This window comes from Bombus vosnesenskii, unplaced genomic scaffold (assembly GCF_011952255.1).
Source record: "Bombus vosnesenskii isolate JDL3184/JDL3185 unplaced genomic scaffold, Bvos_JDL3184-5_v1.1 scf7180000013273, whole genome shotgun sequence".
In the NCBI taxonomy this organism is placed as follows: Eukaryota; Metazoa; Arthropoda; class Insecta; order Hymenoptera; family Apidae; genus Bombus; species Bombus vosnesenskii.
The window spans coordinates 1,749,699-1,865,364 of record NW_022882931.1 but is presented as its reverse complement, the minus strand read 5'-3'; the positions used below and the strand labels follow the sequence as shown (position 1 = coordinate 1,865,364).

The 115,666-nt window shown below is 37.1% G+C and overlaps 3 protein-coding genes across 5 annotated transcripts; 1 reads left to right on the top strand and 2 right to left on the bottom strand.

The window, feature by feature from the left end:
- The first annotated feature begins 5,249 nt into the window (after window positions 1–5,249).
- LOC117231647 (neuropeptide CCHamide-1 receptor-like) lies at window positions 5,250–37,032 on the top strand. The gene is made up of 7 exons (XM_033490273.1): window positions 5,250–5,464; window positions 30,641–31,118; window positions 32,108–32,300; window positions 32,985–33,118; window positions 33,310–33,483; window positions 34,425–34,675; window positions 35,800–37,032. The coding sequence occupies exons 2-7, from the start codon at window positions 30,795–30,797 to the stop codon at window positions 36,113–36,115; spliced, it is 1,392 nt and encodes a 463-aa protein (XP_033346164.1). The 5' UTR covers window positions 5,250–5,464; window positions 30,641–30,794; the 3' UTR covers window positions 36,116–37,032.
- A 9,002-nt stretch (window positions 37,033–46,034) lies between these two features.
- On the bottom strand, window positions 46,035–50,965 carry LOC117231667 (neprilysin-1-like). Its single transcript, XM_033490317.1, has 18 exons — window positions 50,789–50,965; window positions 50,587–50,678; window positions 50,347–50,508; window positions 50,207–50,290; window positions 49,508–49,716; window positions 49,227–49,448; window positions 49,060–49,152; window positions 48,856–48,997; window positions 48,669–48,780; window positions 47,708–47,801; window positions 47,420–47,596; window positions 47,251–47,351; window positions 47,087–47,145; window positions 46,949–47,000; window positions 46,809–46,876; window positions 46,598–46,737; window positions 46,329–46,496; window positions 46,035–46,238 (listed from the first exon to the last, which is right to left on the bottom strand). The coding sequence occupies exons 1-18, from the start codon at window positions 50,806–50,808 to the stop codon at window positions 46,056–46,058; spliced, it is 2,178 nt and encodes a 725-aa protein (XP_033346208.1). The 5' UTR covers window positions 50,809–50,965; the 3' UTR covers window positions 46,035–46,055.
- Window positions 50,966–53,306: 2,341 nt separating this feature from the next.
- LOC117231631 (5-hydroxytryptamine receptor-like) lies at window positions 53,307–97,770 on the bottom strand. 3 transcript variants are annotated; one of them, XM_033490235.1, is made up of 6 exons: window positions 97,335–97,770; window positions 84,810–84,943; window positions 58,472–58,615; window positions 57,183–57,338; window positions 56,215–56,375; window positions 53,307–55,118 (listed from the first exon to the last, which is right to left on the bottom strand). In XM_033490235.1, the coding sequence occupies exons 1-6, from the start codon at window positions 97,450–97,452 to the stop codon at window positions 54,632–54,634; spliced, it is 1,200 nt and encodes a 399-aa protein (XP_033346126.1). In that variant the 5' UTR covers window positions 97,453–97,770; the 3' UTR covers window positions 53,307–54,631. The 3 variants fall into 3 exon arrangements, with proteins under 3 accessions (XP_033346126.1, XP_033346127.1, XP_033346128.1); XM_033490236.1 differs by lacking the exon at window positions 97,335–97,770 and adding an exon at window positions 85,136–85,297; XM_033490237.1 differs by lacking the exon at window positions 97,335–97,770 and adding an exon at window positions 85,140–85,297.
- Between the last annotated feature and the right edge of the window lie 17,896 nt (window positions 97,771–115,666).

Sequence of the window (115,666 nt, the reverse complement as noted above, 5' to 3'; positions counted from 1 at the left end):
ATTATAATGTCTCTACAAAAATTAAAATGATACTATTTGCTCCGCGCGTTAAGAGTTACGCATAGTTACGAAGGAAACAATTCCGCGGTCAAACAGAACAGCGATGGAGAGAATCCCAGTGGGGGCAAAAAGTGGTATTTAACGAAATTTGAAGCGCTCCACGTGGAATTTCGGAATCAAAGTGACATGGTATGTACACGATACGACCTATCGGGTGTGATGATGCCATTTTCACGCTACAATCGATGCAATCAAGAGCATTTAAGTTGACCAGAGCGTCGTTGGAATACCAAACGATTCCGTTACCTTATGCCAACCACTATCCGTTAAATTGCAAACGTCGATTCGTAGTATTCTAGTCGAAATGGGACAGACATTATGCAATTCACTCACAGAATTTTTCGAGGTATTTGGTTTTTAGCAATCTTCATGTAGTTTCCAATTTTTTAGAGAAATTCTTGATATTTTGTTTCTTTTATTGCCGTTGGTTAATTCGTAAAAGATAGTTCAACTGACCAGGAATTACGATATCACATTATCGCACTTTGCGCGCAATCACCGTTATTCCTGATATACGGTAACTGATGTCCTCTCAGAGAATCGGGAATGGTATTTTAACAGAAGTTCTGTGTCTGTGCCGTTCTAGTCGTAATTCGACGAAAGTATGCATTTCGAAACAATAAATCTCACGAAAGAACAGGTTATTAAGGTAACATTTTCCTCTCATCGAATTTCAACTGAAAATGTCAAATTTCTTTGCATGACGCTTCCACGGGCATTCTTTCAGAAGTCTAATATCTTTTTTCTAATTTAGCAGCAATTGCTAGGCTGGATTATCGGTAGGTATTAAACTCATAAATAAGACCTTTAGTGTGGTTCACGGTACGGATATTGGATCCCCTGGTATAACTCCGAGAAATATTGACAATACGTGTTATGTCTTTTTATAGTATTCCAATAGATATAACGTTTGCAATTTTTCTCAATTTGTGTGTCTTCAGGAATACCGAGAGACCGTGATATATTCCAAAGTGATTTTATCCCACATATTTTTTCGAATTTAATTAAGTGATACTTTACATGTATAGAAATGGTATCTTACGACGGCTTAATAAAAATTTCCTTTTGGAACCATGAAAACGTAGACGTTCTTTTAATATCCATAGCAATTTTCTTCGTTCACTTTTCCTTTGGTTATATCACGTAAATAAGTGCTATCCATGCTGCAATTTCATCGTAAAAGCAAGCCAAACTTTTCAGTTGAGTATTCGACGAGAAAGTTGAAGATAACTTCCATTAGCTAACACTACCTCCATCTGGTGGTCGTTAGATGTATTATTCCCAACGCGGGAGATTCTGATCGATGAAAGCCAGAATCAGCGTGCTCCATTATCTCTCCTGGATAAGAACAGTCGCACCTTTTTCTACCGCAAGAGTAAAATACCAACGATAAAACACGAATCTGAATATCCCACATATCTTTCATGGAAAGCAAGCTTTAAACGCCATCTGATACACGCTTGATCCAGGAAAAACAAGCGAAATTTTTGCCAACTTTTTGTTACTGACATCTACGAAACGGCACACTTTAGCATTTGTTGGCTGTCCGTAATTTGTCGAATAACTTTCGAATTAACCATGTAAATTTTTCACTCAACGCGATTTGTGTGCTAGTTTTAAAGTTACTCATTCGTACAGCGATAATACCTCAAAATTGCACCTCGCTAAGTTTACTTACAAAATTGCTATCTCGCCATACAACAGATTAAACCGACAGATCTATAATCGGCTTATGTTTGTACCGTGATAAAAAAGTTTGCTCGTATAATCGGTTAGCCAAACGAACGAGGGCGTAAGGTCCTCGCGGCGCCTGTTTCGCTGTGGATTCGTTTAGTGCCGCAAGAGAAACAAACAGTTGCTTTTTCCGTCGCAGTAAATTCATTCGTTTCACGGATCACTGTGTAGCTATGCATATATGGCCAGGTGGGAAAAGCACGAAACTAGTTTGAAATGGTAGGCAGTTTCTTTGAAAGAGCTATGCCCCACTCGACCGGAATTATAAAATCAGAGTCGAGTGTTTGCACCAAATATTTGGTCGGAGAACGAAATGGCAGGGAGGAGAGAGAGAGAGAGAGAGAGAGAGAGAGAGAGGAAGAGAGAAAAAGAGAGAGGGGGGGGGAGAGGGGCGAGAAAACGCCTCCATTCGAGGCCACACGGTGTACACTTCACTGATCCATATTTCAGAAGACGGCCAACTTTCGTGTATTCAAAATTCAAACACATGTTCGAATCGAGTCGCGATTTCGCAAAAGCGGTGCTATTATGTAATCCATGATATTACCATCGTTGAAACTCCAATATCGAACCACAGGGACGATATTTCATATTCCATCAACAAGTCTTTTCGAATATTGCATTTTTATTTGCCTCCTGGTGCTATGTAATAGCATGTTCTGTAATTCGAGTCGAGTGGCTTTCTCAGATACGAAAATTGTATTCGACGTCGTTCAAGGGAACACGGTAACTTTAAAGTTTGAAACAGTGAATTTGTTTTTTGTAATTTTTGTGAAATTATTGATATATAGAATAATGCGCAAAAGCGGTATATCGAAAGTTCAAATTTGTGGCAAAATTACGGAAATAAATACGCGGAAAATTCTTAATATTTATTCTAACATTTTTCTTAGATATTTTCGAAACTATGGTTCTTTATCCGGTCGTTATAACATCTATGCAACTATTGATGAATTTATTCTAGAAGGAATATATTTCACACAATGCACTCTACAATGTAGAACAGAATTTAAATCATTTATTCAGTTATTCACGACTTCCTTATTCTGTTCCCATCCTCTTTATTGCTTAATCCTTCATTGTGTCATCCGTATTTAACAATTTGTAAATCGTATTTGCGTATTATGTGGTTGAAATAGCGGTTCAAGTAACCGCAAAATGAGTTCCATTTACCACTGTTGAAGGCGATTAAGAAATTTTAATTAAGGCCAACTACGATGGTACGGATGGACGTCTGAATATTCGCACGGTGGATAAATTCCCGGCGACGAGGACTCGTTCAAGCATGTCAACTCTTTATCTTAAACCGTTTTAATTACGATGGGACACGGAGTGGAATCCGCTAAGTCGATATGTGCAGATGGCATTGACGTGCACCTCAATACAACTACGATCACGCGAATGAAGTAAGTCTGTTCGTGGCTCCTTATTCTACCGCGAGAGTCCTTGCGTTTTGAGTATTCTCATAGAAATCATAATTCAACGAAACGTGGCTATTACCAGCTATTACGTAGCTTTTTAGCTTCAATAATTCTTATACAAGGTATTTTCTATTTTGTCGTCAAAAAGGTAAGGGAATTTGCAAGTGAAAATAAGACAAATATGTTGTAGCGAATTTCACTGTAAACGCTTTATTACAAAGTTATCAGCCAATATTGGACGCAGTTTGAAATATAAAATATGAGCATGGGAACAAATTTGTTACTGCAGAATATATAAAAGTAACTACGCGGGAAGAATTAATACAACTAATTAATAAGTTAGTTGTTCATATTTAATAATATTCTCGCGATATTTTCAACGTAATAAATTTCGAATATAATAAAATATTGACGTATCATTATTGCGATTTAAGACGAGTTGGTCGACTATTTTTACACATTTATCGGAATTTTCAAGCTGCAAAAATACACAGAATATAAAACATCAAAAATGTATTTGAGTATTTTATTTACAAGTTTATGTCAGGTCTCACTAACGAAATGTTATTATTTGTTATATGTAATAAATAAAATAATTCTCTACCTCGGGCGCATTTTTTAAATCAATTTTATATCCATAAAAAATATGTATTTGCATAAATAGTTTACTGCTAAATTTTATATAATATCCTTTTCTTCTTTTCACTTGTAGATTACGCTCTCATAGTTTGACTAAAAAAATGGAAAACACCCTATGTGCAATATATATATATCACGTAAGCGAATTATAACTCGACTAACATTTCTCACGCATTAATTTGGAAAAATATCGACGATCGTACAGAAATAGAGTCAATAGGAGATCTTTTCGCTTGAAAAATCGACGAGGAACTTTTTAATTCGCTACAATCTGCAGTTGTTTCGATATTTAACCGTACCGTGATTCGTTTTAGTCCGTTTGTATACAATCTGTATGAAACAGAATCATAAAGCTTTTAATCCTGTTCAAGCAATCTAATGAACCATAATGGCATGCATTCCTTTATTGTGAATTCTGCCGTAAAAACAATAGATGTTATGAATATTTCTCATACTCTTTCCCGATTTACGTGCACATGGATTAATAAATATCTATAATAATTGTTTCGAGGATCTAAACACCCACGGAAGATATCAATTTGGACCAGAAAAAGAATTTCATCAATGAAAAACAGCATCGATCTTAAAAAGTAAAATTCTAGCAGTAAAAAGAATACAGCACACGCGTAACAAAAAGGACGATCTAGCAATACAAATAAATGTTTAAGTGGGCGTAATAATATCAAGAGGATTTTAGAAATGAGAGAAACACTGACGATTTAATAAAAGAAATTACAACAATACCAGGAAATAGTAGAAAAACCAACGTAAAGGTACAAAATCAAACGGATTTCATCGATCAAGAAGCGCAGAGATTGCTAAAAGAGATTGCAACGATAAATGAAGGTATTGGAGAAGAAAATTCTATCGACGAAAGAGATAGAGAGAAAGAAAGAACGTGAAAAGGAGACGGGCGAATTGTACGATGTCTTGACTCGGAAACGACCTGCAAATTCCTAAGATATTCTAGGGTTCATAGGGGTGTATGCTAGAAATCCAAGGACGACTTAAGGTGCAATGAAATTGAACTATAAAGTTTTCAATGCGAAAGTACGATGGTACCATCTACATATACATGCTACACATCGATATCGTATTATGCGTGTAACTGAATGTCGTTTGCATCCACCCATCACATTCTGCCATTACAATTATATTAACTTTCAGCAAATATCATCATAATAAATCAAGAATCTATTTAATGCAGCGTAGCTGTAACATTTCTATGTGAACTTATATTCAGCGATTCCTTATCGGCAGAATATATTAATTTCCATCGTGATTTGATCGATGGAATCAATTATGCTTGGTTACCGCGTGACGGCCACCTCGATATCAACGTGGTAAACGACGTCAATGGTGAAACTCGATCAGGTTGATCGAAATCGAAGGATCACCGATTCACGGGGGTAGCTTGCTATATCCCGACCGGATCGACGGCCGGTGGGGGTTGCTTCGTGGGTCGCACTTTCTGGCGTGGGTAGAGCAACCACCGCCAGTAGTATCGCGGTGACGAGCAGACGCGGTTGTCTTCTACCTTTCTCGCCGATCTTTCCTCGGTTTTCGTTCAGTATCCGCTACGGCCACCTTCGAAACGACGTTCATCAATCGTGAGTAAATTGTCGCTATTCCACGACACGTAAATTCCTCGAAATATTTGAATCTTCCCTCCTGGATTTTCGCTCCGTTTGTCACTTTGCCTCCTTTCGTCCTTTCGCGCGTCTCGTGTGATCAGTGACGGGACGTGGAAATTGGATTGGAAATCAAGCGTAGATCAAAGTAAAAGTGAGGAAAAGTTTGTGTAACGGTACTCTGCTCTATTGATATTTCTAGGTATGTGTGGAATTTCTGGCGCTCAATTCAAGAATAAAAGCTGCATGTTCGATCGGTGAAACGGTCGATCAACTCCTGACGTTCCGACGCAGTTACGTTGCACAAAGTGTACGTTTTAATCGACGAACTTGCATGTACCGCGTAAATGATGTTTTTGTAAAAACAGTGCGTGCTTTTCATCGATTTTATTAGCTACGGGCAATCTGTTCCATAGAGTCTATTTAGATTTCGATGAATAACATTTCCCGCCCACGAGATTGATAGACGTGCCGGCTCTCGTCAATGTCGTCTTTGAACCACCGTTTTTCGTCGCGTGAGTCCAGACCGCAGCATCTAACAATGCGATGTCTATAGTCGCGTCATTGCATTACACGCGCCCCTCGTCGGTTAAACGATCAATTTTAATTACGCGCACGAAATTGTGTCGCTAATTTAACGAGTAACTGTCATTGCCAGATCTCGCCACTAATCTTCTTGTTCGACACTCAATGATGTCTCCTTCGTTTTATTCAAATCGTATGCAAATACGCGTTGGATAGTTGTCGCTCCGATGAAGTTACCGCGCGAACCACGACGTCTATGTTCGATATCGACGTGAAAATTCAACGACACGAACTTTGAATCGGACACAAGAGGGTAGAAATTTGCAGCTTGCTTTGCATTTTTTAACTAGACTAACTGGACAGAAGCTGAACTATCTAGGGATGATAGAGCGGATGGCTATTACGGGAAATTGAATTATTATTTTATCGCTAGATAAAAAGAAACACTCCCTTATCTTCACGCAGGCACACACATGCACATATTTTTTGGTCTAAGCCTACGTGTCTCGTAAGAACTGTACCATCTCGTCGTTGTCTGCTGATTTTAAAACTAAACAGAAGACTATAGGCGGTTGGTTTTTATCATCGACAGCTATATTCCTTTAAACTATTTACAATATAACACTTATCCTAACTCATACATTAACGCTACAATTAATAAATTCAAAGAACACCGCGTCGGGGATAGCAAAGCGTAGGTAGAGATTTCTACCGAAGCTATTAGTCGAGAAATTCTGATTAATTAACATTACAAGTGGCAATTTCCTAGAGAGAAACAAATCAGAATTATTTTGTCGAGGACTGTTACGTGTTAGAGTACGTAGGGGTATTTTGTAATTTGCATTTATTCGGTATAACTTAATATATGGAAATTTATATTTTCATTCATGTTTTTAAATTTTGTTCATTATATTTATCTTAATCTTGTTTCGTTCAATTTTCACTAGAATATTTATATAGGAGGCTACCGTCTTATCTTTTTGACAGATTCAATAACAAATCAGAATTGTTCTTCCGAAATAGAATTGTGACACGTCGAACAGGAAGTTTTTTAACTTGCATCCCTGTGGTGAAAAATTGATATGCTTTTTAATGTGAAAATTTTATTCAAAGGGAACTTGTCTTTCCTTTAGAACTTATACTTTTCGTTGAACTTTGATCGATTTTCATTGTGAATTACTACGCTAATTTTGTGCAGAGAAGCAAACACAGATTTGTTCTCTTGATAGAGATCTGTTTTATGTTGAATAGAAAATTCCTACGTAGAGGTTTCGTCCATGGCATTTTCCTATCGTCTTGATCGTTGAACCTCGATCGATAAAACGCCTCGAACGATATTTTAACATCCCCGTTATTTTCATAATTGAACGTTCCACGGGGGAATGATTCTCCATGACTTATTATCGTGTTTGGCCTCCTTGCTTCCGTGACGATCAATATTTGGATCGTCGCGATGCTTAAGGTTAGATTAAGTCGTGTTTTTATGCGTCCCCAGCTCGCGTTATCGGATCGCGCACCTTTTACGACCAATTTCCCGTTTCTTTCCGGCATTCTGCGCCCGATCGCCACATTTACGGCGTTGAATCGATGAAAATGTAACACAAAGGTTGCAAAGACGGACGACGAATTACGTAACACAAAGGTTGCCAGCACCGACGAAGAATTCCGTGATGCATTCAGACAACGCGTAAGAAACCGACTCGTTCTCTCTCAGAAGCACTTTCGATTAATTTAACATCGAACTGGACTATGAAAGGCTTTCAGAAATTACATTATTTAGGAAACCGGTGGTGAGATGCATTCGCGATTCGAACGAGATCAAAGGAATTTTCTCGAATCTTCTAATTTCATTTCAGAAAAATACGATCGCGAACTGCCTTTATTGCTACATCCATGCGTTAGTAGTGTCGCACGTATACTCTAAAAGTGTCACAACTGAAAACTATGAGGAAAGAACACGATAAGTTTCTTATTTTATTTTGCTGAAAAACAGCTTTATAATTCAGTACGCCGTCGATCAGCCTATTATCAAAATTGTTTTTTGCCTCTGGAAGTAAACATATGTTTTCCCATCCTCTTCGCAAATTTTCGAAATTTATCTTGTTTCATTCTTTTATTCATACGGGCAACACTCTTTGGTTTAAGCATAATCAACACGAACGCACATTTATCAACGTTTTACGGTTTTATCCACTTTATCCGGAAACACGTGAGTATCTCGAGAACAATAAAACAGATATTACACGATTTCGAGGGGTTTATCATGGCGATATTTATTTCACCCCGAAAAATCCTTGAAAAGCCCTATATTTTTTTATTCCACGTTCCTGTAACCATCATGTAACATCAAAACATTTTCAGAACATTACCTGCTTCTACCACTACGTACTTTTCGCATAAAATATTATTGAAATATTAAATCTCAAACTTGATATATCGACATCATCGGCGTTATACATTGCTCCGGTAGACTTTATACATCATTGATGGTTCTAAAAAGAGCTGTTTGTGCGAGTACATGTACATGCACCGAAATACTATTCCTGAAACGACTAGTCGTTGGTCCTTCTACATGTTTAATACAACTTCGCATCCTTCTCAAGAATTAATATCTGGATATGGATTTATGCATAAAATATAAGAAGCTCTTCGACGTCAGTTATGAAAATATGGAATAAAAAAGAATATAGTTCCCATTTAAAAAACACAAGCGTTACTTTCACAGGGTTTTTCAAAGTTATTCCAACATAAAATAAATATCGGTATAATATGTCCCCTTCGAAATTGTATAACATTTGCTTGAAAATCAATTTTCTTGTCTCATCCATAGTTCTCGAAATATTTACGTATTTCCACATAAAACTGACACACTGTATAATTTGAATATGACGTTGATCATACGAAGACGAAGACGAATGTCAAGCGTTTTAAATATGTTCTTATAAACGTGGGCAACAATTTACAGAAAAAGCGTAGTCGGCGCGTGAGCGAGTTGGCGTGATCACGTATACGCTTAACACAACTAAATATCGGATGTATAGAATAAGGGAAATTTTCTGAATGTCCCCGGAGAAACATCGAGCTCCGATAGCTGGAGAATTTCCGAGCAATTTATAATATAGTCGTTCGCAATTTTGAAGACAAATGTAGTAGCATTGGCAATGAATCTATGCGGTTCTAACGTAAACAACCCGAGAGATGTTAAAAGCAGATCGTAGTTGTAAAAAATTGCTGCAACGGGGTCGCCAATTTTAGAAGCAACAAAAACAAGAATTCTATGTTGAGAGAACAATGTTCGAGATGCGGGACGAACAGAACGGTATAAAGTTCTCTGAAAGTTAGAAGATTCTAAAAATTTGCAGACAGTCTAGCGATAATGGCGATATTCTCGTAGCTGCTTCGCAATTTGAAAGATTAAGTGTAAATATAATTATTAAGACAAAGTACTATTTCTATATTTTCATTTTATATCTCCGATTTTCTTTTAATCTCTCTTTGACTGTTTTCTGATCTAAACTTTGTTGAAAGGATTGAAAGTGAATTAATAGATGATGTACGCTAAGAACTCCACTCAAAATCTCAGTCTGTATCATAGAATTATTTGCAGTGTATATGGAATCGAATCACAAGAGATACAACAATAATATAAATATCAGAATTGATGAAAATGGAGATCAAGAAATAGAAGTATATTATACGTAAGATAAAAAGAATATTAATTTTGTTGCATCACATGGACCAGAGACTTCATCGTCTAACGTTTTAAATGAGATAACAATTCTTAAACATTTTGATAATTTCTTAGTGATTCTTCAATTTTACTCAAGTTATCATGTTTCTGTTATCTCAATTTGTATACATGTCCGACATGTTAGTGCACGTTCTATTCGAGATCGGAAGCGGAAAATTACTTTGCGCGCGATCCAAATCAAACGCGAATCTGGTGAATCGGCCAGTTAAACGTACGTTGAACTTAATTATAAATAGGTGCAACGTCTTTCGTCGTTCGATGTTCTGCGTTAGAAATTACGACGATGCATGCATTGAATTTTATTCGGTTTTTTCGGATAACAACGCGTGTTTCATATTTATGGAATTTTGATTACTCCTTTATGGGTACCTACGTGAGGTATACTTCCATTAAATCAAATGGGTGCCGTGTAAACCAAACAAGATTAGCTGAACGTCGTTTTGGAGCAAAGAGACTTTAAATTGCGGTTATTTCCACATAACATGCAGAAAATCGTTTTCCCTAAGTCTAATCCTTGAACGAGGCGGCACGAACCTTCGTAATATCGTGACTGTTTAAGAACACGATAATTTTGTCCTCGAGAATGAATAATACAATCGTGCTGTTTGATTTTCTACATTGTGATCGATAAACTTCACAAATGTTGGACGATAATTTTGAGCTAAATTAATCGACATCGATAATATGGTGAACGATAATGTTACGATCAGCGTGCAAACGACGAGTTTGTTCGATTTCTTTCTCGTAGAGTTTGTTGGATGACAAACCTTTTAATAATTCTCATTCCCTTTGTCAGAGATGGAAGAAACGTTGTAATAAAATCCTTTCGCGTCATATTTTGGATTCTTCTCTTTTGGCAGATTTAAATGATAATTTAATATTGTTTGTCGTTGTTGATCAATACATCAAAGTTCAAAAGCACATGAGCTTGTTTTGGATAGAACATAATTTAGCTGGGAAATTAGAAATGGAAACCAGGCCAATTTTATTCTACGTTAAAGCTAATATCGCGATACATTTTTTTCAATAATTAATATGTAGTAAAAGAGATGGTTTCTGTAAGTGTGAAACATTGTGATACACATTTTACATAAACAATTTTAATTTCATATAATATACATATAAAAAAGATACACATCAGTGTGCATGAGTACTAGGACACGTACAGCAAATTAAGTAGGCCTCAGAGACTTTATTTTAACACTTTCGCATCCTGCAGCACCAACGTGTTGTCAAATGCAGGCCAAATGTTAGTGTCCGGTGACACCACGTTGGTATTAAGAGCAAATCGATCCTTTGCGTAAAGTTTACGAATTTGAAACTCCGGTTACTGATTTAAATTACTAGGAAATTCGTACACGTTGATAATATTTATGAACGAGGTCGTATGTTGAGTTCACAAGACGACAATAAGTTATAGTGATATTCATCATTTACCAGTTTCAAAGTGTACCTTTCCTACCTTATTTGACGCATCTAACAGTCTCGCGTTCCCTTAGCCTATCACGACAGCAACCGTATCGAAGATAATATCGGAATATGAGTCGCGTGTTCGTTTGTACTGGCAATAAAAGGGCAGGAACTACCTGGTTTCAGAAGAAATAAACCGTATCAAAGCCTTGGATTTTTTTTTCTTATTTTTAATCTCGTTCAGAAGTATCGCATTTATTAGTCGTTGCCACGTTCTATGTAGCTTATTCGTCCGGAAATTTCGCTGTAACAGAGCGCGAAACGCGTTATCAGAAGCATTAACGTTAAGTGAGAAATAAAAACGAGTTATGGTTTCTTTACTGTTTAGCGACTTAATTTGCCGCGGATGAAACAACTTTGTTCAAGTATATATTCTAGGAGAAAAGAAGTTTTCTATAAAAAGCAAAGTTTCAACAAGGGGAAACTGAACGATCTACGATCCTGAATGGATTTAATAAGTTTCGTACGGGTGGTAAAAGGAAAGAGCAAAAGGATAGCAACCCTAAATCTTGAGATAAACTGGTAATGTCGGCAAAAATCCCCTTTGTATACGTTCCGCGTGAGAATTTCATAGATTATTCTGCGAAATGAGAATTAACGTGCGCCGAAATGTAGAACAGCAACAAAACAGCGTAGGAAAAAACGAAAGAGTACAAAAAACATTTGAAGATAAATATACCAGGCCCGGAACTTACGTTCAGCTTTAATTTCCTCTAATTGAGTCGGCGATTTGTACAACTTCAATTTCGCTAGCCGTTACAGCTGGTTTATTTTCGACCTAATTTCCAATGTCAACAGAAGCTACGAGAATAAAAAAGCGAAACTTTTTTCAGTTCAATTTTTCTTTTCCCTAGCTCAATTTTGCGAAAATTCGTATCGTTCTCGAAAAAAATAGAAACTATTGCAAACAATTTTTATTATTTTCTTTCGAATCGAACGGGATCAGGTTCGATCCTGTTTGATTCTAGTGCCATTTGCACGCGCAAAATCCACCTTTTACGAGCTTCGGCCAAGATCTTGCCTTCAAGGCAACCCTCGAATTACGCCACCGGTTGTAAAACAACACTTCTCCAGCAACCGTGCCTTTTTCTGCAGAACGATTCGTAGAAGCAATACATTTTCAACCCTTTTTTTTATAGATGGTTTTCGCGTTTAATTCTCAGGGAGCGTGAATTTTAATGTCGACATCTTCTTGACCCTTTTCATCCCCTTCGAGCGACCCTCTTGCTAGCGAAACGTTCGTCAGAGGTTAAGAATCTACGCGAATCCGACGATTCGAGCAATAAAAGCGAAAGCCACTCCGCGAAGAAACGTCATTTCCAACCAACCGTCCTTTTACATTCCGATTTTTGTTTTAACGTCGCGCCTTAATTATCGCGATTTAATTTATTCCAGCGTTACCTTGTCGTTCAAGCTGGTCCAGTTTAGAAATGTTACGGCTTGTCACGGTTGTCGCGTGACGTCCGAAGCTTCGATAAGATTTTTTTAGGAGGAACATGAATGATTCATAAGTGACCGCAGGAGTCATCATTCTCGCCACGACAATTGCGGTTGAGTGATTAAAACGGCTGACTGAGTTCCAACGAAAATTCACGAGAGAGGATTCTGAGGATTTATGGCGGTTCGGAATTTCCTTCGTCCAAAGAGAATCAACGTTCTCATGATTCGACGCCTCTAGGATTCTTCTCGCTGTGGAACGTGCTGACTTTCAGGTGGTTGAAAATTTCACTTGGCACAAGCAGCCGAATTCCGGATGGTAATTTATTGAATTTTTCACGCGAACGAATATCCATCATTTTCATCCAGACAGCGTTTGGTTATCGAACTAGGATTATGTAAAACTTTCGGAATTTTGTTGCTTTTTTTTCTACTAGTTTAAAGCATACGAAACATTATATATTCAAACGAAGATCTAGTTGGACACGATTTAGGACAATATACTTTTTCAACGACTTATCTTGTTTCGTTATTCCACTAGATGTTACAAGGTCCTCTAGCTATTATTAATATTACGAGGGAAATTTTACAACTTACAAAGTACCAGTATAGATAAATACTCTCGTATAACAATGAAAAGTTTGATAATAAAGCGAATAAAATTTTACGAGTACTTAGTATCCAGTGATAATTTACACGACCAACAAAATTTATCTTATACACGCGAAATGTGTATATATGTATAATATATAGTAATTATAAAAGCCAAATTACTGTATGTGGTCATAGTCCAAAAGTCGTAAATTGTATTATTCACAGGTAAGGGAAACTGTTGGTAAAAAGTTTCTACTGATAAAAATTTCGCTCGCGGAGGTAACTACGTATCTGTGTCCACGTATTTCATGTTCCTGGACGTGTAGTTCACCGGTACATGACGTCTATGAGGAAGCATCGCTACAATACAGTCCGATTTTCCCTACGTGTTACTCCTCTTTGTCTAATTCAGCGCGTTCTTCTTTCGTTTTATTTCGTCTCTCCATGACGTCTGCCGTCTCGATTTTTGAGCAAGTCCGAGGATACCGACGTTAGATCGCGAGATGAACGTTGCTGGATAGAAAAAGTGTATCTTGTTTAATTTACCGTCGATGATTAATCCACTCTCTGTCTGCAAAATGATTAATGACCACGAAGAGGAGAAACTTTTTTCGTTCGCACTTAAACAATGTACTTTCGTTTGCTGTGATGTTGATCTGATAACTAGAACACACAAAGTTGCGAAATGGAATTGTGCGGGATGTTGATGATTTATCAGAAAGTTCGTTTGTTGATCGTTTTCCATGCAGTACTCGATAAGTTAATTCCTCATCAGTTATGGATCGTTTGGAACTCCTTCAATTTTATTTTTTTTTTTTTTTATAGAAAAAAGGGAGATCCGTCTTAGGATGTAACAGACCCTTTTTTCAGTACTTTCGTAAATTAATTCTGTGGTTATTAAGTAAAAAATGTGGTACGATATAAATCCAAGTTGTGGGAAGCTTTATTAGAAAGGTATAATAAAAATACGAAACACGAGAAATACTTCGACTTTTAACGTGTACTTTTATATGAAAAAGAAAGGTATATCGAACAAATATTGACACACATGTTTTGAATTAATTCAAAGAGTTGATTGATACATTGAAATGAAGCACGTTTAAAATGAGTTTCACGAGGAAATAAATTTAATCTTTTATCGTTAATGGGTTGGTATCAAACGGTGAACATTTTTAAAAGTAGTATCAACACCATCAAGTAGTCTGACTAATGATTATAAATCTATTCTCATTTTATAGCATAGTAACCGCAAGTCCATTCCGTAACTTTTAATACAACTTTTCAGTCAAATAAATATTTTTTACTTGATTGTAAACATATCGCGTTACAACATAATGCGCTAGAAACGTTTGGTTATTGAACTTTAGGACACCCTGTACATAAACAATTAACACGCTCGTCGCTAAAATTATTTCGATATCAATTTATTCCGATATTAATTTCGTAAATCAAATTTCGCCATGCGATTGTACATATATGGAAATATTTGTATTTAACAATGCAAACTGACGCTGTTGGAAAGATTGCTTTTATAGAAAGAAATGGACGTGTTTTTTCTGAAATTCGAATTACGGGACATGGGATACGGTAACACAACCGTGGCGGGAAAATAATTCTGTGGGTCGAGGTTAATAAACATTGTCATGGAAGTGACAGCGTAGGAAAGATGCGTAAATATACGTAATCCGATCCGAACAAAGGGAATTCGTTGGATAAAATAGAAATATAGTCGAGTAGTTTCTCGTAGGTGATCGAAAAGTTATAAATATTTCGCATCAGCTTAAGCTCCGCCGCTTCCTGCCGGGTTTCATGAAAATGTTGAAACGTTTCTTCAATGAAGTTGCCGCGATGTACTTCGAATTACGATGGAAATGCAAATCGATCGACAGTCTACCAACTAATTTAAGCGTAGATTTCTTTCTTCCCCTTTAAACATTGTACGTGTTCATTGAATGTCGCGTTTTCCTGATGCAAAGTGTATTATATTTTTTGCTATATGAACATAAAGCTCGGTTCAGTAATCAACCTGAATTTGATAGATTAATGTTACACGAATGATATTGTAGTTTCATCAGAGCCGAAAAACTTTTGTGGAAATATGGCTTTTGATCAATCTTCTTTCAATTTTCGAAGGAACCCTGTTGGAAGAAAGCTGAGTCTCATTTATATTTAAAAGAGATTTTCACGGAGAGTAGGCGAGATCTAAAGATTTTCACAACAAAGCGTATCTTGGATCACCATAATTCTCCGTCGAAGCGTTTTCGTCGCGGGAAGGAAAAAAAGAGCTGATTTATCAATCAGGAAACGTCAACTTCGTCGTCTTTTTCGAAGCTTATATGATCCATTGTAATCCTACCGAGCGAACTTCGCTATAGTATGAATTTGAAACTCGAATAAAGTTCAGGATACACGATAAAAAAAAAAGCACTTCACCGTTCTCCTTCGATTTATGCCTTCGCCCCTTTTTAGAAAGGGATTTATTAATTTCTTTTTATCCACGAATCTTTCTAGAACGAAATGACGAGACGTGGAAAACCATTCCATCGTCCTCTTCTGATTTACAGTTGCTTCTCTCCTTTAAAATAAGATTTATTAAACTTCATCGATGAATCTTTCTAGAACAGAATGGTAAATCGCAGGATAAATTATATCGTAGAACAAATTATAGTGCGGACTGTTCGATTCTTATTACATAGATTTTTCATCCTGAGCAGCGATAAAAATCATCGAGCAGCGAGGAGAAATTGAGTTTCATCGACTGTCGCGATTCGTACGACGATTAAAAATACGAGGAGAAAAAATATTATTTGTTATGAACAACGTTAATTAGAAGCATATTTTTCATTTCATGTCTGATCGGTGATGTAATCATTCGTGTCTCTTGGTTGTTCCCGAGAAATGTTAAAGGGACGCTGTCGAATGAGATTAACGATGTCAGGAACGACGACGATCGTATCTTCAAAGGACGACACCAATTAACGGTCCATTCACATAGACTACGGGTGTAAGTTTCATCTAATTACATTGTATTGCGTACAAGAATTAAAAGAATTACTAGGTTGTTTTATCGTGAAGAATTTGGATGCAACATTCTAATTGAAGATTATAACATTAGAAATCCAGTAATTGAATGGTTGAAAGAAAATTCACAATTTGAAAAGTTAATTGCTCATCGTTTTGTAAATTCGCCGCTGTTATTTTTCTAGAAATTTCAACGATATAAATGACGATATAAAGTAACGATACAACTTTAAAGTTGGAAGTTTCGAACTTCGACTACTTTGGCACTGTTTTGCAGATTAAATATTCTCAACTGTTGTTTGTTCATTATTAGAACTCATTACTAAAACAATTAATCCTCTATTCTCTGGTTTATTTTTGACATACTAATTCATTACTACGAAACTCCCGATTATTTTAGTTATTCAAAGTGCTGCAAAGTTACTAATTTAGGTCACTAACAATATTCTTCGCTTCGACAAAACTTTCATCACAAGATTTTCTGATATAATAGAATTGTATGCTGATTACTTTTCAAATGATTTGTTTCTTAATTAAATCTAGCAGTTCCAAACCTTTGTCTGAATCAAAATCTTTGTACGTCATCAGACATGGTTACACGGTTCATCAAATCAATAGCAATATGAGACTCTCGATTGGTATTAATAGTGGAACAATATGAAAGGCGAAGCTCATTGGTTACAGCTATCCAGATGCTTCGACAGAATTGATTTTGGTGGAAACTGGTATCCAATAGTTGGCTTTATGTTCTTCCGGATCATCAGCTCGATACGTGGGAGGAAATCGTTCGATTAAAGCCTATTTGAACTCTCAGATTCGATAACTAGCTATTACGACTGTCAACTTCGAATTAAGTTGCTTCTCCCACGACTTTGATCTTTCGACCAGTTTGTTTCCAATCGTTGGTTCGTTGGATAAGCGATACTAATGATTTTTTGATGAGAAGTTCGATAACAGGATTACAGGTATGCAGCTATCGACGATAGCTGCAGACGAAGGCTGAATTTATGATGTCGAATAGTTCGAGCGCCGATCTGATGGAAGTTCGAATAAGTTTGCCGAATCGATTAGAATTTCGAAAGCATTACAAAGCGGTTAATTATCTTTCTATCACTGAGAGATATGCAATTTTAGTAATTATAAAACTAAAAAATCTGGAACCTGTAATTTAGTCATTTTTGTCATACTGAATTTTTCAAGTGAATTTTATTATGGCACCCATTTTTAAGCTAATTTTATTGCTACTACGATTTGTATCAAATTTTTGGAAAATTTTATTGGATTCCAAAAAGGGATCGTATATGGCGCAATAAGGTTGATGCACAACTGTAGCATTAAACTTTTCTCCTATGAAACTAATTTTATTACTATCGTGCATCGAATGTCATTACAAAGTTTACAAAGTTTCATCGTTATCGCATTTGAAAAAGAACCGTACAGGTGTAATAAGCTTGGTGTATCATACTAACGTCAAACTTTCTCTTTTGAAGTCAGCCTCTTGCTATTACGGTTTGCTTTAATTTTTTTAAATTCCACCGTAGTCGAATGCAAAGAAAATTTCATATACAAGTTATAATAAGATTGTTTCATCGTTTGTTGTACTTTTAAGAGGAAACATTTCGAGTCCTACGTTTCCAAATTGCGACAGTTGTTTCTAACGAATGAATGAAGATGACTTAACTGAACGATTAATAGACGTATTTCGCGAACGTGCACATTCCCGCAGGAGATTGTCATGTTTGTTCAGACACGAAACTTCTGCAAGGCGCGACCCGTTTGTTTGGCTTTGACGTTTCATGATTGCATTCACGTCTTTGTGTTGCGTAACGTTCCCAGCAAATGGCAGCGGAAAAGATTTATCAACTAACATAATCACTGACTGGTTTGAAGTGATACAAACCTTATGATACAAAATTTGGCAAGACGAGACGTCCAAAAAGATTAAAAACATTATTTTTATCATATTCGTTGGAATTGTGAGGTTCATGGCAAACAAAATGCTTGTCAATTTTTTTTTAAATTCTATTATTAATCGACACAAGGAAGAATCGCGCTTTCGAAGAAAATTTTTCATTTTTAGAAACTCTATCGTTTCATTTTTTAGATTATAATGTATTTTATGAGTTAAAAGCTAAACCCACAATATAGTGCAGTTGAGATTATAAAAAATGATCTATATCTTGGCTTATCGTAAAACAACTGTTACTAATGTTACAAAGTCATTTGTAATGAGGCCTATAACTTCATCATTTGATTAAACATCATTTTTCTACGATTCAATTCCAAACATATTTATAAGAATTACGTATTATAATGGATACTCTGTTTAGAAAAATTGGAATGTATCGAAGAGGAATTAGAAACGCTCGAATAATCCATTGTTTTCTTGAGAGAAGAAAGGTACGGGCAATATTCGTTGCAGCCTCTTCGATTTTCGATAAAACGTCAAATCACCTTTGTATCCTATAGAAAATATTTCAACGATTAAATTTGCATCGAATTCGAAGCCGATAGATACTTCCGCATGATCGAACAGTTTAACGAACAGAAACTACACACTGCAAAACACTTCGTAGTAATTCATCGTCGGCTCGCAGGGTTTCACGCGTTCGACAACGGGTCAACGAGGCGATCTTTCACAACCAGATACATTTTTCCCCTTCTTGTTGGCCCGTGTCATCGTCACGAATTTCCAAAAATGATTTATACACTTACCTCGCCTCGTCAACGAATTATTCATCGAAAATCCATAAAGCGTCCAAAATATGGAAGAATCCCGTTGAAGAAATCGCGTTTATCATTCCACTTCTGAGACATGAACGTTGTTCCACGAAGCTCCGCCATAACACATGCTATCGTCAACCTTTTCAGGAATAGATCGTTACGTTCTTCCTTTTCCTTCCATCCATTGTACAATAATTTTTCTTTGGCCGAATAACCAACTTTCTTCCCATATATTTCGTTTCTCGATTATCCGACTTTAAACAGTCGTCTCTGGCCTGTTTTCTCTCTAATTGCCGAGTAGCCGTTGGCGTGATTGCAATCTGTTCCGGTCGTTTTAATACGAAAACGTCGGAAATCCGAGCGTTGAACGTGATATTAAAATTCCTTGGTTCACCACTCGACTATTTCCCTTCTCTTCGTCGAATAGCAAATACCAACCGACTGACGAAGAATACGCAATCAAAACGACCGGGCGAGTGTAAAAAACGTCCAGAAAGATTGCCATTCGAATGAAAGCTACGATTCCAGGCGAGGCTTGGTTATCCCATGTTTCCATCCTTTGGGAACGTTATTTTATCCCGTTGCCTTTTCTCTCTCTCTCTCTCTCTCTCTCTCTCCCCCCGTCGTCTAGAACGACGAGACGGTAAGATATCAACGACGAAAAATAGATCGGTTGGGTGTAGAACGAACCTTTCGAACGAACACTTTGGGACAAACGTTTCGCACGAATGAGAGGGAGGAACATCCAAAAGGAACAGTTGGAACGAATATTTGGAACGAACACTTGGAACAAACGGTAGGTTGTTTTCACGAAAATAATCGACCACCACGCTTCAATCTTGTTTTACAACCGTGCACCAAGTGTTCTTCCTATAATTGAATATCTCGTTCCGGTGTATCGGTGTATCGAACATCTCGAAGAGGCCAGGAGTTCTCTGGTTCTCTCTAACTCGCTACCGTAACACGATTGAAATATGCAGAATACGGTGTTCAGCAGTGGGAACAAATATTGGACGCTCGAAGTTTGGTATCCTCTACAATAGGTGAAATGTAGATACGTTGGCAAATGACATGAATGTACCTATCAAATAAATTCCAAGCTGTTCGGTATTTAAGCTTCAAGAACATCAATTCATCACACCGCCGTGCAGCGTTGGATTTTATTTGTCAGCTCGAAACAATACGTGCTTTGTTTTCTTTGCGCTCTTTTGTTCCTTTTATTCATCCTCTTTGTTTCAGTAGCCCAAAGTAGGGTTTTATAGGTGGGTAATTGGAGTATTATACCCCTTCTTTCTCAAACAACAGTTCGTTCTGTTCGAAGTTTTTATTCTTCTTTGGAAGTAGGATACGGATTAGGAGTAGTCAAGGGAATGTTTAGAAATTGCCAGGAACAGTCGGTACTCTCTTCAGTTTCCTAAGGAACTATCCGCACGGTTCCCCGCCTTTATTTTATCGAAAGCTGAGGCACGTTTCTCAAACGAACACGACGAAGATCCACCAGGAAATAAACTTTGAAAGAACAAAGGAACGCGACGGATCTTGGGACACGTCTCACTAAAGGATTCACTATGATTTCGTGTCGCTTTTACTGGCGGATATTGACGATGAATACCAATGCAACTATTTGGTCGAATCATGCAAAATATCTTTTGTCCGATCATCTCCATCTAATGTATTTTAATGCACCCTAAAATAATAAAAGCTGAAAAGAAATTTTCAGACATTCAGACAATTAGGATGCAATTCGACCATAAAAATTACGATCAAAAGATTTGCTACGATTTTAGTAAAGTAAAGCTTTTCAATTTTATTATCTCAGCTTTCTCGCACAATAATTTACAATTTTATAATTAGACAACTGACTGATATCCTTAAGTTTATTTATCAAAGCTGCTGGTATAGACAATTACATAGTTCAAGTTTAAAAAATGTACGTAATATCGTTATTTTTCTCTGCTCTTCAATTTACGGAGTTCATCAGCATGTTTTTCAAGCGGTTAATGTAATGAAACATACTTTAAAAAGTTCTTTATCTTCAGACCGCTCGTAAACTACGAGTCAGATAAAGGAGATTCTTCTAAACTCACGCGAAGATTATTAACGCTGTTGCCAGCAGAATTATCCAAAATCCGGAAGTACGTCAACGTGATAGTGTACTTTATCTGAAGAGAAGATTATTCTTTATTTCTATAACGTTAGAAGTATCAGAAGAGCCAAATGATCAATTCATAATTCTTCGTAGACAAATTTCGTAAATTTACAACGATCCATTTTAAAGAATATTGATCAATTCCAACTTGGTTCTTTTCCTTGTATTATATACTTTTTCATCCTGTTTCCTTTAATACGAGTTTCATCGATCCTCGTTAACAGATTATTTGCGTTTATAATCTTCCAATTTCACGAGAACATACTAATCACCGTCTCTAGTCATTAATTTGCCATTAATTTATACATTTTGCAAAAATTGGTATACTATTACCGCAAGTGCATAATGCAGTTCAAATGGTTCCGTACAATAGCGTATATTGCCTATTAAAGATGCTAATTTATATTTCGCCGGCAGGCTTCGTTTAATTACTTAATGGAGATATTGAAACGTCATATTGACATGCAATCTCGGTACTGCGCCGAATATCTAAATTTTGTGGCGTACTAACCACATAAATGTTCTCTGGAATAATATCGCACTCTAAACAACAGAACGTACACTGGTGGCAATGCGCAACCCTCTATTGGCAGTTATAGAGGGTGGATCAACGCCGTCGACGGTCAAGAGCAGCCACTTTCTCAACTTTACGATCCTCCTACTCCACGTTTACCCATACCCTGGTGAAAATAGCTTTAAGACTACTGGAGGCTTCAGTGCGATATTTTTATGGGGCCACCCTCAAGAAAGACGAAAGTCAACCTCACCGTCACACTAATTACGCAAACATCGCTGATGGTTCAGTTTCGTATCTAAAACTGTTCTTTCAATAATAGCGAGAAATTTATTTTTACGGCTCGTAATTTAGTAAACAACAGTTGTGGACTATATAACGATACATATATATATTTCGAACGAAGTTTGTTAAACGTTACATAGGAAAAATATGATAAATGCTTTTTTGGTGATTTTCTCATTTTTACGCTACTTGATGATCAAAAGGAAACTCTTTAATATAACAGTAGAATTTTGGTGAAAGTAACGATTTTTCGGATTCAAAGAAATCTCGTTTAGAGAGAAGGTTGAAGACACTGCTAGGATGTGACGGATGTACTACAAATTAAAATGCATTTCTAGATTCGTTAAATATCAACTAACAACAAGTCGCCTGTTATCTGAACGTTCGTATTCACAAAGTAAATAACAATTGATTAAACTGTGTCATTAACCATTTAATCGGAGTTCTTAACACTTAACTCGATTCTTCGAACGAGCCTTTCGAGACACTTTAATTAAACGAAAAACCAGTGTTCCGTAATCACGTGACTTTCTAGTTAGTTCTTTGTACAATCTAGAATGTATTAATTAAGCCAGAAAGCGTGGAATTTGCTTGTAACTTTTGTTGTAACGTAACTTCCACGGATGTAGAGATGGCGTTTTTAATTTACCCCCGTCACGATGCTAAACCGTAAACTCATTTCGCTCGCGTTTCCTTCGCCCATTGTTAAAGGTACGTAAATACCACTGCAATAAGAAATTTAATTCGATATGCCATTCCCCTACACGTTTCATTACGTTTCGAGCTTTCCATTTTCGCTTAAAGATTCTACAATGTCAACGATGTCAATTTTGATAAACTGGTTGAGAAAATGAGACGTTTAAAATCAATTTATCAACGACAGAAATGATATTTGCTGAGGGATAACCAGACAGAATTATTGGAGCGGCTTATTCGATTTCTCGAAAAACATACTGCCAAGATGTTTCTATATATATTACATATTACATATTAGTTCATTGTCCGACGAATACAAAGGAAAACTCGAACGAACCTAACTAATCCTTCTCCTCGTTATGGTGTAGCATAGCCAAGCTCGTAAGAGGGGTTAGGAGGCTTAGGTTACTTCGACTTTAAGCCTATCGATATAGTTACTCAAATCAAATTGTTTTTTTTAACGGTGTGGTAACTCCGTGTATTTTGTGATTCTTTCGAAAAGACATCATCGTCTTACTAGGATTAAATTTGTTTAACGTCCTCGAAACTCCATTTTATCATCTACCTTTACAGTGAACGCGTCAATCGAAAAAGGATTGATGGATTGAAAAAATTGCACTTGCGTGCGATGAATGGCGTTGACGCTTGACGACCAAATATCGTGACATTTTTCAGTTTAAAAGGACCAACATCTTTCTCAATTTCCTGTAAACCACTCTTTTTTCGATATAATATTCAAAATATTCGGACGTTGTGTTGTCACGAATTACTCAACATTTTTATCCTTAAATATATGATCTTTTAAGATAATTTTTATTTTAACATATTTTGTTTTAACATATAAAACGTCTAGACATTAATAATTTATGTGTCATAAAATCATAGAGAAATAATTTTACAGGCCTGTCCCGTTTTTTTTTTTTTTTTTTACTCGCGATTAAAGAAAGAAGCTACAGTCGTTTGAATAAAATTTATTTTATATCGCAATTTTGAATTACGTACCCGAGAGATATAAATACGTTATCTGATGACAAATTGAAACAATTGTATTCGAAATCCCAGAATTTCTGGATTTTTTCTTCAATCAAGCTCCAAATAAGAGAATTAAAATATAGAAGATTAAAACCAGCTGCGCCACGGTAATTATAATCAGTCCGGTCAAAGAAGTACCATTCATTCAACAGAATTATTAAGCTCTAGAAAAACTTGCACGAGTTCAGAGTTTTAAAACGTTCCAAGTGATATGGCAATTGCAGTTCTCTCAGACAATGATGGAAGTATTCAATTTGTTAAATTTTATACACACTGTAATCATTTTATCCATTTATTACAATTATCCTAATACGATGAATAATTAGAGATCAGAATTCCGGGAACTAGTTCAAAGGATAGGTTCCAGTACAATGGATATCAGTGAAGTTGGGCGAGATTAGTAGTAGAAACCGATATTAGTCAGACGGAAGACAAAAGCGCTGACAGTGCCGTTTAGCAATGTAACAGGCGATTCTTTGTACCCAAGGGAGAATGGACACTCGAAGGCCGTAAATACTCGAAGACTGGATTACCTTCTCCTTTTCTTTCTTATACTGCAATTTCATAGAAACCGAGTCTGTAAAATAATCTCGGTTCTCTCATGCTGCTCTTATCTTCATATATTCTGGCGACCACAGATAGGAAATTTTGTTGCATACGTATATCGTCCGACTATAAAGGTAGGTAATACAGTGGAATCTCATTTGTCCGAGCAAGGACCATGGGATTTCGGATAATCAAGCATTTCCAATGAAAAAGGTTCACCAGCTAATCCTCTCTATTTCTTTTTATTAGTTTGGTTAATAGGAACTGTCCACCTTGCACAATTGAACTAATGATACTTTACAAGTGGTCGATAATAATAAATTATAATTTTAAATGTAAATTTTAGAAATTGCACGTTATGCAATTATCTTATATCACGTAAAACTGTGAAATTGTAAAAAAATACATCTACAATTTGCAACTTGTCAATTGGCCAATAGCACTAGGTTGCTAAATTATTCTGTACGGAAGAAAATTGCTTCCGCATCGCATTTTTCTGCACCTTATTTACTTTTATTGTACTCGACAAGAACAATAATGCGGCGAGCAATAAACTCGATTGTGAATAAGTCTTCAAAATGAAGTCTCCTTTAATCGAATATTGATTGAGAAGTGTAATGTTCTCTGATGATTTGCGATTATACAGTCGCTGGAAAAATAAGACTATTTCCTTTCTGTTTCATCTCTATTCATGTTTCCAATCTCCATGGTTACTGACCGTTTACTTCGTGCGTTTATACTTAATATAAGATTTAAAACAGTAGTATGTTTAACTATTTTAACAGCAAGAAAGGAATCAAGGATTTTACCAATCGATTTGGCCGGTTGTCTGCAACTAGCAATTATTTACAAATTTAGCAAGTGCAAATGAAACGAGTAACGTTGCGTCGATTCGACCATGTGTCCGATGCATGATTATTTTGCCAACGCCCCAATTAGTAGTCCCCATGCGATTTCACGATTCTTCTTCTACGAAGGAAAACGATCATCGAAAGTCGTTAAAACGTTCCTAATCTTGTGCTGCTCTTGATACGAAATCCGAATTTTTTCTCGCAATCTGCTCTCATCCATACCAACCACGTGTAATCCAATTCAATTTTCGTAACTCGCGCCTTTGAAATGATTTTACAACTGCCGGGTATTGTATCTGGTAGAAGAACCACGTAAAAAGAACCACGTAATAACAAAACCTCTGCGAAATAACAACGTATTGTTACATCAGCGGGACGTACGTGCATCGTTTCGCTGGTATTGGAAAGAATCGTAGTTTGATCATTTCATTTGTGCCTGTATGGAGAACCATGAAACGAAGTGGAGCGGTGCAATGCAACGTTTTCAGAATTTTCCGCCGCAGTAATTAATCGATTTTCACCGGGTTTTATCAAAACCTGTTAGGTAACACGCGTGGTATCGTGCAACGCATTCTACACGTGCCGTTTTAAATGATACACGAGCAATTAATTATCAAAATATCCAGAAAATGTGGCGCTGTGAAGATTTCCATGGCAATTAACTTGTGTTCAGGTGATACCGGGAAAATTGAAAATATCAATTCGACGAATCAATATCAACGATGTAAATTATTTTCCCAATCGAGTTCTACCTTTGCTCTGCAAAATTATTCAATTGAAAATTAACTCGCGTGCTTCATGACGATCGTGATAATTCTAAATCCACAACTTTTGCGTTGTTCTCTGTGTAAGGATTCGAATATTCGATCATTCGACGAAAATGAATTCTGCTCTGTTATTTTGAGCGCTCTTCGCCCAAACTATATTTCTCTATTATTAGAAAATTGATCGAAAGTGAGTGATGAATTATTACCAATAAGCGCGTCCCAGTTTCAATATACTTTAATAATTTTTCCAAATAATTGAAAGTTCTTTTTTTTTTGGTTGAAGTTAAAATTCAATTATCCAAAATTTAAACCGCAACAAAGTTAAATTGCAACGTAGAAAAAGCTCGAAAAATAAAAATTCTCTATTAGTTGCTCTTTTAAAACAAATAGGCGCGATTGTATCGATTAAGCGAAATTTTTATGCCCTGGGGAATGACGCCGCGACGCCAACCAACTTGAAAATCGATAGTCGAAGCTTAATGACGCTAATGATATTCCACCAACGTACGTAGCACGTTCCACAAAGCTTCCTAGTTCAATTTATGCACGAAAAAGACCGCTACATTCTCGAACGAACGAAATCGATATTTCCAAGCGTGAATCACATCAACCAGAGAAACTGTATCTATGCAGAATTTTATTAACTGCAGTCGTGAGTTGAAAGATAGAGAAATAGAGAGAAAGAGAAAGAAAGAAAAAGGAAGAGATAGGCAGATTGTCCAGAAGTATTTTAGATTGTAATTTCCATTCACGCTGCTAGATTGAACAACGGGCTTTTAGTAACAGCTGCCATGGACGCTAGTAAATTGATTAAACGAACGTTTTCTTCACGCATTCCCGTACCTTCATATTCCTGAAGTTTCAGTTTACTTACAGCTCGCCAGATTGTTGAGTACTTAACCATCGAATAACGATCGTAATTTATTTTTCCACGTAAAAGTAGCTTGGAAAAAATATTCTTTGTCCCTGTTTTCTATTATATTACGTTCTTAAAGTTTTGAAATTTCACTCAAAACGTACACGAAACCTTTTTCGAAATTAGCAGATTCTGTTCTGTATGCAATCATATTTCGTCAGTATGTATAATGTACTTTTGCCAAAATTACGAGACACTGAGTGATCTCTCCGCTTCATTAGATATTAATTCATGAAAAACGTGAACACGCGTTATACACAAGCTTTCGATAGCCAGGCCACTGTATATATCCTGTTTAATCCTATCACGGCCGCTATCGCACTTAGCCTCATTTAATGATCCTAAATGTCTTGGGCTTCGATTTACGAGGTGCTAGCTCTGTCTTCCCGCGTATGGGTCCGGTCGTGGTAACGGCTCATCATCGGGAATAAATACCATTGTAACGTGGTATCCAATCTGGCCAGCTTGTGATTGAAACCGTGTTATAAAAGGGTTTATAGTCAACCGGCTTTTATTAAATTATTTCTCCTTTTCCAGACACGTATCGTCAAATTCGTTTGGCCAAACTGTATCTCGCTTCAAGGTTCACGCGTATACGTACACCACGAATGAAAATATAGAGCGATCATAAAATGAATGAGAGCTGAAATATACACGTTTCGATTGTACGTTTCTTTGCAGAGGTAAGGATTTTGGTAAGTGTTTTTTTAGAATGCGAGCGATATCAATTAACGAGGAACGATATCACAATAACGATGCAATCGTATGGATCTTTTCTATGAATTGGAAAAATACTAGAAACATACAAGAAGGTTAGGTCTATTTTGAAAAACAGTTAACGAGCTCCAGGTGGAAATTTTCGTGTCTCTATCTATTAAATTTGTTCTAATGAAGAACGAAATTCCATTCGAGACAAATGTTTATATTGTCTGTGCGCAACACATTATCGTAAATAATGACTATATTGATAAGATTCAGTTTCGAAAGCTTTGATTTACCATTTTGTTGATACACTGTTTGACTGCTGTTTCACATGGTTGAAGGTTCTTCCATCTTCGAATGAGATTTCGCGTCAACCGGGAAAGATAGCGGCGTTCGAGCGAATCCCAGCGTGAAATTGTTGGATGATTAAAGTGGCCGGAGATCGGTTTACCGGCTCTCCGTCGAATTAAACGAGACACTTCGAGTTTAAGGGATGATTCAAAGTTTCAACAGTTTCATTACACCTTGTGTTCATCCGCTCTGAATATCTCGAGTGGGTAAAATAGTAGATAAGTGAATTCAATTGACAAAAGTTCAGTTAGTCGGATATTAAATAAAACTTCTTTCCAACAAATAGAATCCAAGTGAGTGAAATCCTGCTTCTACTTCTGCAGTTCTACTTCTATTCCCAGAATTCTACTTCCAAACAATCTATTTATTTAAAAACAGAATAATATTTTCGAATAATTTCTACGCTTAAAACTCCGATTTTATGACACGTCGTTGAACCACTGACGATGATATAAATTTTTAAAATCTAGAGCAGGTTCTTACGTACGGCTTTAATTGTAGTTAGATCATTTAGTGACCTTACTTAACGCTTTACGACCCTACTGAATTGTATTTCGCCTACTACACCTATCGTAAACCGTCTCAAAGCTGAATGACGTCAGATCAATTGGTCCCGACGACTCTTTTTTTAAGAAAAATGTGCATTATTGCCTACGTACACATTGTTAAGGCGATAAAATCGGGAGAGAAATTTCGAGAATGTAATGAGTGAACAATGGCCACCTTGAAACTATATCAATTGCACTCGAGAGGCGATGAATCGTAAATTCACGCGAACTATCCTTTGCAAGCATAAATTTGCTTAAATTCCTTTGCCAGAGGATTGTATACATGTTCGTGTGTAAACACGAGCTTGCATTGTCTTTCGTGGATCGAGGGACGCCAATAATCAAGTATGCTTTTACTATTATGCAGCTTACAAAAGACCCTTGCCTATAGCAAAGTGCCAGAAATACTCGAGTGTATCCTTTTTCCACGACATTCGCGAGAATGCGCTCGCCTGGATTTATGTCGGCGCCTACTTGATTAAATTAACCGTATAAAATGCTCGCACAATTCCTTTGAATATCCTTCAGTTGTGTTACATCCTTTAGGACGTTTTCGTTCCAACCATTATTTTTATTGCTAGGAAATTAGTTAAATATCTTAAGGCGAGATTCTCTCGTGTAACAACAACAAGAGTAGTGATTATTATGAATTTTTTTTTTTAATCTAATTATCGGTTACATGGTAAATAGTAGAACTGTTTAAGATGTAAATAGATAGTTTTGAAGTACAGATATAATTTGTTTACTTTATTTTTAACTTAATGATAATTATTTTTCGGGTCATTATTATTTCCTTCCTCTACGTTGAGGATGTCTCTATATAGTCGTCTTTGTCCGGATAATCTCCTCTAAATTCCTGTAATCTTGGCGCTTTTGCAACACTAAACGCAGAGGAAACATAGCGACACATCTACTATCGTTGCTATTAACAACCAAAGTTTCGCTCAAGCTCCTCCTACTCATATTTTCTACGATACTGTACCTACTCGCGTAGGAATTTAGTAACGCACAATTGATATTGCTTTCCACGGAATTAAGAAATTTCCAGGTTCTCTTCTCTGATGGATTCTCCACATCGACTTTGTTAAGGATTAAGATGGACTGAAACATTTGATCAAAGCGAAGAGAAGTATCGTTAGCTGGAAAATCTGCTATCGGAAGCGATATCGGATAGCGGATGGAGTTATAAGCATCTAAGCAACTCGTTACGGTGGAATCATGCTGGCACGATAGAAAAAAGTATTACCACGAAAATTCACGAGAAAATTAACGAGGTCACCCAGCACCGCCGTTAACGTTTTTCACGCGACAGAAATGCACTCTTTTATATTCTCTTTCTTTCCGTGAATCGTGAATTTTTATTGATGGCAGTTTTATATAGTGTACGTGAAGGTATAAGCAGCGGAAATCTCATTAGACCGCTCTTGGCCCATGGTATCCAAGTCGTTTCGAGTTGCTTGTTAAAGTGCCGCAAGAATGTCGTCATCTCCTTGTCATCCTCTTATACATATATTGTTAGCTCAGCTTGCAAATAGATAAAAATCCATAACTGTTATAAAACTCTGTAAGTGCAATAATTAAAGTTCTGATAATTCCAACTAAATTTTGCCTATTCTCGATTACTCGACTTTCCACATGTTCCATATTCACATGAATTTTATTGAACTGAACGGTATTCTACCGTAACTGATTCGCAGAGATGCATCTCTTTCAGAATTCTCCATTCATGACTATCCGAGAGATTCGCGCACTTTCGGATGAGGCATTATCTCCACATAAACTGCGAGCGATCTTTAAATTGCCTTAGACCGCGGATCTTTATGCAAATTCATGTTGTGATGGACAGAATCAACGAATACGTAATCTAAATTGAGATTTGTTTCCCGTTGCAAATATTACAACGGCTACTTCACTACCACGTATTTGAATATCATTGAGTTCATCCCCGTTAACGAATAGAATAAATCAATAAACTATTGTGAAAGGCAGCATCATTCTCTCGTATCAATGGAATGTCGAATGCAATACAAATAAATGTAGATAACATTTCCTTAACATATACGTAAAATTCATCTTCCTTATCCTGTTCCCATAGCATTTCCTTAGAAGAGACACTTTAGCTCTCAGCCATTCCGAAAAACACGTATTTCCAGCGTGCAATTTCCTTGAAACCAGACGTTTCCATGCCCACGGGGATCATTTCCCCATTTACCTCCGTGTTCCGCTCTATTTGCAGAGAAACTTTCACTAACGCGAATTTCTTTTACAATTTCCAGGGCACAAAGATTTGAGAAAGGAAGCTGGGCTGAAGCGTTTGCGGCTGTTGGCCACTGAAGACCACGATTAAGATGTGAACCACGACGGTTCGTTTCCGCAACATACGGGACCACATTGTCTTTGTCATAAGGAAGAACGAAATCGAACGTGTTCATGGCTCGGACTACGGTTTCCCCGTCTTCGTTCTTATTTTCGACCTCATGGACCACGCCGTCCGTCTCGAACGTCCTCAAGGACACTTTCGGCATCGCTTCGACCACACATTACACGAGCATCGAAAAGCAAACAAACGCGGAAGAAAAGTACACGCCGTATGAAGATCGACCGGAAACATACTTCGTGCCAATCGTGTTCCTGCTGATTCTTGTGATCGGGCTTACAGGAAATGGCGTGCTTGCGCTCACTATACTGCGCCACAGTAACATGAGGAACGTTCCCAATATTTATGTCTTTTCGTTGGCGCTCGGAGATCTCTTGGCACGTGTTTATTCTTATTCTAGATTTATTATCGATGTTTTATCATCCCTAAAATTCTCTGCTCGTGAAAACGATCAGTCCCTTTTCTTTACCATGAAATTCCTCCCTTCGATGTGCACTCAGATATTTCCCTTCCCTGCGACATAGTTTCATAGAAGGTTCATCTCTTAAACTGTCTTCGCGCGATCGTTGCTTGTCAAACTATATGTGCGTTCAGAGTAAGAAAATGTTTGTCATGTTCGAGTCAGAAAAATGTTCGAATACCATGACGAGTAAAACTTGTTCAATTTTTCTTACTGACTTGCGCAATTCGCAAATTTAGTTACAGACAATGTTTAAGCGATGTACGCTTGAAAACAGACTATTCAAACCTTCCTTTGTGACAAATATCGTGTATATTGGCAGATCGACGACCATAGTTCTCTACGAGCATATAGCTTTCAGCCATCAAAAGATCAAAAGGAAAATGGTCGATGTTAATATTCTTAGTTGCAATTATCACAATGTTTTATCGCTCATTCGATCAATTCTCATGTAATAAATATCTCCTCGTTGACTTAGATAACTCTACCATAGGGTTATTCGAATTATTTTCTCGTTTCTGATGTCTTTTTTTTTTACTCGGTCTAAAGCGTATGATATTTTCTCATTCTTTCATTAACATATCAAAGATTAACAGTACGTCATAATAGACAACGAGTCTACTCTATTATTCTATGAAAAATTCAACATTCAATTTTAGGATGTTTGGTTGATTCAACTAACCCTTGCTATTACAGACAGTTCTCGTTAAGCTGAGATTCCTTTTCTTCTTCAACAGTTTTCTGTTTTCATTTCAAAGAAAGAGAGACTTATCGGTGCACAATGAAGAGTCTCAATGAATTCTTTCCTTAGTCAGTCGAAATTTTATTCAGCTTGGAGGCTATTGTTCGAATAAAAACGTTATTGACGATTCTTTTCTGAGACAATGATTCGATATTGCGCTGCAGGTGATTCTTACGTGCGTACCATTCACTTTCACCGTATATATTGTGGATTCTTGGCCTTTTGGACTCGTGCTCTGCAAGGTTTCCGAGTGCGCCAAGGATATCTCCATCGGAGTCTCTGTCTTCACTCTAACGGCACTATCCGCGGACAGATTCTTCGCTATCGTCGATCCGATGAGAAAGCTCCACGCCTCGGGTACGAGCTTCGATTTCCCATTTTCCCATCATTCTGAAATAGAGATCTTCACGATGAAAAGCAAGAGCACGGAAAACGTTCGAAAGCTTAAGCGGCTATTCTACCTATTCTAATATGATATATTATAATAATATTCATCAGAAGACATTTGTAAATGTCACCGAAACACGAACAAATACATGTACAAAATATCCAAGGAAAATATTGTACAATTTCTCTGTACGAAAGCACGAAAGAACAGCTAAAAAATATGAAAATACGTCAAGATTAAAAATACTTCAAGTAGGAATAACAATTTTTCGCCATCTCCTTCGTTTAATTCAATTCAAATAATAAATGTGTAAATGTATAAAAATAATGGAATACGGAAATAAGGATAATCGAAGTTAAACAAAGTTTCATACTCGATTTTGATAACACATATATTCTTTTACAAGATCCTCGTCTCGTATTGAGAACGTTTTCCGCATTTTACGCCGCAATTTAATATTCCGTGGGTGGAACTATGTGCGCACCACGGATACCAAAGGAATTTATATAAAGTGAAATACGCGAATTTCGTTTGCTCTTGGATAGAAAGATATTCTATGGTATCCGCAGTGCGCCATGAAAAGAAATACTTGAGCGAATATGAATACAGATGTGATCGATGAAATCAATCGTTTCCGACTTTTACTGTTCAAGGTACAGGAAGGCGAGCAACGCGTTTCACGGTGATCGTCGCTTCCTTGATTTGGGTATTAGCCATTATGTGCGCCATCCCGAGTTCCTTCTCCTACATCAGGGTTTTCAAAGTGAACACCAACGTGACCTTTCAAGTGAGTTCGACTGGCATCCATAAGATAATTAATTTTATCGTTCGTGCTTCAACGATCGATCGACGAAACGTCTAACACGATTTTTCTCCATTTATTCCTTTCCAATTTCCTGTATTGTCCAAATAATTTGCACTTATCTGATCGATTCGAGGGAAGGTTTTTACATTTGTTATATGGTGTTCAATTTAAAGGCCTGCTACCCGTATCCTGCGGAGTTTGGACCGAATTATCCGAAGACGATTTTGGTCTGTCGGTTCTTCATATACTACGCTGTGCCGCTTAGTATTATTGCTTTCTTCTACATTCTTATGGCCAGACATCTGATTCACAGTACTAGGAATATTCCTGGCGAAATGCAGTGTCAGGTGAGTGGAAAAAAAGTTTTAAAGATGGGCGATAAAAATGACCATTTTTTATTTTTGCAAATGAAAAGTCGAAGAGCTCATAATTAAACTGCAAAGAGACAAAAATTTGCAATGGTAGTTTTCGAGATGAACTGCTCGATTTACGCAAAACGTTAAAATGTACCACTTAATGAACAAAAATTGCTATAATCGTTTAACCAAAATGTAATAGGAAAGCTAAAAAAAAAAAAAAGACAAATTGCCAGCAAACACGAGGATGTGATAGTGATCGAAGTTATTTTCTTTCAAATTTTTCATGTTCAACTGAGGACAAAAATATTCAAACTCTCGAATTGTTTCAGAGATAAGCGATCGCTTTAATTTACGTACGCTATTCAGTACAACAGCTAGAAGTCCTATTAAACTCGATAAATATCAACTCGGTTGTGAACACAGGACGAACTTCATTGATTCCTCTCGACAATTTTCGCGTTTTACGAACTTGGAACTTAATACACAACCAGGGGACTCATTTAAAGTTGTCAAGAAATATTTACTCGTTTCAGTAAAGTTCTAGCAAAGTCAAGACGCAAAGTTTTCGGTTATGAAAAAAATTTATTCAACGAGAAAGAATATAAAAGAAGGGGTCATATTCTTTAATAATATCGTACACGAATTTCAGAAGTGTCACAATTCGAAACAATTAATTTCCATATTGGAAGAACGTTACGAGAAATTACAAAAATAACATTCCATCGAATAATATTAATACGATAATTTTGATGAAATAAATTTCTTTCGTAGAGTTTATTCTACTTGCTAAAATTATTTGTCTAATAAACAATGTCTCGTAAATTTCAAAATAATTTCTCGTGCTTTCTGTGAAGCTTTTTTGAGTTCCGTCACTTTTGAAATACACGCGCAATATATTTTGTACCACTTTGAAACTCGTTTGGTTACAGCTAAAGCAGGTGAAAGCTCGTAAAAAAGTGGCGAAGATGGTGATGGCGTTCGTGATCGTTTTCGCAGTATGCTTCTTCCCGCAACACGTGTTTATGCTATGGTTTTACATCCACCCAACCGCCCAACAGGATTACAACACATTTTGGCATTATTTCCGGATTCTTAGCTTCTGCCTGGCATTTACCAATAGCTGCATTAATCCCATCGCGTTGTACTGCGTGAGCAGCACGTTTAGAAAATATTTCGACAGGTATTTTCTGCATTGGCAGAAATATTATTCTACAATTTAAGAAATATACGATCGATCTATTTTTAGTTTCATAACGTTGCTTTATCAAAATGTACAAAAAATCAGTTCCCATTATTTCGAGTAATATTATCCTCGTTTCGCAAGGAATTATCGTTCTTTCGGTATAAAATATTGGAAAAGAAACTAGGAAAAATATTTGACACCTGGCGCATGACTACGAACCGATCCAACCTATTTCCATAAATTTTCAAGAATCCGATAAAAATTGGTCGATTAACGGGATAATCAATGACGTTTCGCATCAGTTAATCACTATATGCAACCACAATTAATTCGTTACGTATTTTATGCTCCTTTTTGAAAATCAATCCTGGCTCAACTCGTGAAAAATTATAAAACGAATCGCTCGTTGTCATGAATATTGATTGCCAGATTGAGATATGGTTTCGGATATACTATCGGACTATCTCGTTTATAGCGATACTCCGAACCTATCCAATTTACGATTGAACGCTCAATCATATATATTTCTCAAACTTATTCTTCCCAATTCGACGTGTCAATAATTTGATCGAAAGTTAAAGATACGTTAATAAATAAGAAGCAGCACTTACTAACTTTTTATGAAATTATAGAAAATTGGATTTTATCTGAAATTATAGGAGATGGAAATTTCTCACGAAATTACATGAAATTTTGTTTTCATGAATTTTTATGAAATTATATGATATTCCTTTATTAGGAACTTGTATGGAATTATATGAAATTGATATTTTATGAAATTTTCGCAGTATCAATTTAAATCATTTATTAAAAGACATAATAATAATGATATATTTTATTATTTATATTATTTTTTAAATAGATATTCAGAATTAAAAAATAAATGGAAAAGAAGATAGAGATAGAGGTTTAGTTTTTAACAATAATTTGTATACTTTCATCTCTAAATACATTCCAAAATTTATCACTCGTAAAATCCCTCATGAACGAATTAATACGATTTAACGAGCAAGCAAAAGTAGACGAGTATTTCGTTTTCTTCTTGTTAACTTTAAAGAGCTAACATTATTGCAGCCAACTAACAGACTAAAGTCGTTAAAGTGTAACAAACTTCGTTGCAGGTATCTGCTTTGTTGCGTGCCGAGAAGGATCCGCAGACGGCGTCGTTGTTCGTCGGACTTGAGCTCCCGGGGACGAGGTCAAAGTTTCTCGTTGATAAGCTCCAAAAGGTACGATTCTCGACGCGGTCAACGAAACACCATGCACATGTCCATCTTTGGAAACGACACCAGGACCAGTGGCCCGATCAAGGAACAGGAGACGACCATTAGTCTGACCGCGTGTCCTAACGGTATCGAGGATGGACTGAAAAGCCAGCAAAATTCCACGACGGAGCAATCGAACATTCGCGAATGTTCGTTAAACTCCAAGGACTGAATAATTCAGCGATTTTTCAGCAACCAATGATCACGCCTGTGTGTATTCTTTTCATTTGGAAAACACTATTCGTGTCGATGGTCCAATAACTCTTAAGCGAAGATCACAGGCGAAAGATACATTAAGTCGCATTTCTCACATTTCTCGGGAGAATAATTTTAAAATTCTGTACATTGTTAGAAATTCGATGTCGAGACTAGCTCTTCATTTAGCTCTGGGATTAATCCATTAAGAAGCAATATTTGCTATCGCTGTCGATCAATTTATTTATTGAATTTCCTTCTTTAATATTATGGCTGTGAAAGGGAACTCTAAGAATTTCCTTGATACCTTTTTCGTCGTTATTTATTGCATCCAGAAATATGAAACAAATGCTTGCAGTTCCTTTTTGCGATCACAAAATGAATTTTATAGAATTCAACGTTGGATCTTAATGGATTAAATCGACCAAACGGCTCGACATCCTAAGTTCTCCAAAGGCTAAAAATCTTTGAATCTATCAAATTATTCCCTTCCTTTGAAGATTTCATATTAAGATTTCATATTTAAAAGATCCTTTTAGCCACTATCTAGAAGCGGCATGAAAACATCAAAAAATGGACTTATCATATTTTTCTCCTACATTCTTAAAGCCTTAAGCTTTAGCTCCAATTTCTGAGAGAGAGAGAGAGAGAGAGAGACAGAGAGACAGAGAGAGAGAGAGAGAGAAGTAGCGATCGTCCATATCTAAGACATCTGTCATTTCCTGTAAATCTTCGTCGAATATCTTGTCCCTCGAATGCACCGATATCGTCAAAACTATAGCGCTAGACAATTATTCTGTGAACTCGTGTGAAAGTATGATTTGCAGGTACAAAGACTGCGACAGTTGTACGTTTAGAGAGCACCGATTTTATGAATAAAATTCTGACAAGTAATCGTCGACGTTATTACCTAACCTCCGTCGTTTTTCTATTTTCCTTCCCAACGTTTACAAAGCGAGGTAAAATGGAACGAAATGAAAACGAAATAAAAAGTGATCGACCCATTAATTTGATTTGAAGACCCACGTATCCAGCTTCATCCGATATCTCGTGCTTTCATCTCGTTTCATCGATTGGTTTCACAATTTGATATTTGATCGCGAACAGTATAGAACGATCGAGGAAATACTCGCGCGTTACTGTCGTTCCTGCACAAAGTGTCGTTTAAAACTCAATATAAATCTAACTTCAGGGCATTGGGGGCAGCAACGGGCATCGATTGCTCTCTGGACAGAAACGAATCGTTTTCTCGCAGGATTTGTCGTCGCTGCACGCTCGGCACAAGAATCGACTTCGAAAGTCGTAGAGTCTTCTGACATTCTGTGTCGTAATCACTTTCCCATTGCACGATCGTCTTGCAAGCTGAGAGAAATGCCCGACAGTGATGTATTCAAACGACTACGACGATGGCACACTTATGAATTCTTATATTAGATGGAGCAAGAGGTACAACACGCCCATTTCACTTTCCCTCTCGTTTCTTTGTTTCTTTCGTATTTTTCGTTGCATGTTCCCGATGCTTCGCCGTATTTGAAGAACGACAGGCTAATTTAACGGATCGATTTTACGAATTCCTCTGTGCAGACTGGCCAGACTCCATCAACGTACTCTACGCATGTATCAGGAGAACGAGTATATGCATCGCGACGACAAAGGTCCGTAACCGAATCGAGCTAATTTCAATCTTCCGTTAATACGTAACTAGGTTAAAGACCGATCCAACCGTACTCATTACATTAGCGTAATCAGGCCATTGTTTGCACGATACGACGGTAAATTACACCTCATGTCCTTTATTCGTGGCAGTTCTAGTTCTAAATTTTTGAGCAATATAGAATCTGCTAGAGGAACTACGATAAATGAATTGTTTCCTCGGGAAAAGTTTAGTAGCGAAAGCGGGATGAATGAAATCTGTCCTCGTGAAGAAGTTAGAAGCGGCAACACAATGAATGAACGAACTTTGCATTCATCGAAAATTCCCGAAGTATAGTTACAAGGGATAAACGTGATTTCTCTTCGTCGAATACCCAGAAGCGTTAATTTCTTTTTGTATAAAAATTAAAAGATTTTCGAGGAAAAGTTTAAGACAGATTTCAAAGATATATTGCATTCTAAATTTTTATTACACCTTAAAATCCCTTTATGTATTGTATATTGTTATCGACAAAATAGCTATAAATTTATCAAATTAAGTAATAAAACGCGTAATCCCAGAAATGCTGCGCTACGGAAAAATCTCGGATTATGTAAATTGGAATTTAGCATACGGATCAGTACAAATATTATTAGCGACGAAAGCTTCGTTAACTAATGTCTTTATTATAAATATTATATATCTGATCTATTGATTGCGTCGTAAATTAATTTTGCTTCCGCTGTCGGTCTTAGAATCGATAAAAGTACTTTTGCTTCGTGAAAAATTCGCTTCGCAAACCTAATGTTAATTGAATTGTCGAAATATTCTATACTGTTTCAAAATTCTTTGTCTCTTGCGTCTCTACGTAGTAGATTTGTACGTCTTTAACGTGACAAAGTTATAAACGACATTAGTTACCTCTTGAGACATGCTCGAAATTGTCGATGAAAATTAAATTCTATGTCGCGCACGTAGTTTAGATTTCGCATCCGTGTGGAATATTTGCATTCGTTCGGTGTTAAAACCGAGGGAAATTCGTGTATCAGAGATGTTCCTTGCACCGAGCCCTAGCAACGTGGCGTCCATTTCTACCGTTAATAAAGGGAACCGTTGTGACTGTTTAATCTTCGAGCAGACAAACGATCTCGACAGAGAGCGAGGAGGTGAAAGCTGACGAGGAATTCTGCTGGAAATGCAGAGGTGAGACCGCAGACGCGGACGGCGACGCGGCCTCGTTCCCTCACATTCAAGATCTCTGTCCCGCTGACAGGAGAAGGATAGCTTTGCTGGTTAAGCAGTTAATTAAGTAAATTTCCTCTTCGGCCACTTTGTGTCACCATACATCCGTAATTAATACAAGAAGAAGTGTTTCCATTCATTTTCATTATCATCCTCTTATATCCCAGCAACGACATTTACTTCTTTCCCAATTTTTGTTCAAGCTTTACCCTTCAATTTCTCCAAATACTTTATTCCTCAATTTTTCATAGAACACGTTATGGTACAGTCCAGGGAATTTTAGTAATTTTAATCTTTAATCGGTATGAAATAAGAAGCTTCGAAAATTTATTTTGGATTACACCCTCGTTTATAAGCATTAAGACAAGTAAGAAGAATAAAATAAAAAAACCAACAAAGTAAACCAACCTCAGTAAGAGGAATTAAGGAACTGATTTTGTGTAGAAAATTTTGTAATGAGATATAAAGTATATATACAGGATGAGTCACCTAGGAGTTTAAACTGAGATATTCTCGATACTGTTAATTATCTCGGAATATGTTTCAGATAGAAGTCGAATGGTTTCTTAGTATATTAATCGATGCAGTTGTAGATTCTCAAGAGAAAATTATTAACTTACTTATGTCAACAAATTATTAGTTTAGTGGACATTTTAATTTTTAGTTCGTAAAACTTATCGTATGATAAACAAGGAAAGACGCGAGGAACTACTACCGTATTTGGTTTTCTTGCCTTTCATACTGTAAGTTTTACGAATTAAAAATTAAAGTATCTAGTAAAAGAACAGTTTCTCGACATAAGTAGGTTTATAAGTTTTCATAGAAAATCTCCAGCTGCATCGATTAACGTATTAAAAGATATATAATTCGATTAAAAAAAAACAAAGTTGATCTCCACATGACTTTTATGCACCCACCTACAAAGAAGCTAATAACATCCCCTTGAAGCCATTCAATTTTAATCTAAAACATTTTCCCATATAATTAATAGTATAGAAAATATTTCACCTTAAAAATCTAATTTATTGTAAATAGTAGATCCAAAATACCCTGTCGTTGATATTATGAACTAACACATTGAAATAAATTGGTATTTATTTTATTATTGGCTCAGTATCCAACGTAAAACTAAAATCCATTAGAATCTGTCAACTACCAATTTATTAATCTCACAGAATAGATAAAAGATGATACCTGTGGGTATCTACAGAAACTGTAGAATTAATCTCAATTCCCTTCTCAGCCTTTATATCGCCACGCATCCGCCATCAGTAAGGAAACCGACATGTTACCATTTATTTTGTCCTTTATATCTTAAGCCACGAAATTTATTTCTGCTTCAATTCTTCTTCGACCGATATTAGTTAACTCGGACCTTAAATAAACATCGATTGCCGCGACGAATAAATCTTTATCGTAGGATCATTCAAACACTTTGTCGCCCCATTTTCATTTCTTCGTTTCTATCGCGTTCATTTCGCTCTTTCATCGATCCTCAAGATATACAGTGCGAATAAATTACAGCGTGCGCGATTACTTCCTGCAGTTGGTAATACCAGTTGGACAGTAACGGAGAGATTTATCACAAGAACTGATTAGAGAGTCAGCGATGGCTATTAAAAGTTTGACCGTGTAATTCGTGTTGGGCGTTCGAAGATAACCCTTGGGAACGATCGCGCACGCCAGATCTGCATCAGTGATTAGTCGAGATTTTTCTGTGACAATCTGCGTACTACGAGTTGGACACTGAGATCTTAATTAAGATAATGACGATTATAGTGGATCCGTTGCTTTTTGCTTGTAAAAACAAAAACTGGGAAGGTGGAGTTATCTGAGTCACCTAAGCTTCGATCTTTTATAATTTAATCTCGAACTTTACACAGAATAATCAAGCTTATTGTTCGCTATGAATCACTATTAGTCCTTATAAATAGCGTTTGCAGTAACGAAGAAATGAGAAAATATCGTGTACGCTTAGGTCTAACAAGAAAAAATATCAAAAAAAGAAAATACATATATATATATGAAAAGTGATAAGTATAGTTGTAAAAACTTTTTTCATTTCGATGAATGTATTACATTTCACTGTTTTCTTACGAGTTTAATAGTCTGGTTCCAAATGTGGATCGTTTAAAAATTGTTCGTAATCGGATTTGGCGAATTACAAGGCAAACTATTTATTTAAGTGGACTCGGATAGCCCTACCTTATTTGCCAAATAGCAATTATAGCGACTACATCGTGGAAATTCCGCTGTGCGTGAAAATAAAAGTTAGCAATTGAGAATTACGTAATTAACACGGGGCAAATTAAAGAGAGAGAATTTTACGAGAATTTAACACGCGATCTCTTAACTTCACACGTACAAAATGGGAAAAGACCAAGTTTTCTCTCGTTTGCCGCGGTAAAGTAAATCGATCGGAGTTGAGACGCATTTCACGCTCAAGTTACGCGTGTAAATTTTCGCAATTCCCTGCGGTGTTTCAATATTCCGCGAAAAGATAGGTGAGTTTTTATGCAGATGCACCAAAGAAATGCGCGATGCCAAGTCCGAGCTGACAGTGAGCGAATCCGAGAAGGAAGCAATGAGGCTGCAGTACAAGAAATCCCTTGACCGCCGCGAAACCGAGAAGGAGCAATTAGAATTCCAAGTAACGCCAATTATTCTTGAATTTCTGTTTTTCCTCTCCCTTTTCTTTTTTCCCTTTTTCTCATTTTCGTCGTTTATTTTTTACTTATTTTGATATTACAAATTTATAATGACGTTTAATGATAAAGGACCCTTCATATCCCTTCATAATGTACTCGAGTGATGAAAAATTCAGAATGAACGACTCAGAAGACAATTGGGAAACTTTATGAAAAAGTCACCTATGAATTTATGGTAGATATATTCGTAGGGACCCTTGCCCTATAGTCTTCGTACGCTGCGAACAAATATCTTACGATTAGGGAGACAAATAAAGTAGTGGCCGGTTTATTGGAACAAAAATCATCGAGTAAACTGAAGACATTTGTAACGAAAAAAAGTAGTGAAACTCAACGAGCAGATAGTTATATCTTAATCATAGTGAATGTTTTAGGATATGAAATTTCTAATACAATATGGTGAATTGAAAACCACAATGATATAAGTGAGGATACTGAGAATATGAATTTAATCACTTATTTCATTTCTTAGAAATATTCCTTCAGTTTTATACTTAATTAAGAAGCGAAGATACTGAGAATATGAATTTAATCACTTATTTCATTTCTTACAAGTATTCCTTTAGTTTTATACTTAATTAAGAAGCGAAGATACTGAGAATATGAATTTAATCACTTATTTCATTTCTTACAAGTATTTCTTTAGTTTCATACTTAATTAAGATATAATTTTACACTCTGCCGTGATACGTTAAAAGGTATAATGAACTTCTTATATTAATAATCGCGAACATTGTTCTATGAAAGATACCAACTCACTTACACCACTATGATTTCTATAATCTACCCAAGTCACTCCTGTATCACACTATGAAATATTTTGCTCTCTAATGAGAGAAAATCCAAGGCTAAAAAATAAAAAAAGGCTAAAAATAGGCCAAGGGGAAGAACAAGAAAAAAAGTCGATTGTGATAAACAGGAATGTACTGTGTAAGTTTTACCCATGTCGGTAATATGTGTCTGATAAGAACTGAGATATATGGTTGGCCCGTGAAAATAGGGTTTAACTATGGATTAGAGTTCCGATCTTGATTTGCAGTTGGTCAAGTAACTTTAAATCAAAGTTCTTCTTCGTTTGCTATACATATAGCTTTATGAGTCTACCTACGGTGTATCTACGCGGTATAATGTAATGGATTGGGAAAACTTGTGCAAAAGGATCATGCTCCGCCAGCTAAGATATCGAAGCATCGATTCACTTTCTTCATTAACCGTGGGCCATAGTTTCAACTGAACTTTGAGCCATCAGGCCAACAGTACACGGGAGTCCCTAGATTGATTTCGCTTTATCCAACTGAAATTGTTTCGAATTCGTGCTCGATGCAGTTTAACTTCCACGATCCAGCGAGGATCGATATATTCCGCGTGACGTAATCTGCGTTGGTCGTTCGTTGATTGAAATGAAAAGAGACAAAAATGAATGGAAAGTAGAAGCTTAGTAGCAGAGGTTGATACGATGATCGTTTGGTTTTGGTAGCGAAATTTTCACGTTTGCTATCTTAAGGTACCGTTAACATTTCACTTGCAATAATTTTCAATCGATTTACATTCTCACATGTCGAACACTCTCTTTTAGCATTCTAAAAATGTAAATATTTAGAAGGCAAACGTCGGTGCTGGCTCAATTGGAGGATCGGTGACAGTCTTACCTCTTTGAGCAATTTAACCCAGCCTGTCTCTGATAGTTCAATAAGCAACACGCTCATGGAGATGCCACGAAAGTCAGCAAGTTGGGAGTGCAAGAGGCAACTATACGCGTTTACAGATTGCCAATGTATCGAGACACTGAGTTGCGTGCTTGTGACAGGTTGTTTAACCAGAACGATCTATCTCTCTAATCTGCATCTAAGCATAGTGTACATAGATAACTTGGATTAAGTTTACGTTTTATGGAAATAAAGTAGATAACAAGAAATCGTACTTTGGCCTCAATTTTCAATCAAACATCAATTGTGCCAGTAGCATTTACGTGATCTTAGTAATTGGAAGGAAAAGAAAACTGGAATGCGTCGTTGACCGATCGATGGAAAATTACATCAACTAGCGTTTTTATTCGCTGGCTCATTTTTTCGTTAGCAAGACGTATCACAAAGTCTAGGAATACACTTTTCTCATTTTATTGACAAGAAATGTTACACAGTTTGCAAAGTAACGCGAGAAAAATATAACGTAGAGAAGAACTTCTATTTTCTACGAGCACAAAGATCAAGTCGTAAAGTTTCTGAAACTTCTCAAAATAACAATATCCCGTGTCTTAGCTGCAACAACTTAACGGTTAAAACCGAGAGATTAAGACGAGTTCAATCTGATATCGCGTTTCATGGTCTTTTATTAGTTGAACGAAGCGCGAGGCGAGGCGAAGGAATTGAAGACTCGAATTTCACATATCTTGGAGCTGTTGACGCTACAGATCGCCACCCAAGAAAAACAATTCCTGGAGCTCACGCAGACTGTCAAGGATCTGGTGAGGGAGAAATCGCAATTGCAGAATGCCCTGGCCGAGCAACAGGGAGAAACCGATGCTCTGAAGAGCGAATCTCAAAGAACAAGGGAACTACTCGAGGCGAAGAGATTGGAACGGTGCAAAGATGACGCGAGAAAGGTTCATCAGGCTTGTCAAACCGTGGACATTGAGATCACTTCGTAAGGAAACACTATAAACGGGTCGAAAACTGTAGGATGGATTTTATTTTACGGCATAAATAAGAAAATTCCAGTAAAGTTTCATTTTTTCCTCTCGGCGAAGAAAAATACTGGTTCTATAAAGTATGTTTATGTAGAAGATTGTAGGAAGAAAATGAACTTTACTCTCAAGTAGTGTGGTGAAAGATAAATCACAGACATAATACTCGTATATTTTCTTCAACGAGATTTTCATTTTTTTCGCCAGAGTCTTGCACTTCTCGCTAGCCGCAGTAGGACTGATTTTTTTACAATATAATGTTTTATTTATTAAGTAAAGGATTGCAACCTATAAAGAGAATTATTCTACCTTTCAAATGTTATAATTAGCACTCTATTTTGAATATTTTCTATATTTTCGAATATTATGCGTATTCTATATACTTCGATCGCTGTTAAATGCTTAAATATCTACTGATTTGTCAATGATTTAACTCGCATCACACCAGTTCAGACGAGTTTCACACGTTCACTTTTATTTCATTTAAAAGGATTAGCTGTAGTTTCGAATTTTACCGCAATATTATTTCGACAGCGGCATCCAGAAGGAATCGGATAAGGAGATCATCTCGTGTCCTCCGCAAAATGTACGTATCAAGGGTAAAAACGACCTGGACGAACCTACCACAGAGGGAACGTTATTGCGAGAGCTATTCTTCAGGAAACCGAGCGTCGATGAAAGCGAAAACCTAGATATCATTCCGGTTCTGTCGGACACTGACTTGCAAGCCAAACCTACCAACTCTATTCTCTTCCCTTAATTTGTTATTGAAATACGCTCTCGTTTTAGTTAAAAACTTTTAATAAAAGTCCGAACCATTCACGATTTATTTTCTTAATAGAATCACAAAATCTTATTCGTGGTAAAAATACCACGCATAGATATTCTCCCGAAACAAATCATCGCATTTTATCCAAAAATCTCCACCGGTTCCTGAGAAATTCGCTTTCAAACATTTTTCGAGAAAGCGTCGTACTGGCCGATGGTAAAAAGGAAATTTCTATATCGACAACACAGATGGTATATACCATTGACTAAGAAAATTTATTAAGGACACGATAGACGTGACATTAAATGGAACTTCGCGTTTTAGATTGCGAAATACCGACCTGTCAAAAAATCAGTGTTTCTTGCGCTCTCTGTGAATATAGGAATTATCACAGTTATCACTGATAGTCTTACCGACGAGATACAGAATAAGCGTGACATTTGTGATGGCCGACTACCGATGTTTTGCTGTTTTACCGATACAATTACTAAGAATTTTTGTATCTATCGCTGCTCCATATTCGAAACCCAAAGTACGCGAATGCGCGCCTTGTTCTCACTTTTGATACCAACAGCCATCAAAGGGAAAGTTGCACCTCCGCGTACGCCAAACTCCCTTCAACTCTACTGCGTTACTATCTCCACTGCGTTATCAATTTTTAGAGTTACCATCGTATTGTATTAGTAAAAGATTATATAAGATTTGTAATAGTTGCATCTATCGCACTATCTACGTCCGATAACATATAATTAATAACCGATTTGAGAGCACAAAGATGAAAATAGACGCACACTTTTAACTTCGTTTCATTTTTCTATTTTATTGCTGCAATGGTATGTTAAATTGAATCGAATGATTGAACATTTAATTGAAATGTACCTGCTATATCTTCCATATGTTGCATTTCTTCTTAGGACTCATAGGGCTGCCCAGAGGACAGGAAAATGTAGCTGCGAAATCCTCATTGTTCGAAAGAGCCCCTATGGATCTTAATCGTCCAATACTATGTATGTCTAATTTGGCATCTGTGACTAACGTTTGGGAATCTCTGGTTTCACACCATAACTTAAAGAAAAAGAAGAAAAATCAAATGAAAAACAAACTAAAACATAAAATACATCGAAGAAATGTTTTATTTTTTATTAAAATGCGTACATTAGCAGACGATAGGAAGAAAATTTGATCATTGTTGAACATTTCCAAGCCAGGCAGTGTTGATTCTGGTTTGCCGTTTATTATTTCTCTTCGTTTGTACGCTTTAAACGCAGTTTTTAATCCCATGGTATCTGGCATATTTTCGTCGAAAGTCTGATTGCCATAATTCTGTTCGATAATTGACATATCAGTAATACTTATGTTTGATTATAAAATTCTTGATAAATATTTATCGCAATGATATCGTCGTGAATGAGATAAATCATTACCTTGATTTTTGGACCAGAAGATGTCCCATCTAAAGTATAGTTGTCGTACTGATCAACGAAACACTGAGCACTTTTATAGTATTGCTTCGTCATTTCATCTGACCAGTTTATTTCCTCGCCACGTTCATTGAAAAGACGCCCTGAAAATATCTGTAAGTCAATAAAACAGTCATAAAAATGATATAAATTTTGATGAAATAGAGCTACTTACTTAGCTCGTCAAATGGATGATGCAATTCGTGTGCTAATAAAAACCCAGTCAACGCGTAATTAATCGTACTGAAGGAAAAGATATCGTAATTAAAGATTCAGTGACCGAATGAGAATTTAAAGGGAAATTTTTTTACGTACTTTGGTTGATTTCTGCTGAAAAATGGTTCCTGTAAATTCGCCAAGGGTACAGCTGTACAATTAGAAAAATCAAACCTTAGTGGCTTGATACATTACGTGTGTTTAATATATACATATAGCAAAATAAATGGCACTTACTAATTGAATTCGATTGGCTCAAATAAATTGCATTGAGAGTCAAAGGATCGATAATCCATCTATACATAAAAAGACAAATAAATGCTAAGCATTAAATTATAACAATACATAATTAATGCAAATTATAAGTTCAGATTAAATTAATTTTAAATACGAATATTTACGGTTCCGCTACATCTTTATACTTCAAAAGACGCAATTCCTTGAATTTATAATATCTCTGAACCTCCAATGCATTTTCAAAATACTTCGGTCCCATTGTAAGCTGTAAATTAAAGTTAAACCATGAAACTTTCTATTTTCAAGATTATTATAAATAAAAGATTGACAAACATTTGCAGAATAATTTTCCATGATAGTCGCGTTATTATACCAATCCGGGTAACCAATATTTTTTTTTATAAACTTAATTCTTCTTAAAGCCAAATCTTTTATCTTCTTGTTCGCCCAATTCGATTCTTTAATTTGTATCTTCATTTCCTCTTCTATGTCATCCAACGCATTCAATGCCTGATTTATCAGAAAACAAAAGTATCTGTATAATTTAATCTGTCGACCTAACTTATATAATTCTTAATTTGCGCCCTTATTCTATCCATGTAAATGGTACGAGAATTTTACCGTTTCTATCATGTCGTCGGAGAAATATCTTCTTACGTATTCCACGTGCGCTACGACTTTCGTTAATTCCATCTTCTTGATGCACCAGTCCGACCTACGAATAATTCGAAAATAATCGCGCCACCAGCAACCAGGTAATTCGAACGGCTAATTTAAATTAAATCACCGCCACGTGCAGCTACATACGTGCACGTCATAATCTTAATTGCGCCATATTCGTATTTTACTCGAGTCGCTGTTCTACTTTCCACAGATGCTTCAAATTTAACGTGAGATATTTTCTGATTACTTAGTGCTTTCTAGATTCTATGTCATTGGACTACGAACGCTTATGCAACTTCGTACAATCGAAGAAACAAGTTTTTAAAATTCATACAAGAAATCGGGTATTTGTAAATTTGTAAATTACAAAATTTCTATGAAAAATTCCAAATTTAGAAGTTTTTCAGTTATGAAATTCCTATAAAAAACATAGAAAAATTATAATTAAAGAACGTAGAAAGAAGTTTGCTTCACTCGCTGAATATTATAAAGAGCACTGCACCGTGTTTATTTTATACATCAGCGTACATTATGTACGTTCTGCGCATTCTTGCACTTTTAATCTTTCCACGCTACGTATACTTTAGTAAATTGTTAATTAATCAATTTAATACGATAAATAAATTTCGAGTGAAACTACTCTCAAATTTTAGTGTATTACGTGCATTAAAATTTCTTCTTCTCTATAAAACAAAATCATCCGAGTAGATGTATATCTATTATCAATAATTAACAAAAATTAGTTTCTCCTACTACAAAAGGTTTGCTTTTGAAAGCATTAAATTTCACACAAATTCATAAACATTCGCAGTCTATTCAGCATAAGTCAATTGTAATTCATTTCGATCAATACTCAAACTCTACATTAACTTCTATGTTGATTCTATTTTATAAAAGTTCTATAATCTGTTATACGAACCTGTTTTCTTGCACGTTTGAATCATTTCCAGTCATTTTCTCATCCAATTCCCTCATTTCGTCGGTAGTCTCTGTGATCATCGATGAAACGAAGCTCCAATGAAGGTAATTCACTGTTTGACAAATAATAAGTGCATGGAACAAGTATTGTGAATAATTATATTCGTCTTAAATCATTATGATTTTACCTATGGTTCTGCTTGGAGTTTCATCGAGTAAGGGGATTAATTTCTCGTAGTAATCAGGTGAGGTTACTTTTAACATCGTGTCTTCAGAGATATCGATACCCGATTCATTAAAAATGCTCACTATCTTATCTATCCAATTTACCTGTAAGAAATACTTTTGTCAATTAACGATTCACTGAAAACCATTAAAAATAAAATATTTACCATGGATTTCTGTGTACGTGGCTTTAAATTATCGTACCATTTTTGGAAGCCTGCCACAGTCATATTTACATAATCATTTACCATACTACTTATCTGTAAATTATTGTTATAATTTTAGTCGGTGACAGAGTCCATAGTAAAGCAACTGTTTTTTAAACTAATGAAACCTTCAACAATTTCCATTCGAAATTAAATATATCTTCAATTTCCTCTTCTAACTGGCTGCTTGTTGTATTAAATCCTCCAGCCTCAGCTGTTTTCGAAATTATCTTCACAATGTACTTCCAATAACTAAAATCTCTTTTATCAGTGATTGTAAGTGTCACGTTGTCAGCTTCGAAAAATTCTTCGAGCATCCACGAATACGCTGGCATGTCGGGAACGTCTAACTAGAAATGTTTGAAGGAATTTGCAAAATTGTTACGTACGAACAGAATCGATTACTCACAACCACAGTCTCCTCTTTGGTATCACCATACGCCGTGACTCGGACATCATGCAACAAATTAGATCCTCTTAAATGAGCATAATAATCGTCGATATTCTGCCATTTCTGTTCACTGTCGTTCCACTTGTTTTTTCCTATTATTATCGGCCATCCACCGATTTCATTCAATATGAAGAGTATCGGTTCCATACCTCGCTTATTCATATCCTCTACGAGCAGTGGAAAATTATCGAACCGATACAATTTTCATGGATAATCTCTTTATAATGAAATTTAACAACATTTCCAATCGTTAAAGTATAATATCCTACAAAACCAGGGCAAAGTACCAGAACGGTCAAAATTAGCGATGTCTACTTTTTTATAGAACTTTTATGGATAATTATTATAACTTTCATGAAATCTTAACTTCTTCTAGATGTTTTATAACTTTGCAAAATTTACAACAATTTCTACTTTGGATAGAAATTTTATAGCGTACAAGTCTTATGATTTCCCATTTTTTCCATAGAAATTTCATAAATTTACAAAACGTTAACATTTATGTATTTTGTATTTTTTATGCGTTTCTTCAATTAGATTTCATTTCAATTTCTCTGGTATTTTATATTTAAGTCACCAGTATTAATTTCGAATTAATTATTGTCTATCGTGTAGTGGCCAATCGTTTATAAATTAGTAATTTAATTAGATCACTACCTGTGTTCATACAAGTTTTGTACCATTGTTTCGCAACCTTTACCGGTGAGGTTTCATCGCCTCGCAGCTTCATCTTCATCATTTCTGCAAAATTCTGTTCGTCATCCCCAAAAGGAATTTACGAAACGGGTGAAACTTACCCTCGATTCTTCTTTTGTTCTCGTTGTCAGAAATGGCTCGCAATTGCCAGGAATTCTCTCCAAGTGGAAGCGAATGTATCGTTGGCCAGTTGCCGCATGCATATTCATAGAAGTCCACGCAGGGATCCGCGGATGCGTTCATGTTCGTTAGTATCCTCGTAGCTGTTTTATACGATCGTCAAAGAAAACGTTGCCTTATTAGTTTCTCCCAGCTGTTTTCTATTTTGAATAAAACTTTACCGAATCTTTTACACTCCTCAGTTAAACACACGGAACGCCCATCGTTTGTTACATCGGTCGCTCTTGCATCGATGAAAATTATCAAAGAGGATCTGTATAACAACTGAGAATGATTTTGTCTGATTCTACATAATTGTCGTAATAGTGTAATTGAAATGAAATAATTTGAATAAAAAGGAAAATAAATTGAATTGTCACGTACAGGAAAATTTCAAGCAACATCGTCTGCGAAATAATACCGTTAATGTTCACGACAATACTAATTATCGAATCTGAATTTCCAGCGTTTATTACAGAGCCAAATAGCCGATAATAATTTTATATCACGGAGGCGTTATACGATATCTCTATTAATTGGTCATTCGAATGATTTTTGCATCGAAATTTCCCCGTACATTTGTCGCCGTGCAATTCGTTGCACACTCGCCAGACAGAATTTCGAAAATAATTTCTTCTCATTGTATTATCAGAAAATCAAATCATACAACGTATTTCATTTCTATCTATCGGTTGCCTCTAAAAAGATATTTCAGAAAGGTTTAGCGCCTCTGTCAGCTTTTAAACGAAACATCGATTGTTAATATCGCGACTTGCTGATTAGGAGTAATAGTATCAGTATTTCCTGGCCAGTGACTCGAACATTTCTGCATATATCGCGACTGTAATGTTTCATTAGACTCTGTTTGCTTTGGTAATGTTCCACTGTCGTCGAAAATAATAAAGACATATTGTCCAATTACGAGAGGGAACATTCGTTATATTATTCGATCGATGTGTCGCCGCTAATAATTATCGCTCATCAGTATGTTCGACGGTGAAATATGGCATGGTAACCGTCGAACAATTCATTCGTTAAATCAACAAAAATTCTCACGTCGACGAGCAAGAACCTCTGATAAAGCCCGAGTGGAAATTTTCTCTCGTTTTCTCACGATACAACAACGCGGTTGATAAACAGCTTTCTTTTTTGAGAAAATAACGAAAAAAGAGAGAGGGAGAGGGAGAGGGAGAGGGAGAGAGAGAGGGAGAGGGAGAGGGAGAGAGAGAGAGAGAGAGAGAGAGAGAGAGAAAGCGGACAAGCTGATAGGAAGCAAAGAACGGAATATCAAGTTGACGTCAGCCGAACGATTTAGCCAACGGTTTTTCAAACTGTTGCATTTATTTACATCAGTGATTGCAAAGAAATAATATACATACGAAGCATCGTTGTAAACGTTCTGGTATTTTTTCGTTTCTCGTCTCGTGTTTCCTCGCCTCTCTTTTTTAAAACGTATTTATGATTCCTACGTTTTTACGCCACATTCGAACACCATGGGACTTCTCCTCGACCTCGTTTATTTTAATATTGCATCATCGAAAAAGGGCGCAATCTTAAGCTAATTAAATCGCTGGACAAATAGTACACATTTCTGTACTACAGTCGCTTAGTATACGTTTTCTTCGTTCATCTCGCTGTTTCTTATTTTATTTCGATCTTCGCATTGCTCTACAGAGTTCGAAGGGTCTACCACCGAACGCTGATATAACGACGATAACTCGCTAGTAGATAGAGTATGCATTCGTACATAGTAAGGCGTTATTGGACGATCGTTGATACAATCTTCTGACGATTTACGAGCACGTAGCTTGTCGCTTTACGTGTCTGGATATAAGATTTTGGAAATTTGATAAAAGAAAAATGATGTAAAAATAAGTAGAATAATTACGTCGTTGAAATGGGAGGGAAAAGCAAAGAGTGCATGAAATTAAAATAAACAGATGCAGAGTCGATTGAAATATTATAATTAATATTCAGAGGAAAAGGAAAAAGTGTTCGGTAAATAGTTGTGCTATAAAATTACGATAAAAGACTGAAAGGACGGGGAATTACAAAAGAAAAAAAAATGTAAAATCAAATGAAACATTGATTCGTCTAGTTTTTATTATATCACCATATGGAGGAAACGAGACGAATATATGTTATAATTTAATATTAACGCAAATATTCAGAAAGAAACTTATTCATTGGAAAATCATATAAACGTTAAACATATTAAGGATAGAATTAAAGGTGCAAAGAATTACACAAAGAGCGCGATCGATCGAAATATTAATGAAAATATCCAGAAGGAAAGGAAGAGGCATTTAATAAAAAATTTGATTAAAGCTAAAGCTGCAGTGAATTATTAAAAATCACGACTGAGATATCAAAGAAATTGGAAAAAAGGAAGGAACCAATTATTCGATAAAACATTTTTTTTAAATCAACCAGCTTATAAAAAGTGTTCCCTTCTTCGAAGAAAACACGATTCAGATGTGTATGCACGATCGTGGAACATTAACAGAGCGTGGAAGGCGGTCTCTTCCGACGTGTCCCGCGCCAAATCGAAATCGTGAGCAATCGAACGCGACACGGAAGCGCAAAATTTCGATCACCTGCTATTCGAGAACAACGATGCGAACTAGCTGGCGCAAGCTGATCGACCTGGCCGCCTTTTTCTTTATCACCGATTCATTTAAATACCTTAGGGAAGAAAGATTATTTGCTATAGAAACGCCATAGTATTTACAACAGGACGACGTTAACGCGTCGTTCCGATTCACGAATTCAATGGAACATCAGTGGAAACTACGATACCATTTTTTTTTTTTTACTTCTTTTTTCTTTTTTGATGAAGAGAAATCGACGATCTATTTTCATCGTCGATGGCCTAACTCTATGTTATCTTTAATCGATATTATTTTTTTTTTGTTTTTTTTTTAAGACGATCTCAGAACGATTTTGTGAGCAGCAACGAAAAAAATGAACGTTTATACATATGTACGCGATAGTTGTTGCGTATACGTAATTCGTGACGCCAATATTTCGAACGATTCGAGCAATCAGGAGAAATTAATCGATTTTAATTACCTTTCCTCTCGACGTGCCTCGGTAAATATACGATAGTTCTAATTTACATAATATATCGATCACATAATAGATCGTTGACGTATCGTCTAATTAAATCACCAGCAATTTCTGTGGATCTAGGAATTACAGTAAATCGAATGAAATTTTCCTGTTTCATCGTACGTTAATCGTAAAGCATAAGTTACTAGACAATTCTATTCAGACGACGTTCCCTTCATTGAAATCTTGAAATAATCGATCGGAACTATCGTAAAGGCGTCAACTGGGTCACTGGTAATCCACCAATCCGAGATTTCAATCGCTCTCTCGTATCTCCGCTTTTGATCCGCCCCATTCTGTTCGAAAGTATTTTGGCGGTCCTTCCAGTCGTTAATTAAACGTTAGTAGATAAAGTATCTTTATTTTATTGTTAGACATATCCGAGGAATACAGAGCTATTTTAAAGACGGGATTCTTCGCGTAAGATGCAGCGTTATATTAGAAACAGTCGTTTCGATGGAAACAGCCGTCGAATCGGCCACGCAAAATGTCTTTTAATTTCTAAAAATCGCGTCGTTGCACGGGAAACTCTTCCGGGCAACGTCGACTACGTGTAAATTTTGAACACATTCGCTGCTATGTATTTAAATATTACTTGTCCATTTCTGGAATTACAAATTTTTCTTCATCGAAAGCGTCTTTATCTTGAGTGACAATTATTTCTTTATTCCACGCTTTCTTCTAGTCTTTTTAGGTCATTCTATAACACGCGAAAGCTCAACAATTGCGCCAGTAGAGCCTCCTACTGTGAAATAATCAGAGCAACGTACCGTGTGCGTCGACGAGATCGCTAATCCTTAGATAATTAAATCGGCACACAATATACGTCAATAGCAGCGAAAGTGTTAGCCTCGATCAGCATCCAAATGGCCGATAAACTCGTCGTTCGAACGAAATCTTTCAGGGGACAAATTTCTACGGTATCTCTAAGGTTTGCCTAAGTACGATACGGCATTTGAACGTAGCATTTGAACTATTCCAAAGGAGAGGAAGGAATTAATAATAACTGTTTTATGTACAAGATGATCGTTCATCATTCATCCATGCATCTGTTCAATTTCACTCACTGCTCATTCTCTTGTCGCGTTCCATTTTTCATCGAATTTAAATCCACTGTCAGCGAATTATCCTGGAACCACCGCAAAGTATCCTCTTGAAGGCTTGCCTGAACTCTGGTGAAAATACCGTGTATATCACAGGGTTCAGGGTGCTGTTGAAGTAGCCCAGCCACAGGAAGACGCTCGCTATTAGCTCCGGTGGCTCGCAGGCCTCGCACGTGGCACGAAGCAACGCGACCAAGAAGAAAGGCAACCAACACGCGACGAACGCCCCGGTGATTATCGCAAGCGTTTTCGCAGCTTTCCTCTCGCGTTTCGACTCGATCGTCTCGCGTGTTTTCTTGCTCGAGGAGGTCGAATGGCTGCTAGAAGGATTCGTGACGGTAGTCGTCGTGGTAGTCGTTGTCGTTGACACTGTTGACGGTGTGACGGTGGTCGACTGCGTCGCGTTCGCGCCGTTGTACGACGACGACTTCTCCGGCGAGATCGACGAATGGTCCGGCGTGGATCTTGTTATGGTGAACGCTGTTGACTCCTCCCTCGGTCTGAAATGTACGTCAGTTTTAATCAAGATACGATTAAAATTATTTTTGATCTCCTTAGGTGGATAGAGATATTTTATGCTGTCATACAAAAGTACAGGGATGTTTCGTTGTGTTTCATAGAACGTAAATTTCATTAGAAAATTAGCAATACGCCTGTGTTAATCGAATGAGAATTAATATCGATTCTGCAGTATTGGCTCGACAGAAATATTCTATGTTTGCCTAAAAGTATGTGGACATTTGGTTATTTGCGATAGACATTTGTAAATCATGTGGATTATTTGAATTTGGTAGGATTTCATCCTCTATTGGAGCTGTTGCAAAGTATAAAATATAGTTAAATAATGATGCTAAATATTAACGCGCAATAAAAAGATTGGTATTTGCAAGTGTCAAACGTTATGGAGCAATTTTGTTGTTTTTAAAGAGTTGTCGATTCATTTGGTTGTCAAACTATACTTACATAAAATGCATAAGATTCGTTCAAATTGATAGACTATAATCCTGGCAGTAATATTTAAAAAACCAATGATGCTTCGATAAATTATATATTTAATTTTAATATAAATATCGATAAGTCTTTCAATGAATTTGTATTTCGTGCGATGTATGGACACATTTCGAGATTAGTCGTTTGGTCTCTGAAAAATCCCACCCCATTCACTTTGTTCCATTACTAAAATTAGACAATATCCAGAAAATGGAATTTATCAGTTTGATATCTTAGTAGTTCAATGAATTTATCGATTCTCCAAGAAGATAGTAAATGTTTCCCTGGAATCCTAAGTTTTCCATTAATTCGTACGTTTTGCTATCACGTTCAAGTATTTTTTATGCAAATAGACCAAAGCGTCCACACATTTATGAGCAACAGCGTACGTTTAACAAGATTTCTGCTAGAAATGCCACGTAATGCAACGTAACGTTAACAAGCTGTTACGTATAAGTATTCTCAGCGATTCAGCAACGTAATTAGTCTGTGGCGCGCAAGAAACCGGCCTCGTGAAAATCACGAATGGGGAAGGATAGTTAAGGCACGCCGCTAACGAGCCTCGCAACCGTGTATCTATTCAGATTCGTGGGGGAGAAGCGGAACCTTCTTGTGACGAGTCTAAGGATGCCTCTTCTTTCACGAGGTGGTTGCACGATAGTTCCTGGTCTCTTTCTGATTCGCTTTCGTGCCGCCTGAAATATCCTCCAGTACAGGAATAGAATAACGAGCAGCGGCAGGTAGAAAGTGGTGCACGTGGCAAAAATCTGCAAATATATTTAAGAAAATTTCACACAATCGAATAGTAAGTATTTCTTATATATATAGGAAAGGTCATACGTTCCTAAAAAAAAAAAAAAAAAAGAAGAAATGATATCGTTATGCAATAACGGGCGAGTAATATCGTTACGTAACGAGTTTCAATTGAATGAATTTCAATTTCACAGGAAGATTACTCCGGTTAACAAACACTGGTGTTTGTCACAGTGAATATTTGCATTGGTCTTCGTGTATTTTTTTCACTGAATTCCAATCTGTGATCAGATTTTTTTCAATCACGCAGAGTTTTTATTATTTATGGAAGAGTAATTTTAGAATTCAATATGTTGCCAACCAATTCTATATCGAAACTTTCTTTTCATTTGATCCTTGTATATAATATGTGTTTCTGTCGCCTTGCTCGATATTTCCTCGATATTTCCAACATATTTTCAAAAATATTTCGCTCCCTACAAAATAAACTTTTCATTTGTTTTCTAAATAAACATCGCATCTATCATATTCTTCGACTATCTGGCAAATAGTCCTTCTTCCAGCATTTCATATTATACTCCTGTTTACCTAGCAAATGATATAAACGTCAGAAAATCAACAAAGATACACTTGTCGTATGTTTCGTGTGTGATTTTTATTTCTGTATTCAGCACAAAGACAATTGAACCTTATACGCGACGAAAAAAAATTAATTTGTAGACCGCTGTCACCAGATTCGATTTATAACGGATTAATAAAGGTGTAGAGATGTAATTTCGAAATAACTCGAGGAAGATTCTGATTTATCAAGGGGCAGGTACCTGGTATGCAGGGTCCTGCGACACGAGACACGTCCCATCCGCTATACGGTCCAAATAATCAGGATCCTTCCAGCCAAGTTGAGGCGCCAACGAGATTCCTAAGGACACCAACCAGACGGCGACGATCAACATACCGATCCGTCGTGGATTCCTTGCCTGAAAGTAAAGAAATTCTTTCACCGGCTATCACACTCGAGAATTGACGAGTCCTCGTAACTCGAGGATTCCCTTTTCTCTTCAAAATATTTTTATAATGACCCTTTCGAAATTATTATTCAGATCGAGGCCAAAGAAGGCTGCATATCGATGATATTTGCAGGATTAAAATAGTAAAACCGTTTTCAAAGTGGCCTGAAACGTTTTCACCTCATTGATTCGAGATAATCAGCTTAGTCGATTGCAACAGTATCACGCGATCATAAATCTCGGATTCCATAGCAGCAACTATCTCCAACATGCGATGGGATATCGTGGGATTCAGATTCGATTAGCTATTGACTGTTAGGGATAGGACGGTGGATTGATTACTAGATACGAGTAGGAAATTTCGATATACTCGTCGATTCTCAAACAGAATTTCCATGTAGAAATTTAACTCTCGGATAATAACGCGTGGATAACCTACGTAAGGTTGTTTTATCGCGCGCTATACCGACGATTATCATCTTATGGCACGGATAAACTAATTAAAATTCAAACTGTACGTTACCAAAACGATTGAAATTAAGATAAATTATACACAGATTAATTAAAAAAGATTCTGCGGCACGTTAAAAAATGCAAAAAATATATTCAATCTAATAGACAATGTAAGGAAAAATTGGTTGGTTGGTTTTGATCAAATATAAAAAATTCTTAATTGTTTGAAAATTGCGGTTCCACATCTAACTGGACGTTAGTCGGGTATAACGACTCAAATTTCCAATTTCTCCGGAAATTTTACTATAAAAGAAATCACGAGTTATTTCACGATACGGCGCATGAAACAATGCAATGTTTTCGTGTAAAAACAGACTAAACATTCTATGAGCGTACATGCAATAATCCTACTAATTACATCCTCCGTTTTAATGATCTCTGGTCGTACAAAGGGAAGCAGGACACCGAGCTCGATTATCGAGTCGCATTCTACGATCAATATACACGAGCGTTTCCACGTCCCAGCATATCCTAATCTCCTTCTCGATACTGTCATCCCTCCGGGGTCCACGCGATCGTGACGTAAGTTCGTCATTCGTTACCGTTCTAGTCTCACGAACTACCTGCAGACCGCGACAGTGTTAATTAACCTGTATATAATTGAGATCGGTGACTGCCCAATATCTGTCGACCGCGATAGCCACCAGATGCAATATCGAGGCAGTGCAGCAGAGGACGTCGCTGCTGGTCCACATGTCGCAAAGCCCAGGTCCCAACGACCATCCCGCGTTTATCTGCAATAAACAGAATTATCTGTTAAAGGGGTATACGTCGATGTGTCGTCGTGATGTCGTTCGATCGATCACCACGTGAATGAGAATCTTAAGGGTCGGCCTGAACAAGTTCATTGTCACGTGTCATCGATATCGTACCATACGTATTATGTCTTATTCAAGCTGTGTTGTTTGAAGGATAAGTAGATTCATTATCATATGTAGACTGTACGCGTTTATGGAGATTCGTGTTCTTAAGATATACATAATAAGAAACGAATGGATAACAATTTGTCTCACCCTCTAGATTAGAATTTCTTAAATTTTTTACAATCGCTATGCAAAATGTCAACTATCTACCGTTAAAGGATTCAGGAAAATTTATCGAGTTATTAATCGACATTAAGTATAAAACACCAGCTTTTGAAGAAATCGTTTATATGGATTTTAATTCAGAAGTAGCACAGAATTCCCAGCAGTTTTTAAAATGGTCTTAAACACGCTTCTAAGTTTTTATAGACATCTATTGCCTATACACATCGAGATTGAATTAGTGCGAACGAGAAATTTGTATAAATTAATCTTATTTCGAAACCAACAGGCAAAAATTAATGAAATGTACGTATAAATACGTACAGTAAACTCGAAATATCGATTAACTATGAAAAACATCGTAGATGCTGTGACATGTGAAATATTTAGTCTGGATTTAATTCTTTATACAAGAATAAACAAGCACATTTGTCTCGTCAATATAAATAAATAAAAATAAATATTAAATATTAATATATAAAAATTTAATTTTATCCTAATCAGCAGCAATAAGTGATCGAATTATAAATGTAACAATGAATTATTTAAAATCCAACTTCTATCGCCTATTATCCATTAATGTTTTATTTGTATTTATTTTATGTACGGTTTTATGTACATAACCGATAAATTAGAGTTGCGTAAAATTTTCAGGGCCGAAACAGGGGTCACGAATGGAAAAGTTTCAAGAAGCGCAGCTGTAGAAGTTATGAATGGAGAAGGTGCTAGCGACATGAAATACTCACTTTGTTCTTTAATTAATTGTTAGGAAGACTGAGAACAGTTAGCGTATTGCAAATTCATAGATACATTTATCAGAGCGACTGAAGAAATGGAACTGAAATGAAAATCCGTTATATTAAAGTGTCATTTTTTTAATGACAGAAGGAAGAAAATTTTCAAACAATTTATTCAATTACTCGCACAATAACGATATGTAACGTTCTCGTCCCAGTCATAAAATATTTTCTAATATTAATATTCGGCAAACGATAAAAATGTACATGGAAGTGAAAGGATATGCTAACAAGTATATCTTCTTTACTTCAGGATTATTAAAACGTAGATTCTTTACCATTTTCCATGTGGTTGTTCAAAGTCTGCGACCGTAGATAAAATTTCTATTTGTTTCCTAGGTAGATGCGCGAGGAATTGATTTTTCGCTTTTATTACCGAGACGGAATCTCTTCTCTTTCGCTACGTCCCACCTAGCTAATCATCTGCTAGCTGCCTCCGTGTGCATTAGCCTGTTTCTCGAATAATATTCAAAACGAACGTAAAGTCATTAACGGAATGTCATTCCAGTTTTGCCGGAGCATCATTTCGTTGCATTTGATGGAGGAGTCTAATTACAACGTCTCTTATAGGAGAAAATATGTCTAACAAAAACAGAGAAGGATCTCGACGGCTTGAAATTGTAATATCAGTTTGCTGCGACGCGAAACTACAGTAATAACAGGCGACATAATGAAAATTACTGTAGTGGTGGACCCTCGGCTGCAGAAATTCTCAGCAACTACCGGGAAAACTCCGCGTAGAAGCAGCTATCGTAGTCTTCAATGGTACTTCATGGACATGAAAATTCTGCCGCTTTTATCGGTGACAAGCGCGAACTACGTTGAACGCTCATTTCCAATTTGCCACACGCGCAAACACTGAAACTGTCGATACTAAATAACACGCGTCTCGTTACAAACTTGAAAACTTTCCCTCAATTTCGTTATACCTGCTATTCGCCTTCCGCGTTGGATAAAAGTGCAAAAAATTGCACGCGTGTCCGTTTTTCTTCGTATCCCATTCGGCGAGAAAAAGAAAATAAAGAACAGCGGGGGGAAAAAATACGGGGAAGAGCACCATTGCGAAAATACCAGCTTTAATGGTACATGTACGTTCCATGAACGTGGTTTCTAACCGAATACGCTAAATAAAACATTCAGACAGTTATATGTGTATATTCGCGAGATTGGCGCAACGTGTTTATCTTGAATGTTTAAAAGCAATCATTAACACATAACCAACAGAGAGGCCGACATAAAATACGACCTACAGTGGTGTAGTCACGGCGCTTTCGATAAAAACGGCCCACGCGATTCATGCGTTTATTGTTGCTGATACCGTAAATGTGAAACAATGAGATTAAATGCATTTCAGTTATCGTGCGGTTTGATAAATCTAGTGCGAGCAACCTGGTAACCGGAAACGATTTACATTCTTCAGATTCTTTACATTAGTTCTAGAGGGTGGTCGGTAACTGGCGGTACAAGCGAAAAGGGGGTGATTCTACGCGAAAAAAGAAGTCGAAAATATAGAATAAAAATTTTTCGTTCGAGGCTTTGTTTTCGAGAAAATCGACTTTGAATTTTCGCTCGGTACGCGTGCGGTACGTTATAACAGATCTCTCTGTAGATCGTTGTCTCGATGGAAAAATTAAAAAAAAAAAAAAATTAAAAAAGAATTTAAAAAAAAATTTTTTTATTCTATATTTTCGACTTCTTTTTTCACTTACAATCACGCCCTTTCCGCTTGTACCACCAGTTACCAACCACCCTGTATATTTCTACACTTCCACATTTCTATCCTATTTCATATTTCCTATTCCTACATTTCTATTCAAAAATTTGTTTACTTACTATACCTTTTCTGATCCCCATTCTTCGGATATTTTTACTGATACTCCAAATTCATGCAAAACTTCTAAATATTAGTACTCCAACTCATTTATACGCTTGCCGAACAACTAGAACCATTTTGATTATCCACGCACAGGTCAAATGATCACAGTAAATTGATACAAATCCTCATAGTTACGGAAAGACTTCAACTTTGACCATAAAAATTGTCCACAGAAAGTCAACATTTTGTTACTAAAATCTACTCAGTAGATGGAGAAACGCATGCCTTTTAATCCCGTTTTTGTTTCATCCCGATATCTCAAACGGTTTTCGAGATATAAGCGTTCATAGTGTCCTTATGTCCCTTAAGATAATGCAAGGACGTCGGACGACCTTGCTATCGCCCTATATCGTTCCCAGGAACAGTAGAAGAAACCGTCCAGTTAGCGTCTATCGCTGACCAGCCCGTCTGACGCGAGCTTATGATAAGACAGTGACGAGTCGCGAGAGAAAAGCGCGAGCAGGCGACAAGGACAGAGACAATAAACGGCTGAAAATTACCATCGTCTTTACACGGTGATATCTCCGGAACCGGAAGTTGTATCGTGATAAATGAGAAAGTATTTTAAAGGTGAAGCTTCCACGCTTCCGTTAATCGTTCACTCATTGATCAGAAGTTACTATCTTCAAAGTTACAGCGGTTCAAAGTTTTGCTAATTTCAATTCGGCTCAATCGACTTTCTGCATGAATTTTATGATAAATATGTTAATTTCTGTGGAAAGTTTGCTTACGACAAGTTTGTTAGCAGTGGAACGAAGATTCTAAATTGGTTTGGAATTTACTACATGTACTCTGCATAAAGTGAGTTGATTAATTTTGTTTATTGTTTATTCACGTTGATTGATGTAGCAGTTTTATGAGTTATATTTACTTGTTGATTCAGGAATGAGACGACAGTAACTCTGTACGTGTACTGAAAGTCTGGCGAGTTGCAAAAATTTACTCATAATGTTGCTGCTGTTAGTAGCGATCGCTCATTTCTCTGATGTTTCGTGTAAGCTCGTAACATGTGCTCGGGGAATTGCTTCTTCCTACTAGAAGACACGTATGCTTGAATGTATAGTTCTCGAAGTTATGAGTTTTGCCGACGCAGAGAACAAAGAATAGGAGGTAAATAAAAGGAAAAGCAGCGTACTTTATGAAGGACCCTTTGCGTTAGAAAAGAGCGAGGATCCTTTCTTTGCCTTCCCTTGTGTATCTCTCTTATACCTCGCATAAACGAGAACGAATAAAAATTTGTCGTCTCAACCTTCCTCCATTCTAGCTTTTTCCCCTCGTGAAACTTTCCATATTAAAAGAATCACGCAGTTAATTAAATGTTAATGAAAGTACGCGCGTTAACTCGTACGTAGGAGGAAGCTTATCTTAATAGGAAGAAGAAAGGAGTACATTTTTTCGTGCTATATTTTTGAAACAATTTTTCTAATCTTCTCCTAGCAGGAAATGTACATATCAAAACCTACGTGTAGAAAGTTAATTGAACGAAACTATCGTACTCCATGTCGATCAAAATTCTCTCGTATCGATGCAGTTTTGTTGTTCTTCGAGCGCGAATGTATCGAAAATTGATTCGATAAATATGCGTGGCTCGTTAATTACAAATATCGGATGACCCTCGTCCATGGTCTTTATATTCAGCGTCGTTCATTATCATGATGTTTAATAAACTATTAATAATTTATCACTATTTATTAATAATTTTCTGAAGTAATAAAAATGGCGATTGTGTCCGATATGAAAGCAAACCGGAGTGCGAGTCTTCTATTCAAAGGCGTTCGTGCACAGAAATCCTAAATCACGAGAAGGTGGAAAGAAAAACAAAGCTGATGCGAGTGGTAAAATAGGAGCGACGATTGATTTAATACGTTGTCCCATTTTTCGAATCCCTGAAGAGCGTTCGGTGTCGCTTACCGAGCGTGTTTCTAAATAAAGCTTCTTCCGCTTCTGTCAAAGTTGCAGAAGACAGCTTCCTTGGTTTGATAAAGTCGACATTTTTTTCATCCTCCTTTGTTCCTCTATTCGAGCATTTACGTAACGAAACGAGGCCACCGCTCTCTAATTTCCATTCAATTTGTTTCCGCCTTAAACCGCCGCGGAACACGTTTACAATTGTTGTTCGATTACGCAACCTGCTTATCGATCGATAAAAGCCTCTTAACTATTTGGTCTTGTGTGATTAACCGAATGAACTTAAAAATAAATTGCAGTAAGACATGGCTGTTTTATCGAGAAGGATACTCGAGGCCAGATAAGTAATGTGCTTTGTTATCTGTCAAATTTGGTTACCAACAATTTTCATGCGATCTATGTTTAAACTCGATATCGATAACGCGATACATAGAGTGATATATATCATCTACTTATATCGACAGTCATCGACGATCGTTGTTCTCTGCGATATTCAAATCATTTCCTCGTTTCCGATATTTTCTCTTGCTATATCTAAAGTACATGATGTTTTCTTACTCTTTAGTTAGCGTATTAAAAACTAACAGCGTCTTATAATACACAACAACACGAAGTTAATCTACACGAAGTTGTTTTTGTGGTTTTGACACATCAAAGTTTAGATAGTTGAAACAACCTTGCCTTACCGTATATGTACACGTTGAAAAAGAACGCGGAAAGGCGACGAATTCAATCGTCGACAAGTAAAATTTGTCAAGTATGTGAAAAGGAAAAAGTCTGGAGGAGTCGTATCGTACCGCATCGATGGAAGATATTTTCTCTGGAAGCAGAATTTAATTTTCAGGATGTGCATGTTTTCTTTCTTTCTTTTTCTTTTCTTCTTCTCGTCCGTGATCCATTATACGGAGAAGCAAGACGATCGGCGCACCCGTGAACGTAATCGCAACGTTGTTCGCCGATGTGTTGAACAACAACTATCTGAATATCACGAGACTGGGCATCGGTAGATGGGTTGGAAAGCGTTTGTTCGCATACAATAGAAACTCTGGCTCGGCTGCCACAACGCACCGGTCTCGTAAATCATCTGCTCGTGTCAGTGCGCAACATATTCGTAAGGAGATTAGGATCGATACATCGGTATCAGTATTCCAGCAGACCGCCCATGCCTCTGATATTTTCGAAATTTTTTCTGCTTCGAGAGATCGTGACTATGTACGTTTCTCTAATTATCAACTGTCACGTGGATTTCGGGGTCTCTCGATATTTGCCATAGGTCGATGCCTGAATGTGTTACACGATATACTGTATGATGCTGTAAATTCTAAAGCAGAAACGGTTTGGTCAGTGGGTATGAATACGATATTGATTTTTGGCTTACTCTGATTGCTTTTTAATAATTAACCGGTTTTGGTGCAACTTTTCAGACATTCCAAATGAAGATTAATGCGTCGTGTGATTAAATTTCTGGTAGTATTAATAATTCACCGTAATAAATTTTTACCTTTGTGGATAATTATAACGATTACAAATTATATTACGAGAAGTGATCGTTTATATATTATAATCGCATTAAATGTACAGTACTTTGACTCTCTCACGAGTCACGAAAGAGACACGCGCAAATCGTCAAATAAAGTATTATAAATTTGATATCTTAAATGTTATTATATGTAAGATAATTATTGATAATTTTTTACTATAAATAGTTGAAGGGATTTAGTTCTTATGTTCGATACTAGAAATACAAGGAATTTTGAGGATAAGAGGAAGCTTTGTATATAATTATTTTTTAAATTGTTCGTTCTAAATTTCTTGATATATTATTGTACTGTTAAAGGGTTAACTAAGTGCAGTGGCGGTTAGAAACTTTTTGCTGAAAGTGGAATTTTATTACGTCGTTGAGATAAAAAATTTCTGAAGGTAAACATCTGTGGCGCAACTATTACTTTTAGGAATTTTGAGAATATTTTGGCTGGAAGAATTTTATTAATGTATAAGTTACAATAAAATAGTACTGTGCTCTGTAGGCATTTCTCTCTACTTACACATTTATATTCTATATATATTTATACATATTTTCCTGTATGTTCTATGTATCTTTACATTATGTATTCTGTATGTCTTATTTATGCGTCTACGTGAAGCTTAGAGGCGCACAAATTTGTAGAAAGCAAATAGTCTGAGAAAATATAACAACAAAATACATAATGAAATAAAAAAGTTGGAAATAATCGGCTTAGTAGTTTGTGAATGAAATATTTTGATTATTAAATTTGCGCAAGATGTAACTGAATTCTCAATAAATTACACGAGACCAGACCGAATTTGATTGAAAGCAGCGTTGGCAGGTATTTGTTCGATCTTTCTAAATCGGTCGACGCCGCAGTAACTCGAAGACAAATCGATTCCAATCGAGATCCAGCGAAATTAATGCCCCCAATTCCGAGCAACAAGTGCCAAAACTGTCATAACGCCTGGTTCGAAATGCAGTGCTCAAAATACGAGTTGCAGATGGAACATTTAATGAGCGAAGTGTCAAACTTCCTTGACGTCAATCCTTATATTATATATCACCTGGTAAACTCACTAGTATATATCACTTGGAAAACTTCCTATTGTTAGTCGAACCAATTCGAGGAATATTGTCTTACAGTGAAACGATTGTCAGTCGAATGCTTATCGTTAATAGATAAACGGAGTCGAACGAGTGCGATTCAGTATTCATCGACGTCGCTTGTTTATAAATTTTTCAACTTCATTATACAGATATTTGCATAGTATATGTACCTATTGAATATTTCAAAGAATAGATGACTCACATATTTTCACGCATAATCCTTCAGATAAATTTTAAAAAATCACGTTCGTAGTCGTCATTTTTTTATCTATGTTTCAATGTATTAAATCGATTACTATTCCTAAATATATTGCACCTGACAATCGAGTTATAACTTAGGCAAAGATTTCTACGACCACGAAATTGAAATTCAACAGAGAGCAACGAGTTTTATTTATGTCGATTTTAGTTCTTGCGAAATACATTTGTAGTTGGTTTAATCTACTTTTAATAAGGATAAAAACTATAGATAATTCTCAATTAAAGAAATTATTACGCCCAAGAGACTGTCAATTTCTCTTTCTCAATTAACAAGTTAAAGACTTCCAGTTCGTTTGTAATGTTTCTCAATAAAGGAACTATTACATCCAGGAGATTGGCAACTTCTCATCCTCGATTAACAAGCTAAAGACTTTCAACTCCTTTGTAATGTTCATCACTGTCCATGAAACCCAAGAGTATGTTGTAAAGGAAACCGTATATCCTGAACCCTAATCAATTACGAGAACAATAAATCACAAAACCTGTATTAAATTCGTCTCTACGGCCCTTTGTACGGCCCCTAAACAAGCTCAGCCGAATAATTAATATGGAACCCTGAAGGGACGGAACCTAAATGTAGACGAGGAAAACGACATCGAAATAAGGCCTTAAGTATTACGTGAAATGACTCAGGCGAACTCAATTTCCACTTACATTCGGGGACCTCGGTTATCTCGGATAAACGAAATCAGGCCAGGCTCGTTGAATCGAGAACTGCCGGTTAAATGAGGCAGGGTATAGAACTGAAAGTTACCAAGGGAGATGACCAGGGTGGGAAATTAATGACACTTCACAAAGGATACAATTCATGTGAGAACATTTTTCCACGTCCCTGAAGAACCACTCGACGGAATATCGTCCTTTGCTTCGCTCCTTGAAAAATTCAGCTACACACCTTGCAAAAAATCTCCATCCTTTGTCGAGAGTCTTCACTTTCTATTTTTACTAACCAGCATCCCCTTTCCCTAGCTGTCGGCCGTAAAGACGTTGTTACAGACTGTCTGACAGAGAGTCATTAAATTTCCAAAAAATACGAGTATTATTTAGAAAATTGTTTTGAAAGGTGGAATCTTTGGAATAAAACATTTTAAAGTTTATGATACGCACGAGAGTATTTTAGTCTTCTGAACTGGTTTTAAGAGTTGAATATTTATTTGGTTTGGACGCATGCATTTCATAGTCAAGGAAACTGCCGAATATTTAGCTGATGTTGACAATTACGCGGGCATTTTCAACTATTTAGACTTCCTGGATCTTTCTACTTTGAGCAACTCTTAAACTTTGTACTTTCAATTGTTGGATTTTTAATATGAAGATCGGGAGAGAAACTTGATAATATATTTTTCTCGATTTTCTGACTTTTGTGTCAGTTCATGATTAAATGGAAGAACTTTAATACGACATAATTGAGAATAAAGATAATTTATTAGACGCGAGGATACAAATCTTTTAGAAAGTTAATGAATTGATGAAGTTTTACGAATTTTTATGAACGTTTGAAAAAACACATTTGACGTTAACAAATAAGTTTTGCTTATTGCTAAAATACCTCGCACTACAAATTTTCAGGAAGCCTTAACAATCAAACTTCGAACGAAAGGCTTCCTTGCAGTAATTAGCGTTTTTTCTGTTATTCTGGCGCATTTCGCGTGAAATCAGAGCGAGGTCGGTTCAAAGAATCCCCAAGACAAGGGGCAAAAGATTGGAAGGAAGGAAGAGCTCGACTGATAAGAGAGGAGAAGATATATAGGAAAGAGTGACGCACGCCTGCTTAAAAGTCCATTCATGGTATTGGAATCTAGCTCCGAAAGCCAATCGACTTTTGTCTTTGCCAGTGACTCCTATCGCGCTTCGCCTTTCCACATTTTTCTCTTCCTCTTCTGCTGAACAATTTGTTCTAGAAAATCTATCGACGCTTCTGGAGAATCTACAAATGCTCACGAATATACTGGAACATTTGTAGAAACCTATTATAGATATATATTGTCATGCGTGTTATAGAATAATTTAAAAATTTCGAAACCACGAGATATTTAGTGCAAACATACATTTTCCAGAGATCACAAAAATATTTAAACAATCAATTATCCATTAGGTTAACGAACCGAAATAATTAGTGCGACTTTCTATTTATTTAATTGAACTATTCGTGGCGTATATCAATCTTTTTTCAAATACAGGATTACAGTAAAAATTTCGTAACTTCTGTACGCATAATCAGATTACTTTCAAATTTGTGTTTTTTACAACAGTGCACCTTCATACAAACGTGAAATCAAGTCTGTGAAATGTCACAAAATAATATAAAATAAAAAACGTTGTGCGTCTATTATTTCCTCATAGAACGAAAGAAACTTTTCGGACAACCTAATAGTTGGAACAGCCGTGTCTCGATGCGGTGCTGATAAAATTTCAAAATTTTTTATACAACATGTACAATATATTGATAAAAGTTTTCTATAATAACTGTCGAAATATCTTTGTAAATCGCTATATCAGTCCCAGAAAAAAAGAGTAATTGATCATTTTATTTTTATCAAATAAAAATGTTAATTCCTGGGCGAAAAAATTCAACGACGTTTGTTTTACAATACGTTCTCGAACGGTCGCAAAACGTTTTGAAAACGAGAAGAAAATAATTGAGAAAAATGCGATGCAGTGGAGAGAGACGGAATAAGGGTGTATATACATATATATATTCGGGGCCGAGATCAGCAGAAATGGAACGGCTGAACAATAACGAACGGTACACAGGCATCCCGAGATACGGAGGACGCTATAGAAAGAAACTGCGTCCTTTTTACCATGCGCATCGGGCGATTCTTTCGAGTGAAGAAAACCGGAAGTAGCAGAATGCAGTCGCATTTAGGACACGTTTAACAAAACCGTTGAACGCAACCTTTGAAACGGCGAAATTCTTTCATGCCCCACAGAGATAAATAAAATGATTATTTTTCTTCTCCTGAAAAATCCAACATCCATAGACTCCGCTGATAATTCTATCGTGGAAGTCCAAGTTCTTAATTTTCCTCACTTTCGAGCGAAGCAAAGGACGATAAAATAATAATTTCAAATATACACGTAGTGCTTTTTTTATCGTTCGTCAAAATGACATGCAAGAGAGATTAAAGCGTCTGATTCAACCCCTGACTTGCCCTTTCGCACCCCTTTATCGCTCTTACAGCTTGTTTACAATGCGCTCAATTTAGAATACGATTAAATTATCAACGAGTAAATAATTTTCTCAGACTCAGTAAAGCTTTAGGGTGTCGCTCCTCCCGTAATTGTTTTAAGTACTAAGTATAAAGAGACCGGCAATTATTGAATAAACGCAGGATGTCGCGCTAAATACTACTTAAGCTTTATTTTATCGCGAGCTTCTTTCGCCCTTTTAACTCTTTCCTCCCCGCAATACTTTGTACATGCGTGCAATCAGCCGATGAACCAGCCCCTCTGGAACACATTTCTTCGTTCAACTTCGATCAATAATCTTCTACTTCCGCCCCGAGGCTGACTGCCAATGAAAGTTCCTCGTCTATCGCACGCAATCGCGAGATAACTTAAAAATTGGATCAATCCATCCGGATGGAATCGACGGCTCAGAAAGTCAGTTTTTGGTCGAAATAAAGTTCCGAAGAACGATTCAATTCGACGATTAAGCTTTCCTAACAATTTTACCAAGAGGACACGGGTATCAACTACGCTTCGCGAAATTCGAGAAACGTTCGAATCGAATTTTTCCGACGAAGAAGTTCTTTAAACGCACGTAACAACTGACACGATTCTGAGCGATATTAAATTGGGTGAAAGACGATCTTGGATTTTCGAAACCTTCTTGAAATTCTTTCAAGGGTAGTTCTATTTACAGGTGTCGTCCTTAGGAGGAAAAATTATTGGATTATTATAGCGTAAGGGGCTGAAAACTTGCCACGTGTGTTTAGTTATATATCAGGAAAACACAGTGTAATCTTTACTCGAGATAATATTTAAAACGTTTCGTGTTTCATTGTTGCAATTATTAGGAAATCAGTAATCAATCCGCAGAATATGGTACCGACGAAAATGCATTTAACGTTTCACGTACAACTTCGATATATGTATACATCGACCGGTATCTTGAAAGTCCCATAATTCCAAGAAAACGTAATGAAAAAGATTGAAATGTCGATTGCAGGTTTCCAAATTAACGAAATAACTTTTTGAAATTCTGGCAGATCTTTCTCGATGTCAATTTTGATGCAGACACCACCTCAGTTTCATCTTCCATTCAATTTGAAGATCAATTTCAGGGCAGAAAAAGAGGTCAATCTTCTCGAAGAAACTTTTACAAAAATTTCAGTCACGTTCCAGCCATGGCCCGCCTATCGAAGCTCGGTTCGTTGCATCCAGACAAACGATTTTATAGAAACGAGCAATTTTCCAGGAGAAGCGGCGAACGGTCAAGCGTGTCTTCCAGTTGCATGCAGGAAAGAAATATGACACGCGACGAAGCGGAAGGATGTCATGCAATCGGTACGAGAACCTTTCAATAAGCAGACGTTCCGGGATGGGACGAAGGATGCATCGAGAATAGAAACGTCAAGACGGGTAGATAAAGGGTGGCTTGGTTGAAAAATAAGTAAGGAGAGGCCACGGTGCTTTGTCGTGTTCGGAGGAGAAAAATAAATCGGGTTTCCACGACTATTTATAAGAATTCGCGCATTCACCTCTCGCTTGCTTACTCCGCGTAAAAAGGAAATCGGGCAGAACGAAAAGGAGGAACGATAAGTCACGCGTGTCTACTTTTTTACTGACATCGTTCGATTTTCGAAAATATGCGTCAGCATTAATAATAAAACGATAGCGTGGTAATAGTTCGAAAGTACGATGCTTGGCAATATTTGGCTATTTATAAAAATCTGTTGTCAATATATCATGCGTTATAAGTAGACAGATATTTATGCAAAATTTCATGAAAGAATCAAAAATGTGGAACCGAGATACAAAATTTTTACTTATCAGTGAAATATTATGAACGGCAGCTACGTTTTCCATATTTTATAGATTTTTCCATATTATTTGCATTCTGTGCATTTTTCTAGCTTTGAATTTCCCATAAAAGTTTGCCATTTAGTTATGAGAAATGTACTGAAATTTTATTAGCGTTATAATGAGACACGACTGTCATGAATATAATTATAAAATTCGAAACGAAGATGTACATTGAAACTGCAAAACACTTGATGAAAAAGATATTCCAGCAGCCATTTATTCATTATATCCCATTATGATCTATTATTATCTATCATTTTTAACACTTGTTATTATTTGTTCAAGACAGCTTTCATGACATTTATATTAAATATTATCTACAATCTACTATTTTTCGCTGTTCTTTACGCTACAGTGTTTCACTCAACTCAGAGTCGGATCGTTTGCGATCTTTTCTTCGAAGAATTCGTCAGCCGATTATATCGAGAGTAATATGTGACACAAGACAAAAGAAGAAATTTCGCGTAGAATGCGGGGGATGAAATGCTAGCAAATGCTCAACGAGTATTACGAATCTTTATGTATCTTCGTACGTCTTTATGTATTTTATGTACATTTGAATGGTTTCGCAACTAAGGAATGCGGATTAGTCGGTATCGACAAAATCCGCATTTCCTTAGCTGCCAGCCCATATGATCCGCATTCCCTTAGTCAGAGCGTCCTTGATTCGAATGTAAAAGTTTTACGTGCGTCTGTATCGAAACCTTCGAAGACTGCATAGGACCTTCAATTTCAATTGCATCCTTCTATGGCTTCCAGCTGGATTCACGGATAAGCGTCGGATCCTTTGAAAGCTTTTCGCACACGTGGAACGTTCGCTTGCTTTTCTTGCTCCAAGTCGGCCATTCTCTTTCCATGTGTACATAAACCTTTCTCCCGTCGAACCAGTTGTCCCGATTTTATTTTCTCTCAATTCGTTACGGTTTCCCTTGACGCTGCGCGCGTGATTTCTCATTGATCGCGTTGCTATCCGACCAGAAAAAGTCGACGATATTGCATCCTCGTTCGCACGTTTACGAATGACAAAAAATACTCTTTCACTTTAATATCTAAAAATCTCGGTGACGGTGATAAATGCTACAAGTTGAGAGGAATGCGTAGCTTGTAAAGAAAAACGGCTTTTAAAAGAAGAACACACTTGAAGAAAATGGCACCTTCAGTGTTTGAAGCGCGAATTTTATTATTAAAATCATATTATTCATATTATTAAATCAAATATAAATATAAATAATATAAATATTATAATCATATTATTAAAATTATCCTTATTATTAAAATCAATGCATTAGAATCAAGATCATTTCCATGCATGTCGTTTCGTACAATTTTATTGTACAAGGAATGAAATTCATCAACGAACGATAGTTACGATTATGCAAATGATAAAGCGAATCTTCTTTTATCCAAAATTTCAGATTGAAGTTAGATGAGAAGATGAATACTAAAAATTGTAAGAAGAATATTCCAAGAAAATACTACTTTTATCCGAATTAAACGCTAATATTCCTCGCTATGAAAATCGATAGATCACTTGCACACGTTCTATATCGTCCCGTATAAACTTACAAACGAATGACTCGTAAACCCACGATCAACGAGTAGTCGTAATCTCCACAACCTGCAAATTCACCTACATCATCTACATGTGCTCTAACACGACAAAGATGTTGCTATCACTGATAGAGAGCTCTCATAGCGTATTCGAGTAACACGTTGGCGAAATTTTCACCACCTCGAGACTTCGAACTTTCAACTTCAGCCGTGAATTTCGAACGCGACCTGTCGCGTCGTTCCCTTAGGATAAGTTTCTCATTCTTTGGGAGCTCTCGACAAATACTCCGTAGTTCGACGTGTCCACATTCAAGAGGATCCAAGAGCATTTACAGTTGACGATATCTTCGTTGGATTTTTACGATACAGAAGATTCTAACGATTGCAAGTTCTGTTCCTTTCACAGCGCTAACAGTCAGCTTCCACGTTTTATCATCGTTTAGATAAATTCTAGCTCCTCTGACAACGTCCGTTAAACCGCTTCTTTGATATTCTACTTCAACGTGTGTACACTGTTTTACTCGGAAACTTCTCTGCTTTTTATTGCAAGATCTTCGTAGCAAACTTTTCAAATTCACGGAAGATTTGGAATTTGATTCCAAGCGTCGAACGTCCCGGTGGATTTTAATACTTCAATTACGGCAAAGAGTTTGAAAATTCTATGAAGCAGATGCACTGTTGGATCGATATGCTTCTCTTCTTTGAGATTATGTCTCGGTCGTTTATGTGACAAGAAGGCTGGATAATATTTTCGTACTAGCCGGAGCTTTCTCGTGATGGCTAACGTAAAGAGTCCTTATGACGATTTCGCGTTGAAAGGATCCCGCGGGTTTAACCGTGTTTTACGAAGCTTTACGGCGACCTCGTCAGGGTAAACCTATTAGGCAGCCTCGTTTTAAAATCCTCGTAAACACGACGATAATCCAAAACGTGTCCGTCTTGATTTTGTTGCCGACTTCACGGGCGCGCCTTCTTCCTTGTCTCAAAGGTAAGTATTATTCTTCTATTATTTTTGTAGGTCATCTACTTAATTTTTTTACAATTTTTTATAACTTTGCACGCAATTATAAACCAAGGAGGAGTAATTCTAAAATTCTAAAGAATAATTCTTACCAATATTTTTAAATATCGTATTAGGAAAAGACAACTTTCCTACAGATCGTTCGAGTAAAGTAGAATCCAACGAATCATGTTCCACCGCGAAAATATGGTTGCCTCGTAAATATTTCAATGGTAACTTCTCGCACGAGCGTTTATTAACTCTCAAGGGGCATCACCATCGCGAATCCTGATGGAATGAATTTTTCCAGACGCTGTACGTGTCTATCGTTTTTCGAACTTCCATCATCGAATCAAACTCTATCAAACGCAATTCATACGTAACGAGACAGTGCGAATAACTCGTTTGAAAATCTTGCAAGTAGGAAGAAATCATCGTCTCTATATTCTGAAGACGAAATGTAAGTCGACAGGTCGAACACACGGTGTATTTCGTTCTGTTTGATTTTGAATTTATCATTTCGCTGCCGTTTGCGTATTTGTTTGTTAACGTCAAATAGCAACGTGCCACGTTATGTACAGTTCGGTATCGTTCGTTAAACCGATTCACTCGATTGGCTGAATTTAATATTTGAAAGACTCATGAATCATTGGTCGAAGCACGGCTTTATCTGTGATTCTCCTTTGATAGGAATTTCAGCTAAATTAAAAATTCATTAAACAGAAGGCGAGTAATTAGCGACAAAATTGAAAAATATCTGTGAAAGGGAGAAATATTCTGAAAGAGACTGAGCTTCTTCCGTTTAAAGATTTCAAATAGTAAATGCAGAAAATGACGTTAAGTGATGTACGTTATTACGTAAAGGTTCGGAATCATTTTTTTTTTTTATTGTACTCGTAAGAAACCATACAATATATTAAGAAAAACGAGCGACATTTTTATATGATTTTACACATCAAGATAATGAAGAAATTTCATGCACAAAAATATTGTCTAAGTCTCATTTCTCAAGTTATGAAGAATTTAATTTCGCGCCGAACAAAAGCAGATATGAGTTTCATAAAACAGTGAAATTGTAGCATTCCCAAGCATCTTTTTGATAACACAGGGCCATACTTTATCATAATTTCAGACAATCCGGAAATTTGGAAATTTTAAGTGAAAATTATATAGATGTCAGGTATTTGATTGAAAATAATAGAATTCACAATATTAAATCATCTAGAAATTTCGATAGAATTTGTATTTTATTATCGTACATCTGTCGCGACCTTTCATCGATGAACCGTGCTGGCCGCGAATTCTCAACGGTTAAAACACAGTCAGCGATGACAGTCACGTATCGATAATTCGCGAATAACACGCGAAACTCGTTTCTCCGGATAATGACGCCACAACGGGATCATTATCGAGGAACGGGTCGATCCCCGTGTTGCAATTTAAAGACAACTATCTCGAGTCTCGGAGTAGATTTCTCGACAGTTCTGATCGAGGCGTGGAAAAACGAGACAACGAGGCCACGAATGCACCTTTAAATTTCACAAGCACCACGCTCCGAAATAATCATAAGAAGGAGAACGTAAAATAAAAAGGATTATAAAAAGAAGGAAGGTAAAGAGAAAAGAAAGAGGGGAAAGAAAAGCAGTCATTCCAGCTACTTTTATGCGCAGAAGCATACTTCAGTGGAAATGCTGGCACAATGTGTGCACTGGCACGCCCACCAAAGGGAGCTAAACTCTTCGACAAACAAATGGAACAGCTTCGTGCAGAAAGGTGAAGATGCTGGAAGTAAACGTTCCTGTAGTATCGCGGGGAATGCTTTTTGACTTTGCATCGAATTTAATATCTTCTCTAGCCGACAAAGCGTGGAAACCTATACACATTTACAACACAAGAACCATTTAATTTGCAGTAGACTTTGTAGTCACAGAACTCCATATTTAAAATGAGAATGTTAGATCATGGCTACACCAGATGCGTGTCGTGATGAATTGTCGTTCGAAGAATATATTAAGACGATCAAATATACAGACGCCTCCACTTAGAATCTTTCTTACTTTTCATGTAAGAAGACTAAATGATGAATTGAAGATCATAGCGATGTGGGTCGAGATTTTGAGAATTGTGTGTTAACCTTGAAACGTATCATCTTTTTAGTTTCATGATTAATTAACAACTCCATTCTCTGCAACGAAATGCTCTTACAAGTTGGAAAAACGTAACTAATTTTTGAACTGACACGTACCCTTATTTCGCAACGAAGCGTTTTATTCTTACACTTCATACGTCTCCATTTCGTATTATCAAATTTTTCTAGGCAATTTTGTACGCAAGTTCCACCATATCACACGAATATATATTGGACCTAATTAATTAGTACGTAAATGCTAGAATTAAATACGCTGTAATTATAAAGACAGTATATCATAACTATTTTATAAAAACTACTAGTGCACTGATTCACAATATAATTCACAGTTCTTGAAATGGAAGAAGATAAGGTTAATCCAAGCTCCCATCTTCGCGGATGGAAAGACCAGCAATTCCAATCAGTGTATTAATACCGTTCGAAATGGAGGGAGCCGCGGCGAAGGATACAGTCAAGCTTCGTTGGATCATCCGATACACGGAGTCGACGCGAAATGGGAAAGGAAATAGCGAAGGAAAATTGTAGACGAGACGAGTCGCGACAAATAAGCTTGCCACGTTCTCAAGACACAGACACAGATTCTTTACATGGGGTTAAGCTTGCTCCTCAGCATGAACATCGCATCCTTGGAACACACTAAGAGCAGCTCGCAATATCACGAGCTTTCAAATAAGTGCATTTACCTTGAGAAGCATAGCAATGTTTCTCAGCAGTTTCTCGTTTTCTTTCGACCCTTCTTACTTCGTCTAATTCTGCGCGCTCGTTTCGCTTCAATTTTTTCAATGGATAGCTTATGTCTGCAGACAAATTAACGTCTTGGATTTTTACGTAAATTAAGGTAAAGATATCCAGGCACTTACAGGAATATGTTACGAATGTATTATGCGTCTTGTAGAAAATGTTTTGAAATTTCTTTAGAATCGCAACGAGAAACCAATATCACGATGATATTGGTGAGAGTTGAAACGAATCAGAAAATGTATATAGAAGTTAGAAGATATTTATCACAAATGTACGTTTTACAACAATCATCAAAGCATTTAACAAGTCAATTATAAATTATAGTATAAATCACGATATTTATTCAGTCCATCTTTAACACCAATTATACGTTTAAGAATATTATTCGTGTTATTAGGTTGTCCGAAAAGTATCTTTTGTTTTATGAGGAAATAATAGACGCGCAACGTTTTCCGTTTTATATCATTTTGTGGAATTACGTACGATCCATTTTGTTCTGTTGACATAAACACCGTGACATTTCACAGATTTGGCTTCACGTTTGTACGAAGGTGCACTGTTATAAAAAACACGTTTGCGAAAGAAAGACAATTTCCGGACAACCTAATATATACTAATTTTTTAATACAATGCTAAGGAAATTTGAAAATGTGTCAGACACGCAATATATAAAAGTTTTCTACGACAAGTGTACGAGTATTTTCCTTTTTGTGAGATAGAATTTCCTAAATGGAACATTGCCTTCACAATGCATTTTGATGGTTTTCAATCGAGAATTAGTGGAAATGGACAGAAAGTGTTGCAAATTTCGGTTCTCTGCATGTATGATATATCTGTCCGTAATGATACATTCGTCGTGGCGAGCAATAAGTTACGCGAGCGCCGATTTATTCTCAATATTCCATTAAATTTGTGCCAGCCAGACTTCTCCATGTCGCCTCGTCGATGAAATATCATATGTTTGACGAGTGACATTCTTTGCCTCGTCCATTGATTACCTTTGATTCGTCCATCGTTCTTCGTTGAAAATGTCATCGTGCGAATATTCGACGTATGTATTTTAAAATAATGTAAAGCTGCACAAAACGAAAGGGAATACATACTTCAATGTAAAGTTACAGATGACTAAATTAAATAGATTCGCAGTCTGCCGAACCGATAAATTTCGCCATAGTGTGAATCCCCTTGTAAATCTCTGCTATTTCATATCTCTGAGGATAAAATTAATCTTTGTCATGCGAACGCGATTCCAACGATTTGTAACGTTATTACAATAACATGGCAATTTAGATCGTCCGTCCAAATCGAACGCATTCCCGATTAATTCCGCGAAATTTTCTATCGACTATCCGATGAGATGCGCGATTAACCCGCGCTTTGTCTCCCATAATTTCGTTCCATTCTTACTTTATCGATACCTTTCATCAAACGTTTATTGAAGGAGGACGAAAATCTGATAAATCCTACGTATACGATCCGAAATAAAATAAAGGATAAATATAACGTTTTAAATTCTGACGGATAATAGTATCGATTAAAGAGAATCATGGAAGATACAGAAGATAAACGATTCGGTGATGGAAGAAGAGATAAATAAGATTATGAAAAGAATTTCGGAACGAGGGAAAGTGGCATCAGGAAGCATGAAAAAAATATACTGTATGCAGAAGGTAAAATTTTCTTGGTCTGTGAAATGAAAGAGAAAGAGAGCATAAAAGGGACATGAGCTGAAGGACAAAGAAACGGAGGTAAAAGGAAATTGAAGGAAATTGGAAGGAGGCAACGTAAATTTGGCTAACAACGGGAGAAAAGAGAAAAGAATTTGAGAAGATAGGCCGAGCACAGGGTGATAAAAATGAAACTTTTGAGTCGCGAAAACTCGGCCAGCAAACTAGTTATTCGATACGAGAGCACAAACAATATAAGTTCTGGAACTATGAAATTAAATTTCAGAACGAACGGAATGTTATGGATACACGTTCATTTATGGAACTGCCTGAAGTCGAACAGAAAATTCGTAGCATTCTTATACTACGAATATTCCTTCAGCGTAGCGTTTTTAACTTAGCTTTTATTGCCACGACGAGCAGCCTTCGTCTTGCAATTTAAATACACGACAAAACTTTCCGGCGGAAAATTTTGTTATTTTTGGAAAACGAACGATGATTAAAAATAGCTAACTACTTTTACAGCACAGTGTTAGAATCTTTTTCGCTACATATATATACTATATACAATATTAAATATTACCGAGACACTTCTTTAAAAAAATTAGAAAGTTAGAGCTAAAACCATGCCGAGAACACACGCGAATAAAACTGTAGAAACCAGTAGTATAAAATTAAAGTGGCAAACTAGAAAACATTTTATCGACACATTATGGAGCGTACAGACTTCTCTAACACGTTTAGAACCTTCATAGTACTGTGTTATATCCTGAGCACTACATACTGCCTTGATATTTATTGAAAAAAGTAAGAGCGTAGGAGAAAATCGCCGTGGGGATCTGCACGAGTGAAAATACAGACGCTAGTGATATAAACGTAAAATGAAAGCACTATACGAACGAATATCTTAATACAACACAGTATGTGATGTATATTACCGTAATATCCACTTGAAAAGTTACAAAATTGTAGCCTAAATTATAATGACCACGTGTAGAAGCAAAAGTGTGTAAACTAGTAGTATAACCGCATATATGTTGCGACATGTTGCGGCGTTCACCACACTTCTTAAATAAATCCAACAATTTCATTCATTTAATACGATTTGACTACATCCTCAAAGAACATTCTGCCGGCATCCTTAATAAAATTGAAACGAAACGAGCTAGATAAGTAGAGTAACAGCTAGCGTTTCGAGGTATGCAGTGGAACGCGCATCAGGAATTCGCGGACATCAGGAATTCGGCGTGTAACCAAACGCGGCTCACGCTGCTACAGGGAAAAACAGAACGGGAAACCGCTGCGTGCTCGACACCCGGGCTTGACTGGCCAAGCTTTCCAATTACATTACCACACAGGGCAGAGCGGCCATCAAGCGGAAAGACGACGGAGAACCGTCGGATAGAAAGTAGGAGAAGAGGGGAAAAGTGGCGGAAGCAAGAAAGGCGACTGCGTTTCCACGCCATGTGCTTTAAACGCGGCCGTATCCTCGCGAGTAAGAAATAGAAAATTGAACGAGTCTATGTGTCGGTGCGATTCTCTTGCCCTCGTCGCAACGAGGCAGTTGAGATAAATTGGCGAAAAGCAGAGAATGGATTGTTGCTACGTACCAAGGTGAACGTATATAGACGGCGAATGATATCAAGAGTGGCGTACAGTTGAAGTAATACGATTAGGCGAAAGGCAAATATACGAGGCAACGATTAGAGGAAAGGCGGCGAATAAAGATCGAATGGAGAACATTTAAAGACGGAAGGAAGGCGCGGGTTCGGCAAGATAGTTTGTTCTAATTAGGAGCTTGCAGAATCCGGTTGGTAAGTGCAGAAACAGGAAATTGTTCAGACAGCTTTCCCACCTTCCGAGAAACAGATACAAATACTTGCTCGCTCAACCTTTGACCAACTTGCCTTGTTTGTACTGAGTCGACTGACATTGTCAAAGCTTCCCAAAAATATTCAATCCTCGGCGTGTAGTCTGTAACCGGCGGGCCTTTGCTTGAGTTCCGACTGGGCTGCGATGTGTTTCCGAGAAGGACGTGACAGTGGTTCTGTGTTGCGCGTTGGGTGCTTTGTGCAAATTCAAACTTAAAAATTTAAACGTATGAATAGAACGGAGATTTTAATTTATCGTAAAGCTCGAAAGATTCAATGTCAGGAATTGGACTGAATTTTTTCTAGAATTGCTTTTCACATTCGGCTACATTGCCGTTTGTAAGTATCTGGACATTTTACGTATATTTTATAGCAACAATGCATGAACGTGAAATATATGAATTAATAAGCAACTAACAACTGGAAAATAACGAATGCAGAACGTAGTTATTATTTGAGCCTCTCAGAAGCGAAACTCCATGATCAACATCATTTTACATACTAATTTCTCCTAATTTTATTAGTCAAGAACGCAATTAGCATTCAACATCTCAACAGATGTAGGGTTTATTTTCATGAGTTTATTCGTTACGGAGATAGTATAAACGATCGCGAATTTTAAGATGAACTTTTCAAAATAATATTTGTAATTTTCACTTTCCTCTGCGTTTCCATTTACGATTTCATCATGTTTGATCGATGAATTGGTCAGTTTCTGTGTGATTCATTGGTCAATGTATAATTTTTACTTGCGATTCTGTAATTAAATTACACCCTGCCAGGAATAGCCAAGTGTTCAGATGCTTTCCGCCAGCAGCGCACGTTTTTTGTTTGAACAGCTGCACAGTTTTAAACGAGTTTAAAGCGAAGAATCGCTATCACGGGTTGCCTGCGTGCACGTAAGCTTAGAGTAGAGGCAAGACTACACGTCAGAATGGTGAAACACATTAAAGGCGCTGTTTGCCGGTAAGAAGAACGTGAATTTCAGTAACCGTCTAACTAAGCGGGAACCTAACTTAACATTGGAATGGCAGTAACAGTCAAGAAGCCGTATGTAAATCATCTTGAAAGCGTTGAACGCGGTCTATAATTTCTAAGACAATATAACGTAGAGAAGTTTCTTTGGCTAATAAGAAGCTGCTCATTGCGACGTCTAGCTAGGAAGTTGTATATCCGTCACGTGCATTACGGAATGAGGAATTGCTCGAAGATTGAGATCGAGCACCTTCACTTCGGAGGATTACAGGCCCTGGAATTCCTCTGATATATCTCCCCTTTGATGGATAAACGTAGACGCCTACTTTAGCTAGATTGTGTTCTACACTTAGATGGATTTCGTAGAATTTACATACGAAAAAAGTTTTATAAAACATCTGCTTAAAGGGAAAGGAATAAAATGGTAATCGGTGTTTAAATATTAAATACTAGTTTGTCAGTTTGACGAATTAATTAGTCTGTGTAATTAATAGCTATTAGATGAAGAAATTTCTCTCATGTATCCTCCAATGATTCCAGTGAATTAAGAAACAAGTAACAATTTCTTAAGATTTCAATAATAGAAAAAAAACAAACTGGTGTCAACGAATTAGGCATTAATCTAAAAGCTGCTAAATAAATGGTAAATTCATCTGAAAGCAGCACCAAGTTAATTTCTATATTTAGTAGTAATAAATTCGTAATAAATCGTGAATTCTTATCGAATTTCTATACATACGCACAGCTTCTGCATTTCTTACTATTTGTCGGTTAAAAGTCGTCCATTTTTAGTAAACGCATTGAGAACACAATGTAAAGATCTCCAACTCCAGCAGTGTTCTCGTAACATGCAGAACGCGTTACGCAGACGTTGCAGATACATTCGCAACTCTTTGCAGAGACGTGCGCTTGGATACTCTGCCCGCAGAACGCTCGAATTGGGAGACCCTCGGGTACGATGAAGTTCCGAAAAGAACATAAAACGAAGACTCCGGAGCTCCTATGTGGTGTGAATTCATTGAAATCGGAGCGCAGTATTATTCTGTTCTCGTGGAAATATGTCGACAACAGCAGAGCTACAAGAATATAATCTTCGTTCACTGATTTTTTTCTCTTATTCTAATCTATTCTAATCTTGACTTTGTTAATACAATAATTCTATTGATATTTTCGAAACTTTATTCCAGAAGCGACTAATCTCGCGGCTTTATAATTAATTGGATGATCGAATTCCTTAAATTGCTTCAGTGCTGCAGTTTAATTTAGATTAAATGTTCTGTAGTGAGCTCCTATAGTATGATGAGATGAGATTTTCAATTTGGCTTCTGAATCCCTGAAATATTCATTATCAAGTAATACCGATAGAAAGAACCAATTATTCTACTTTCCCAAGTCCCAAATCCCTGAAATGTTCGTTCCCTTGCTATTAACTTCCCTACATTTTTGCATTTCTAGATCCCATTATTCCCCACTTTTTATTATTCAATTCTTGGTTCTCTCTATATTCTTAAGAATCTTTAACTGTACTCTGTTCAACGAGCCGGGTCAGAGTGGAGGTAAATAAATGATTGGGACATTCATAAGTTTCAGATATTGTGTCACAAATCCGAGAAGTCAAAGTAAAGCTTTAACGACGACCCACGTAAATCCTCTCCAGCGAATAACTAGCTACGGAATGTTATTTTCCCATAAAAGTTATTTAAATACAGTACCGTGTTGACAGAAAGAATAATTAATTTTTTCATTTCTTAGATTCTTAAATTCCAGCAACATCGACCGAAAGAATCGATTTCCCTATTTTCTGGATTCATAGGTTTCGGAACAACAAGTTGCACGATGCAAGGATTTCGAAGCAACTTCAATCATATCACGCGAAATTCGGGACAATAGAAACGACGAGGCAACTATTCGAGACCGGTGTAAACGATTGTGTAAGTTGCCTGGTAATCGTCTTAACAACTTCAAAACGGTAATTAATTTTCATAGAACGACGGGCGTAACGAGTTTCTTACATAATGGGGAGTCCGTTTTAATTATACATCATCGTCTGCAAGTTGCAGGAGCTCTCGAGTCTTCTAAGATTTCGTAAATCCATTGGAATACATTAAACCGAAACAATCCTGCTGCTCCTCTGGAAGAGGAAACGAATGGAATTGAAATTGAATCTCGTTCACTGTTGAAAACAGTGCTAGTGAGTTCCGCGATTATTTTCTCAGAATGACGAATTTTCCCAAAACTTCCTATTAACTTGGTCCATTCTTCCATTTATTTTCTTATCCTTTTTTCAATTTCTCGATTAAAGTTAAACTGGTCTATTACCAGTGCACAAGATAAGTACTTCTTCGAGATGACGAGAGTTCGGCCAACTACTTGGTTAATTCTCTGTTAAATCATGGAATTTAATCCGGCGCAAATTGTATCGAACGGCTAAAGCCACTAACTGCAAACGATCTTCGATAGCTGGCTTTGAACGAATACCGTTCCGTCGTAAAACTTAGAGGCAAGAAACCTTATGATCGATCTACATTTGCTACGAAATTGCCTAGGAAAGTATGCGAATACTTGAAGAAACCTCTTATGAATATATATTATGTGTCTTATACGAAACAATTTGAAATTCTATTAGCGCTATAATGAAACACGATTATCATGATCATATTGGTCAAAGGAGCCAATTTGAAAATGTATATAGGGGTTAGAAATTGAGTTAGAGTTTATAATGCGGACAGTCGTATCTTATTACGGTGATAATAAAATTTCATAATGTTTTATACTCGTATAATACATATGTTAAGAGTTCAAATATTTTTCCGAGCCACTGTACGTATTTGTAAAATGAATGCGTTAAATTACCCGTAGCTTGACAAGATACGCGGTAACCGAATTTTCGAATGAATTTCTGAAAAATTTTAGCCACCAGAGAAGAAATTAACGAGCCGAGTTGCCTCGTCCTTCTCCCTTTTCGGCGAAAAGCGTTCATCAACGTTGAAATTAAAATTAAATTCTACTCACCACACGAACGGTATAATACGAGAAATTTGGGATTTTTGGACTCATTCAGTTTGTCTTGCAATACGCTAAATTACCATGGAATTTAAAGATCGGTCGATTAAAATTTTCTTCTTTCATAATAACTTTGTTAGTTAATAATACAACAAATAAAACATTAAGCATCGTTCATAAATCGTTACCACCCGAGTTTTTTTTCGCGATGGAATTGTTTTCTATTATAAATATTACAGTTATAAATTATAAATAGACTGCGGATGTATTTTATGTATTTTTGGGAAATTTCGTGCTGCAAAAATACATATAATAAAAATATAACATCCTTTGCAATATTTAACGAATGATGTAAATTACTGTTCGGGTTTTATTTCTTCACTCGTATTTACGAAAATATGAGTTTACACATCGGCGGTTTACTTATGAACAGGTAAAAATTCAACAATTCGATACCTCGTAAACTGCTCCAAGGGGCATGACCAGGCAAGCGACCATAAGATCAGCGACAGCCAAACTGACGATCAAATAATTCGCCACTGACTGTAGATTTCGCTCGAGCAGGATCGCTGCTATCACGAACAGGTTCCCTGGAACAAAAATTTGTTTTAGAAAATCCCCCAAGTACTCCATCGCGTGAAGATCGAGCAAACATTCCCTAAAACAGCGACTTAAGCTTTCCGCATAATTACTCGTAGGAAACTCTAAATCGTATGCTTTCAAAACATTTCACAGTCTGTTTCATCAGCATTGAAATAGGTGACGTTATCAAGATCCCCTACCTACACGATTTTAGCGCGTGCTTTGAGGTGGTTCGCTGCAACTTTTAGGTTCACCGGGAGTCGCCGTTTTAATCATACATCCGGTTAGTTGCGCACGGTCCTCGGAACTCGCATAAATAATTCATAAGCTGATTACCAAGGAACCCCGAAAAGCACGAAGCTGAACGATTCTCGTTTCATTTTCGATGAAAATTCCACATATTACTTTCTTCGGTTAATAATTCCGGATAAAAGATGGTCGCTGGTAGCAGATTTTCCGGATGCGTAAACTCTTCGTGTAGATTAATGTCGAAAGTAGTGGGGGTGGGGGAAATTTTTGATAAATAGATACACCGATAGATATGGTAATTATGCATAGTTTAACTTTGATTTGTTTAAGCGTTAAAAGATCGATTACAGTTCCAAGTAGGTGCAATAAAAATTGATCAACTTGGTGTGTTGTACTACCTTGTAGTTGAAATTCGGTTCTCTGGTTTGAATAAAAATTGGGCGCAACAATTTTCAATTTTCTTTATAATTCAATTTTGAAATTTATAGCCTAACTATGTCGTGTGAAATTAGTGATGTGAATGAACTAAAAATATATCCAAATAATGTTACAAGTCAATTAAATTATTATTGAGTGGCAAATCTAAACTTCTACTTACGTATCATGAAACTAACTATTAAAGTTATTTATAAAATAACAATTGTATTTTACCGTATCATAAATCTGGCCTAACGGAACTCTCCAACATTTTCCATGGATAATGATATGGCATCTTGCTCGCCCTACAGACAAAGTACCTAAAATTTGACAATTTTCAAGCTAAATTCCTAGTCAACGTCATCAATCTTCGTTATCCTTTGAATTTCACTTCCACTAGCGAGTAGTGGTTACACTCGTGCTAATTATCCGCAGTCAGTGGCGAAGGTATTGCAGGTAGCATCCATTTGTCAGCAAACGGTGGACGTTGAAGCAGAGGCAACTAGCTTGTTACATTCTGTAATTAGTCTTTCGACGCTGTCGTCGCTTTGAAGGCTTAGCAAACGTTTTGACAATCGCATAATCAGTTTATTCGTTGGCCAGGTAGCGAGCCTTTAAACGAAACAGACACGCCAGCACCATCGTTTTGCGAAAACGATTTGCCAAACGCGTCCAGTTTCGGCCTGTCTTCCTATTAACGTGACGGTTTTTGAAAAATTAATTTACAACGTTGGACGACGCGTGTCGATCTCTGTCAGAGCGAACGTACAACGAGCAATTGACGTAAACTCGCAGCGGAATAAATAACACGCGCTCTCTGCGAAACGTTTATTCGATACAAAACGCACACGTCTGGAATATTTTGCAGGAAAATTCGTAAATTTATCTATCGTTTGCCAAACCGAGAAGAATCGAGAGATCGGACATTGTCCCATAAAACGATGAATTTGAAACGGCACGTTCTTCCAAACTTCACGCCTCATCGATCTTCCATTCTTCTCTCGAATCACGTGCCACGAGGATATTCGCGCGCGCGCGAATATGGTTAGATATTTGTTCCGTATTTATAATTACATCGCGGATATATCTATGCATTTCTAGGAAATTTGGAAACGCAACATTGCAGAGAACGCGCGTAACGTGAAAAAATATAGAAAATATCAACAGTATCTAGTATTTTTCATAATACAATTGGTACATAACACAATTTTTTACCAACGTTCTACTTTTTCGATCATGTTTTCGAACATATGAATTTGCAAAAAATCCAGAAGACTCTTTATAATTCATCGAAGTTCGACTCAATTATCGCTGCAGAGTAGATTGGTTTCTACGCTTTCCACGGAGTTTGAATCAATGTTGAAATTAACAGTTTCCCGTGTTATAGGCATCATGGTTTGCGTTACACGGTTTTCACTCCATTTCGACACCACTCGTGCTTGTTAATAACGGCGCGAGTAGTTTTCACGTCCTAACGCAATAATTTTCCACGGTAATTTGCACGTTTGAATCCTTTTTACGATGGCCGATCTTTTTTCACGTTGGTGGGCGGGTATAAAGTAAACCGACGTTTATATCACGAGAATCGTCGATTTGTAACACGTGTACACCGGAAAAGTCGCGTTGAATCCGCGGATCAGAGGGAACGTAGTTTCACTGCACACGCTGTCTTTTTCTTTTTTTCGCCCTCCCACATTTTTCTCTCGCCGACTTCGCGAACTAAATTGTTCGAGCGACAGAAAATCGAGCCTCGAAGCCGTCACAAGCACTTTACTGCACCGTAAACTCCAGACTCCGCGTAAAGCGTTTAATACGAATAAATGAACGGTGCTTGGCGAGGAGCATTTTCAAATTAGCGGTCGCGTTCCGGTCGTTTGCCCTGAAGATGGTGTTAAACTTATCCTTCGTTTCGCGGATATAGTACAGTGCGCGTCAGAATTTTAGTCGAATTCGACTGATGAGAGATTATTTTCTTTCTTATTTTAAACCGTAGCGCGATCGTAAGCTCGGTAGTAAAGTCGGTAAAAGGTCGCAAGCTTCGGGGAAAGATCGTGCGAGGATTGCAGCATCGACGAGAAATTCGTTTAAGGGCTCAAGCTAGAGATCGTTGGAAGATCGTACGATCAAAGTCAAAGTCTCTTGGAGATTTTAAGTCGGTACTTTATTCTTCTTTAAGGTTACGAATTCGATAGAAAAAAAGTAAAAATAAAAAAAGAATAGGTTGAGAGCTTGGCGTAGTTAGTAAACGCGAACTCCTTTCAGAATCCATCGAAGATCATCCAATGAATATTACAATTTCTGGAATATTAGCTTTCGTGCTTGAGAAATCTTGAGCACATAATACTTTTTTGTTTAACATTAAAAAACATTAATTTTTATCGTATATTAAGGAATAAAAGTATTCATTTACATCATCTGTTAAGAAACATTTATATGTTTATAGTTTACTTTATCCTCGTTTGTAGTTCTACGTCGAGCTGAACTCGACATCGATCATTCATTTTGCCTTTAGAATATGAAATAAAGTGTTTCTACCTAACCCCAATCTATATAGACACGTTATCGGTCATGGAAATGTATAAATAAAGCGAAATAATTATGAACAGCCCTCTGAATAATTGCAGTTGATCAATTTCGTTTCTAGAAAACTCACATAATCATATTTCGATTCAAAACTCTATCAATAGCATGTACCAATTCGTTGCGTAATTCCAAATGAAAGAAGAACAGATAATTCTAGTGTTAAAGTGATTTTCAAATATTAATTCACGTTTGCGAGCAAAAAAATCACCTCCGCTCAATAGAATTTCACGCTTTCACCGTTTCATTCTTAAAACTAGTCGTTTGAAAGAGGTCTCTTCGCAATCACGAATTCATTCTTGATCTCATTGCTCTCCAACCTCTACGTCTTACTAAATAAACCAGGGAAATACACTTTCCATCTTTTATCCCGCATTCATTCATTCGTAACGACGCTTCTCTTCGCTTCGTACAGCTCTTTTCTGTAACAAGGAATTCGTGACGGTATCCAACGTTCGTTAGAAGCATTGAACCGTGGTCGTTAATCGCAGTACAACGTTTTATTATAAATGAATAGACGACACACCGCTTTCACTCGAGAATACAAGATGCGTGACGCGAAAGCTCAACATGCACACAGGCTTAAGCGGGATGTTCGTGTTTCTGCTTTCAAGGCGAACTGTACGAACGCAGGTGGAATACGTAAGCCGGTACCACCTGTGGTCGAGAGCCATTCTTCTTAAATTATTCAATTTCTCTCCCACGGGATACGCGGCTGCACGCATCAACGTTTTCGATCCACGCGGTTGCTATTGCGAAATAATTCTTTTCTCTTCACGATACGCCGCTGTTGCACTTTACGGCTACTTTCACCAACCTCTTACAGTACGTGCTGTTTCCACCCTCCCCTCCTCCTCCATCATTCTATTACTATGAGGCACGAAATAAAATTGCGCCAGGATCAGCGAAGAGAAAACCTCAACGTTCCAGATGGTAATCGTAAAACAGTGGAAAGAACGTTCGAGAAATCGCGCAGACGAAGTGATGGTAGGGGATGAAACTGGGATGAAAGCTGACTAAAGAAATGGCAAATGGTGATTGTCTGGAGGAAATTCGAGTTTTATCTTCTCCTGTTCGATGCACGAGTCAAAAGTCATTCAAATTCAGGTGGAATAAAAGCGGCATGTCTAACGTTATATACAAGAAAGGCGATTCAATCCATGGCTCTCTTGATTTTGTCAACGAGCTGTTCAAAGAACATTTCATTCTAGAGAACAACTTATCGATTATAATCATTATTTTTTGAGTAATCATTCTGGTAATTGTTTCGAGGGAATATTCCTTAGAACAGCAAAGCAACAAGCGAATCGTGCAATTGAAATGATCATGGAATAAAGAAAATGAAAGTCGAACTTGTCCCAAAAGAATGGTAAATGTCGATGGGTTGAGAAAAATTTGACTTTTATTCTCTGCTTTTGAATGGATGGAGTTGAAAGTCATTTAAATTTAGACGAAGAGCAGTAAGTATATTTTAATGGACCCGGAGAGCGAAATGAAAATAGCTGTCAATTACCATAGGCGTAGTTATTCGCTAGCAATACGATGAAGTATTGAGTAGCCAACTCAATATTTATTGGGCAATAACGCGGAGCTTATGGACATCGAGTAACCAGTATAGCTCTAGATCAACGATTTAAGCACTTTGATAGACGATTACTCACGTGTAAAGATTGACGTAATAGTCGGGCTGAAATAAAAACTGACACGATTTTCCGTTATTACGCGAGCCAGCTGATATTCGACTGATTAGTCGACGATTAATTTTTATTCTCGTAATCATCGTAAGTGGTCGAAACGAGCCGCGCATTAACGATAAACATCTTGGTGCGTTAGAGTTTCGTTGGACTCGCGATACGCTCAGAAACGATTGATATTATTCAGCAATAGGTTCTGGTACAGCCTTTAGCGTCTAAGAATTTTTACAAAACAATAATGGCTGTCTGAAATAATCGTTTATCAATTAAAAACAATCGTCATTTTTTCACAGTCTCAACCGCCTCTGTCTTAAATGGTCTCCCAAAATAATAAGAGCAATTTAGACATTTTCCATTGTGCGACATTTAATCACGATGCACAATAACTAATATTATGGTTTGATAAGTGTTATTTGAAAGCCAATAATCACACGTCATGTGACAACATGTGAAAATTGTGACATAATTACGCGGAGCGTTTTGGTCGTTGCCAAGCGTCCGTAAAATTACTCTAATTTCGACACAGATATGGATACCTGGGCAATGTTCAACGGGCCGTTAGTTAGGCAGCGAACTGTACTAATAACAGAATTTACAGTCAGACAACTCCGAGAAAGGAGGAGAAGCCTCGGTCTACGTATGAATATGTATGCCGGTCAAACACTGACATCGTCCCCCTCAGGCGCTGGTCACTGCTAATCGAAGTACTTTTCTACCCAAGCTTAATCGCATTTGATGTTTCTGACACACTGCACGAGCTCTCCGAATTAGCTCAGATAGGAACTTCGTCCTCAAACTTCGTCTTTGCGATTCGATTCAATTGGTACGCGATCATTAGCAATGCAAGCATTACCGTCACCGGTTGTAAATAACGGAACTTCACCAACCAAGTTTTCGAACATAAACGAACTGTAAGTTGGTTTTGATAATTTGATGAGCCTGATGAAATTCGAATAAATCACTGCCAACCTTGAACGAGATAGTTTGCAAACTGTGATAGTATATTTTGTTTGTCCGTCAAATTTTTCGCTTTTAAAAAGGAAGAATAGAATAGCGACACTGAGATGTAAATACTCTTTTGTTTAATCATTGTCGAAATTAATTTCAATGACATTTTTCAGCGAATAAATCAACAAATGTTTCTTTATGCACCGCTTGTTTCGTTAAGAGTATTAATATATGAATTAATCTTGAATACGGTAGTTTTCAACCGTGATACCGTTTTGTTCGCCATTCAAATTTTCCGCTTTCATAAAAGGCAAATATAATATCGACACTGAAATGTAAATATGTTTTCGTTTAGTCATTGTCGATTTTAATATCAAAGAAAATTTCCACCGAATAAATCAACAAATACTTCTTTACACGCAGCTTATTTCGTTAAAGGTATTAACGTATGAATTAATCTTGAATAAGGTGGTTTTCAAACGTGATACCATTCTGTCTGCTCTTTAATAAACTGTCCATTCATCTAAAACAAAAAATATAAAATCAATACGGAAGCATAAATACGTTTTCGTTGAATAATCGTCGATTTTAGCTCGAACGAAATATTTCAGCGAGCAAAATTAACAAATATTTCCTTAAACGTAGCTTGTCTGATTAAAAGTATTAATGCACGAATTAATCTTGAATTGGAACCGTCTCCAATTATGATACTGTTGCTCGTTAAATTTGTTCAATATTTCTACAAATACAACAATCGTGTACGTACTTATATAAAGAGAAAAATCTACATGGAAGAATAAAAATTTTTTTCGTTGAATCGTTAGTTTTCGCGGAACAAGATCAACGAATAATTTTTTAAACGAGGTTTGCCTGATTAACGGTATTAACACCTGAGTGAAGATTTTTCATACAAGAATCAACGAGCATTTTCGTCACGAATCAGCGATACATTTTGCTAAAGTGAATATCCAGGACGCAGAGTAACGGCGTGCGCGATGTGCGTTCGAGCGTTAGCCGGCACTACGAGCCGGAAACTTACTGTCATATTTATTTCCGGCTCCGTGGAACGTTCACTGGCGCGTTCCAACTTTCCAACCCCGAACACGCTAGTCAGATTGAAGTAGCTGAATTCTCGCTGTTCTTGCCGACGGTTCTCGAACAATTCCTCTCCCCTCCGGTTTGAATAAACGTTCCAGAAAAAGATCTTCCACTTCTCGGCAAATGCTTCCTGCTCGAGAATGTCGAATTCTTTCTGAGACAACTCATTGATTTCGTGTAACTTTTTCTTTAGTTCTAAAGAAATTGCGGTCGACCGACGAACGTCCAACACGTTGTTCCTTCTAATTAAACTACTTCGTGGTTGCATTCAACTAGCCACAACTCATATTTCCAAAGAAACTTTTCTTATTCTTCCCCCGTTAGTTTCCCCCGGGTTTTCGCCATATCCTACACGATCCTCTTTCGTTTCGTCTACTGTCCCTCTCCTTCTTCGCTACTGTTATCCTTCGGACCGAGTTAAATTATGTTAAAATATATAGAATACGATGTTGGTCAAGAACTTCTTCTTGCTCGTGGAAATTGATGAGAAAGGTAGATCTGTTTCGATGAGAATGGAAGCATTTAGTATTAGGGGTAGAGTAATGAATAATGGAACGCGTTTTGAATTAATGGACAATACTGTATGGTAAGAAAAAAAGTTTTATACAAGAACTATTGGAGACAATAGAAAAAAATTATAATCAGATTTAATTGGTATTTTAAGTATATCCATAATATTAAAAAACATTTTGAATTTTGCGATGAGATATAGGCGTTTGTATGATTAAATAAAAATTTATCATTTTGAAACGATATCTATCGAATTAAGAATCCTGATAATACGTGAAGAATATTTTATGCTTGAGTAGATTAAATTCTTATTTAAAGTACTATATTAAATGAAAGTATTTTATTTAATAATTTTATCTAAATATTCTGAATTTTAAATGAAAAATCTAAATATTCTAATTTAATCCACTATTCCAAAAAGCTGCACAAAAAGACGCTGCAGGAAAACGGAAGGATTAAGAAGGAACAATAAGTACAATTCCAAGTAATAGCCTGCAGTGGTTAAAAGAGATAAAATAATCCCTGAAAGTTCCAGCCAGTATTATTGAAGATTAACAAAATAAAATATTCTACTTATAATTGGTAGCCATAGTCCCAAAAATATAAAGATTACAAACATCTTAAGATATAAACTATCCTAGAGAATATCGCCAAAACTAACAAATGGATAACGAAAGTAATTATAGAAGAAGTAGATAAAGGAGAAGAAAAATGTAATAAAATACGAAAGCTTCAAATCCAAAGGAGGCTCGACACTAAAATGAAGGAGACGATAGTAAAACAATCCTGTCAACTTCCACGACTCGAGTAAGAGTTACGCAGATGGTTCATCGAATCATCATCAAACGGAACGAAACTACCAGTAACATTCGTGAATCATCAAGATACCGGATACAGGCTCGAATCCTTCAGTATAGAATGATATTACGCGAAGGGATGGCAAAGTAGTACAGAGGAGGCATAAAGGTTTACGAACCTTTTCTATACAGCTTAAATAGGCCATTCACCATCCTGGACGAGTAAACTACCTTCTTTCTATTTGGTCATCGTAGACGTATAAAGGAGACGCGGTCGATACAGACAGCGTCTCTTCTCGCTATCCTTGACGTGAAAAAGACATCCTACCTTTCCAAAGAACATCCTCTCTCTCTCTATATATATATATACGTATTAAAGAAAAATCGTGATTTTGCCTATATCGGTGTCTGACTCGGCGAAATCGAATCTGCCGTTTGAAAGCAGCAAAAATTCTACGATTTGCGGGAGGATTAAAGAAGCAGGACGAGCTTTTATTGACACGTACGATAAGCTACGTTGCGATCCGCCCAACTAAAACGTTAATGTCATTTCTTTGCTATTATGGCCGAAAGAACATTTCGCCCTTTGAAACGACTCCACGAATTAGAGGAAACCAGCGAGCCGTGCTCCAATTGAATTCGCCGATTGAAAGTAGAAAAATTCTACTTTGTGGCAGACAAAGCCCGGCGATGAAATTTTTAGGTTCCTCTGGTGTTTCCACAGTAATGAGGACAAAAATTGGGCGATTCATCGATCGTCGGCTCGTGTTTCAATTACGTGCCCTACGTTCAACATTTGATTAATGACAATCTACTAATGGCGAGGGGAATTCGCTAACGAAATTAATTAATCGGAACTAGTAGATAACTTCGTGCACGTTAGTAACGCCGATGCTCGCTTTAGATTTAGGTGAAGCAATCATCATTGCCGATGCCCCCGCGATCGTTACTGTACGAAATTGGCAATTATCCAACGAACTAGATATCCTGTAGCTTTTATGTAAAAAAGTCTACGCCAAAAGCGGACGTTCCTTATTTGCAATTCAGCAGTAGTATCTCACTTATGAAAATTAACTAATTAAAATTAATGAAAATTTAAAACGCTTTGTACAATATTCGTAATACGTTCGTAAAGAGTTTTTTTCACACAGCTGCTCGATTTACACGATGAACTGGAAACTGCGTAAATCCGTAAGTGTTCGCAATGTCCAGCCAATAATTAAATTTCCATAGTATTGACCCCGACGTTCGAATTCGAAGGTGCAAGACTGACTCACAGATTGGAAAAAGGTTGTTTCGAATCGCATTAAAGATGGGCGAAGCAGAGAGACAGAATGAAAGTGAATTTTAAAACAACTCGATCAATTTGACCACTGAATTGCCCAGTGGTTCAGTTTTTCTCAATATTTGGCCAATTTTGATAATGCCATTTCGGCGCAATACAATTCCCTTTTAATTCTTATTCCCTTCGACACCTCGTTCTATTTTCTTCTTTTCTCGATCAAGAGCAGAAATGCTATCAGAAAATTACCGATGTCAGCAAAAAACGTAATTAACAATCCTTCCAAGATGGCCCGAATCCCGTTAGCCATTCTCAGAAATGGCACATCCCAAGGAGAGGCTGTCTTAAATTTTGCAAATTCTATTCGTCTTCGAAGCAGCCAGAAATTAAGTAATCTGCATCGCATCTCCAGTTTATGAAGCGAACTGTTCCTGTGTCGCAAAAGAAGGGTCAGATATCTAAATCCCTATATAATCGTTATCTCCCTATATAATCGTTATAACTTAGTTTCTTCGACTCTCTAAATTATTTAAGATCATATCGTTTATTTTTCTATAAGGACGATCATCTTGAATTTATAACGGCGGATGGGATAAAGGTTATCTCTTAATGGCAATCGTTGACTCGATATTGATTAATCCATTGGACGCTAAAATTTTATCATAAGATGATCTTAAGGAACTGGAAATTGATGCCCCCGGGGCGATTTTGCTATTCTCGATTGTTGTTTCATCTTGACACATAGAATATCCCTGACCTTACTTGTGCCATGATTTTAGTACCACGGTGAGGAAATGACAAGATATTTATTGCCCCTTTTTAAAGGTTTGTTTTAAGGTACTTTAATATATAATAATTTAATACATAATAATTATTAAATATGATCCCACTGAATATATTGATTAATATTAAATATTTTTAATATATTCTTCCACTAAATATTTCCTAACTTCCATGTCGTACATTTTCAGGCACGTTTCTAACTTTTCCAATATAACCGCTTAACCAATCTAATTCCACAGCAGCTAATGAAACTCCAACATCTCTTTAACACGTACAATACATTTCGTAAAATATATCTACGAGTGTTTGAATACTTTCGTAAGCTTGTACATACTGTACATATAACTCAAGTATCCATTTAAAAATGGAATTAATGTTTCTGCAAATATGTTAGAGACCATCGTATGCACAGGTCTATGGAGAGGAATAATAGATTCTTATTGGCACTTTTTTCAGAGACATTAAACACGCGTTCGCTATGCCGAACGAAGGTCTCATGAAATTCTAATCGAACCATTAACTCTGAGGCGCCTGATAGCTCTCCTAGCTCATTTCGTCGCCGTCGAAACGGATATTTCCTCTCCGTGCGCTACTTTCCAAGTCTTCCGACCGATTCTATCCGCGTAGATGCGTGCGTGGATGCGTCACACGGTTACCCTCGTCATTCCCGATAATACATTACGCGGCGCGGAAACGTGTCAGCTTTAGATTAATCTCCCATTGTACTTGTGTGGTGCACCGTTCACGCCGTCCGCGAAACTACACGTTAACAACAGACACCATTACATCGACCAACAGAGAGACAGAGCTTGCACGTGCAGGCTGCTTGTACAGTAAGCGGAAGGAGAACGATTAATTGATTAGACACCGACAACCAGATTCGAAGTTTCCACTCACTCGTGTATATGTTGAGCCGTTTTTGTAAAATTGATGTCCCGTTTCGTCGATTTGCATCCGATAATCAAACGCACTCGAACGCCCCTGCTTTGGCAATTTAAATTAATCGAAAGGTTAATTTTGCCAGTTCTCTGTCTGGTGAAAGAGAATTCAAAAACAATTAACACGCTGACTGTCAACATAACCGACGATAATACATTTTTTTTAGAATGATTAAAATACGATAAATTTCATGGATTGAAAGAGGTTTAACAGTATGAGTGACTTGGATAGCATTGTCAGACAGAATTACGTAAAATACAATATATCCTGCAAAATTTCAACTGTGTGATATAGTACGTTTAAATCTGTTGCGGATGCCAGAAATATATAAAATTCACATGGCAGTCAATGGAGTTAATGCATTTGACATTTCCATAGTATCAATTGAGATACTACAAAGGTACTACCAACTGATATCAGATTTACTACGCTTAGACCCAATTAACACGTAAATGCCGTAAATATAGGGTGAGTCAATAATCGGTATAATTTTGTAGCCGTTGTACCTACTTTGAAATACTATAAATATACAATAGTTTCCAATCTTCTGGTAATAATTACAAACTAAACAAAATAAGTGGAGTAATAATACCACTAATACACTGTTCGACAAAAAAATTGCAACACCTTGATGCGATTTCGTATATAAAATGTTGCTACGTTTTTGGTGAGCAGCGTAAATTGAATTGAATTCGGTATAAAAACTTTCCCTATTTACACGTATACTCGTTTCTATATATAACACTTACGAAGTTTCTCTCAATCTCCAGCAACTCCAAAAACCATTTCCTTCTACCGAACGTACTTTCCAAAATATTCGCAGCGATAGATTAATATCGAACACCCGAGCGAACTGGACCATCAGATCGTCAATAAGTTGCCCCGTCTATGCTCGATACTTTTTAATGTGTCACCCTGCACACACACACACACACACACCTACTTCGAGACTCGTCCTGCGTTCAACAGCTTTTACTTTTCCAGTTGGAAGTTCGCCAATAAATGAGGCCACGAAACAAATAAAACTTTCCCCGATCATTTTTAACAACTTATCAAATTTCTTGGTCGAAGCGTCGAATCCAAGAGTAGAAGCAGAACTTACCAATAATGGTGACGGATATCAGGAGACCAAGGACCATAGTCGTGAGAATGATCGAGGCATCGGTGAACGCCAACCCGTCGGTGGACGAATTCGCAGTCTGGTTTACGTGTTCCTCCATGACGTACGAGATATAATCCTCTCAGTTCCAGCAGGCTCTTCAATGTATGTCGGCTATCATCTCCTTAAATAGCGTACCATGGTCCACCGGTACGAGGAGATCCGCGAGATATGAATCTTCTATTCAAGGCGATCTTGGCTAGTCGACTTCTTCGAGTTCGCCAAGTTAGTGTCTGTTTGTTGAAATTGTAATACGAATGTCGTCGGCTAATATTCTCATTCGCCGCGCAGAATTTTCGCCGTTATCCATTTTTCGCGGACAACGGTCACAATTTTGCCCAACGACTTAAAGTCTTTTCCTTCGAGTCGGAGGTGAGCTCTGCAACAGAGAAATAAATGAATTTTAATTGGTAGAATTGGTGTATCAATTTGAAAAACAGATAGAAGAAGATTGAAGAGGTTTTACTATGGTTTACTGGAATAAATTGTGTAAGCCAGCTGAGAATCGATCAAAATCAAATCGCTTTTTCAAACGTGCTACAAAACCATCAATTAGTATCTGCAGTAATAAAATTTTACACCTATGAATATGGAAGCTGTACCTTTCTTTCGCTTCTAACTAATACAATTTAAATATTGGAAATGCAGAGAATTTCATGTCAGTGAATTTTTTACATAAGCGTTGGCATTTGTAATAAAAAAGCAGAATATTCTAGAAAAGTCTCGTACTTCTTTCTCATAAGCCCTATAATTTCTCGTGTATTAAGCTGCACGTTATTCTAAATTCACTCGGTTCGCTGTCGCTTCACACGAATCTTTCACAATCGCTCAGAATTACGCTACTACAAATTTCTTTCCGCTCACTGAATATACATACGCGGATCTATTTTTTTATCGAATTAGTCACGTTATTCAGACGAAGTCTCTTTGGGAAAAACGATCGAAAGAAATGAACGAGTAGTATCACCTTCACGGTGGTACGCAGAAGTAACGAAATTGGAGTAATCGATCGACAATTATTGGAATTGAAACGCTGACTGCCGGTGCAGACCGTGTTCGGTTATAAATATGGGCAAAAGAGAAACGAGGTAAAGGGAGAGAGTATAGAGGAGTGAAAAATAAAAAAAGAGAAAAAAGAACGAGAGGCAAAGAGGTGTGTGTCCACGATGAACGAGCATCATAAAATTGCTTGCCGAGGTCACGTGCGCTATATTTAATTTTTCGATAGACACGTTTCATTAACTCTGGAGCTAGTGAAACGATTCTGGCTCGCTGTCTAGATTCAATTGTTGCGCGGAATCAAATTGACAGGTCCGTGAATTACCGTTTCATAGATCCGTGTCCGCGCGATGACACTTTTAAATACTTCATCAGATATCCATCGTCCATTTGGTAGTCGGACTGCACGCAGAAAAATTCCATCGCGAGTTTCGTTGCGAATTAACCGCCGGTCAAAGTGACATCGATGATACTGGAGAGACACCAGGCGAGTACAAAACGAGAGGAAGAGGATCGTTTCAGGTCAAGAAATTTCCACTCCTTCGAGACCATTAAAAAGTTAAAAAGGGGTGTAAGAAAAGGTGAAGGAGAACGAAGAGAAGTACTCGTAAAGATGCGCCAGATAAAACAGCCACTTTCGCGGGTTATTAAATAAATTTTATGGCGATTCGCCGCGCGAGAAACGTCGCTTCGCTATTTCCCTTCGTTATTTCCATTTTACTTTAATACGCGTTGACGCGTTTTGCTGTTCGTTTTTTTACCGATGCAAATTCATCTATTTTCCCTCTTTCTTACACTTTTCCTTCTTTCTCACCGGTCTCAATTCTCCCGATTTTCTCTTTTTTATTTCCTTCATTTTTCTCGCTGGTATGTCTCGATTATTGATATTTCTCTATCCGGTTTTCCTTTCTTACATTCTCTATCCTTTTTACATTTTTATCTTCCTTTTCTTCCCATTCTCCTCACAATTTTCCTTTCTTTCTTTACAGATTCCCTTTCTTTTCCTCCCTTCCTTTCCTTCTTCCGTTATTAATTCGCCTGCGTGCTACGATTGCCAAAAAATCTGCAATCCTCTTCCCTCCTTTCTTTGTTCTCTCCTCCTTTTTCTTCATCATGCCTCCCACTCTTCCTTCTCTACCCTCGCACCTCCCTTATTTTGCCTTTCTTCGCCTTTGTTCATCCTTCCTTCCACTTTTTCCTTTTCTCTCATTTTCATCCGTACCAAAGAGGCGAATTAACCACCACGCCAGCGCCCGTAATAATCAGTGACGTTCCGATTAAAATAACGCAACGAAACAGCCATATACCATAAATTGTGCGAGCGATGTCGAAATTCTGCTGCAGAAATAATTTTTTAACGCGCGCGCGCTATTCGTAACTAATACTATCGCGATCCGCAGCGCGTAATGAACGCTGCGAAAAAGTAATTTCAATTAAAATTCGTTCCGAAGAAATTCATCAAATGGTTGGCGTCCATTTCCCCGCATCAATTTTACGGGGAGCAGCGTCGAGAAGTTTCCTCTAACTTTCCTGACTTCGTCCTGCGCCATTAATGACCACGGCTCCCCTTTAACGACCAGCAGCGTTTCAACAAACCTGGCAGGGATCATTTGTACCAGTTTTTTCAAAGTAAAGATCTCTCCTTCTCTATATATCGTTCCATAACGCGTTCAGTATCCCCTCAACAAATTATATTTCCGCGGAAACGCATCTTGCTCAATATGTTTTTCGTTTCTACGTGTCTCACGTGTATAGAGTGAAGTTTCCGTGGTACGTGATGAAACAAAGGTTCCCCTTGTTTCCTAGACGAATCGAACGTCGTATAACGTGCCGTTGTTCCATCGGGCGGAGCATTAATTGCACCATTGTTTCGACAATGTCGTTAATCGAATAAAGTAGCAGCTCAACTCTAGGAGCCAAGTATTAATTAGTTTATCCCGCGAGCTATCGGCTTGAGAGCTGCCTCTGTCTGTAACGAGCCGAATCCACTAACGGAAATGAACGTCGTCGTCGCGTGAACGATCATTTTTTTCGTTATCGCGTAATGATCGTAAAATTGTCAGATGGGGGATTAATCAACTGCTCGCGTGGAATTACCATTGAAACGTCGATTAATCGATATTGTAACCATATTACTCCGAACTACACTTCTACCAATTTCGTCAAAGTTCAAATTATAACAGACGTGTTATGTTTCATGATTAAAACGTCGGAGAATCTTGAAACGAAGATGAATTACTTCCTGACAAGGATCGATGATTGAACGATTAATCTTTGGAGAAGAATTAAAATGAAAAACATGTACTATATAATCTGCGGCGATTTTGCAACAGCAAATTTCATTTAAATGATAGAAATTATTTCGAGGATTTATAAGAGTACGAAATTTCACAAATAAAATTAACCTTATCCCGAACTTCGATCACTTTACTTTCCAACTGTTATCTCAAAGTTGTAAACTTTCATCAATGTTCACGATAAAATTCATTTTATTGCTACATAAACGTAGCCGAGAATTGTGTATGATTCCGACAATTACAATCAAAAGATCGTTACTAGACAGCGGATCCGTTGGAAATTCATACTTCTACAAACTAGAGAAATGTAATCTAAATGGAGATTCGTTCCCTCGCTTTAAATATTACAACGAGTACTATGTATTTTCGATATATCGTATAAATTTGCATGTTACGCGCATTCTATGCATTTTTCAACGTTCTTTCTTTCTTCTTTCTCTCCGTTTAGCTGTGGCAATCTTTAAATTGTCCACTCTATTGAGGGAAGTTCGGTCGAATTAGAAATCGTTCAGGATTTAGGGGAGGATGAGGATGTTTCTAAGCGGCTTCGAGTGGCCTTCGAAAGCCGGCTAAGAGCTGAGCCAGTAATCCGCGGATCTCGTAAGCTTCTGTAAGCGGAAAGTCCTCAGAAGAGGAGGGAAGTTAGTTACATGAGGCTAATGGAAGCCAGCGGCGGCACAGCTAAACAATATGGGCAGCGACACGCTAACAAAGTTGGCCAGGCCAAGAAACGTAATTAAGGCTGCAGAAGTTAAGTTAATTTGGAAATACCGAGTTAACCGAGCCGTCGGGCTCGACCGGAGAACGCTACGGTTCAAACTAACGGGCTTGTCTGTAAATCAATTCCATGTCATGGTGTGCCTGGCTAGACGCCACCCAAGTGTTCAGGGTGTGATAGAAACGTACACGTAACCGGATAGTGGTTTCTATACATTAAAATGTCACTTTCTAAAGAAATGGTTCGAGTTAAACCATCGGTCTTGAAGCATGAATTTGTTACACGTTAATGGGGATGAAGATAAAAATTATATAAAACGTTCTAAAATGTAGTGCTCGTAATAATATATACTAGATATCTTCTCGAGTCTTATCTTTTTAATTATGTCCCTCACAATATAAATTTGCACGATTATCAACAGTCTAATCATAAAAATTATTTTGTTCAAAGTTCAACTAGAGAGACTATACGTATGTGGTTAAATATTTATTTGAAGAAACGAAACCTCGTATGTTCATAAAATATATAGAAAAATATTTAAAGGAAAATGTATTTGTACAGATACTAACAGTCTGGTCATGTTTATTATGGAATTATTTTCATTAAATAGGATAGAACTGTTAAAGAAACTACATGCGGCTACATTTTTATTTCAATAAAAGAAACTTCATGTGCATTAACCCAATATTAAAAAGAAATATAGAGATATTAGTAATGGAAATAAAAACACAAAATGATAGAGAAAATGATCCTTTAATTGTTCTGCAAGCAGCATGGCGAAACTTCAGTCCGTATATCACGCTAAACGTTCTTCTTCTTCTTCGTCCAAACTGCTTCTAATTAAGCAAAACGTCGGATGCACGATTGTAGGCTAATACAGATTAATGTAAGAACTCTTGGTCAATGTATCGGGTCAGTGAAAGTAATCGCGTTAATAGCCGCGAGCTTGGGTATGTTCGTTATCCGAAGGAACCGGTCATAAACGATGAAACTTTATTTTCCACTCTCTTGAACAGCCGGAATAACAAATTCTCCACCCCGCTGCATCCTCACCGCCGAGGCGCAAGTTTTAATTAAATGAGAAACTAGAAAATCGCGGTCCCACGTAACGCCTTAATCTGGATTTTGCGAAATTTTCCCGGTTTAATTCCAGCGCGTGAGTCCGCGATAATCTCGAGTAACTCTAGTAACTGGCCGCTTTGACACAACACGTCAAATAAGAGTATTTGACAGGTTGAATCCTGTTACGTTCACAGAATATTATTTCACATTAAAATTCCGCGTGTATAATACAATTCTACTATATTAGAAAATTAATTTTCTGATCGAATCTATGGACCAGGTGTACCAGAAGCTATCCCACTTTCCATAGGATGTACTTTAATTACAAAACTGCGGGCACATCAAATCGTAATAATTTTGTTTCTCATAATCATCATAACGAAATACTGCAACGTGTATCCGAAATTGTGGTACAATGATTATTACATTTCATATCTATAAACGGAATTTATATTTTTCGATTTATATTTATAGATTCCACGAAAAAAAATAGCGACTGTTGTTTCAAATGACCAATTCGCTTGTTAATTTCTATATATTTTAAAACTTACGCATTTAAGATAATAATTTAAAAAAAGAAAACGTAGGCACAATAACTTCGTATAAAAAACGAAAATGACACTAGAAACGATTCTTTACTTTTACGATATATACTCATTTGAAAAGTTAATACATTTTTTAATGGTCAGAGCCTTTCTCCATATGTAACACAGGAAATGTTTTTTTCCAAATCCATTGAAGCCATTAAAACCATCGAACCCATTTTCCCAATTTTCACCGGGCGCCATTCGATTTGACTTATGAAATAGTGGAAAATCCGGCCCTCTAAAACACCGGTGCAGCACTAGGGTAACGTCATTGTCGCGAAACATTACAACTGGCCGCAATATTGCCATCCCTTTCCACGGGAAAGACCCCCGGGAACGAAACAAGAGAGCGGCTCGCGAGAAATCGGAAGGGAACTGTACCGGTTGCGCGTCCCATGAATAAAATATGAATCAGCCAGTTGCCGCTGTGTTTTTAGCGAATGAAACGCGGCACTCGTATTGGGGGCGGGTTTTCATTTCGTGTAGCAGGAAACGCGTAATTTTTCATTCCCGTACGAACGCAATAAAGGTGTACGCACCCGTTGGATCCTTAAATCGTGTAATAATTCTCACGAGATGTGAAATTAAACGAAGAAGAGACGAATCGCGATTCCATTCCCAAGTTTCACTGTGTCATTCGACGACTACACAGGCTCGTTTGTATACATCTTTTATGAATATATCATACGCGTGTTATACGAAACGTTTTGAAATTTCATTAGCATTGTTATGAGATTCGACTGTCATGAGCATATTAGTACAGGTGGGAACGAATTTAAAAATACATACAGAAGCTACAAAATATTTGATACAAGTGTACATTTCATAGAAATCACGAAAGTGTTTAAACAGTTAATTATCAATTATATTGATAAACTTTAATATTCGTATTTAATATTTCTAATGGGTTTAAGATACCTATTTATGTTATGCAATGCTGTAATATTATTTAATACAATTCATAATTGTGTACACGTAAGTTTTGTTGAATATATGTTTGCAATAAATGTCTCGTAATTTCTGTATACGTTAATTAAATTGCGTCTCATTAGTGTATCTCATTAGTTTCTGTCTCATAATTGTGTCTCATTACTCGCAAATGAAATTCCATTATACATACTGTATACATAAAAATTATCTATGGTAAGTATTCAAACACTGTCGTGGTCCGGTATATATCTGAATGTTCCTAATGAAATTGCGCAAGAAGGTAATTAAAAGGAGAAGAGAATCGTTCCTCCTACGTTGAGGATACGCAAGAATCTACCAGGCAACACTCTCAAACCCTATTATTGCGAACGGACGCAAGCTTTCTTGAAATGAAAAGATACTGCGTCATCATAGAAATGGATTTTCCCAGGCGTTTTTTTGTGTGCTTTTCGTACGATAAGATTCGCTCGCCTTTGCAGTGGAACTTTACAACAGAAATAATCCTGATATTTGTACCGGTTATATCTCTTGATCATCCGGATTCTTAAAACGTCTTGTATAACGAATACCAAGGACCATTAGCGAGTATAATCTCGCGAACAAACAGAACGAACACTCGTGAATCCCTTCCTTGCCTTCCATAAAATAGTTCCTTAAGTAAAGTCACCTTGCCAACCCTTATGTTGTCCTACTGTAACACCATGGAAACTTTAAAACTGTCGGCGTAAGTCTAAATAACCGGCTGCAATACGTACCCAGCTAATTTGACCGCGTTTACAAGTAAGACCTCAAAGTTTGTCGTTAAATCATACGGCAGACGGTCGGTATGGCGCTAGCCAGTAGCAGGACAAGGCTCGTGGTTGTTAAGCGCATTCACCAAGAACTTAGTTAAGCAAGGAAGTTCGGTATCAGGAGAACGAGAGATACACATACAACATATACGTATAGGAACCGCGATAGAGAGAATAGGGAACACGAAGATCAGCCAATACTCGCGACCAACTCTCATCTTAGCTCTCTTGGATATTTAGATTAGGACACAGTAGAACTTGCCTAGAAATTTGTTGCAACTTGTTGGAAGACAAACAATTTATACAATTGTAATTCACCCATTTTCTCCTCTACTTAATATTTTTCGTCCACGTGATTAGAGCTGACGACTTGACAAGTGGATTCGCTCGGCGAAAGTTCAGTCAGTCAAATATCAACTAAAATTTCGACCCAACAAATGGAGTTTTACTGTACCGCTGTCGATTAAACATCTGGAGTTTTAGTCTCACGAAGTTTGATAACGGCGCTCGTAAAGATGTCCTATAAACGCATCGCTTTTCACCAGAATAACGCTTGCATTAAGTCGGAAGATTGTACATCTCAATCGTACTGCGAAGTGTGAATTTCATTCTCCAGGTGTCAAAGTTGCTTTCACAGTCAGAACACGCAGATGGTAATGTCTCTATATAAACGATAATTTTCTTAGATTTGCGGTGAAACAAGAGAACAGTAGAATACGGGTAAGTAGATACGGAACGTATGTGATCAGACATGGAGTAAAGTGGTTATATGAAACACAAGCTTTTGTTATGCGCATAAATTGTTGTCTATTATTACCTTCTACAACACTATAGCGTGTACATCAAACGAATTCAGAATTGTTATTAACTTATCCTCAAACAGGTACCAAAAAGGTATTTCATTAAAATATTCCAGTATTAAAAAAAGACTCGTACGGTTTATCAATTTGTTCCTTCTTTAGCATATAGAATTTATTTTGGATAACAACAGATGATTTGGTGTATTAATATCCTCGTTATAAAAATACACCGTTTGTATTGCGAAATTCCATCCGATCGTAGTTTGCATAATAGAGGCTTGAAATTAACTTGTTCATATAAACGAGGCGCGGATAAACGAGATTTTGTTATATTGAGATAGTTTGCTTATTCCTCGTATCACTGTTATCAGAATCTCGTCAGGGACTTACCACCTGGTGAGACATTAATATTCACTTTGAAAGGACCGCGAGTCTTGTCCCGGCTTAAAATTTAATAACGACAACACCGTCGTCATCCTTCGCACCCCGTGCTGTCTTTTCTTCTCCCGATAAATCATGGTTGATCGAGCGTGACTTAACGACGAGAATCTCTCTCTCTCTCTCTCTCTGTGTGTGTCTTTCTCTCTCTCTCTCTCTCCCTCTCTCTCTCTCTAGTTTCACATTTTAGGCGAGTTTTATGGATTTTCGTGAAAGGAGTTCGCGAGAGGAATTTGGAATGTTCTTGAGTTGGAAGTAGTAAGTAGTATGTGCGTGTGTGTGTGTATGTGTGTGTGTAACAGCGTAGGCGACAATTGTTACGATGACTCAAGAATTTCCAAAAAATTGGAAAACCTGGTACACCGAGGTTCCGAGGTTTAATATCTAGAGGCTTGCAACTTCTACAAGGTGGAAGATTGGGGAGGAATCGAGGCGATTTGAACCCCCGAGAAAAGAAAAATCGATCGACCTGGAGATTCAGTAATCCTCCACGCTGAGTGGCGAGAACACAGCTTCTTCCGTATTCGGCAAAGGAAGTACAAGGGGAAAGGCGATTTATCGCCTCGCAGCCCCCTGCTGTGTGTATTTCCTATGTTGTTCTCTCATTTTCTCTATTTCCCGGACGCGTCATGACATCGCATGAAATTTCACCGTTTTCCAGAAGCAACCACTATTTCTTCGCCAATTTTATTTATTCCACTTATACCGGAAGATCACAGGGAAAGATATAATAAATATCCTTTTGTTGTTTTTCTCATTTTAATATCCCTTTATGACTAGGCAGGAGAATCTTAGTAATTAAAAAAGTAAAACAATTTTTTAGATTGAAAGATGAAAGTCTTTCAAACAGCTGATAAATCGACGAGATTTTACGGCAATCAAAGGTAGAATTATCAAGATAAACAATGTATTAATATTTTCAGTATTGCAATATTATAATAAGAGATATTTAAACAAATTTTGAATGTATGAAGAAACACATGTTTCGTTCGAAAAGCAAATATAAAGACGGTTATGATAATCCGCAGGAATCTCATTTTGTTTGACAGCTACGGGAACATTTATGCTGAACCTTTTTCGATGAATTAATTTGTATTTTATAATAACGCGATCAAATTATAGAGTTATGGCTGAAAATTTGTTTGACCAATTAACAATACAATAATTTGAAAGTGTCTATACCATCGAAGAGTTTCGAATTTTGAACGAGTCGCATCGCAATCGGAAAGCTGGGTATGAAGCGAATTTCCAGAATCGATCACGCGGTTAACTGGTAAAAAATCGTCGAGTATCGTGGTATCGGTGGATTAAGGCACGATAAATCACAGCAGCTCGATTTGTTTCGTTATCTGCCATGAATTTTTTTTATGGCGATTAAGGAAACGTAGCTACAACATACCTGCAGATAAATCATCCACGGTACGCGGAATGTAAAAACGAGGCACGTACAATGCGAGCAAATTTTGAGCGATCCTTTCCGACTTGGACGAATTCCAAACGAGGGGAGGGAGAGGGGAGAAGATTCATCGCTTTCGGTATCGATGAGATTCTAGTTCTGCTTTAATTAGTCGAAAAATAATATCAATATTTTAATGTTATTGCCGATAATAAAACTGAAAACAAATGAAATTGTTTCTAAATCTCGCTATGAATTTTCCGAATAATCCAATGCGTAGAAGATAATAAATAAAAAAACAACATTAATTTGTGAAAAATTTCCACACGACAGCATCAATTTTGAAAGCAAAAAATTTGGAAACGATCATTTCGACTACTTCGATAAATCAGTGTTGGAAGAATGAAGTCTGACCAGCCTGCCTGTTAAATACTTCGTCCAATATTTTACGAGCGTATCTGCACTCTTATTTCGCTCCATGTTTATCACCGAATATTTCACCGAATTGTCAAGAAACCTCTGCATTTCCCTCGTCCAATATGAGAACGCAATTTATTCTTCGATTCAATTTACTCCTCCATCAGACCTGTAAAATCGTATTAATGCGATTATAATAATGCACACTGAGTTGAGAAATTTATTCGTATACAAAATAGTAAATCGCAGACGTTGCATATTGGCCAGAAAGTAGAATCCACGTTTCTCTATGGGCGTATGTATATGTATGCGGGTGAGTGGGTGTTTCTTTGGGGAATGGAAGTGACTTTGGTAAAGATAAGAAAGAAGATACCGGGGAAGGGAAAACCGGCGAAATTATATCCGCGAGTAATGTCTCCGATATGCAGGAGGAAATTGCACCTCAGGCATCACCATTATGATAGAATATCTTTACCATAAATTCCTTTTCACTATGTTCGGCTATCGCCTATGGAGACCCCCCGTTACGTCCTCTCTCTTTGATTATGTTAATATAACGTTATATATGGGTCCTTAGTCACGATCGTTTCCAGATTTTGCAGAGGTATTTTGGTTTATAACAGGAGGCAACGTCGAACGATATTCGATATTCATAATAACAAATATTTTATAAAATCTGATTGAAATTGATGCAGATGCAAGTGAAAGAAGATAGAGAGAAGAAGAGAAGAAAGTAATTTACATCTGTTTTACTATACCAGTATGTAGATTTTACTTACTTCGATACTTTATTTATCGCGAAGAAATGCTAAGAAAAATTGCAATTTCTAAGCTAAATTAAAAAAACATGATATTCGTAATATTTTTTTTACTTATCGAGCAATTACATTTTAGAATTAAAGTAGTTACGAGCTTGATCGATATAGCCTGTAAAATTTAAAAGTCTTCCAAGTCTAGCCGGTTTAATTATCGAGATGTGTCCCAACTCCCGATAATTCGCGCGCTTCTTGCGAAGTTGAGGGTGGTGAAATTTAAATGAGTTCAAGGTTTGCACCGTTCTTGGCGAATCGATTATTAATTAACGCTAATGCAGTGTATCTTCGCGTCAGATATACATCTACAATAAATTCAACCGCCAGTGACGTCTCTTCCACTCCCTTCCTCTGCTCCGGGATACTTGACGTACGGAAAGAGAACGAACACCGAACGGAAGTCTCGGGGTTTCTGTTTACTTAACCATCAAGATTATGCGCATAAATTAAACGACACACGCTACCATTAGCCGCCACTATCACGTCGATGCAATAAGGGCGTTAACGCCAGTAATAGAGCAGCCTAAGTACACCGTGGATGCAGCTTCCCAAGCGCAACGAAAATTGCCTTTATACAGCGCAGTAATATGGCATACAGAGCTTGTGGAATTTGCAAATGAAAGACAAACCTTCGACTCGATCGCGATATGATCCTAGCCAGAGTTTTCCTTCAATTTTACAACTATGGATTTGAAATTCTTGACTCCATTGTATCGCGTTATTCTTATTGGTTTTGGGATCACCAAATTGATTGAAAACAGGAATGTTTTAATTGTTTAGAACGAATGATTGAGGTTTACGCGTTGGAAATAGCGCGTAGAGATGGAAAGATGCGAAAATAATAAGAGGATCGATCGGTTATTTCTTTCTATTGGGGTAATGAGAATTTTTGCTGATGAAATGTAGAACAAGCGATTGAATATTTCCAATGTTATGAATATTCTACGCAAATGAGAAAATAACTAGGCAAAAGAACAAAGCAATCAACTGATTATTTCTTATAAATCCCATGCAATTATAAATATAAATATACGAATGCTGATTTGAATAATTTTCTGAAAACGAATATTTTTGGTGATTGCAGCAAATGATCGAATTTCCTGTACTATGGATACGTGGATGAATCGAGCGTTTGAAAGATTTGCGGCTGTAGCCTACTGGCGAAAATAGGCGAAAAGTTGGTATGAAATGGAGGCGAAACTGTAATCCGACAGATCACAAAGCACAAAGTGAAAGTAACGGAGTCTCGCCTGGCATTGTTACGTAAACTCAGAAGATTCGAGATAAATGAAAACTAATCTGTAACTGGGTGTAAGTACTACTTCTCTCTTTCAATTCGAATTTCACCATGGAAGAGAATGAATAGCGAGTTGAAGGGAGAAGAAAGGGAGACTGAATAATCACAGATAATGAAATGATGCTGGATTACACGGAGGATCACACGGCTATCGCCTTCTTTGTCAAACGAACGACATTAGCCCTTCTTGCTGTTACTCTCGAGGGTTAACTTCGTAAAGCCGGCATGTTCGTATTGCTGTAAGCGTGAATAAATGGATATGTTCGTATTTTCTGCGACGGCGCTTGAATTGTGACTGTACAAACAAAGATGCACAAGTCGATCTGCATTTAAATGATCAAAGTTTCTTCAATGGCTCGCTATAGAAAGGGAACTATTCCTTAATTCGACACGCCAGATACATAAGTGCTATTCACGAATTCTATATTCCTTTGTACCTTCAATTCGTTTCACGTTTCTGCATACTTGGCTATACTTCACTAGAAAAGTTTTTCTTCGCGGAATTAAAAAACTCTCGGGTAGATCCATTAACTGGAAACGCCGATACGTAAATGAAAGCCACGGGTTCTACGTATTTTCTATTTTTCCAATCTCATTCCACATTTTTGCATATTTTATACAGAGAAGCTCAGGACAAAATTTCTAAAAGTTTTTCCTTGAAGAATTATACAACTGATCTTTTAATTGAATACACCAGATACGCAAGTTTAATTCAAGAATTCCATATTCTTTTATATTTCAGGCTATTTTAATACGATTCATATAAGAAGATTCAAGAAAGAGATCCACGAGATAAATTTTATAAAATTTCCCCTTTAGGAAATCGAACACGTAACGTGTAGATCTGACGATCTGACTTGATCTGTTGTTCTGATCTTTCTGATGTTCTGTTCTTTTCTTTTCCCAATATCATTCCCTGTTTTCGCATACTTTGTAGAAAGAGGTTCGAAAAAATTTTCCAGCGAGAGATCTGTAAAAAATTAACCAACTGAACTATAAAATAAATTAGTACCCAGACTATGACACGGCGTACGTTATCTGCCAGATACACACTGTTTTTCCAACAACTGATCCCTTGCAAGTGACACCCGCTTTCGCGAAGGAGACAAACCCAGTTCGCAGAAGTTAGTCGGAGTTTCTGCCGGTTTTTACATAAACCACTGAAACTTCCAGAAGAGATGGCTCGTGATTTATCCGACGTCTGTTTTCTGATAACGTATCTCAAATCCAGAGACTTTAAAAAGCGATCTAATTTCACGTGCATGAACACCGGATGAATCTAACAACTTTCATCATAATAATTAAAAGGGCGCGTGATTTATATACGGCGCGAAACTTTCTTTAGGAAGCAGCAAGCAAGTCTCGTAAGTTTCTGAGGTTGAAGACCAGTTGGCCGGCAATTTTCCTACGTGAAATACAGCTCGGTACGGAGCGTTTTCTCTCTTTCGAATGACACCGCGCAGTTTCGTTCGTCGCTGTTCTCGCGCCTCTTCTCCGGCCTACGCGTAACCCTGAACCGTGGAATTTTTAATACTTGTTCCAGCCCCTTAATCAAGAGAGCAAGCGGCTATATCTCGACCACTGGAACGACTACGGCCAGAGGAAATGGCCTGGATCCTGTTTAATGAAACCGGGCGAAAAAGAAGTTTGCTTCTTCTCTTCGTAGCAACTTCGTGCATCGTGGCTGGCTTTAACGAAAAAAAAAAGACAAGAAAAAAAGGAAAAAGAAAGCTCGTCTTTGCATTAGCCGTGACCACGATGAACCATGCAGACACGCGAGTGTAAAGAGGCGCCTGTTACCGTTACATTATGTAATTAAAAAGTAGCTACGCGGTCGATGCTCGAAACAAACTTCGTTCGCTCGACTCTCTGTGAGTTGCATTATAGGTCGTTTATTAATTTTCTTCCCTCAAAAAATTTTATCCGGCAGCTTTCGTCGATAACCAAGTTCGACCGAGTAGAAAGCAAGATCAAGAGAAAAGAAAAACAACCGCGAATTTACCTTATCTATTCGCCGAGGAGCAACGAAAAAAGACGAAAGAGTTAACTCGATCGAATAGAGAAAATGTTTCTCGGAGGAGATGTACCGAGAGAATTTGTACCGATATCGTGTTACGTTCGGTGACGATTCTACGAGTACATGAAAGGTTAACCTTTCTCCTTTCGGGGTAATTCGATTAGGAAGACTCTATCTTCCATCGATGAAAGAGTAGCAAACGTGAAATACACGAGCCAATAATATATCAATATTATTGATAATAAAGAATTGTAGTCTTTTATCGTGTCTCTTCAAAAAGCAACGAACTCTGTGATTCAGTACGAATATCCTGCGACACTGCAGGCACGTACTTTCTATACAGTTTTTGTCAGGCTACGTGACCGAATTATGAAGCATAGCGTTGCGAAAGCAGCAACGGAAAAAACCGAGCGAATATTTTATTCGCATGCCGACGTCCCCAGTATCTTCGGTAGAGAATTGTTTCATAAATAATTCGCTCACCTTTCATCTGCCTTTGGTATCCGTTAGACATGCTTCGTTGCTTTCGAATTGTCCTAGAAAGGAATAGGATATTCGTTCTTCCCGCTCGTTGAATGCACGTTATTGATAAAATTTGATACCTCTGTTCTTAGAGGAATCTGTACAGGCGTAAGAATTCGTGCGAAACCGCGTACGAAATGCGGATTATTATGCAACTTTATATTTTTATGAACACGAGTAAGAAAGAGGCAATGTGAAAGTCTGTTTCACCTGTTGGAGATTATAACGCGTTCTCCTCTACTTTGGATGTTTCACCACGTGTATTTTGCGCATTTTTACATCTTCCAAATTTTATGTGAATAAGTAAAAGTCAACGATCTAATGACCAATGGTTGAGAATTAAATGAATTATAAAATTCGTACGTTGAGGTATCTTTAGAGCGAACAGCGATTGAGAGAATGTTCTTGGTGAAACGACACCATCGTAGAAAACTTCTTTTTCAAATACGAAGGAATAAAGGGAGAAAGGAAGAGACAGTCGTTTTCTCGTGTCGTAGATTTTCGCACGATAAATCCGTGGCTGAGAGCGTGTCAATTAGCGAACCGTGGATGGCAGAACGGCAGGGAAAATTGTCAGAAATTGTCGAAGTAACAACTCAGCGATGGGACATTGTAAAATCGTCGCAGCTGTAAAGGAGCGTCGCTCGTAAACCACAAACTTCAACGTTCGTGACAATTTTGGTGGAAAACGCGAGAATTCGTTCGACCGATCATCCAGAGTCTCGACTTTCTATTTGATCGTGGCAAACATCGAACGATCGAACCTAACACGTTCCACGAAAGCACACCCTGGTCCCTGTCGAAACGATACTCGTTGCATCGTTGTTATCGCTGTCCACAGGCGCCGCAATAATAATTCAATTTTCGCTCGGCGCTCTTGAATTTCGAGAAGCTAGAAATTCCGCGATACAATCTCCGAACATTCGAAGCTTTAGACTTTAAAATGTAATTTTATTACTTTCTCTAGGAGATTTTTTTTAATTACCTGCTCTAACAAGCTTCGGTATTTGTTTATTAGATCTGGCAATAAAATTAATGAAATTCCAGTGTTGTAAATTCCAAAGTAAATACGATGAAACTAATTGTAAAAATAACAGCTCGACTTTATTCCCTTGCCTTGTAATATCACGGTATGTAGACTGTAGTTTTTATTCGAGGGAAATAGCTCGCATTTGTAGAAAAGTTTAATATAAACTTCAACTATAAGACGAACATTTTAGATTAAGAATTATCAAACCTTAGAAAAATTCCGTGCTATATTGTGTAATATATTACAGGTGATATTCTTTCAAAATTTCAAGAAAATCAGATATTGTGAATTTCGAGGGAAATTTAAGAGAACGGCTTTTCCCTGGTGAATTTCCCGCGTATTTATCCCTGTAACTTTATCGAAAGCTGGAACGTTGATAAACTGTTTTTTACCTAATATTCTACCATTAAGAAGCCGTTAAAAAAGTCACAAAACAACAGATTAAAACTTTGAATTTTTAATAAACAACCGTACGATAAATTCCATTTTCTCTAGTCGAAATATTCGTCACTGTTCTTTCTCAATCCACTCCAAATACATTTTTAATTTATTCTGTGTTTTTGTTTTCTATCGTAGCTATAATAAAAATCAGCGACGTTCGATTAGTCGCAGATTAATCTACTGAAACTTCTTCTTAAAGCTATATCGTTCCTATCTTCTTTCTCTAATCCTCCTTTTTTCCCGTGGAAAAATCACGGAAAGCAGACACGTACTTCTTCGTTGCGCGGTCACGTAAAATCGAAACGCACGAACGAAACGATTCTTCCGTCCGCAAACAACGAGCGTTTAAGCCGCGGTAGAGAAGGGAAAGCTTGAATAGCAGACTTTCGCCTCGGCGTGACGTTGCTTTTCTTCCCGTATCGGCGACTCTGTATCGGCGACTCCGTGTCGACACCAGCCAATATCCTGGCCAGAAAAAAAGCGTTGACTTCGTTACCGATGCTAATGAAAGGGGATCGTCGACAATTGAAACAGATTTACTCAGCCAGAGAGTAACAGCGTGACGTACTAGGGTGGAAGGTATAAGGGATGGAACATGGGGCTGAAACAGGTTTCACGCATTGTACTCTAACTACAAGGCGATGTTATGGATTAATTCACCGAGCTTTCCATTGTCTACGACTCGAACTGAAAACGGATCAGGATTTTCAGCATTGTTACGCCATTTTGTAGCATTTCCGTGAGTTTTCGAGGAAATTGCGAAATTAACGCACGATCTGGTGTTAGCCTCGTATGGGTTCAAAGACTGAGGAAACGTTTAAAAGTTTGTGCGTGAATGTTTATTTTAATCTCCGTTTCATAGATACGTTCCATTCGATCTTGCGAATTTGTTAAACTGTTATTCGTAGTTTTATTGTAGATTTTACTCGTCGCGGACTATTGTGGACTACGGTGGATCAAAATTCCGGTATTGTTGCGTCATTTCCTAGTATTTCCATGAGTTTTTTCATACTCAACGTTATCCGCGTTTCAACTGGGTTCAAAAACTGAAAAAAACGTTGAGAAGTTTGTGCGTGAAAGTTTTTTGCAGACTGCCTTTGGTCGAAGTGGTCCATCAACCTTGGGAAATTATTATTCGACTCGAAGGTCTGGCGTCGTACGTGATCGAAATGTGAAGCGAGTACGGCGCACGGTCTTTCTCGTACCATTCTCTCCTTCCCAACTGTGCTTCACGCGGACAGAACGAAAGCAGATGCTGGGAAACGCTCTAGTGAAAAATGTAGACCGCGGTTACGTGCGAACTTATCCCTCTGGTTAATATTGGAAAGCACTAACCAGATAGAATCTTTCACTATGTTAGCTTATGGTTCACCTCACAATGACTTCCTGCTTGTACTTTCAACTTCTAACCCATTCATATTCATACTTTATGCACCTATTCATATTTTAAACTAATTCATATTCATATTTTAAACTTCTATTCATACTAATGTAGACCGAGTGTAATATCAACGTCAAAGGAGAACAAAAGAACGCAATTAAATTTCATAAATTCCCGCGTCGCGCGACCGAAAGACAATGTGTTCTTGGAAAGGTGCCAGCTTTGAATAGAAAACGCGACGGTGTATACGAATTTTCTCACGGGCGCGAAAACAAATCAAAAAGAACTTGGTTAAACAAGGTAAAACGTAGGTAGAATTATGTATATAGCGAGGCAGAAT

What these genes read in the sequence shown, in the direction of transcription:
- LOC117231647 (XM_033490273.1), top strand. Translation starts at nt 30,795, where the DNA reads ATGGCTCGGACTACGGTTTCCCCGTCTTCGTTCTTATTTTCGACCTCA. An exon ending in GAGAAAGCTCCACGCCTCGG is followed by an intron (nt 32,301 to 32,984) that starts GTACGAGCTTCG and finishes TTACTGTTCAAG; the next exon opens with GTACAGGAAGGCGAGCAACG. An exon ending in TTTAGAAAATATTTCGACAG is followed by an intron (nt 34,676 to 35,799) that starts GTATTTTCTGCA and finishes ACTTCGTTGCAG; the next exon opens with GTATCTGCTTTGTTGCGTGC.
- LOC117231667 (XM_033490317.1), bottom strand. Translation starts at nt 50,808, where the DNA reads ATGTTGCTTGAAATTTTCCT. An exon ending in CACGTACACAGAAATCCATG is followed by an intron (nt 48,998 to 49,059) that starts GTAAATATTTTA and finishes TATTTCTTACAG; the next exon opens with GTAAATTGGATAGATAAGAT. An exon ending in TATAAAGATGTAGCGGAACC is followed by an intron (nt 47,146 to 47,250) that starts GTAAATATTCGT and finishes TTTTATGTATAG; the next exon opens with ATGGATTATCGATCCTTTGA.
- LOC117231631 (XM_033490235.1), bottom strand. Translation starts at nt 97,452, where the DNA reads ATGGAGGAACACGTAAACCAGACTGCGAATTCGTCCACCGACGGGTTG. An exon ending in GATATCCGTCACCATTATTG is followed by an intron (nt 84,944 to 97,334) that starts GTAAGTTCTGCT and finishes TTTTTGTTCCAG; the next exon opens with GGAACCTGTTCGTGATAGCA. An exon ending in CCCTTGGAGCAGTTTACGAG is followed by an intron (nt 58,616 to 84,809) that starts GTATCGAATTGT and finishes TGTTTATTGCAG; the next exon opens with ATAAACGCGGGATGGTCGTT.